General features: G+C 48.5%; 5 protein-coding genes across 5 annotated transcripts; 1 reads left to right on the top strand and 4 right to left on the bottom strand.

Annotated features, from left to right (window-relative positions):
• Positions 1 to 17,440: 17,440 nt before the first annotated feature.
• GPX1 (glutathione peroxidase 1) lies at positions 17,441 to 18,942 on the bottom strand. The gene is made up of 2 exons (XM_010369783.2): positions 18,260 to 18,942; positions 17,441 to 18,009 (listed from the first exon to the last, which is right to left on the bottom strand). Exons 1-2 carry the CDS (start codon positions 18,503 to 18,505, stop codon positions 17,650 to 17,652), a joined length of 606 nt encoding a protein of 201 aa, XP_010368085.2. The 5' UTR covers positions 18,506 to 18,942; the 3' UTR covers positions 17,441 to 17,649.
• Positions 18,943 to 19,372: 430 nt separating this feature from the next.
• On the bottom strand, positions 19,373 to 77,907 carry RHOA (ras homolog family member A). Its single transcript, XM_030941617.1, has 5 exons — positions 77,530 to 77,907; positions 35,081 to 35,238; positions 26,731 to 26,851; positions 23,360 to 23,490; positions 19,373 to 20,618 (listed from the first exon to the last, which is right to left on the bottom strand). The coding sequence occupies exons 2-5, from the start codon at positions 35,234 to 35,236 to the stop codon at positions 20,445 to 20,447; spliced, it is 582 nt and encodes a 193-aa protein (XP_030797477.1). The 5' UTR covers positions 35,237 to 35,238; positions 77,530 to 77,907; the 3' UTR covers positions 19,373 to 20,444.
• An 8-nt stretch (positions 77,908 to 77,915) lies between these two features.
• TCTA (T cell leukemia translocation altered) lies at positions 77,916 to 82,517 on the top strand. The gene is made up of 3 exons (XM_010369759.1): positions 77,916 to 78,359; positions 78,779 to 78,833; positions 80,848 to 82,517. The coding sequence occupies exons 1-3, from the start codon at positions 78,137 to 78,139 to the stop codon at positions 80,888 to 80,890; spliced, it is 321 nt and encodes a 106-aa protein (XP_010368061.1). The 5' UTR covers positions 77,916 to 78,136; the 3' UTR covers positions 80,891 to 82,517.
• A 300-nt stretch (positions 82,518 to 82,817) lies between these two features.
• On the bottom strand, positions 82,818 to 88,414 carry AMT (aminomethyltransferase). The gene is made up of 9 exons (XM_010369738.2): positions 88,323 to 88,414; positions 88,066 to 88,233; positions 87,157 to 87,237; positions 85,907 to 86,038; positions 85,407 to 85,485; positions 84,960 to 85,105; positions 84,670 to 84,850; positions 83,826 to 83,981; positions 82,818 to 83,725 (listed from the first exon to the last, which is right to left on the bottom strand). The coding sequence occupies exons 1-9, from the start codon at positions 88,410 to 88,412 to the stop codon at positions 83,547 to 83,549; spliced, it is 1,212 nt and encodes a 403-aa protein (XP_010368040.1). The 5' UTR covers positions 88,413 to 88,414; the 3' UTR covers positions 82,818 to 83,546.
• Positions 88,415 to 90,171: 1,757 nt separating this feature from the next.
• On the bottom strand, positions 90,172 to 94,937 carry NICN1 (nicolin 1). The gene is made up of 6 exons (XM_010369717.2): positions 94,717 to 94,937; positions 92,109 to 92,285; positions 91,739 to 91,852; positions 91,224 to 91,295; positions 90,806 to 90,910; positions 90,172 to 90,731 (listed from the first exon to the last, which is right to left on the bottom strand). The coding sequence occupies exons 1-6, from the start codon at positions 94,846 to 94,848 to the stop codon at positions 90,690 to 90,692; spliced, it is 642 nt and encodes a 213-aa protein (XP_010368019.1). The 5' UTR covers positions 94,849 to 94,937; the 3' UTR covers positions 90,172 to 90,689.
• Between the last annotated feature and the right edge of the window lie 22,764 nt (positions 94,938 to 117,701).

Here is a 117,701-nt window from a genome sequence, read left to right as displayed (position 1 = left end):
ACCCCAGCCCGGCCTTCGAGGTTATCCTGGTCCTAAATAAATGCAGGCCAGGTGCGAGAAGCCCCATAGTTAGGTCTGTTCATTCTCACCCCTGCCATTCCGCTTTCAGCTGGAGGCCTTAGGCGAGTCAGCTGCCCAAACGTGGGATCCTGGCTCCTGCTCCAGCGGCCCTGCACGGATTTCGGGAAGTACCGCACGTGCATCAGCGCCTTGGGACCAAGACTGAACGGTGTGCTGTAGTCATTAACAGTCGCCTTAAACAATCTGGACGCCAGAGCCACCTGGCCCACCGGAGAATACCGTCAGCTCTTCATACTGAGCTACTTGCCAAGCAGCCACAGAGGGGCGATAGCAACAGGGGAAGGAGAGGTACTCCACATTAGTTACCCAGGCATGTACTTAGTTCCTGGAACAAGATACAACGTCCTGATGGCCGGGCGCGGTGGCTCAAGCCTGTAATCCCAGCACTGTGGGAGGCCGAGACGGGCGGATCACGAGGTCAGGAGATCGAGACCATCCTGGCTAACACAGTGAAACCCCGTCTCTACTACAAAAATACAAAAAACTAGCCGGGCGTAGTGGCGAGCGCCTGTAGTCCCAGCTACTCGGGAGGCTGAGGCAGGAGAATGGCGTAAACCCGGGAGGCGGAGCTTACAGTGAGCTGAGATCTGGCCACTGCACTCCAGCCTGGGCGACAGAGCGAGACTCCGTCTCAAAAAAAAGAAAAAAAAAAAAGATACAACGTCCTGAACACTGTGTTTTCCAGTCGCCCCGCTCACACAGACACACAACCCTCCTCCTGGAGGGAGAAATAAACCCAGAGGAAAGAGGAAGTCAGGCCTAGATGAGTCTCCATACACTTGTCTAACAGTTCTTGTCCTCAGAGTAAAATAAGACCTAGTTCCTGCCCTCATAGAATCTAGTGGAAGAGTAGAGATGTTTCAGAAATAACCTCAATGCCTAGCAGTATGTGGTAAGTGCAATTAAAGGGTGTGAACCAGGCCAGGTGCGGTGGTTCAAGCCTGTCGTCCCAGCACTTTGGAAGGCTGAGGCGGGAGGATAGCTTTAGCCCAGGAGTTAGAGACCAGCCACGGCAACATGGCGAAATCTTGTCTCTACAAAAATTAGCCGGGAGGTGGCGCGCATCTGTGGTCCCAGGTACTCGGGAGGCTGAGGTAGGAGGATCCCTTGAGCGCAGGAGGTCGAAGTTGCAGTGAGTCAAGATGGTGCCACTTCTCTCGAGACTGGACGGCAAAGTGAGACCCTGTCTCAAAAAAAATGTAAATACAAATAAGGGGTGTGAACCGGCCAGACGCGGTGGCTCACGCCTATAATCCCAGCACTTTGGGAGGCCAAGGCAGGCGGATCACTTGAGGTCGGGAGTTCGAGACCAGCCTGACCAACGTGGAGACCGAAATGTCGTCTCAAAAAAAAAAAAAAAGTGCTGGGCGCCTGGCACGGTAGTTCATGCTTGTAATCCCAGGACTTTGAGAGGCCAAGGCGGGCAGATCACGAGGTTAGGAGTTCGAGACCAGCATGGCTAATATGGTGAAACCCTGTCTCTACCAAAAATACAAAACAAAAATTAGACAGGCGTGGTGGCGCATGTCTATAGTCTCAGCTACTCGGGAGGCTGAGGCAGAAGAATTGCTTGAACGCAGGAGGCGGGGGTTGCAGTGAGCCAAGATTGCACCACTGTACTCCAGCTTGGGCGACAGAGCGAGACCCCCTCTAAAAAAAAAAAACAAAAGGGTGTGAACCAAAGGCTTTAGAACGCCAGGCACAACCCCCGCTCTCATAGGAAACCTTTGACTTGAGTAACATTTGAGTGTGGTATTGAAAAAAAATGCTGGCAGAATAAAGATGAGGATGCATGTTACAGGAGGGGAGACTCAAGGGACCAGAAGAGAATTTCTGGAACAGGCAGGACAGGATCAGAGAGTGGGGATTAGGCCAGTTGAGCCAGGCACTCCAACACTACTACAACCTAAGGGATTCTAAAGCTAGAAAGGAGGCCGGACAGACCATATATCCCGCCTTAAAAGGCAGGCAGGCATTGTAGGAAATTTTGGAGCAGAGACAAAATGACAGGGTGCTTCACGCCCACGATGGTGTAACTCAGACAGAACCATTAGGACCCTCTCACTATGGAGGTGGCTGTGAGGGAGAAGAGGAGAAACAGATGAGCCATGTCTATTTTATTTTATTATTCTTATTTTTCTACCCTATTCCTGTTGAAAAGATGAGCTATGTTTTGTATCAGGGGTGAAGGAAGGGGAACTGGCCCAGTGAAAATATGGTAGGTCATTTGAACAGATTTACTATTTTTATATTGTGTTTGGCCAACTGAAATTAATTTGCACTCCCTGGGACATCCATCACACACCATCTGATAAGAAAGGCCTCTTGGCAGTTGGGTAGATTAGTAGGGGAAAGTAAATGTGAAATTAAAACTGCCTCAAATAACCACACAGCAATTAATCGCCTGTAGATAAGAGTTACCACCACATGATGATTCTACATCTGCAGAGCCAACCCTAACAAATCCCCTTCTATGAAAGTTCTTTGAAACTCTTCTGTTTTGTTTTGTTTCGTTTTGTTGTTTTTTCTGAGACAGAGTCTCGCTCAGTCCCCCAGGCTGGAGTGCAGTGGGGCAATCCGAGCTCACTGCAACCTCTGCCTCCCTGGATCAAGTGATTCTCCTGCTTCAGCCTCCTGAGTAGCTAGAATTACAGGCATGCACCACTACGCCTGGCTAATTTTTGTATTTTTAGTAGAGATAGGGTTTCACCATCTTGGGCAGGCTGGTCTCAAACTCCTGACCTCATGATCCACCAGCCTCAGCCTCCCAAAGTGTTGGGATTAAAGGTGTGCGCCACCGTGCCCAGCTGAAACTCTTACAAATGTTATCAAAAAAGAAACACTACCTTTAGTCCTGTTATTTATGGAAAAAGAAAGTTGGGGCTGGGCACGGTGGCTCAGGCCTGTAATCCCAGCACTTTGGCTTTGGAAGGCCGAGGCAGGCGGATCACCTGAAGTCAGGAGTTCGAGACCAGCCTGGCCAATGTGGTGAAACCCTGTCTTTACTAAAAATGCAAAAATTAGCTGGGCATGGTGGTGGGCACCTGTAATCCCAGCTACTCAGGAGGCTGAGGTAGGAGAATCACTTGAACCCAGGAGATGGAGATAGCAATGAGTCAAGATCACACTACTGGCCGGGCGCGGTGGCTCAAGCCTGTAATCCCAGCACTTTGGGAGGCCGAGACGGGCGGATCACGAGGTCAGGAGATCGAGACCATCCTGGCTAACATGGTGAAACCCGGTCTCTACTAAAAATACAAAAAACTAGCCGGGCGAGGTGGCGGGCGCCTGTAGTCCCAGCTACTCCAGAGGCTGAGGCAGGAGAATGGCATAAACCCCGGAGGCGGAGCTTGCAGTGAGCTGAGATCCAGCCACTGCACTCTAGCCTGGGCGACAGAGCAAGACTCCGTCTCAAAAAAAAAAAAAAAAAAAAAAAAAAGATCGCACTACTGCACTCCAGGCTGGGTGACAGAGTGAGACTCTATCTCAAAAAAAAAAAAAAAGTTGGTTACTGACATCAGTTCGGAATCTACATTTCAGGGTGTCTGCTTCCCTCTTCTTTTTTTAGCAGTTTCTCCTATACCATTTATGGCAGTCTTAAGGAGGACAAGTAGGACAAGTCCTCAGCACCACTAGAAAAGGGGACAAAACCTAATTATAAAAATGAAAAATTTGGAAAAGGTTTTTAAGTCAGGAATTTAGTGCTTTTAATAGCTATAAAAATAGCGCATCAATTATTGGTAGTTCCTTAAAAATTAATATTAGGATTGCAAAATATTCTTCTTGATATCTGGGTATTTGCATGAAAAAAAAAAATAAAAGATTACGAAGTGCTGGTAGTTGAAATGTGAAGAATAGGCCGGGCGCGGTGGCTCAAGCCTGTAATCCCAGCACTTTGGGAGGCCGAGACGGGTGGATCACGAGGTCAGGAGATCATGACCATCCTGGCCTACACGGTGAAACCCCGTCTCTAGGCCGGGCGCGGTGGCTCAAGCCTGTAATCCCAGCACTTTGGGAGGCCGAGACGGGCGGATCACGAGGTCAGGAGATCGAGACCATCCTGGCTAACATGGTGAAACCCCGTCTCTACTAAAAATACAAAAAACTAGCCGGGCGAGGTGGCGGGCGCCTGTAATCCCAGCTACTCGGGAGGCTGAGGCAGGAGAATGGCGTGAACCCGGGAGGCGGAGCTTACAGTGAGCCGAGATTGCGTCACTGCACTCCAGCCTGGGCGACAGAGCGAGACTCCGCCTCAAAAAAAAAAAAAAAAAAAAAAAAAAAAAAAAAACAACCCGTCTCTACTAAAAAATACAAAAAAACTAGCCGGGCGAGATGGTGGGCGCTTGTAGTCCCAGCTACTCGGGAGGCTGAGGCAGGAGAATGGCGTAAACCCGGGAGGCGGAGCTTGCAGTGAGCCGAGATTGTGCCACTGCACTCCAGCCTGGGTGACAGAGTGAGACTCCGTCTCAAAAAAAAAAAAAAAAGAAAAAAGAAATATGAAGAATAAAGTGAAAGCCATAGTTAGAAGGTCACCTTTTTTTGTGTGTGTGTGGTGTAATCACAGCTCACTTGCAGCCTTGACGTATTGGGCTCAAGTGAGCCTCCTACCTCAACCTCCCAAATAGCTGGGACTACTGGTCTGCATCACCATGCCTAGCTAATTTTTGTATTTTTAGTATAGATGGGGCTTCACCATGCTGCGCAGGCTGGTCTTGAACTCCTGGCCTCAAGTGATCCTCCCTCCTTGGCCTCCCAAGTGCTAGGATTCCAGTCAGGGGCCACCGTGCCCGGACTGCAAGGTCACCATTATTTACAAAGTCTTTAAACTTTGTTAGCTTGTAAACATTTGATTTAATGGTGGCCAGGCACAGTGGCTCATGCCTGTAATCCCAGCACTTTAAGAGGCCAAGGCAGGTGGATCACGAGGTCAGGAGATTGAGACCAGCCTGACCAACATGGTGAAACCCCATCTCTACTAAAAATACAAAAATTAGCTAGGTGTGGTGGCATGCGCCTGTAATCCCAGCTACTCAGAAGGCTGAGGCAGGAGAATCGCTGGAACATGGGAGGCAAAGGTTGCGGTGAGCCAGAGGTTGTGGTGAGCCAGGATGATGCCATTGCATACCAGCCTGGGCAACAAGAGCAAAACTCGGTCTCAATAAATAAATAAATAAATGGTGGTTTTTTGTTTTGTTTTTTTTTTTTTTTTGAGACAGAGTCTCGCTCTGTCTCCCAGGCTAGAGTGCAGAGGCCGGATCTCAGCTCACTGCAAGCTCCACCTCCCAGGTTTACGCCATTCTCCTGCCTCAGCCTCCCGAGTAGCTGGGACTACAGGCACCCACCACTTCGCCCGGCTAGTTTTGTGTATTTTTTAGTAGAGACGGGGTTTCACTGTGTTAGCCAGGATGGTCTCTATCTCCTGACCTCGTGATCCGCCCATCTCGGCCTCCCAAAGTTCTGGCATTACAGGCTTGAGCCACTGCGCCCGGCCTGTTTGTTTGTTTTTGAGACGGGGTCTCATTCTGTCACCCTCGCTGGAGTGCAGTGGCACAATCTTGGCTCACTGCAACTTCTGCCCTGCCCCCCAGGATTCAAGCGCTCTGTCCACCTCTTCCTCCCAAAGTGTTGAGATTACACATGTGAGCCACTGCGCTGAGCCGCTTCTGTTTTGTTTTGTTTTGTTTTGTTTTGTTTTTTTGAGACAGAATCTCACTCTGTAGTCTCACCTACTTGGGAGGCAAAAAAAAAAACGGGGCCAGGCATGGTGGCTCACGCCTGCAATCCCAGCACTTTGGTAGGCTGAGGTGGGTGGGTCACTTGAGGTCAGGAATTTGAGACCAACCTGGCCAACCTAGTGAAACCCAGTCTCTACTAAAAACACAGAAATTAGCCAGGCATGGTGGTGCTCGCCTGTAATCCCAGCTACTTGGGAGACTGAGGCAGGAGAATCACTTGAACCCAGGAGGTGGAGGTTGCAGTGAGCCAAGATCACGCCACAGCCCTCTAGCCTGGGCAACGAGAGCAAAACTTCATCTCTTTTTTTTTTTTTTTTTTTTTTTTTGAGGCGGAGTCTTGCTCTGTCGCCCAGGCTGGAGTGCAGTGGCCGGAACTCAGCTCACTGCAAGCTCCGCCTCCCGGGTTCCCGCCATTCTCCTGCCTCAGCCTCCGGAGTAGCTGGGACTACAGGAGCCCGCCACCTCGCCCGGCTAGTTTTTTTTTTTTTGTATTTTTTAGTAGAGACGGGGTTTCACGGTGTTAGCCAGGATGGTCTCGATCTCCTGACCTCGTGATCCGCCCGTCTTGGCCTCCCAAAGTGCTGGGATTACAGGCTTGAGCTACCACGCCCGGCCAACTTCATCTCAAAGAAAGAAAAAATAAAATAAAATTTTAAAATTAAAATAAAATAATTAGCCTGGCATGGTGACGTGCACCTGTAATATCCCAGCTATTAAGTAGGCCAAGGCGGGAGGATCTTTTTAGCCCAGGAGTTTGAAGTTGCAGAGAGCTGTGATCCTATGATTGTGCCACTGCATTCCAGCCTGGGTGACAGAGCAAGATCCTGTCTCAAAAATGAAAAAGAGAACTGGAAACAATGAACATCTGCCTCCGTGTTCCTGTTGTGGTAGTGACCTAGGGACCCGGGAGGAGATGACAAGAGTGACTGAATTAGCTCAGGAGATACCTTGGCCCCAGGGCTGTGTTCTATGTTGAGCAACTTTGTCCTAGAGAGACCCGTAGGCCCGGTAGGACACCAAGATCCCAGAAGTGGACAATCCATCCATTACCAGAGGACCTTGGGCCACAAGAACAGAAGAAAAATCAGGAAGGGAACTAGAGGAAAACCTGGCTTATTGGTCATATACTGGTTGATCTTGGACTGTGATGTCTAATTAAAGATTCATAATGTTGGGCCGCGCACAGTGGCTCACACATGTAATCCCAGCACTTTGGGAGGCCAAGGCAGCTGGTTCACCTGAGGTCAGGGTTTTGAGACCAGCCTGACCGACATGGTAAAACCCAGTCTCTATTGAAAATACAAAATTAACTGGGCATGGTGGTGCATTCCTATAGTCCCACCTACTTGGGAGGCTGAGGCAGGAGAATCGCTTGAACCCGGGAGGCAGAAGTTGTGGTGAGCCAAGATCGCACCACTGCACTGCACTTCAGCCTGGGCAACAAGAGCGAAACTCTGTCTCAAAAAAAAAAAAAAAAAAGGTGACTAATGTCTGGGTGTGTGAACTTTAAGCTTTTTTTTTTTTTTTTTTTTTTTTTTTTTTTTTGAAACAAGATCTTACTCTGTCGCCCAGCCTGGAATGCAGTGGTGCGATCTCGGCTCACTGCCACCTCTACCTCCTGGGTTCAAGGGATTCTCCTGCCTCAGCCTCCCTAGTAGCTGGTATTACAGGCACCCACTACTGCCTGGCTGATTTTTGTATTTTTAGTAGAAACGGGGTTTCACCATGTTGGCCAGGCTGTTCCTGAACTCCTGACGTCAGGTGATCCACCCGCCTCGGCCTCCCAAAGTGTTGGGATTACAGGCTTGAACCACCACCCCTGGCCTTTAAGCTTTATTTTATTCCAAATCATAAAGTTTTTGTCTTAGCTGCTACCACAGTTTTCTTTACACATGACAGGACTTGGCTCTCCCAAGTTATTCTTGGTCCACACTTGACCAGCACTAACAGAGCACACATGGCAGTATTCACAAGTATTAGACATACTTTCATTGGAGGTGGCAGCAGGGGAGAAATATTTTTGGTTCCTTCTCCCCTGTGCCTCCTTAACCCGCCCAGGGGACTGTGAAAAGAAAAAGACTCTAGAAGTATGCTTTAGAAGAATTAAATGTCTTCTCAGTGATTTCTACCTCTGTTATATAAGGATTAGGTTATTGCGGAAGATAATAGAGGCAAAAAAAACGAACAAGTCTCACAGAGAGGAAGTGGGATCACTTTTTTTATACAGGGGAGTTGTGCCAATGGACAGATTCCATTCTGGTTATGCCACTTGTGTTGATGGCCAGCCCTCTTTGGGCAGAGGGTGTGGCAGCCTGGGCCCAGGTGCCGCCAGTGTCTTGTCTTCCTCCTGTAATTCTATTACCATCGCTGTCTTAACCATGAACCAGTATTTAATGTTAACTTGCATGTATCCTTTGCCCTTTCCACAGTGCAAATTCTCAGTAGGCATTTCTTGCATAAATGAAAGAAAGAATTATCCAGCTATTAGTCATTTCTTCACTGGACTAATAGTACTTGAGTATTATGTGCTCATGGTCCCTACCCTCCAGGGGTTCACAGTGTGGTTAGGGATGGAGGATGGTTACATATGTAATACAGTGTTGTCTGCTGTGTGACAAAGGTGTCATAAGGGCCGGGTGCAGTAGCTCACGCCTGGAATCCCAGACTTTGGGAGGCCGAGGTGGACAGATCATGAGGTCAGAAGATGAAGACCATCCTGGCTAACATGGTGAAACCCTGTCTCTACTAAAAATACAAAAAGATTAGCCAGGCGTGGTGGCAGGCACCTGTAGTACCAGCTACTTGGGAAGCTGAGGCAGGAGAATGGTGTGAACTCGGGAGGCAGAGCTTGCAGTGAGCCGATATCACGCCACTGCACTCCAGCCTGGGTGACAGAGTAAAACTCTGTCTCAAAAAAAAAAAAAAAAGTGTCACAAGAACATGAAGGGTCATGCTTGCAGATACTTCTCTGGGAAGAAAACTTAAGCAACTAGTGTAGAAAGCAAAGGCATATTTAATATTCCCTTTGGCCTTTGGGGGTGTGTGATGACATCCACAAAGGATGCTCAGGAGACCAGGACTTTACTTCTTATTTTTATTTATTTATTTATTTTTGAGACACAGTCTTGCTCTGTCGCCCAGGCTGGAGTGCAGTGGTGCAATCTCGGCTCACTGCAAGCTCTGCCTCCTGGGATCACACCATTCTCCTGCCTGCCTCAGTCTCCTGAGTAGCTGGGACTACAGGTGCCCGCCACCACGCCCAGCTAATTTTTTTTATTTTTATTTTTAGTAGAGATGGGGTTTCACCGTGTTAGCCAAGATGGTCTCGATCTCCTGACCTCATGATCTGCCTGCCTCGGCCTCCCAAAGTGCTGGGATTACAGGTGTGAGCCACCCCACGCAGCCGACTTTTTTTTATTACTATTTTATGTGTGTGTGTGACAGAGTCTCACTTTGTCTCCCAGGTTGGAGTGCGGTGGCGTGATCTTGGCTCACTGCAACCTCCACTTCCTGGGTTCAAGCAATTCTCATGCCTCGGCCTCCCCAGTAGTTGGGAGTACAGTCACGTGCCACCACACACAGCTAATTTTTTTTTTGTATTTTTTGTAGAGATGTGGTTTCACTGGGCCAGGCGTGGTGGCTCACACCTGTAACCCTATTAACTTTGGGAGGGCAAGGCGGTTGGATCACCCGAGGTCAGGAGTTTAAGACCAGCCTGGCCAACATGGTGAAATTCCATCTCTACTAAAAATACAAAAAATTAGCCAGGCATGGTGGGAGATGCCTGTAATCCCAGCTACTCAGGAACCTGAGGCAGGAGAATCACTTGAACCCAGGAGGCGGAGGTTGCAGTGAGCTGAGATCACGCCAATGCACTCCAGCCTGCATAACAAGAGCAAAACTCCAAAAAAGAAAAAAAAAGAAAAAGATACGTGGTTTTGCCATGTTGGATGTTGGCCAAGCTGGTCTTGAACTCCTTACCTCAGGTAATCCACCCGCCTCAACCTCCCAAAGTGCTGGGATTACAGGCGTGAGCCACTGCACCCGGCCTGAAACCAGGACTTTAGATTCACACACAGGTACATGCATACACACACAGTCACATGCTGGGGACAAAGGTGACTGGGGTATTCTGCTGCAGGGAGATTTAGATTCCCTTCACTTGCCTCCCATGAAACCAGGTGGTCTTCAGAACTGTAGGTCACCACTGAGGGTAAGCTACACGTGCTCCTGAATGCTGCTAGAGCTCTAGGAATTTGGATCAAGTGGGCTTGCTTTATGGTCTCCTCTACTGGTCTCGAGGGCCACAACTACACTGGGACTGGGAGGGGCACTAAGAGTGGGTCTCCCAGGAGCCTCCGTGTCTCTTCACAGCCAAGATCTGGTCACCTGGCCTTACCTTTACAACAGGTAAGCTGGCTAGGAAAATATTCTGCCGGCCAGTTAGGGGCAACAAGTTGCCTAGTACCCCTGCCCAACACACCACTGTCATGTCATGTCAGTCTCAATGCTTCTAGATACAACTAACAGAATCCCCAGCAGCAATTGGTCCACCCATTTGGTGGTTCTTGTTTTTTCACATGACACGTCTGGAGTTGAGTTCTTGAGAAGGTCAAAGCTGAAAGACATCAGTTTGTTTCTCTGGGGCCTTCTAGTTCTTTGCCTTCAAAGCTCCAACGTGGTTGCCTTGCTCCCAGAACTCTGGGTACCCTCAAGAACACTCACCAGCGAGAAGGGAGAGAGGAACATTCCCTTCTCCTGTTCCCCGGGATCATGGGGGCTTTCCCAGGAGCCTCTGCATCTCTTTGTAGCCAATTAGGTCACCTGCCCCTATCTTGACAGCAGGAAAATAGATTCTGCCAGCCAGCCAGGAGGAAAGACTTGGGAATGACTGTTGAGTAGAGATCAGCAATGTCTCTGTACATAGCCTCACTGAGAGGCAGTGAGAATTACACCACTTCAGGGCCAAGTCCTATGAGACCTCATTCCTTGTACAAGGACTTCTGACATTTTTCCCCCTCAGCTCCCAATCAGTCAGTGTCTGATGTGAGGCAGATACCCATTAATTTCTGTGGCTGGCTGGAGCTGGGCTTTATTTTAGTGCCCGCCCAGGTGTGTCACACCTGTGTGTGAATGCATACTCTTCCCCTTACTTGATGAGTACAGTAACAAAAACATGTCAATTCAGAGTACTCTGACAGGGATCATGGCCTGCTCTCTATAAACCCATACTGTGTTTTCTTGGGAAATTTTCTTGTTTTGCTTTGGTTTTTTGTTTTTTGAGACAGGGTCTCTCTCTGTCGCCCAGGTTGGAGGGCAGTGGCACTATCTCAGCTCACTGCAACCCCCGCCTCCTGGGTTCAAGCAATTCACCCACCTCAGCCTCCCAAGTAGCTGGGACTACAGGCACATGCCACCATGCCCGGCTAATTTTGTTTTTGTTTTTTAGATGGAGTCTCACTCTGTTGCCTAGGCTGGAGTGCAGTGGCATAATCTTGGCTTCTGCAACCTCCATCTCCCAGGTTCAAACAATTCTCCTACCTCAGCCTCCCAAGTAGCTGGGATTACAGGAGCACACCAACATGCCCAGCTAATTTTTGTATTCTTAGTAGAGATGGGGTTTGACTATGTTGGCCAGGCTGGTCTCAAACTCCTGACCTCAAATGATCCGCCTGCCTCACACTCGGCTAATTTTTGTATTTTTTCGTAGAGACAAGGTTTCACCTTGTTGGCCAGGTTGGGTTTTTTGGGGGGTTTTTGTTTGTTTGTTTGTTTTGAGACAGCCCAGGCTGGAGTCTCACAGACTGGTGTGAAGTGGCACAATCTCAGTTTACTGCAGCCTTGACCCTCTGGGCTCAAGTGATTCCCCCACCTCAACCTCCTGAGTAGATGGGACTACAGGTGCATGCAACCATGCCTAGCCCCTTGGGGAAATCTTTAGCTAGTGCTTTTTACTCTTATCCAAAAGTTAAAATGTAAGAGATTTATTAGACTTACCAGGCCAGGAATGCTTTTCTGAAAATAAACTTGTGTTATTTATTTTGAGACAGGGTCTCACTCTGTCTCCCTGGCTGGAGTACAGTGGTGCAATCATGGTTCACTGCAGCCTTGACCTCCTGGGCTTAAGCAATCCTCTGACCTCAGCTGCCAAGTAACTGGGACCACAGTCATGTGCCACCAACCTTGGCTCTTTTTTTTTTTTTTTTTTTTTTTTTGAGACAGAGTCTTGCTCTATCACCCAGGCTGGAGTGCAGTGGCGCAATCTCAGCTCACTGCAACCTCCACCTCTCGGGTTCAAGCAATTCTCCTGCCTCAGCCTCCGGAGCAGCTGGGACTATAGGCACGCACCACCAGGCCCAGCTAATTTTTGTATTTTTAGTAGAGACGGGGTTTCACCATATTGGCTGGACTCCTGACCTCGTGATACACCCGCCTTTGCCTCCCAAAGTGCTGGGATTACAAGCATGAGCCACCGTGACTAGCCAGTATTTTTTTTGTAGAAACAGTGTTTCGCCATGTTGCCCAGGCTGTTCTCAAACTCCTGAGCTCAAACAATCTGCCCACCTTAGCCTCTCAAAGTGCTTGGATTATAGGTGTGAGCCACTGCACTGAGCCTGAAAATAAACTTGTTTTAAATGTTGTTTATAGGACTACATTGAGTCAGAATAAGGAAGTCATTTGATCAACTGCTAATTGTGCAAGAAATGCCTGACCTAATTTTATCAGATTTAATGTTTGAAAAAAACCCAAAAGCAGCCATTCTGCAAGAACTGCTGAAATGGAAGTTTCTGAACCTAGGTCAGTGACCTAAATGCTGTATGTGTTTTCTGTGCAAACAATGCTCTGTAGCCATTTCTGCTTTTAAAGCCAGGACTTCACAGGCTGAATGTGATTTCTGGGCTTTTACTTGTTCATTTGAGCTGCTGATTCACAATGGGGTGGGGTGGGTACCCGTCAGAGCAGTAGCAGTTGCATGGTTGAATGAAAAGAATGTGTATGTGTGAGAGTGTGTCTGTGTGTGTTGGGGGAAGATAGTGAAGTCCTAACTGGCTTTACTCTGAAACTGCCTGGAGAAGAGAGAGTTAGAAAGGACTGGCCAGGGACGGTTGCTCACACCTGTAATCCCAGCACTTTTGGAGGCCCAGGTGGGTGGATCATTTGAAATCGGGAGTTCAAGACCAGCCTGGCCAACATGGTAAAACCCTGCCTCTACTAAAAATACAAAAAAATTAGCTGGGTGTTGTGGCGGGCGCCTGTAGTCCCAGGTACTCAGGAGGCTGAGGCAGGAGAATCGCTTGAACCCGAGAGACAGAGGTTGGAGTGAGCTGAGATTGCGCCACTGCATTCCAACCCGGGCAACAGAACGAGACTCCCTCTCAAAAAAAAAAAAAAAAACAAAAAAAAAAAAACAAAAGAAACGACTTCTAGTTGAGAGAGGAGGCATACAGCTTAAAGTCTGAGGAGGAATGTTCCCCAGCCAGGATCAGGCATACTGGGAGTTCAGAAGTTCCCTTTACTGAAGCTGAGTAATTTCAGGGGAAACCAAAAAAGTTCCCTTCACTGGTAGCCCAAGGCATAAACTGAGGGGGTCAGGGTGGCACGGGACAAGGAGGGGTGAATCACCAAGCATCCTGGAGAGAAGTTAGAGTCTGTTGGAAAGTTCTGGGTGCCCATCCTGTAGCCTAACCTGAGAGTGTGGCTGTACGGGAAAGGGGAGAGTTGAAGTGGGATGTCTCTTCTCACAGGTCCAACTGGTAGAACACTGAGTAGGACCTTAGGTCCCTAGACTTTCCACTTCAGCATCTCTGGAGGTGGGCCGTGGAACATACATTTTCACAAGTACCTGGGTGACTCCTGGGCACTGTATATTCATCTCCTAGAATAGGACCTGGTACCTCCTAGACACATGGGTTTCTTTTTTTTTTTTTTTTTTTTAATTTTTTTTTTTTTGAGGCGGAGTCTCGCTCTGTCGCCCGGACTGGAGTGCAATGGCCAGATCTCAGCTCACTGCAAGCTCCGCCTCCCGGGTTTACACCATACTCCTGCCTCAGCCTCCTGAGTAGCTGGGACTACAGGCGCCCGCCACCTCACCCGGCTAGTTTTTGTATTTTTTAGTAGAGACGGGGTTTCACCGTGTTAGCCAAGATGGTCTCGATCTCCTGACCTCGTGATCCGCCCGTCTCGGCCTCCCAAAGTGCTGGGATTACAGGCTTGAGCCACCGCGCCCGGCCTTAACTATTCTTTAGGAACTGTCCCTTCCCTTGGCCCCTTGCTCCAACCTTGTTCCTCCCCAGCTATTTCTCTCTGCCATCTAATCTGGAAGGATTGTGCACCTATACACCTCAGGCCCAGGTCCCCTAATCTTTTTCATGCCACTTATCCCACGTGACCTCATCTTCTCCAGTGGCTACTGCTCCCGTGGCTAGACCATTGCCTTTAAACATTCTCTTCTTCTGTGCCTCATGTAACTGCCTGCCCCATATACCTCTGTCTGGATGTCTAATGCAACACATCTGAATCTGAAAACATCCACCTATCCCCAAAACCTGTTCCTCCTGGTGCCAATTCAGTCAATAATGCCACCTTCCCATCTCAGGACCTCACACACTATACTCCCTGCCTGCCCACCCGCTATCAGCTTATTCCTTAACCAACAGCTTCTTGACCTCTTTTCAGTCTCACTTTTTTTTTTTTTTTCTGAGAGAGAGTCTCGCTCTGTTGCCCAGGGTGGAGTGCAGTGGCGCAATCTCGGCTCACTGCAAGCTCCAGCTCACTGCAATCTGCGCCTCCCAGGTTCACACCATTCTCCTGCCTCAGCCTCCTGAGTATCTGGGACTACAGGCGCCCGCCACCTCGCCCGGCTAATTTTTTGTATTTTTAGTGGAGATGGGGTTTCACTGTGTTAGCCACGATGGTCTGGACCTCCTGACCTTGTGATCTGCCCACCTAGGCCTCCCAAAGTGCTGGGATTACAGGCGTGAGCCACCACGCCCAGTCACTTTTTTTTTTTTTTGAGAGGGAATCTCCCATTGTTGTCCAGGCTGGAGTGCAGTGACACAATCTCGGCTCACTGCAAGCTCTGCCTCCCAGTTTCACACCATTCTCCTGCCTCAGCCTCCCGAGTAGCTGGAACTACAGGTGTCTGCCACCACGCCCAGCTAATTTTTTGTATTTTTAGTAGAGACAGGGTTTCACCATGTTAGCCAGGATGGTCTCGATCTCCAGACCTCGTGATCCGCCTGCCTCGACCTCCCGAAGTGCTGGGATTACAGGAGTGAGCCACTGCAGCCAGCCTAATTTTCATATTTTTAATAGAGACGTGGTTTCACCATGTTGGCCAGGCTCGTCTCGAACTCCTGACCTCAAGCCATCAAGCCATCCGCCCACCTCGACCTCCCAAAGTGCTGTGATCACAGGTGTGAGCCACTGCACCTGACCTCACTGTCACTTTTTCCAGGAGGCATGCATGATCCTCCCTACTGGGCCTGGTCCTCTTATTTATTCTTTTTTTTTTTTTAACCAGTGTAAGGTACACAGTTTTTTTGTCTTTTTTTCCTATTCTCAAAGCACAAAACATGCTTTTTTGATAATTATATACTGTCCTTCTGACTTCTTCAGGCACCTGGCAGAGCACATGGCACAGGACTGGATTATGAAAGAATAAGGGAGCAAAGTGCTTTTGGGGAAGAGACATGTAGGACATTAGGGGTCACAGGTAATCTGGTTCTACCCAGATTTACAGGTTGCTACTCTCTATTCCAGGAGTCAGATTTGAAGTCTACAAATGTCAAAGAGCCTTGGTCCCATTTGAGTGGAATTTTGTTTTTGAAAGAGTCTCGCTCTGTTGCCCAGGCTGAAGTGCAATGGCGTGATCTCGGCTCACTGCAACCTCTGCCTCCAAGGTTCAGGCAATTCTCCCTGCCTCAGCCACCCAAGTAGCTGGAATTACAGGCGCCCGACACCACACCTGGCTAATTTTTGTATTTTTAGTAGAGACGGGCGTTTCACCATGTTTTTGGTCAGGCTGGTCTCCAACTCCTAGCCTCAAGTGATTTGCCCACCTCGGATTACTTGGGATTATAAAGTGCTGGGATCATAGGCATGAGCCACCATGACTGGCCACTCAGGAGTCTTGATTGCATTTGTGAATGACTAATCTTCTTCCCCAGAGGTTAACAGTCTAAGAGGAGTACTGGGGCTGGCCATCTCAGGGTCCCCAGGGCCCGGCATATGATATTCATCACAAATATTGGTCTACTAATATAAAAACATTCCACTCTGGCAGGGCTCAGTGGCTCATGCTTGTAATCCTAGCACTTTGGGAGGCCTAGGCGGGCAGATCACCTGAGGTCAGGAGTTCAAGACCAGCCTGGTCAACATGGCGAAACCCTGTCTCTTCTAAAAATATAAAAAGTAGCCAGGTATGGTGGCAGGCACTTGTAATCCCAGCCATTGGGGAGGCTGCAGTGAACTGAGATCACGCCACTGCACCCCAGCCTGGGCAACAGAGCATGAGACTCCTGAAAGTTCCAAGGAAAACACAGGTAGAGTGAGGTCCAAAGGGGAAGCTGATAGTTCTGCCTGGGTCACCTCAAAGGGGACTCAAAGGCTGGGGTGGACAGAACCAGAGGGAGGTGGCCCTGTCTAGGAGTTCTGAGGATGGAGCCAGAGCAGGTCCAGAAGGCCCTACAATCCTTAGTGACCTAAGGGCAGACAAAGTGGGAGAGCAGCAGCAAAGATCACTGCTTAGAGCAAGAGGAAAAGTCCTTGAGAGTTGGCTCAGACGTAAGGGCCTTTAGTCATCAATTTGAACACAAATGCTGGGACTTCAGAACAGCACTGCCATGTCTCTGGGCACCTGTTTGCACAAGCAGAAGCTACACCCAGGCCCTGCAGTCCCCCGCACTGCGTTAGGAAATGGCTTCAAATCCGTCTTGAAAGATTGGCAGCAGGGTCAACAGATGGAGAAGCTGGACCTGAGTGGTGCCTGAAAAGCAGCAGCTGGCTTCAAAGACAAGCCCTTATCCTGGGCCTGAATGTGAGATTGCAAGTAAGTGTTGGGCAGGGCATAGTCAGAAGGGCCAGTTAAATTGTAGTTTTCTCACTCTTAAATACATGAGGCAGAAACTTGTAAGATCAGCATCACAGCAGATACAAGCACTTGGTAGCAACATGGAAAGATCTAGCCAAGTAACAGAATTTGTAACATTCCATGAGCTTCCAACTGTGTAAAATGGGCTTCTGTGGGCCTAACAATTGGAGAGGCCATAGACTCTGAATGTGAGTGGGGACTCATGTTATTTTGTGACAGTCATTTCAGTGGGCAGCAAGTAGTCGTAAGTCTATTAGAGTTACGCAGTCAACCCTTGCCTTGTGTCTTCCTTTTTAAGTACGGACTTTGTTTTAATTGGGTCTTGGGATGGCCCTTTGCATGTTCTGGTGAAGGCAGAAATTCAGGCCAAGAGCCAGACTTCCCACAAAGGAAATAGTGGACCCTACACACTGCAGACAAAAGGACAGAAGTTCAGACTTGGCTAGGATAAGGGGAGGAGGGTTAAGTTCCCACCACTATGACAATGAGATGAAAAAAAGTATCCCCCAAATGACACAGGACACACACACAGTTCTGCTGACAACGGGCACTTTATTAGTGGGGAAATTCACCTTGGTCTGGCAGAGACTGGGATGGACAGGACGAGCGCCCATCTTGAGGGGGTATTTTCTGTATTATCAGGTGTTCCTCCTTGTAGGTTTAGAGGAAACACCCTCATAGATGAAAACCCCCCAGAGAGCAGCGCTGCAACTGCCAAGCAGCCGGGGTAGGAAGGGGGCCCTAGGCACTGCTGGGACCTTGAGACAGCAGGGCTTCGATGTCAGGCTCGATGTCAATGGTCTGGAAGCGGCGGCTGTACCTGCGTACGGGCACACCGTCAGGGCCCACCAAGAACTTTTCGAAGTTCCAGGCAACATCGTTGCGGCACACCGGAGACCAGGTGATGAACTTGGGGTCGGTCATGAGCGCAGTGGCATCGTCGCTGGGGACTGGCAGGGCCTCCCGCAGGAAGGCGAAGAGAGGGTGCGCCCCCCCACCGTTCACCTCGCACTTCTCGAAGAGCATGAAGTTGGGCTCGAACCCACCACCAGGTCGGACGTACTTGAGGGAATTCAGAATCTCTTCGTTCTTGGTGTTCTCCTACGGGAGAGAAGGGCAGCTGGGACCCGGGGTCAAGAGGGGGAGGGAAACGTTCTAACCACTAACAAGGGAGTTTTTCTATGAGTCACCGGGATTTTGCCCTCCATGCGCAATCCCAGGGCGGACAAGAATTCCAGCAGCTACGAGCACAAGGCAAGCGAGAGGGTAGCCAGACTCTCCGCGCATAGAGTCTATGGCACCCCCCAGCACCCCGCCGGCGTCCCCAGCCACCACGCCCCGCCCGGCGCACCTGATGCCCAAACTGGTTGCACGGGAAGCCGAGCACCACCAGGCCCCGGGGCCCAAGGCGCCGCTGCAGCTCGTTCATCTGGGTGTAGTCCCGGACCGTGGTGCCTCAGAGGGACGCCACATTCTCGATAAGTAGCACCTTGCCCCGCAGGGAGCCCAGGCTCACAGACTCCCCGCCGGCCAGCGGGCGCGCCGAGAAGGCGTACACCGACTGGGCCGCTGCCGCCGCTAGCCCAGCAGCACACATGGCGCAACTGTCCGAGGAACTACGAGTGCCCCGAACAAGCACGGTGGAGAGGGGCCAGGAGGTGCCTCCTTTTAACTGGCCAGCGGCAGGTCACGTGGCGCAGGCAGTTTTTCGGGCCCGAGGGTCCCGCCTCATCCGGCCCCCGCCCTATCCGGAGGGCTCGGCCCCTCCTTCAGCCGGGAAAAGGCTGAAGGGTGCGCCCGAGCGGGACGCAGGCTCCACCCAAGCCGGGAGGAGCCGCGGGCATGTCTTGTCTGGCCCAGGCAACCAGGCGGCAGCGGTCCAGGTTACCCTTCCGAGGTTTGGGGCCCTGGAGGGCTCCGTTTTCTTTCTCAAAGGCTCCTCAATTAGGATGTGGGGTTCGGCATAGGTTGGTGGGCGGCGGCAGCAGCTGCCGGTGCACAAACAGCCCTCCTCTCCTGTGCCATGTTACCGGCAGTGCTGGGGACAGCCAGAGGGATCTGGGCTTCCGGTCTCCCTCCTCCCTGTCTCCAAAGCGGCACCGCCCTTGTGCGGGTTTTCTAACAGGGCAGAGTCCTGGAAGCTCTGCCCCAGCCTCCTGAAGTGGAGCCCAAAGCTCGTCAGGGCCAAGGAAACGCGGCCTGAGTCCTCCCTCTGGCCTCCTCAGTAGGCTGCATTCACCCTCCCCCCCATATCTGAACTAGAATGCGGTACAGGGTAATCATTTCCATGTTGTTGGGATTAGCTGCTGGGTGGGTGGGTGGGTGGGTGGGTGGGTGGGAGGTGGGGCACAAGCTAGTCTTTTGCACCCTGAACAAACCTCTCCAGGGTGAGCTAGGCCAGGAAGTCCTTGCATCCTCCTGCCCCTAGCCCTGGAGAGAGCAACAAACAACAGGATACAGGAAGTTTAGAAAACTGCCTTTATTCTATTAGTAGTTGGAAAAATTAACTGGTACAGAAAAAAAGTTTAGTCAGCTGGAGAGAAGAGAGACTGAGTGCCACCCATGAGAACTGGTGGCTCCTCTGGGAGGGAACCTGGATACAGTGAGGAGAAGAGCACTGTGAATTAGAGCCAGATGCTGAAGTCCAGGTGAGACAGGTTATGCCACCTTCCAAAGTGTCTAATTGCCTCAGGCGTGAAACCAATTCCTATTTACTTAGCCCAGCTCCAGATAGGGGTACTGAGATACATGGGGCCGAAAAGGGGTAATATGGCCATCTTTTATCAGAAAAAGTGACAAAACGGGAATTTAAAAAATGAATTTTCCATCTGACTTTATTTCCAAATACACTTTCTTTTTTAAAAAACCAATACACTTTCTTTGGGGATGACAAATATCAGTATTAGGAAATCCAATTATACAAAAAATACTACATCTAGTCTGGAGTAGATATATTTATTTTTGGTAACATACATTAAGTGGCACTAATTACACAGTAACTATAAGGTAACTAACATGAAACCACAGAACTGTAACTCTGCCACAGCTGCATGAACTTGGGCTTTTCTGGTTGAGCCCATTTTCAAAAAACTGCCCACCCCAGAGCTATGCCAACAAAATCTGTTAGGGAGTAAAGCCCTGAAGTGGTGACTCACCAGAGTACCTTGCAGCTGACAGGTAATAGGCAGGACATGTTAGTTATAAAGTAGTTACAGCCTAATTCACAAAAGTTACCAACTGTTTCTCTTTCTAGAAAGAAGCAAGAAGTTAAGAAATTCCTTGAATTAGCGCCTGGTGTGTCAGGTGGGAGTGCAGAGGAGAGCTGTTAGAGCAGTGTCAAAAGGACCCTGGTGGGCCAGACGGGTTGGACATCATTAATAATCATAGTTGGCTTCTAAATACTGGTAGCAAGATGACTTCTGATTTGTAATCTTAGGTAAATTATAGATAAACGAAAAAGGCCAGTAATCATACACTAAGATTAATAAACAGCACTTCAAAATTAACCGCATAAGAGCTGTGCTTGCAGCAAGGTTTCACAAGACAAGGCACCCAGATTTTTTCTTCCCACGTCTAGCTTGCAGAGCAGCTCTCGTAGCCATTTCAAAAACCTCTCTCACTCCATCTTTGGTCTTTGCTGAACACTCCATGTACCCAAAAGCACCAATCCTGTTTGCCATATCTCTGCCTTCTTCAGGTTTCACCGGCTCCTAGCAAAGAGAAAAAAACAATCCTTTTAGCTAATAGTGTGGCATACATATAGTAAGTAAAGAGTATTCATATTCAGCTTAAAGACTTTTTTTTTTCTTGTTTTGAGACAGTTTTGCTCTTGTCAGTCGCCCAGGCTGGACTGCAATGGTATGATCTCAGCTCACTGCAACCTCCATCTCCTGGGTTCAAGCGATTCTCCTGCCTCAGCCTCCTGAGTAGCTGGGACTACAGGTGCCCACCACCACACCCAGCTAATTTTTTAGTAGAGATGGGGTTTCACCAGTTTGGCCAGGCTGGTCTCGAACTCCTGACCACGTGATCTGCCCACCCCAGCCTCCCAAAGAGCTGGGATTACAGGCATGAGCCACTGTGCCCAGTCTAAAAAAAATACTTTTTTTTTTTTTTTTTGAGACAAAGTCTGGCCCTGTCGCCCAGGCTGGAGTGCAGTGGCGCGATCTCGGCTCACTGCACCTCTGCCTCCCGGGTTCACACCATTCTCCTGCCTTAGCCTCCCGAGTAGCTAGGACTACAGGCGCCCGCCACCACACCCAGCTAATTTTTTGTATTTTTAGTAGAAACGCGGTTTCACCGTGTTCGCCAGGATGGTCTCGACCTCCTGACCCTGTGATCCACCCGCCTCGGCCTCCCAAAGTGCTGGGAATGCAGGCATGAGCCACCGCGCCCGACCAAAAAAAGACTTTTTTTTTTCGAGATGAAGTCTCACTCTTGCCCCCAGGCTGGAGTGCAATGGTGCACTCTTGGCTCACTGCAATTTCTGCCTCCTGGGTTCAAGTGATTCTCCTGCCTCAGCCTCCCGAGTAGCTGGGATTACAGGCACCTGCCACCACGCCTGGCTAATTTTTGTATTTTTAGTAGAGAAGGGGTTTCACCATGTTGACTAGGTTGGTCTCGAACTCCCGACCTCAGGTGATCCACCCTTGACCTCCCAAAGTGCTGGGATTACAGGCGTAAGCCACTGCACCCGGCCAAAAAAAAAAAAAAAAAAAAAAAAAAAAGACTTAAAAGCTGTTAAACTTGGCTGTGTGCAGTGGCTCATACCTGTAATCCCAGCACTTTGGGAGGCTGAGCTGGGCGGATTACGAGGTCAGGAGATCAAGATCATCCTGGCCAACATGGTGAAACACTTCTTTACTAAAATATAAAAAATTAGCCAGGCATGGTGGTGGGCACCTGTAATCCCAGCTACTCAGGAGGCTGAGGCAAGGGAATCGCTAGAACCTGGGAGGCGGAGGTTGAGGTGAGCCAAGATCGTGCCACAGCACTCCAGCCTGGCAACAGACTGAGACTCCTCAAAAAAAAAAAAGAAAAAGAAAAAAAAAAGCTAAACTTAGGAAATTTTAAAACTGACATATGGTAATTACGCCCTACCAAACATAAAATCTCTAATAAACATGGTATTCACTGGGAAGTACAAAGAGGGAAGAGGTCAGAGGAGCCCTGGAAGGTTAAGGAGTCGATCAAGGGCAAAATTACTTAAGCTACCAATCCAGGACTAAATGCCCTGAAGGAAATACAGCCTACCGTTGACATTCAGACAGAGAAACCTGAGTAAGAGAACTTAGGTTGAAGATCTCAGTGCCTCTCCAGCGAGGAAGCCCTGCCATTACGTCAGCTGGTTTCTGAGAGGCCAAGATGCCATATCCATCATCACTTTTAAAAAGGCACTGGGAGTGGGAGAGAGGGAAGGCATTAGGGCTTTCTATCTGGACTCCCAGCCTTCATGATTTCCTTATCTTTCAGTTGCCACTAATTTATCTTTGGCCTCACATGTACCAAAGTAATAGCTGGGGAAGGCAATCAAGAGTCTAACAGGGCCAGGAGTGGTGGCTTATGCCTGTAATCCCAGCACTTTGGGAGGTCAAGGCGGGCGGATCACCTGAGGTCAGGAGTTTGAGACCAGCCTGACCAACATGGAGAAACCCCATCTCTACTAAAAATACAAAAATTAGCCAGGCGTGGTGGCACATGCCTATAATCCCAGCTACTTAGGAGGCTGAGGCAGGAGAATCGCTTAAACCTGGGAGGAAGAGGTTGCAGTGAGCCAAGATAGCACCATTGCACTCCAGCCTGGTCAACAAAAGCAAAACTGCGTCTCAAAGAATGAAAGGGTCTAACAGACGCCAGGCACAGTGGCTCACACCTGTAATCCCCGCACTTTGGGAGGCAAAAACAGGCAGATCACTTGAGGTCAGGAGTTCAAGACCAGCCTGGCCAACATGGTGAAACTCCCATCTCTACTTAAAAAAAAAAAAAAAAAAAAACCCTGCCAGGCATGGTGGAGGGCGCCTGTAAGGCCCAGCTACTCGGGAGTCTGAGGAAGAAGAATCGCTTGAACCCCGGAGGCGGAGGTTGCAGTGAGCTGAGATTGCACCAATGCACTCCAGCCTGGGTGACAGAATGAGACTCCATATCAAAAAAAAGAAAGTTCCTACATCTAGAGCCACTGACTACTTGCTACTGATGAAATGGTTCATTCTCAGGCCAGCAGTCCTTATGGGCATAGCACTACCTCATAAAAAACATTCCATCTCACAGGACTAGTGAACTATTTTAGGGATCTTCTGTGAAGATCCCAATCAACGAGGGTCAGAGGGCCACAGAGGGGCTTCTGAGCCTCTAAACAACCTGGCCTGTGAAGGTTTCTGCTGGGCTCCCCAAACCTCCAACCTTGGGGCCATAGTTCAAGAATACTACAAGACAGTCCTGCCCCAGATCATGCCTGCTTCATCTTGGCTAGCTCCCGCCTTGTGTGCTCATCATTCCGAAGATCCTTCTTATTCCCAACCAGGATGATGGGCACGTTGGGACAGAAATGCTTGACTTCCGGGGTCCACTTTTCTGGGATGTTTTCTGAAAAAAAAAAAAAATGTAGAGAATTTGGGGATACATACAATTCTATCTTGAAGACTTTCCAAGAACCTCAGTGAAATTCAGACACTTTCTTTGTGGCTTCAGAAGAATGCTAGACATTTAATGAAACCCACTAGTTTCAAAACCATAAAAAAGGGCAAATATAATCCCTTTCCTTTAAACAGAGAACCACCAGCTTTTTCTCAGTACAGCCAAGAATGGTGCTGAGCATCTCTGTAGGTGGGGCCCAAGGAAGGGCTCTGGAGGAGCAAAAGATCCACAACACAAGGTAGCTTCACGGGGGTACTTCCTGCCCCACAAAGGCAGGCACGTTACAGGACATCCGTTACTGCTGGTAGATGATTCTGACATAGCTTACAGAAGGGGTGCCCACTCTAGGGCAGCAGGTGACCCAGGGTCTATATGCTCCTTTTCTAACTTGTTCATGGACTCTCAGCATAACTTCTACCCTATGGGATTTACTGGCATTTCAAATGGCTCAAGACTTTTGGCCGGGCGTGGTGGCTCACGCCTGTAATCCCAGCACTTTGGGAGGCTGAGGCAGGCAGATCACGAGGTCAGGAGATAAAGACCATCCTGGCTAACACGGTGAAACCCCGTGTCTACTAAAAATACAAAAAATTAGCCGGATGTGGTGGTGGGTGCCTGTAGTCCCAGCTACTCGGGAGGCTGAGGCAGGAGAATGGCGTGAACCCAGGAAGCAGAGTTTGCAGTAAGCCGAGATAGCGCCACTGCACTACTGGGTGGCAGAGCAAGACTCCATCTCAAAAAAAAGAGAGAGTGACTTTTTAAAATAACCAAAAGAGGCTAGGTATGGTGACTCGCACTTGTAATCCCAGCACTTTTAAGAAGCTGAGGCAAGTAGACAGTTTGGGCCTAGGAGCTCAAGAACAGCCTGTGCAACATGGCTAAACCCCATCTACGGCCAGCACGGTGGCTCACGTCTGTAAGCCCAGCACTTTGGGAGGCTGAGGTGGGTGGATCACCAGAGGTCAGGAGTTCGAGACCAGCCTGGCCAACATGGCGAAACCTCACCTCTACTAAAACTACAAAAATTAGTCAGGCGCGGTGGCACACACCTGTAGTCTCAGTTACTTGGGAGGCTGAGGCAGGAGAATCATTTGAACCCAGGAGGTGGAGGTTGTGGTGAGTCGAGATCGTGCCACTATACTCACTCCAGCCTAGGCAACAGAGTAAGACTCTGTCTCAAAAAAATAAAAAACCCCATCTCCACAAAAACATACAAAAACTTAGTTTACTCTCAGGCAGGCAGATCGCCTGAGGTCAGGAGATCGAGACCAGTCTGGCCAACACAGTGAAACCCCATCTCTATTAAAAATACAAAAAAATTGCCGGGCGCGGTGCCTCACGCCTGTAATCCCAGCACTTTGGGAGGCCAGGGCAGGCGGACCACTTGAGGTGGGGAGTTGGAGACCAGCATGACCAACATGGAGAAACCCCATATCTTCTAAAAATGCAGAATTAGCCGGACTTGGTGTCTTGCATGCATGCAATCCCAGCTACTCAGGAGGCTGAGGCTGGAGAATCGCTTGAACCTGGGAGGCAGAGGTTGTGGTGAGCTGAGATTGTGCCATTGCACTCCAGCCTGGGCAACAAGAGCGAAACTCTGTCTCAAACCAAACCAAACCAAACCAAACCAAAACAAAAAAACTAACCGCGCATGGTAGTGCGTTCCTGTAATCCCAGCTACTGGGAGGCTGAGGCAGGGGAATTCCTTGAACCAGGGAGGTGGAGGTTGCAGTGAGCCAAGATCGTGCCACTGCCCTCCAGCCTGGGCGACAAAGTGAGACTCCCTCTCAAAAAAAAAAAAAAGGGCCGGGCGCGGTGGCTCAAGCCTGTAATCCCAGCACTTTGGGAGGCCGAGACGGGCGGATCACGAGGTCAGGAGATCGAGACCATCCTGGCTAACACGGTGAAACCCCGTCTCTACTAAAAATACAAAAACTAGCCGGGCAAGGTGGCGGGCGCCTGTAGTCCCAGCTACTCGGGAGGCTGAGGCAGGAGAATGGCGTGAACCCGGGAGGCGGAGCTTGCAGTGAGCTGAGATCTGGCCACTGCACTCCAGACCGGGCGACAGAGCGAGACTCCGCCTCAAAAAAAAAAAAAAAGAAAAGAAAAGAAAAAAGAATACTGACTTCTGAATTATGTGGCTGTATTTAGGCTAATGATCACATTCAAGCTTCTATCACTTAGTTAAGACACTTCAGAAAAAGGTTAAGCCAGGGCAACCAAAAAAAAGAAAAAAAGTCTTTTCCCCAAAAGAGATGGCTTTACATTTGGAACTCATCTGGTTCACTTTTTTTTTGGGGGGGGGGGGGGGGAGACAGAGTCTGGAGTGTGGTGGCCCGATCTTAGCTCACTGCAACTTCCGCTTCCCAGGCTCAAGTGATTCTCCTGCCTCAGCCCTTGGAGCAGCTGGGATTACAGGCGCACACCACCACACCCAGCTAGTTTTTGTATTTTAGTAGAGACAGGGGGGTTCACCATGTTGCCTAGGCTGGTCTTGAACTCCTGACCTCAAGTGATCTGCCAATCTTGGCCTCCCAAAGTGCTAGGATTATAGGCATCAGCCATCACACCCGGCCTTAGTTTATTCATCTTTGTATTTGGAATTCATCTAGTTTACTCATCTACTTTACAAGGCAGTTACATTTTTAAATAACATTTAATATTATTTAGTAATAATAATAATTATTATTTTTGAGATGGAGTCTTGCTCTGTTGCTTAGTCTGGAATGCAGTGCCATAATCTCGGTTCACTGCAATCTCCGCCTACAAGGTTCAAACCATTCTCCTGCCTCAGCCTCCAAGCACCTGGGACTACAGGTGTGTGCCACCATGCCTGGCTAATTTTTTTTAACTTTTAGTAAAGACAGGGTTTTGCCATGTTGGCCAGGCTGTTCTCGAACTCCTGACCCTCAGGTGATCTACCCGTCTGGGCCTCCCAAAGTGCAGGGATTATAGGTGTGAGCCACCGTGCCCTGCCTAGGTGGATACATTTTAAATAAAGTAGCCATGGGAAACCTAGGCTGAAAGGGACCCAAGGCCCACACTCTACAGTCCCAAACTCCAAGACTCTGGCCACTGACGATTGCTTCTCTGAAGTTCATGTCTGCTTTTCAGCCACTTGATGCCCAGAAACCAGATGCCAACCAGTTACACAGGCAATGACAAACATCAGGATGCAGGGCCACTCACCTAAACTATCAGGGCTGTCGATGGAAAAACACATCAGTATAACATCGGTATCTGGGTAGGAGAGGGGCCTCAGGCGATCATAATCTTCCTGCCCAGCTGTGTCCCACAAAGCCAACTCTACCTGTAATGGGAAAAACAACCACAAGAATGCAAGGTTAATCCCCCTACCCACTTTAAGAAAAAGTGACACTTACCATGGTACACTGAAATGGCAGACGGTCTAAAACATAGGAGTATTTACATTTTTTCTTTTCTTTTTTTTTTGAGACGGAGTCTCGCTCTGTTGCCCAAGCTGAAGTGCAGTGGCACGATCTTGGCTCACTGCAAGCTTCGCCCCCGGGTTCACACCATTCTCCTGCCTCAGCCTCTTAAGTAGCTGGGGCTACAGGTACCCACCACCATGCCCGGCTAATTTTTTGTATTTTTAGTAGAGACAGGGTTTCACCGTGTTAGCCAGGATGGTCTCGTTCTCCTGACCTCGTGATCCGCCCGCCTTGGCCTCCCAAAGTGCTGGGATTACAGGCGTGAGCCACTGTGCCCAGCCGAGTATTTACTTTTATGAGCATCAAGCTCAAATGACAGTATATTTAAATTATTTTACGTTGAAATTTCTCAAAATTGAAAATCTGAGAGCCTATCTCTACAAAAAAACCTTAAAAATTAGCTGAGTGTGGCCACGCACAGTAGCTCACGCCTGTAATCCCAGCACTTTGGGAGACCGAGGTGGGCTGATTGCCTGAGCTCAGGAGTTCGAGACCAGCCTGGGCAACATGGTGAAAACCCGTCCCTACTAAAATACAAAAGAAATTAGCCGGGCATGGCAGCGTGCGCCTGTAGTCCCAGCTACTCGGGAGGCTGAGGCAGAAGAACTGCTTGAACTCGAGAGGTGGAGGTTGCAGTGAGCCGAGATCGCGCCACTGCACTCCAGCACTATAGCCTGGACAACAGAGCGAGCCTCCGTCTCTAGAAAAAAATAAATAAAAAATAAAAATTAGCTGAGTGTGGGCCGGGTGCGGTAGCTCACACCTGTAATCCCAGCACTTTGGGAGGCCAAGGTAGGCAGATCACCTGAGGTCGGAAGTTTGAGACCAGCCTGACCAACATGGAGAACCTCCATCTCTACTAAAAATACAAAATTACCCGGGCATGGTGAAGCATGCCTGTAATCCCAGCTACTCAGAAGGCTGAGGCAGGAGAATCACTTGAACCCGGGAGGCAGAGGTTGCAATGAGCCGAGATTGCGCCGTTGCACTCCAGCCTGGCCAACAGGAGCAAAAGTCCGTCTCAAAAAAAAAAAAAAAAAAAAAAAAAAAATAGCTGACTGTGGTGGTGCACGCCTGTAGTCCCAGCTACTTGGGAGACTGAGATGGGAGGACTGCTTGAGCCCAGGAGGCGGAGGTTGTAGTAAGCAGAGATTGTGCACTCCATCCTAGGCAGGGAGACCTTGTCTCAATTAGGAAAAAAACAAAACAGATACTAGAACTGAACCAAGTGGCATAACTCAAAATGTCAAATCAAAAAATAACTTTGTAACTTATAAAAGTGTTTAATTATAAGTAACATTGTACTAGGAAAGAAAGCAGACAGGAGAGAAGAAATCAAATTTTAAATAACATTCCACCAGGCATACAGGCAAGAGCGGAAGATACAAGACTAAGTAAATTTTCTGCTATAATGTGGAAACCATGGAGACAAATCTGTATTTTGAGTTGGTAGGCAGGAAAAGACACCATGCTGGGTGTTAGGCAAGGCCTGAGATGACAGGAAAGTCCAGGAAAGTCCTTTTGGCTATGCCTTTACTACTCAAGAAATGTCTGAATGGCTGAAATATTGCATCACGTAAGGTGAGAGAGTACGCCTTTCACATCCGGGTACATCCTCACCCTTCTGTGGTAGAAGGGTAAACTAATGCCTGGGCTCTGAACACAAGTCCCATTCAATACTGTCCAGCACTGCAGCCAGCTCTGCTACCCCTTCTTATCACCAAACTCCATGTTAAACTTTGTTAAACATCCTCTGTACAGAGGCCCTTTGAGGCCCAAGAGGTTTCCCTCCAATACTTGGAACACATCTTTCTTTTTTTTTTTTTTTTTTGAGACGAAGTCTTGCTCTGTCGCCCAGGCTGGAGTGCAGTGGCCGGATCTCAGCTCACTGCAAGCTCCGCCTCCCGGGTTCACGCCATTCTCCTGCCTCAGCCTACTGAGTAGCTGGGACTACAGGCGCCCGCCACCTCGCCCGGCTAGTTTTTTGTATTTTTTTTTTAGTAGAGACAGGGTTTCACCATGTTAGCCAGGATGGTCTCGATCTCCTGACCTCGTGATCCGCCCGTCTCGGCCTCCCAAAGTGCTGGGATTACAGGCTTGTGCCACCGCGCCCGGCCAGGAACACATCTTTCTTCTCTTAGCACCTCCACAGCCCAAATTTCAGTTTCTAAATGATTTCTTCTTCAAAATTGATAGTTCTTCTACCCCCCAATTTTTGCCCCAGGATGCATCACAAAGAACTTCCACAAGGCCCACTGTACTTCTGTCATGCACACCATCATGTGTAACAAAGATATACTGATGCCCAATTATCACAATCTGTCTGTCCTCACAATAATGGAGCTCATTTACTCCCTGGCAAATCCCACTCTCCCAGACCCCTCCACCCCACGGTGTTCAGTCATATATCCAGCCTCTACTGGCGCCTGATAAAATGCTTCCAAGGTGTTGAGCCTGTCTCATATCAAAAGGAGCCTTTTCATTGTGAGCAGGCCTACTCTTGGTACCATGATCACCTACAATCTTGTATGGTTCCCTAGGCTGTCCTACTGCATACTGGTTTTTTGTGTTGTTTTGCTTTTGGTTTCTTTTTTTTTATTTTATTTATTTATTTTTTTTTTGAGACGGAGTCTGGCTCTGTCGCCCAGGCTGGAGTGCAGTGGCCGGATCTCAGCTCACTGCAAGCTCCGCCTCCCGAGTTCACGCTATTCTCCTGCCTCAGCCTCCCGAGTAGCTGGGACTACAGGCGCCCGCCACCTCGCCCAGCTAGTTTTTTGTATTTTTTAGTAGAGACGGGGTTTCACTGTGTTAGCCAGGATGGTCTTGATCTCCTGACCTCGTGATCCGCCCGTCTCGGCCTCCCAAAGTGCTGGGATTACAGGCTTGAGCCACCGCGCCCGGCCGGTTCCTTTTTTTTTAAACAGAGTTTCGCTCTTGTCGCCCAGGCTGGAGTGCAGTAGCGCAGTCTTGGCTCACTGCAACCTCTGCCTCCCAGGTTCAAGTGAATCTCCTGCCTCAGCCTCCCAAGTAGCTGTGATTACGGGTGCCCACCACCACGCCCAGCTAATTTTTTGTATTTTTAGTAGAGATGGGGTTTTGCCATGTTGGGCAGGCTGGTCTCGAACTCCTGACCTCTGGTGATCCTCCCACATCAGCCTCCCAAGGTGCTGGGATTACAGGTGTGAGCTATGGTGTCCAGCCTTGTACTATTACATACTGTTAAATGAATATTCCTACACAGTACCCTCTCCCATCTTGGGGACTCTTGAGTTGCTCTGAGGCAGGCAGGTAGCCTGTGATATGCTCTTCAATCAAACACTTTCATTCTGGGGGACTCTCCTCAAGTGAGGACCTCGCCCTATCTTGCGAGGGCCAGTGATGTCCAACGTTTGCAGCACAAGAAAGATACTTACAGACCATGCCTCAAGGTTTTAAGTCAAGATCTCTAAATTTCTTATGGGGAAGACTCTGGTTGTTCCAAGATGCCCAGGCAGAGATGATGTTTCCAAGAGAACCTAAGAGCTGCTTCCAAAACATACATACTGCCACAGGTGGAAAAGACTCTTCCAGTTCATGCTCACAGACATGCAGCAACTAACAGCCTCTCTCTGGAGAAAATGTTAGGATACAACCAGTAATACACATTCACTAGGCTTTTGAGAAATGAGCTATGAAAATGCCAACCTGACACTGCTTCCCCAAGCCAATGGATCTTTCTATGTATGGTGTATCAATCTAAGATAACAGGGCTATTACTTGACACCAATCCTGAAGATGTCATCATATTTCTACCTAGTTTGTCACAACTGGTCCCTGTGTCCATATAAAACCAGTATCAGGACCACAAAAACACCTATGTCCAAGCACCCATGCAGAAGACTGAAGCTGAACTAACACTCTGTATTGGTTTGCCACCTGCAGGGTACATCCCAAAATTCTGTTAGGATGGTATTTGTTGTATTTTTTCCATCTATACTTGGGCCAAAAAGTATCTTAGAGGTCCTATTAGTATAAGAGCAATCATCGTGGCTCACTCTGTATTTGAATAAGAAAGACTACAAAATATAGGCCGGGCATGGTGGCTCACACCTGTAATCCCAGCATTTTGGGAGGCCGAGGTGGGCAGATCACGAGGTCTGGAGATCAACACCATCCTGGCTAACACGATGAAACCCTATCTCTACTAAAAAATACAAAAAATTAGCCGAGTGTGGTGGCGGGCGCCTGTAGTCCCAGCTACTCGGAAGGCTGAGGAAGGAGAATGGTGGGAGGCAGAGCTTGCAGTGAGCAGAGATCGCACCACTGTGTACTCCAGCCTGGGCAACAGAGAGAGAGACTCCGTCTCAAAAAAAAAAAATAAATAAATAAATAAATAAGACTACAAACTATAAAAGAGGTTTTTGAGCATGGAAGTACTCATCTCTTAGAAAGCGCTTTGGTGCTTCCAAACATTTTCCGTTACTTCACAGAATTTGATGTCACCTATAAAAACCGTTTTACAAATAAGGAAGGCTCAAAGGTCAGGCAGCTTACTGATGGTCAAACAACTATCAGGAAGCCCTACAATGAGGGACCCTGGAGCTCTGAGCAGCTGGTCTAACCCACATTCCTCCCACAGTGCCACAAAAGGAGGCTAGGTAACCCTGGGATAGAAAGAAATAAGTAATGCAGCCAAGTGAGAAGTGGCCAGGGGCAGTGGCTCATGTGTGTAATCCCAGCACTTTGGGAGGCCAAGGCGGGTGGATCACCCGAGGTCAAAAGTTCGAGACCAGCCTGGCCAACATGGCGAAACCTCGTCTCTACTAAAAATACAAAAATTAGCCGGGCTTGGTGGCGGGCACCTGTAATCCCAGCTCCTCAGAAGGCTGAGATAGGAGAAGAGCTTGAACCTGGGAGGCAGAGCTTGTGGTAAACCAAGATCGTGCCACTGCACTCAGCCTAGGCAATAGAGGGAGACTCTGTCTCCAAACAAACAAAAACAAAGTAAGAAAGGAGAAAGGGGATGAATTAATGGAAGGTAAAATATCAAGTGTTTAGTAGCATATGAGACATATAACTGAATGCCCAAGAAAAATGTGAATGTTGGAGAAGAGCACCTCATTCTAGTTTCAGGGATTTTTTTTCTTTCAGCTGACCCACTTCAAAAGATGCACAGGAGAGCTGGGCACACTGGCTTGTGCCTCTAAGTCCAGCCACTCAGGGCTGAGATGGGAAAACTTGAGCCCAGTTGTTTGAAACCAGCTGGATCAACACAGGAAGACCTCATCTCTAAAAACATAAATTACCCAGGTATGGTGGCACATACCTACAGTGCCAGCTATTTGGGAGGCTGAGGTGGAAGGATCACTTCAGCCCAGGAGTTCAAGGCTGCGGTGAACTATGATCATATCACTGCACTCCAGGCCTGGGAGATAAAGTAAAATCCCTGTCTATTTAAAAACAAAAACAAACAACAACAAAAAAAACAAAAAAAGGTATGGGAGGCCAAGTAAAACATTACTTAGAAACAAAAGGAAGAAGATTAAAAAAAAGAAAAAAAAATTAAAACCGAAAAAAAATCCTCCAATTCCATAAGAGTTTTGTTCCAGTCTTGCCAGGGGGTTTTTAAGGACAGAAATGGGGAAGCACTGTTCTCACCATCAATGACAATAAAATAAAACAACTGTGGCAGGCTGTTTTACATTAAAGTAAAAAAAAAAAAACTTAAAATTAAAGGTGGGCCAGGAGCGGTGGCTCAAGCCTGTAATCCCAGCACTTTGGGAGGCCGAGACGGGCGGATCACAAGGTCAGGAGATCAAGACCATCCTGGCTAACATGGTGAAACCCCGTCTCTACTAAAAATACAAAAAACTAGCCGGGCAACCTGGCGGGCGCCTGTAGTCCCAGCTACTCGGGAGGCTGAGGCAGGAGAATGGCGTGAACCCGGGAGGCGGAGCTTGCAGTGAGCTGAGATCCGGCCACTGCGCTCTAGCCTGGGCGACAGAGCGAGACTCCGTCTCAAAAAAAAAAAAAAAATTAAAGGTAAGTGGCCGGGCACAGTGGCTCATGCCTGTACCTGTAATCCCAGCACTTTTGGACGCTGAGGCGGGTGGATCACCTGAGGTCGGAAGTAGACCAGCCTGACCAACACGGAGAAACCCCTTCTCTACTAAAAACACATAATTACCCGGGCATGGTGGCATATGCCTGTAATCCCAGCTACTCGGGAGGCTGAGGCAGGAGATTCACTTGAACCCGGGAGCCAAAGGTTGTAGTGAGCTGAGATGGTGTCACTCCAGCCTGGGCAACAAGAGCGAAATTCCGTCTCAAAAAAAAAAAAAAAAAATCGGCTGACTGTAGTGGTGTATGCCTATAGTCCCAGCTACTTGAGAGACTGAGGTGGGAGGATTGCTTGAGCCCGGGAGGCAGAGGTTGTGGTGAGCCGAGATCGCACCTCTGTACTCCACCCTGGGTGACGGTGAGCAAGACTCCGTCTCAAAAAAAAAAAAAAAAAATTAAATGTAAGCAACAATGTTGCTTAAATGTCACATTGGTGGTGGTGTTCTGCAGATCAGTACAATCCTTTGAGAAGCACAAACAGTAAGAACCTCTTGAACTAGTAATCTAATACTTGGACATTTGATTAAATACTTTGACAGATTGTTTTAAAAGTCAAACCAAGGCCGGGCACAGTGGCTCAAGCCTGTAATCCCAGCACTTTGGGAGGCCAAGACGGGCGGATCACGAGGTCAGGAGATCAAGACCATCCTGGCTAACACGGTGAAACCCCGTCTCTACTAAAAAATACAAAAAACTAGCCGGGCGAGGTGGCGGGCGCCTGTAGTCCCAGCTACTTGGGAGGCCGAGGCAGGAGAATGGCGTGAACCCGGGAGGCGGAGCTTGCAGTGAGCTGAGATCCGGCCACTGCACTCCAGCCCGGGCAACACAGTGAGACTCCGTCTCAAAAAAAAAAAAGAAAGAAAAAAAAAAAAAAAGTCAAACCATACAAAGAAGTTCATCTAAGCATTATCTATATGGCAATGAACTAAACTTCAAATATACGTAAACTTGAAAAGAGCACATATGGCTGGGCAAGGTGGCTCATGCCTGTAATCCCAGCACTTTGAGAAGCTGAGGCGTGTGGATCACCTGAGGTCAGGAGTTTGAGACCAGCCTGGCCAAGATGGAGAAATTGCATCTTTACAAAATACAACTATTAGCCAGGCATGGTGGCACGCGCCTGTAATCCCAGCTACTCTACTCTGCAGGCTGAGGCAAAAGAATTGCTTGAACCCGGGAGGTTGCAGCAAGCCGAGACTGCGCCACTGCACTCCAGCCTGGGCAACAGAGTGAGACTCTGTCTCAAAAAACAAAACAAAACAACAAAACAAACAAAAAACCAACAACACATATGCCAAGGACGCCATGTGAAATACATATGAATGTAAACAAAGTCTGCATGAGTAGCAGTTAAAAATGAAAAAACAGCCAGATCACCTGAGGTCAGGAGTTCATGACTAGCCTGGCCAATGTAGTGAAACCCCATTTCTACTAAAAACACAAAAATCAGCCAGGCGTGGTGGCGCATTCCCATAATCCCAGCTATTGGGGAGGCTGAGGCAGGAGAATCCTTTAAAAACCTGGAGGAAGGCTGAGCACACTGGCTCACTCCTATAATCCCAGCACTTTGGGAGGCTGAGGCGGGTGGATCACCTGAGGTCAGGAGTTCGAGAGCAGCATGGTGAAACCCATCTCTACTAAATACAAAAAATTAGCTGAGCATGGTGGCACATGCCTGTAATCCCTGCTACTTGGGAGGCTGAAGTAGGAGAATCGCTTGAACCTGGGAGGCAGAGGTTGCAGTGAGCCAAGATCGAGCCACTGCACTCTAGCCTGGGCCTCAGAATGAGACTCCATCTCAAAAAGAAAAAAAAAAAAAAGAAAAAAAGAACAAACTTGGACTAAGATGGCAGGATGAGAATGGATTATTCTTTTCAACATTTTTGTTATACAGTATACTGAAGAGGCAAAAAGCTCTGATTCTCTATACGCTTCATAAATATTCTAACGTGGAAAATGGCATCAGTTGTTATGAAAAGTATACTCACCTGTTTTCCATCCACCTCGATATCTGCCACATAGTTCTCAAACACTGTGGGCACATACACCTCTGGGAACTGGTCCTTGCTGAACACTATGAGCAAGCATGTCTTTCCACAGGCTCCATCACCAACAATCACTAGTTTCTTCCGGATGGCAGCCATTGCTGAAACACAAAACACAGATGTTACCTGCAATGCACAAGAAGCCATAGGTAGCTCACAGGCTATGACACATGCTTTGGTAACCACGGGGCATAAGCCTGTATTAGCATACTCAAATTCAAACTTCCAGTACACTGATTCCACCTGGCACCAAAAGGTTATACATCAAAAACTCATAACTAACTTTATACTTAATGGTAAAACAATGAAAAAAACGTCTGCCCCCTAAGATCAGAAACAAGAAAAGAATGTATGTTCTTGCCACTTCTTTTTATTTTTATTTTTATTTTTTTTTGAGACGGAGTCTTGCTCTGCCGCCCAGGCTGGGGTGCAGTGGCCGGCTCTCAGCTCACTGCAAGCTCCGCCTCCCGGGTTCACGCCATTCTCCTGTCTCAGCCTCCCGAGTAGCTGGGACTACAGGCGCCCGCCTCGTCGCCCGGCTAGTTTTTTGTATTTTTTAGTAGAGACGGGGTTTCACCGTATTAGCCAGGATGGTCTCGATCTCCTGACCTCGTGATCCGCCCGTCTCGGCCTCCCAAAGTGCTGGGATTACAGGCTTGAGCCACCGCGCCCGGCCTGCCACTTCTATTTAGATGCAATCTCAGTCTGTCGCCCAACCTGGAGTGCACTGGCCCAATCTCGGCTCACTGCAACCTCCAGCCTCCTGGGTTCAAGTGATTCTCCTGCCTCAGCCTCCCAAGTAGCTGGGATTATAGACATGCACCACCACGTCCAGCTAATTTTTGAATTTTTGGTAGAGACGGGGTTTCACCTTGTTGGCTAGGTTGGTCTTGAACTCCTGACCTCAGGTGATCCACCTGCCTCAGCCTCCCAAAGTGCTGGGATTACAGGCGTGAGCCACCCCGCATGGCCTGTTTTTGCCACTCCTATCCAGCACGATATTGGAGGTCCTAGCCAAGGCAATAAGATAAGAAAATGAAATAAAAGACATCCAAATTGGAAAAGAAGAAGTAAAACTATCTCAATTCGTACATGAGATGATTTTGTAATGTGGGAAATCCTAAAGAAAACTTTTAGAATAAACAAGTTCAGTAAGGTTGCAGGATACAATATTAACACAGAAAAAAATCAACTGAGCCAGGCACAGTGGCTCACGCCTGTAATCCCAGCACTTTGGGAGGCTGAGGTGGGCAGATCACCTGAGGTCGGGAGTTTGAGACCAGCATGACCAACATGGAGAAACCCCGTCTCAACTAAAAATACAAACTTAGCCGGGCGTGGTGGCAGCATGCCTGTAATGCCAGCTACTAGGGAGCACAAGGCAGGAGAATCACTTGAACCTGGTAGGCGGAGGTTGTGGTGAGCCGAGATCACACCATTGCACTCCAGCCTGGACAACAAGAGCGAAACTCCATCTCAAAAAAAAAAAAAAAAAAAATCAATGCCGAACACAGTAGTTCATGTCTGTAATCCCAACACTTTGGGAGGCTGAAGCAGGAGGAATGCTCAGGCCCAGGAGTTAGAGACCAGCCCTGGCAATGTAGTGAGATACTGAGAAAGGAAAGAAGGACGGAAGCATGAGAGGGGAGGGGAGAAAGAAAAGAAACAAAAGGGCCGGGCGCAGTGGCTCACACCTGTAATCCCAGCATTCTGGGAGGCCGAAACAGGTGGACTGCTTGACAGTCCAGGAGTTCAAGACCAGTCTGAGCAACATAGAGAAACCCTGTCTCTACCAAAATACAAAAAAATTATCCAGGAGCGGTGGTGCACACTAATCACAGCTACTTGGGAGGCTCAGGTGGGATAATCGCCTGAGTCCAGGAGATGGAGGCTGCAGTGAGCTGAGATTGCATCACTACATTCCGGCCTGGGGAACCACAGTGAGACACAGTCTCTAAAAAAAGAAAGAAAAAAAAAAAAAAATCAGCCAGGTATGGTAGCATGCACCTCTGGTCCCAGCTACCAAGGAGGCTGAGGTGGGAGGATTGCTTGAGCCCAGGAGGTGGAAGATGCGGTGAGCTACGACTGCACCACTGCACTCCAGCCTGGAGTGACAGAGTGAACCTTGTGTCTCAAACTCTTATGACTCAACTACAAAAAAGTAGCTTAGGTTGGTGGTCTGGCTCAGGATCTCTTGCAAGGTTGAAAGTCATAAAGAATTCTTTTTGGGCTGGGCACGGTAGCTTATGCCTGTAATCTCAGCACTTTGGGAGGCTGAGGTGAGCAGAACACTTGAAGTCAGGAGTTCGAGACCAGCCTGACCAACCCAGCAAAACCCTGTTTCTACAAAAAATGCAAAACTTAGCAGGGTGTGGTGATGGGCACTTGTAATCCCAGTTACTTGGGAGACTGAGGCAGAAGAATTGCTTGAACCCGGGAGGCAGAGATTGCAGTGAGCCCAGATTGCACCACTGTACTCCAGTCTGTGCAACAGAGTGAAACTGTGTCTAAAAAACAAACAAACAAAAAACAAACTCTTTCCGGCATGAAGTACAGCATGCTATTTATCTATCCATCTATCTTTTTTTTTTTTTTTCTGAGATGAGGTCTCACTCTGTCACCCAGGCTGGAATGCAGTGGCGTGATCTCAGCTCAATGCAACCTCTGCCTCAGAGGCTCAAGTGATCCTCCCACCTCAGATTCCCCAGGACCGGGACCACAGGCATGCACCACCATGCTCAGCTAATTTTGTATTTTCGGCAGAGAAAGGATTTTGCCATGTTGCCCAGGCTGGTCTCCAGCTCCTGAGCTCAAGTCATCTCGCCTCGGCCTCCCAAAGTGCTGAGGGATTGTAGGCATGAGCCACTGCCCATCTATCTAGGCACTAATCACAGCTACTTGGTTATCTATCTAACCTATCTATGTATTTATCTATTACGTAGTTATTTTGAGAAAGGTTCTCATTCTGTCACCAAAGCTGGAAAGCAGTGGTGCAATATTGGCTCACTGCAGCCTCTGCCTCCCAGGCTCAACTCAAGTGATCCTCCCACCTCAACCTCCCAAGTAGTTGGGACTACCAGGCTCCTGCCACCACACTGACTGATTTTTATACAGATGGGGTTTCACTATATTATCCAGGCTGGTCTCAAACTCCTGGGCTCATGCAATCCTCCCGATTCAGCCTCCCAAAGTGCTGGGATTACAAGCATAAGCCACTTCACCAGGCCTAAATACAGTATACAGAAAAAATTAAAAAATAAAGAACTTTTACAATTCAATAATAAAAAGACAATCTAATCCAATTCAAAGGATGTGAGTAGGTATGACCCTGCAATTCTATTCCTAGGTATACATCTAAGAGAAACAAAAACATATGTCCACATAACAACTTGTATCTCTACATGAATATTCATAGCACGATTATTCATAACAGTCAAAAAATGTAAAGAACCCAAATATCCAACAACTGATGAATATATCGATACAATGGAATGGAACATTGTTCAGCGATAAAGTACTGATATATGCTATAATATGGATGAATCTTGAAAATGTTATATAAGAACCCAGTCATAAAAACCAACATGCATGATTCCATTTATATAAAATTGTCCAGAATAAACAAATCCAGAAAGAGAAAATAGACTGGTAGTTGCCTAGGGCAGGGACTTGGGGGTGGAGAGAAATGGAAAATGACTAATGGAATAGTGGAGTTTCTCAGGTAACGAGATTTTTCCAAAATTATTGTGGTGATGGCTGCACAACTCTATGAATATACTATAAACTACTTATTATAGTATATATAATTCACACATTTTATTTATTTTGAGACAGGGTCTCACTGTGTTGCCCAGGCTGGAGTGTAGTGGTGCGATCTCTACTCACTGCAACCTTAGCCTCCCCAGGCTCAAGTGATCCTCCTATCTCACTCTCCCTAGTAGCTGGGACTACAGGTGCATGCCGACACACCTGGCTAATTTTTTGTATTTTTAGTAGTGACCGGGTTTCACCATGTTGCCCCAGCCGCTCTCAAACTCTTGAGGTCAAGCGATCCTCCCGCCTCTGCCTCTCCTCCAGTGTTGGGATTACAGGCATGAGCCACCGCACCCAGCCCACAGTATATGTAATTCACACTTTAAATAGGTGAATTGTAAGGTATGTAGATTATATTTCAATAAAGCTGTTACAACCACTCTCGCCCCCAGGAGGGGGGGAAAAAAATCTACAGATTCCTTCCATCTGGCAGACAGTGATGGTCAACCACCCCAATTCCCACACTTCCCTCTTAGACCATACTTCAATTTTTAGCTATGTACTTTGTTGTAGACTACACTTCCTAACTTCCCTTGGAGACATGGCCATGTACCATGAGATGTGAATCAGTAGTATGTTGTGGGACTTCCAGAAAGTCCTTCTTAGAAAAAGTGAAGTCACATGCTCTTCTTCATTCTCTTTCTCCTTTCCTACTGCTTAAATCTGAAGTAAGGGCTGATTTTTAAGTAGCCACCCTGGTATGTGAGAATGAATGCCATACCACGGGGCTGAAAACCAAAAGGTAAAAAGGAGCCTGGATTTCAGGTGATCTTGGGAGCCATCAACTCAGCCCCAAGACAGCCTACCTTCCATGTTGCTTCCATATGAATGAGAAATAATTGACTGTCTTGTTTAAGATGGTATTTTTCAAGTCTCTGTTACCTGTAGTCAAACTAATCCTAAATAATATATACTTGGCTGGGCATGGTGGTTCACGCCTGAAATCCCAGCACTCTGGGAGGCCGAGGTGGGCAGATCACAAGGTCAGGAGTTTGACACCAGCCTGGCCAACATAATGAAACCCCATCACTACTAAAAATATAAAAATTAGCTGGGTCTGGTAGCACGTGCCTGTAGTCCCAGCTACTCAGGAGGGTGAGGCAGGAGAATCGCTTGAACCCTGGAGATGGAGGCTGCAGTAAGCTGAGATCACCCCACTGCACTCCATCCCGGGTGAGAGACTGTCTCAAAAAACAAAACAAAAAAAAAGCCGGGCGTGGTGGCTCACGCCTGTAATCCGGCACTTTGAGAGGATGAGGCGGGCGGATCACGAGGTCAGGAGATTGAGACCGTCATGGCTAACACGGTGAAACTCCGTCTCTACTAAAGAATACAAAAAATTAGCCAGGTGTGGTGGTGAGCGCCTGTAGTCCCAGCTACTCAGGAAGCTGAGGCAGGAGAATGGCGTGAACCCAGGAGGTGGAGGTTGCAGTGAGCCAAGATCACACCACTGCACTCCAGCCTGGGCAACAGAACAAGTCTCCGTCTCAAAAATAAATAAATAAATAATAATAATAGATACTCATTATCAAAACTATATTGTCTAAAGGGTATGTTCCCCAACCAGAATGGATAAGACAATCCACAGGGGTACCAGAAGAAAACTCAAGAGGGCAAACAACAATGAAAAAAATAAAAAATGAAAACAAAACAAAACAAAAAGACTCAAGAGGGCTGACAGTGCTGCCATTATTTGTGAATTCTCAGCACGGTATTACATATGGCAGTGAGTATGTATATAGATATATAGATAGACAGACAGGTATTATAGAATTTCATCCAAATCCACAAAATGATCTCATCATTTAACTTTTTTTTTTTTTTTGCAAAAAGGGAGTAAACTGATGATACTACTAAATATGAAAGCACAATAAGAAGCATTTCAATGATAGGGAAATGTGCTCAATATAAATTTTTAAACAAGAGCATGCAGTCAAGGCCGGGAGCAATGGTTCATGCCTGTAATGCCAGCACTTTGGGAGGCTGAGGTAGGCTGATCACTTGAGGTCAGGAGTTCATGACCAGCCTGGCCAACATTGTGAAACCCTATCTCTACAAAAAAATACAAAGCTCAAGCCTGTAATCCCAGCACTTTGGGAGGCCGAGATGGGCGGATCACGAGGTCAGGAGATCAAGACCATCCTGGCTAACATGGTGAAACCCCGTCTCTACTAAAAAATACAAAAAACTAGCCGGGCGAGGTGGCGGGCGCCTGTAGTCCCAGCTACTCGGGAGGCTGAGGCAGGAGAATGGCGTAAACCCGGGAGGTGGAGCTTGCAGTGAGCTGAGATCCGGCCACTGCACTCCAGCCCGGGTGACAGAGCGAGACTCCGTCTCAAAAAAAAAAAAAAAAAAAAAAAAAAAAAAAAAAAATTCCAAAAATAAGCTGGGCATAGTGGCATGTACCCGTAATCCCAGTTACTGGAAAGGCCGAGGCAGGAGAATCTCTTGAACCGAGGAGGCAGAGGCTGCGGTAAGCCGAGATCTCACCATTGCATTCCAGCCTAGGCAGTAAGAGAAAAACCCTATTTCAAAAAAAAAAAAAAAAAATTAGCTGGGTATGGTGGCAGGCACCTGTAACCCCAGCCACTCAGGATACTGAGGTATGAGAATCACTTGAGTTCAGGAGGCGAAAGTTGCAGTGAGCTGAGAACACGCCACTGCACTCCAGCCTGGGCAACACAGTGAGACTCTGTCTCAAAAAAAAAAAAAAAAAAGGCTAGGCGCAGTGGCTCATGTCTGTAATCCCAGCACTTTGGGAAGCTGAGAGCGAGGCCCATGGATCACGATGTCAGGAGTTCAAGACCAGCCTGATCAACATGGTGAAATCCCATCTCTACTAAAAATACAAAAATTAGCTGGGCACGGTGGCACACGCCTGTAATCTCAGCTACTCAGGCGGTTGAGGCAGAAGAATCACTTGAATCCGGGAGACGGAGGTTGCAGTGAGATGAGATCATGCCATTGCCCTTCAGCCTAGGCAATGAGTGAAAATCCACCTCAAAAAAAAAAAAAAAAAAGATAGAGAGAAAGTGAAGTTCTCCAGTTAGAGTCAAGTGTGGCAACTCATACCTGTAATCCCATCTACTCAGGAGGCTGAGGTGGAAAGATAGCTAGAGTCCAGAGTTTGAGACCAGCTTGGGCAACATAGCAAGACCCTATCTCATAAAAATAAAAAAACATTGGCCGGGCATGGTGACTCACGCCTCTAATCACAGCACTTTGGGAGGCTGAGATGGGCGGATCACGAGGTCAGGAGATCGAGACTATCATGGCTAACACGGTGAAACCCCGTCTCTATTAAAATACAAAAAATTAACCGGGCATGGTGGCAGGCGCCTGTGGTCCCAGCTACTCCGGAGGCTGAGGCAGAAGGATGGCGTGAACCCAGGAGGTGGAGCTTGCAGTGAGCTGAGATTGTGCCACTGCACTCCAGCCTGGGTGACAGAGCAAGACTCCGTCCGAAAAAAAGTAAATAAATAAAATAAAAATAAAAAAAATAGAGGCTGGGCGCAGTGGCTCACACCTGTAATCCCAACACTTTGGGAAGCCAAGGTGGGCAAATCTCTTGAGCCTAGGAGTTGAAGACGATCCTAAACACAGTGAAACCCCATCTCTATGCAAAATACAAAAAATTAGCTGGGTGTGGTGGTGCCCATCTGTGGTCACAGCTACTCGGGAGGCTAAGATGGGAGGATCACTTGAGTACAGGAGGCAGAGGTTGCAGTGAGCTGAGATCACACCACTACACTCCAGCCTGAGTGACACAGTAAGACCCTGTCTCACAAAACTAAAAAAAAATATATTTAATAAACTTTACATCTCTCATAAGGCCTAATCTGTATGGGTTTTTGCCCAAAGTCAAACCACCAGGACCCTATGGGATGCAAAGAGACATCAACAGGAATTCCCCAGCTCAAGAAAAGGCTGCCTTGGCCAGGTGTGGTGATTCATGCCTGCAATCCCAGCACTTTGAGAGGCCGAGGCAGGTGGATCACCTGAGGTCAGGAGTTTGAGACAAGCATGACCAACATGGTGTAACCCAGTCTCTACTAAAAACACAAAAATTAGGTGGGCGTGGTGGTGGGCACCTGTAAGTAATCCCAATTACTCTAGATGCTGAGGCAGGAGAATCGCTTGAACACAGGAGGCAAAGGTTGCAGTGAGCCGAGTTAGCGCCACTGCACTCCAGTCTGGGCGACAAGAGCAAAACTCCCTATCAAAAGAAAAAGGCCACCTTTGAGTAGCACCTTACCTAGAAGACACTCAATTCAGGCCTGGCGCGGTGGCTCACGCCTGTAATCCCAGCACTTCGGGAGGCCGAGGCGGGCGGATCACGAGGTCAAGAGATCGAGACCTTCCTGGCTAACGCGGTGAAACCCCGTCTCTACTAAAAATACAAAAACTAGCCGGGCGAGGTGGCGGGCGCCTGTAGTCCCAGCTACTCGGGAGGCTGAGGCAGGAGAATGGTGGGAACCCGGGAGGCGGAGCTTGCAGTGAGCCGAGATCACGCCACTGCCCTCCAGCCTGGGCGACACAGTGAGACTCGTTCTCAAAAAAAAAAACAAAAAAAGAGCTATCATTGCTTTCTTTATAGTTCAACATGCCCCCAATATTTGTTCTACTATTGACTTAAATCTTTTGTTATGGTTTGAAAAGTTTCCTTGGATAGATAGGGCATCATGCCTGTCCTTGGGCCCTCTCCAGTGCCACCTTCCTCTCTGCACTTTCAGCCTGCACTCCATTCCTTCTGGGTGCTTAGGTGTTTCTGAGATCACCACATGTGTCTTCTATTCTGTTTGTGCCTTCCCTTCCTAGAATGTCCAGACTCTGTCTCCACCTTTGCTTACAGCGAGGGAATTCACCTTTAAAGACCCCAGTCCAGCCAGGCACAGTGGCTCACGTCCATAATCCCAGCACTTTGGGAGGCCAAGGCGGGAGGATCACTTGAGGTCAGGAGTTCGAGACCAGCCTGGCAAACATGGTGAAACCCCGTCTCTACTGAAAATATAAAAATTAGCCGGGCATGGTGGCATGTGTCTGTAATCCCAGCGACACGAGAATCACTTCAACCTGGAAGGTGGAGGTTGCAGTGACCCGAGATCGCACCACTGCATTACAGCCTGGGCGGCAGAGTGAGACTGTGTCTCAGAAAAAATACAGAAAAGAAAAAGAAAAATATTTGATGAAGAACATTTGGCCCAGAAAAAGTATAAAATCATTTAGCCACGAATGGTGACAAAGACAAAAATTACGAGGGATTATCAGACAAAATGAAAGCCTAGGTGATTTCTGGGATGCTGGGAGTGCGGCAATACAAACACAAATGTTGAGAAGGAAAAAGTACAAGCACAGAAAATCAAACTTGCTGTTTTTTCCTTGAAAAATGAAGGAGAAACTTCGCAAAATTATCTTTCCTTTCCACTTTGCTATAATCCAGCGTCTTTACAGGTACATGGTTTGTCAGCTTAAGAAAGGAAATCACGCTTAGCTCTCCCAGATGTGTCATTTTCCAGGCTAGGTTTAGTCTCAGAAATAACTTATAGGAGTTTGGAGTAGAGGTTTATTTATCCAAAAGTCAGTTATATCTAATTAAGTCACCAGTAACAATATAGAAGTAACAGTATTTCTTTTACAATTTTTAAATTTTTGGTTTTTTTGGAGACAGGGTCTCACTGTCACCCCGGCTGCTGGAGTGCGATGGTGTTATCACGGCTTTACCACAAACCCGACCTCCCAGGCTTGGGTAATCCTCCCACTTCAGTCTCCCAAGTAGCTGGGAGTACAGGCACACACACCACGCCCAGCTAATTTTTGTGGGTTTGTAAAGACAGGGTTTCATCATGTTGCCCAGGCTGGTCTTAAACTCCTGGGCTCAAGTGATGCCCCCACTTTCTTTTTTTTTTTTGAGGCAGAGTCTCGCTTTGTCGCCCAGACTGGAGTGCAGTGGCGCAATCTCGGCTCACTGCAAGCTCCGCCTCCCGGGTTCACGCCATTCTCCTGCCTCAGCCTCCTGAGTAGCTGGGACTACAGGCGCCCGCCACCTCGCCCGGCTAGTTTTTTGTATTTTTAGTAGAGACGGGGTTTCACCATGTTAACCAGGATGGTCTCGATCTCCTGACCTCGTGATCCGCCCGTCTCGGCCTCCCAAAGTGCTGGGATTACAGGCTTGAGCCACCGCGCCCGGCCACCCCCACTTTCTAAAAATTTAATTATCTTGGCCGGGCGCAGTGGCTCACGCCTATAGTCCTAGCACTTTGGGAGGCTCAGATGGGCGGATTGCTTGAGGTCAGAAGTTCAAAACCAGCCTGACCAACATGGTGAAACCATTCTCTACTAAGAATACAAAAATTAGCCTAGCATGGTGGTAGGCACCTGTAATCTCAGCTACTCGGGAGGATGAGGCAGGAGAATTGTTGGAACCTGGGAGGAGGAGGTTGCAGTGAGCCAAGATCGCGCCACTGCACTCCAGTCTGGGTGACAGCAAGACTCTTGTCTCCAGGGAAAAAAAATTTTGATTATCTTTTATGCAGAGACAGGGTCTTGCTCTGGCTGGTCTCAAACTCCTAGCCTCAAGTGATTTTCCTGTGTTGGCTCTAAGTGTTGGGACTACAGGTGTGAGCCACTGCGCCTGGCCCATTGCCCTTTTTTTTTTTATTTTTTTAGACAGAGTCTTACTCTGTCACCCAGGCTAGAGCGAAGCGGTGCGATCTTGACTCACTGCAATCTCCACCTCCCAGGTTCAAGCAATTCTCCTGCCTCCGTCTCCCAAGTAGCAGGGATTACAGGCGTTTGCCACCATGTCTGGCTAATTTTTGTATTTTTAGTAGAGATGAGGTTTTATCGTGTTGACCAGGCTGGTCTCGAACTCCTGACCTCAGGTGATCCACTTGCCTTGGCCTCCCAAAATGCTAGGATTACAGAAGTGAGCCACTGCGCCCAGCTCCCACTGCCCATTTTTAAACTCAGTTGTTTTTTTACTTTCTTGATGGTGTTCGTTTTTTTTGAGACGGAGTCTCGCTTTGTCGCCCAGACTGGAGTGCAGTGGCCAGATCTCAGCTCACTATAAGCTCCGCCTCCCGGGTTCATGCCATTCTCCTGCCTCAGCCTCCTGAGTAGCTGGGACTACAGGCGCCCACCACCTCGCCCGGCTAGTTTTTTGTATTTTTTTAGTAGAGACGGAGTTTCACCATGTTAGCCAGGATGGTCTCGATCTCCTGACCTCATGATCCGCCCGTCTCGGCCTCCCAAAGTGCTGGGATTACAGGCTTGAGCCACCGCGCCCGGCTGGTGTTTGTTTTTTATTTTGTTGAAGTCAAATTTATCTGTTTCTCCCTTTGGTTAACTGATGGTTTGGTGGCATATGTAAGATAACACTGCCAAATTCAAAATAATTCAAATTAAAAAAAATATATGCTTCTTTCTATAGTTTTAAGTCTTACACTTTAGGCCTCTGATTCATTTTGAGTTAATTTTTATACATGATATGAGGTAGGGGGTCCAACTTCATTCTTTTTCATTTGGAAATCCAGTCACCTCAGTATTATTTACTGAAAAGACTATCCCCCCCCGCCACTGGATGCTCCTGGCACACCTCAGAAATCACCTGATTATCAACTGAGGGTTTACTTTTAGATTAATTCTATTCCATCAGTCTATATTGTCTACCCTTACACTAGTACCACAGTCTTGATTACTGTTGCTTTACAGTAAATTTTAAAATCTGCAGGTGTGAGTCCTCCAGCTTTCTTTTTTTCCAAGATTATTTTGGCTTTTCTGGGTCCTCTGAATTTCCAAATCTATTTCAGGAACAGTTTGTCAATTTCTGCTAAAAAGCCAGCTGGAATTTTGATAGGAATTACACTGAATCTACACATCAATTTGGGGAGTATTGCCATCTTTACAATGTTTTTTTTTTTTTTGAGACGTGGCTCTGTCACCCAGGCTAGAGTGCAGTGGCTAGATCTCAGCTCACTGCAAGCTCCTCCTCCCAGGTTCATGCCATTCTCCTGGCTCAGCCTCCCAAGTAGCTGGGACTACAGGTGCTCGCCACCTCGCCCGGCTAGTTTTTTGTATTTTTTTTAGTAGAGACGGGGTTTCACCGTGTTAGCCAGGATGGTCTCGATCTCCTGACCTCGTGATCCGCCCGTCTCGGCCTCCCAAAGTGCTGGGATTACAGGCTTGAGCCACCGCGCCCAGCCACCTTTACAATGTTAAGTCTTCTGACAGGAACATGGACGTCTTTCCATTTATTTAGGTCATCTTTCATGTTTTTACTTCCTCTTTCCTCCCTTCTGTTTTCTCCTTATACTTAGAACCATAGACATCAAACTAAAGGTAGGGAAGCCTTGTCTTCCACCACCACTTTGTAGAAGAGAAAAAATGTAAGAAACAGCTAACAAATAATGCAGTTATAAACTTTATATTAACAGACAATCCTCGCAATAGTCCTCCTATAAGGTAAGTTCTAATACTCTCATTTACAGATGAAGAAATTGAGTACGGGAAGGCTAATTTGTTCAATGTCAGTCACACTGCTAGCCAGTGAGAGGCAGAATTGGACACTGAAGTAAATTAAGCAATCCGTTTCATAGTCTGCATTTCTAAACATTCCACTGTCTTACCCTCCTTCCTTCCCCGCGTCAAGATAAGTGATTCCACAGCTTTAGTGTATTATTCTGCTTTGCCTACTCAGGCAAACCTTGGTGACACTGTGAAAGACTTGATTAATTAATATGTAACTCAGAGCAATTAACTAGTTTGAATATTTTTCCTTAACTTCACAAACTCGGTCTCTGATGTATTTCATTAAGTCTTACGTTAATAAATTTTTCACCTATTTTTGTCTATATCCAGTGTGACCATATGGGCTTTTAAAAACTGTTATATGACCAGGTGTGGCAGCTCACGCCTATAATCCCAGCACTTTGGGGCCGGGCGCGGTGGCTCAAGCCTGTAATCCCAGCACTTTGGGAGGCTGAGACGGGCGGATCACGAGGTCAGGAGATCGAGACCATCCTGGCTAATACGGTGAAACCCCGTCTCTACTAAAAAATACAAAAAACTAGCTGGGCGACGAGGCGGGCGCCTGTAGTCCCAGCTACTCGGGAGGCTGAGACAGGAGAATGGCGTGAACCCGGGAGGCGGAACTTGCAGTGAGCTGAAAGCCGGCCACTGCACTCCAGCCTGGGCGGCAGAGCAAGACTCCGTCTCAAAAAATTAGCCAGGTGTGGTGGCGGGTGCTTGTAATCCCAGCTACTCAGGAGGATGAGGCAGGATAATTGCTTCAACCTGGGAAGCAGAGGTTGCAGTGAGCTGAGATCATGCCATTGCACTCCAGCCTGGACAACAAGAAAGAAACTCCTTCTCAAAAAAAAACAGGCCGGGCGTGGTGGCTCATACCTGTAATCCCAGCACGTTGGGAGGCTGAGGCGGGCGGATTATGAGGTTAGGAGATTGAGACCATCCTGGCTAACACGGTGAAACCCCGTCTCTACTAAAAATATAAAAAATTAGCCAGACGTGGTGGCATGCACCTGTAGTCCCAGCTACTCGGGAGGCTGAGGCAGGAGAATCGCTTAAGCCTGAGAGGTGAAGGTTGCAGTGAGCTGAGATGGTGCCATTGCACTCTAGCCTAGGTAACAGGGTGAGACTCCATCTCAAAAAAAAAAAAAAAAGGGCCGGGTGCAGAGGCTCACGCCTGTAATCCCAGCACTTTGGGAGGCTGAGGCAGGCGGATCATGAGGTCAGGAGACAGAGACAGTCTTGGCTAACACGATGAAACCCCATCTCTACTAAAAATACAAATAAAATTAACAGGGCGTGGTGGCGGGCACTTGTCGTCCCAGTTACTCCGGAGGCTTAGGAGAATGGCGTGAACCTGGGAGCAGAGGTTGCAGTGAGCCGAGATTGCGCCACTGCACTCCAGCCTGGGGGACAGAGTAAGACTCCATCTCAAAAGAAAAAAAAAAACTCTATTTGTTTTTCTACCCTTTTATGTTTTTCCATAATTTCTTTTAGATGTATCTTTTTTCTGCACACACCAGAGGAAGAAATAATAACAATGTCATATATGTTTGAGTCACTCTGAAGTCATTAACTCTTGGTTCTAGCATGTCTTACAACTGTTTACTCTTACTGTTTTATGTCTGTTGACTCATTACAGATGCTGTCAAGGAAGGGTATGGCTTTCTCTCTTTTTTTTTTTTTTTTTTTTTTTTCCCCTGGAGACAAAGTCTCACTCTGTTGCCCAGGCTGGAGTGCAGTGCCATCATCACGACTCACTGCAGCTTCAAACTCCTGGGCTCAGGTGATCCTCCCACCTCAGCCTCCCGAGTAGCTGGGACTACAGGTGTGTGCCACTATTCCCGGCTAAATTTTTTGTAATTTTTTTGTGTTTGTGTGGAGACGGGGTTTTGCCATGTTGCCCAGGCTGGTCTCGAACTCCTGGGCTCAACGATGAACTCCTGGGCTGAAATGATACACCCGCCTCTGCCTTCCAAAGTGGTGGGATTATAAAAGGTGGAGCTACCACACCCAGCCAGCTGTGGCATTCTGAGCTTTAGGGAGCTCTGCTATAGAAAGAATGTAAGTGAAGGTCAGTCCTTTTCACATTTCACAAGTCAATGTGATTTCCTGGGGTAACTATAGCTCATCTGCACTGCTGCCTGCCTTGCTTATCTGGGTGCCGAGTGTGGGAGTGGTGTGTCCATCATATGTTCTTTAGATGCTACAGTGGCTACTGGCTATGCTTCAGTAGGTAAATTACAACCATGCATTAATGGGCAATTCTCTGCATTTCACATAGCACTCTTTGGTAATTTTCTCACGTTTGTGTGACCATGATGCTTACTCACATTTGTCTGGACAACTTCCTGAAGGCCTTCTGGAGCTGTTCAATGGGCCAGCCTACTAATGACTAATTTAATATCTTACATTTTGAAATCTGGAGCTGTTCAATGGCCAGCCTACTAATGACTAATATCTCACACTTTGAAATCATTGTTCATTAGCTTTTAATTAACAAAATAATCCTATCTAAGCTACATATCTAACCATGTGGTATAGCCATACAGTGGAGTACTACTCAGCAATAAGGAATGAAGTACAGTACTGTACTGAAACATGCTACAACATGGATGAACCCTGAAAATACTATGCTCAGTAAACCAGTCAAAAAGAACCACATATTTCATACCATATTTGTATGAAATATCCAGAATAGGTATATCTACAGAGACAGAAAGTAGCTGCTGGGCGTGGTGCCTCATGTCTGTAATCCCAGCACTTTTGGAGGCCGAGGCAGGTGGAACACCTAAGGTCAGGAGCTCAAGACCAACCTGGCCAACATGGTGAAACCCCATCTCGACAAAAATACAAAAAAAAAAAAAAAAAAAAATCAGCCAGGCCTGGCGTCCACCTGTAATCCCAGCTACTCGGGAGGCTGAAGCAAAAGAATCGTTTGACCCCAAGAGACAGAGGTTGCAGTGAGTGGAGATTGTGCCATTGCACTCCAGCCTGGGTGACAGGGCGAGTCTCCGGAAAAAAAAAAAAAGAGCGTAGTGGTTGCTTAAGGATGAGGGTAATGGGGACTCTCCAGGGAGAACTCAAGAAAAATGTGTGAGCCTAGTTTGGGGTTCAGCAGCACTTGCTGAGAGGAAGCTGCTATGCTTCTCAGATGCCCTAGGCCCATCTTGGAAGGACTGACTCCAGTATAGGTTCTGAGTGACATATTTCCAGCCCACATGTCCTTAATAGACTTCTTCCTCTGCTGAAAAGTCATGACACTTCTTACTTCTTACACCAGTGAACAGCTTCAGGAGCTCTGTTCTGTCCAGAATTCCAAAAGCTAACAACTTACAATAAATAAAAGTTACAGAAGCCGGACATGGTGGCTCACGCCTGTAATCCCAGCACTTTGGGAGGCCGAGGTGGGAGGAACACGAGGTCAGGAAATCGAGACCATCCTAACACGGTGAAACTCCATCTCTACCACACACACACACACACACACACACACACAAAATTAGCCGGGCCTGGTGGCGGGTGCCTGTAATTCCAGCTACTCGGGAGGCTAAGGCAGGAGAATGGCATGAACCTGGGAGGCGGAGCTTGCAGTGAGCCGAGATCACGCCACTGCACTCCAACCTGGGCAACAGAGTGAGACTCTGTCTCAAAAAATAAATAAATAAATAAATAAATAAATAAAGTTACAGAAAAAACAGTAAGACTTGATTAGTAGGTCCAAGTCCACACACTGATTTAGAAGACAGAAGCATATCAGTTTCACAAAAGGAGGCTTCCCCTCCTTCATTGGTGGGTCCCCGTCCATCTATAGTACCCGCAGACTGTGAGAAGCAAACAGCTTTGACAGTCCGTATCAGGATTTTTTTTTTTTTTAGATGGAGTCTCACTCTGTCACCCAGGCTGGAGTGCAGTGGCACGATCTCAGCTCACTGCAGCCTCCACCTCCCAGGTTCAAGCGATTCTCGTGTCTCAGCCTCCCAAGTGGCTGGGACTACAGGCACCCGGCACCGTGCCCAGCTAATTTTTGTAGTTTTAGTAGAGACGGGGAACACCTTGGCCAGGCTGGTCTTAAACTCCTGACCTTGTGATCCACCTGCCTCGGCCTCCTAAAATGCTGGGATTACAGGCGTGAGCCACTGCACCCAGCCTTAATTTTTGTATTTTTATAGAGATGGGGTTTCACCATTGTTGGCCAGGCTGGTGGTCTTGAACTCCTGATCGTAGGTAATCCGCCTGCCTTGGCCTCTCAAAGTGCTGGGATTACAGGTATTAGCCACCATGCCTGGCTCCATCTCAGGATTTAATTCACACCTTACTTGGGATGCTAGTCAGTTTGAACCAGTCAACACGTAAAAGGAAAATACAGATGTAACAAAAGTTGGACTGGAAAAACACGTGGCTTAATCCTCTGTCTAGGATTACAAGGAAAATTTACAAATTTTGATAGAGTGATACTAGAGAAACTGAAAAAATCTATTTCAGAAAAAGTAAAAGGAGTCATGGATAAAGATTAAGGGGCCAGGTGTGCTGGCTCTCGCCTATAATCCCAGCATTCTGGGAAGCTGTGAGGCAGGCAGATTACCTGAGGTCAGGATTTTGAGACCAGCCTGGCCAACACGGTGAAACCCCATCTCCACTAAAAATACAAAGATTAGGCCGGGCGCGGTGGCTCATGCCTGTATTCCCAGCACTTTGGGAGGCTGAGGCATGAGGATCATGAGGTCAGGAGATCAAGACCATCCTGGCTAACACGGTGAAACCCCGTCTCTATTAAAGATACAAAAAACTAGCCAGGCGTGGTGGCATGCACCTGTAGTCTCAGCTACTGGGGTGGCTGAGGCAGAAGAATCGCTTGAACCCAGGAGGCAGAGTTGCAGGGAGCCGAGATCGCACCACTGCACTCCAGTCTGGGTGACAGAGCGACTCTGTCTCCAAAAAAAAAAAAAAAAAAAAAAAAAAAAAAAAAAAAAAAGAAATACAAAAATTAGCCAGGCGCAGTAGTATACACCTGCAGTTCCAGCTACTAGTGAGGCTGAGGTGGGAAGATCAGTTGAACCTAGGAAACAGAGGTTGCAGTGAGCCAAGATCGTGCCACTGCACTCCAGCTTGAGTGACAGAGTGAGAGTTCGTCAAAAACAAAAAAATGAATAAAAATTACATATACTTAGAGAGCAGAGTCACTGCTTCAAGTGTGAACACAACAGACAGAAAGTCTGGATTGCATTCAGTCCTAAAACTGGTAATGTCATAGCTTCACTGCCCAACATGGTAGCCACCAGTCACTTGTGACTTTTTTTTTTTTTTTTTTTTTTGAAATGAAAGGCCTCACATATTTATTACTGAACCCAGCCAACCAACGCATTCATAATAGATTCAGAGAGGAAAATACGTCGAACTCTCCAGAGAGTGGTGACATTTTCAGTTTGATATGGTAATGTGATCGTGACCTTCAGACAGCACAAATATATGTGCCATCTCATGTGCAATTCCTTATAGACCCAGCTTGGTTCTTCTCTAATGTCTCCTTTTGGAGTTGTACCTTATTTTATTTCCAGTTTTCATCCGAATCCACTGGGGAATGGGACGATTTTGCTTTTGTTTCTTGGCCAGGAATCGCTTAATCCTGAAAGTCTTGTGAGAAGAGATGGCGAGAAGTGGAGGCAAGCACTTGTGACTTTTTTTTAAGACAGAGTTTCACTCTTGTTGCCCAGAATGGAGTGCAATGGCGCGATCCCAACTCACCACAACCTCCGCCTTCCGGGTTCAAGCGATTCTCCTGCCTCAGCCTCCCAAGTAGCTGGGATTACAGGCATGCACCACCATGCCCAGGTAATTTTGTATTTTTAGTAGAAACGAGGTTTCTCCATGTTGGTCAGGCTGGTCTTGAACTTCCCAATCTCAGGTGATTCGCCCGCCTTGGCCTCCCAAAGTGCTGGGATTACAGGCGTGAGCCACCATGACCGGCCTAATTTATCTTTTTTTTTTTTTTTGAGACAGAGTTTTGATCTTGTCCGCCAGGCTGGAGTGTAATGATGCGATCTCAGCTCACTACAATCCTGCCTCCCAGGTTCAAGCAATTCTGCCTCAGCTTCCCAAGTAGCTGGGATTACAGGCACCCACCACTAAGCCCAGCTAAGTTTTGTATTTTTAGTAGAGACGAGGTTTTGCCTTCTTGGCCAGGTTGGTCTCGAACTCCTGACCTCAGGTGATCCACCAGCCTCAGTCCCTGCAAAGTGCTGGGATTACAATCGTGAGCCACCGCACATGGCCAATTAATTTATCTCTTTTTTTTTATTTTATTTTTTTTTTATAGACGGAGTCTTGCTCTGTCGCCCAGGCTGGAGTGCAGCGGCGCGGACTCTGCTCACTGCAAGCTCCGCCTCCCGGGTTCACGCCATTTTCCTGCCTCAGCTTCCGAAGTAGCTGTGACTACAGGCGCAGGCCACCACACTCGGCTAATTTTGTTTTTGTATTTTTAGTAGACGGGGTTTCACCGTGTTAGCCAGGATGGTCTCCATCTCCTGACCTTGTGATCCGCCCGCCTCGGCCTCCTGAAGTGCTGGGATTACAGGCGTGAGCCACCGCGCCCGGGCAATTTATCTCTTAAAAAAAAAACAAAAAAACAAAAACAATGCTGGTCAGGCACAGTGACTCCCACCTGTAATCCCAGGATGTTTCAGGCCAGGAGCTCGAGACCAGCCTGGGCAATACAGTGAGAACTCATTTCTACAAAAAAATAAAAATTAGCCAGGCATGTTGCTGAGCATCTGTAATGCCAGCTACTCGGTGGGTAAGGATGGGAAACTGAGAGGTAAGAGGATAGCTTGAGCCAGTAGGTCAAGTCTACAGTAAGCCATGATCGTACCACTGCACTCCAGCCTGGGCGCCAGAGTGAGACCCTGTGTCAAAAACAAGAACAACAAAATGTTGTTTAAATTTTAAAAATGTGGCCGGGCGCGGTGGCTCAAGCCTGTAATCCCAGCACTTTGGGAGGCCGAGGCGGGCGGATCACGAGGTCAGGAGATCGAGACCATCCTGGCTAACACGGTGAAACCCCGTCTCTACTAAAAAAATACAAAAAACTAGCCGGGCGAGGTGGCGGGCGCCTGTAGTCCCAGCTACTCGGGAGGCTGAGGCAGGAGAATGGCGTAAACCCGGGAGGCGGAGTTTGCAGTGAGCTGAGATCTGGCCACTGCACTCCAGCCTGGGTGACAGAGTGAGACTCCTTCTCAAAAAAAAAAAAAAAAAAAAAATTTAAAAATGTTCTTCCTTTTTATCAAATAAGCAAAAATTTTAAAGTATTGAATAAAAGACAGGTCCTGCCATGTTACTAGACTGGTCTCAAACTCCTGAGCTCAAGCCATCCGCCTGCCTCAGCCTTCCAAACTGCTGGATTACAGGCGTGAACTACTGCACTTGGCCTAAAAATTTTCATTTTCAAATTGAGTTCCTTGGTCACACTGACCATATTCAATGCTCAATAGCCACATGTGGCTGGGAGCTATGGTACTGGATAGTGCAGATATATAGAGCATGTCCACCATCACAAAAAAGCACTTGTGTTCTACAAAAAAGACAGCGCTGTTCTAAACATATCTCCCACAGCTGCTGGATCTGTCAAAGAAAACATATCCACAATTTAGTGTTACAGATTTTTCTAGAAAATGGTCACCACAAACATCAGATCTTTTAGAGGCCGGGCGTGATGACTCACGTCTGTAATCCTAGCATTTTGGGAGGCCAAGGGGGGCAGATCAGCTGAGGTCAGGAGTTCAAGACCAGCCTGGTCAACCCCCGTTGACCCCAACATGGTCAAACCCCGTCTCTACTAAAAATACAAAAATTACCGAGGCATGGTGAGTGTGCCTGTAATCCTAGCTACCTGGGAATCTGAGGCAGGAGAACCGCTGGAACCTGGGAGGTGGAGGCTGCAGTGAGCCAAGATCATACCATTACACTCCAAGCCTGGGCAACAGAGCAAGACTCTGTCTCAAAAAAAAAAAAAAAAAAAAAAAAATTCAGGTATTTTAAAGATAAATTCTAAGTGCTCCCATCCATCTTTTATGCTTCCTTCTTAGTCACTCTACCACCTATACTACTACAGTGTAACAGTGATCTTTTCCTTGCCAGGCCCTGTGGCCTTGTGTCAACTTTATTTTTCAGACAGGGTCTGTCTCTGTCACCCAGACTGGAGTACAGTGGTGTGATCACAGCTCACTGCAGCCTCAACCTCCCAGGCTCAATCGGTTCTCCCACCTTCGTACCCCGAATAGCTGAGACCACAGGCGCACACCACGTTTGGCTAATTGCTGTAGAGATGGGGTTCCATCATATGGGCCAGGCTGGTCTCAAATGATCTACCTGCCTTGGCCTCCCAAAGTCCTGAGATTATGGGCCACCGCACCGGCCTTTTTTTTTTTTTTTTTTTTTTTTAAAGAGACAGGCTCAGCCTCAAGAACAGTTGGGACCACAGGTCCCTTGTCTCAATTCTGTGTGTGTGTGTGTGTGTGTGTGTGTGTGTGTGTGTGTGTGTGTGTGTATGTGTGTGTGTGTGTGAGAGAGAGAGAGAGAGAGAGAGAGAAAGACAGAATCTCACTGTGTCGCCCAGGCTGGATTGCAGTGGCACAATCTCACTGCAACCTCTGCCTCCCGGGTTCAAGCAGTTCTCCTGCCTCAGCCTCCTGAGTAGCTGGGATTACAGGCGTGCACCACTACGCCCTGCTAACTTCTGTATTTTTAATAGAGACGGGGTTTCACCATGTTGGTCAGGCTGGTCTCAAACTCCTGACCTCGCAATCCGTCCATCTCGGCCTCCTGAAGTGTGGGATTACAGGCGTGAGCCACTGCGTCCCACCCCTTGTCTCAATTCTTATTACCCCAATCAGTCTCATACAAATCACTTTTTTGTTTTTGTTTTTTTGAGACAGTCTCTCTCTCTGTTGCCCAGGTTGGAGTGCAATGGCGCGATCTCAGCTCACTACAACCTCCGCCTCTCGGGTTCCAGTAATTCTCCTGCATCAGCCTCACGAGTAACTAAAATTACAGGTGCCCACCACCACGCCCAGCTAATTTTTGTATTTTTAGTAGAGATGAGGTTTGACCATATTGGCCAGGCTGGTCTCTTAACTCCTGACCTCAAGTGATCTACCTGCCTCGGCCTCCCAAAATGCTGAGATTTCAGGTGTGAGCCACTGCGTCCAGCCCCAAACCACTGTCTTCTATGGGCCACTCCTTGTTCTAGGTGCTAGAGATGTAGCTTTTTCGGGAAAACAGTACAATGTAATTAAGTGCTCTAACAAAAGCTTATCTTCTCTGGTACGAAATGAGAGAAAAAGTGATTCTGCCAGAGGGTTTCCGATAAAGTGGTACCTGATATGGACCTTGAAGAACCAGGACAAGTCCCCTGGAAAGAGTGGTAATGATAGTTCAGGAATACTTTCTAAGGTTAAGCAAATAACCTCAATGACCTGTAATACAAGAAGTTGGAAAGGAGATTTCTGAAAATAAGGCTGGAAAGATGGGGTGATGGTTAGACTGGAGGATATGGTATGTTATGCAGAACAATCTGCATTCTATTCTGTAAGGAAGGGAAAGCCACTGGACCAGCATGATCAGGTCTGTGATTAACACAGAAACAAAGCCTGGCCGGGCGTGGTTGTTCACACCTGTAATCCTAGCACTTTGGGAGACTAAGGGAGGTGCGGATCACCTGAGGTCAGGAGTTCAAGACCAGCCTAGCCAATATGGTGAAACCCCATTTCTACTAAAAATACAAAAATTAGCCAGGCCTGGTGGTGGGCGCCTGTAATTTCAGCTACTCAGGAGGCTGTGGCAGGAGAATCACTTGAACCCAGGAGGCGGAGGTTGCACTGAGCCAAGATCAAGCCACTGCACTCCAACCTGGGCAACAGAGCAAGACTCTGTCTCCAAACAAACAAAAAAAAAAAAAAAAAAAAAGAAAAGAAGACACAGAGTCTTGGCGGGGAACAAAAACTGACCGAGTGGTTAACTGGATAGGTATGAGAAAACTATGGTGAGGGTCTGAAGGTGCCCAGAAGAAAGAACCCTAATGGAAGGGGAGGTGGAATGGGCACAATCTAAGGAGGTGTTTTCTAAACCTCACAAACATTTCCCCACAGTCAGCTGAAAAATATTGGCACCCAGGTAAGCTGTTATTACAGGTAAAAACAGCATAGGCTTCAAGTGTGTGGAATGGAGAGGGGCAATGATCTAGCCAGAGCATGCCAGCAACACAAAGGAAGTGGTGGTCATGAAGGAGCCAGAGATAACTGAAATGCTCAAAAAGGTATGATGATAATGAACACCAAGAAAAAGGAAGAACACATTACAAAAGGAAGAGTCCAAACTACATGCTTGCAAAAAGAACACAGATCTATGAGGAGGTCTCCACCAAAAGGAGAAAACCTTTTCATATGGCCACAGGGAAGAGTAGATGGCAGTGAACTGAGGAAATGTGGGCACTGAGATATGTGGTGGAAAATGTTCTTTCACGAAGTCAGCCCGGGGTCAGGCCTAGTGGCTCACACCTGTAATCTCAGCACTTTGGGAGGCTGAGGAGGGTGGATCATTTGAGATCAGGAGTTTGAGACCAGTCTGGCCAACGTGAGACCCTGACTCTACTAAAAATACAAAGAAATTGGTTGGGCACGGTGGCTCACACCTGTAATCCCAGCACTTTGGAAGCCGAGGCGGGCGGATCACGAGGTCAGGAGTTAGAGATCAGCCTGGCCAAAATAGTGAAACCCTACCTCTACCAAAAATACAAAAATTAGCCGGGCATGATGGCACACGTCTATAATCCCATCTACTCAGGAGGCTGAGGCAGGAGAATCGTTTGAACCCAGGAGGCAGAGGTTTCAGTGAGCCGAGATTGTACCACTGCACTCCAGACTGGACAACAAGAGCAAAACTCCACCACGAGAAAAAAAAAAAAAAGTCAGCACTCTGGGAGGCTGAGGTGGGAGAACTGCTTAAGCAGGAGTTCAAGATCAGCCTGGGCAACATAGTGAGCTCACATCTTTACTAAAAAAAAATTTTTTATGGCTGGGTGCGATGGTTCAAGCCTGTAATCCCAGCACTTTGGGAGGCCGAGACGGGCGGATCACGAGGTCAGGAGATCAAGACCATCCTGGCTAACACGGTGAAACCCCGTCTCTACTAAAAAATACAAAAAGCTAACCGGGCGAGGTGGCGGGCGCCTGTAGTCCCAGCTACTTGGGAGGCTGAGGCAGGAGAATGGCGTAAACCCGGGAGGCGGAGCTTGCAGTGAGCTGAGATCCAGCCACTGCACTCCAGCCTGGACGAGAGAGCGAGACTCTGTCTCAAAAAAAAAAAAAAAAAAAAAAAAATTTTTTTAAGTAGTCAGCTGGGGCTTGGTGGCTCATGCCTATAATCCCAGCACTTTGGGAGGCTGAGGCGAGAGGATCACTTGAGCCCAGGAGTTCAAGACTACCCTAGTCAACATAGTGAGAGCTCGTCTCTACAAAAAAATAAAAATATTACCCAGGCATGGTGGCATATACCTGTGGTCCCACCTACTCAGCAGGCTGAGGTGGCAGGATCACTTGGGCCCAGGAGGGCAAAGTGGCAGTGAGTAGCAATCAAGACACTGCACTCCAGCCTAGATGACAGAGCAAAACCCTGTCTCAAAAAAAAAAAAAAAAAAAAAAAAAAACCTCAGGAAATAAATGTTACAACATGGATGAACCTTTAAAACATTACATAAGTGAAAGAAGCCAGTCACAAAAGACAATATATTATATGATTCCATTACACGAAATATCCAGAACAGGCAAATCTATAGAGACAAAAAGTAGATTAGTGGTTGCTTAAGGCTAGGAGTGGTGATAGGGAGATTGAAGATGACAGTTGAAGAGCACAGGGTTTCTTTTGGGGTGACAATAATGTTCCAACACTGACTGTAGTGATACATGTGTTCTACATTTATCTGTGAATATCTAAAGTCCACTAAACTGTTCATTTTAAATGAATGGTGTGATATATGAATTATATCTCAGTACAACTGTTACCAAAAGAGTTGGGTTTTGTTTTTTAAAAAAAATAAGTGTTGACAGTATGGCAGAGACTGCCTGCTTATCTGCCTCAATAGCTTTCCCCTTCATACTCACATGGCTGCCAGTTATAAAGACTACATTTCCCAGCATTCACTGCAGCTAGGTGAGGTATTAAGATCTGACCAAGGCCAGGCGCGATGGCTCACGCCTGTAATCTCAGCACTTTGGGAGGCCGAGGCAGGCGGATCACAAGGTCAGGAGATTGAGACCATCCTGGCTAACACAGTGAAACCCTGTCTCTATTAAAAATACAAAAAATGATCCGGGCGTGGTGGCAGGCACCTGTAGTCCCAGCTACTCGGGAGGCTGAGGCAGGAGAATGGCATGAACCCAGGGGACAGAGCATGCAGTGAGCAGACGTGGCATCACTGCACTCCAGCCTGGACTACAGAACGAGACTCCATCTCAATAAAAAAGAAAAATAAATAAATAAATCTGACAGATTGTATGCAGAAAATGATGCAGGAGAGGAGAGAACTGCTAGAGTAACATTATGAGATTAGAGGGGAAGGAGATTTTGCTCCCAAGTGGAAGGGCTGACCCTAGATAGAACAATGGACTCCCAAGGGACTGATCCACAGAATAGAGGAAGAGGAAGACCACAACAGCCAAATGTAACTAAGTCAGTAGATGTAGTGACAGACTTGTATTATCACTTCCATTTTCTCAATTAAGAAAGAAGCAAGAGCATAACAGCTGATAGAGGTAAGGAAAGGGAACGAGAGATTTAAGCCAAAGGAGATGGTGCTATATTATCCTAAAAGCAGGAGAATAAATGGACTAAGGAATCTTAGTGGGACTGCTAGGCAGTGCTAAAAGCAGCCACCTTTGAGGTCAAGGGTCCATGAGTTCAGAGAGAGACAAGTCAGTGAATTTTTTCTTTCACTACATTCAGTCATAAGCACAGAATAGGTAAAAAGTAGGATTCAGGCTGGGCGTGGTGGCTCACACCTGTAGTCCCAGCACTTGAGGAGGCTGAGGTGGGCAGATCACTTGAGGTCAGGGGTTCGAGACCACCCTGGCCAGCATGGTGAAACCCCGTCTCTACTAAATTAGCCAGGTGTGGTAGTGTGCTCCTGTGGTCCCGTCTACTCGGGAGGCTGAGACACGACAGTCGCTTGAACCCAGGAGGCGGAGGTTGCAGTGAGTCTCCAGATCGTACCACTGCACTCCACCCTGGGTAACACAGAAAGACTTTGTCTTGAAAAAAAAAAAAAGTTAGACTTAAACCAGGGCCGAGATTTTGCCAGGTAAGATAAAATGAGAGACAGAACAGGGAGTGGAGAATACATAAAAGGGGGTAATTACAGTGAACTAAAGGTGAGGGTCAGTGAAAGGGTAGGCAGTAGGATCAATAGATTTTAAGCCCCAGTGGGGGCTTAAAGAATTTTGCTGGCTGGGCCCGGCGCGGTGGCTCACGCCTGTAATCCCAGCACTTTGGGAGGCCGAGGCGGGCGGATCATGAGGTCAGGAGATCGAGACCATCCTGGCTAACACAGTGAAACCCTGTCTCTACTAAAAATACAAAAAATTAGCCGGGCGTGGTGGCGGGCACCTGTAGTCCCAGCTACTTGGGAGGCTGAGGCAGGAGAATGGCGTGAACCCAGGAGGTGGAGCTTGCAGTGGGCCGAGATCACACCACTGCACTCCAGCCTGGACGAGAGAGCGAGACTCCATCTTAAAAAAAAAAAAAAAAAAAAGAAATGTGTTAACAAATGATGTCTAAGACAAGATTATTAAATGAAAAGACTGAGGTGCCAAGTATGTCATATGCTATCAGACCATAGTGTAATAGCGGGATGCACAGACATACAAAACAGGGCCTGACAGAGGTGCACAATATTCACTGAGGAACAATAAACACTGGCATACGTATAGACTGTCTCTAGAATAATACACAGGACTTTTTTTTTTTTTCCAGAAAGGCTCTCACTTTGTCACTTAGGCTGGAGTGCTGGAGCACAGTGGAGTGATCATGACTCATTGCAGCCTAGAACTCCTGGGCTCACCTCAGCTGCCCCAAGTGCTGGGATTTTATGCGCTGGTCCACAAGAAACACAACAGGTACCTTTAGGGGCCATATATCCTTTTGCACTGCTTGAATTTACCATATAAAACTACTATGTTTTCGAACAAGATACATTTTAAAATGTATGAACGGGCCGGGCGCGGTGGCTCAAGCCTGTAATCCCAGCACTTTGGGAGGCCGAGGCGGGCGGATCACAAGGTCAGGAGGTCGAGACCATCCTGGCTAACACAGTGAAACCCCGTCTCCACTTAAAAAATACAAAAAATTAGCCGGGCGAGATGGCAGGCGCCTGTAGTCCCAGCTACTCGGGAGGCTGAGGCAGGAGAATGGCGTGGACCTGGGAGGCGGAGCTTGCAGTGAGCTGAGATCCGGCCATTGCACTCCAGCCTGGGCGACAGAGCGAGACTCCGTCTCAAAAAAAAAAAAAAAAAAAAAAAAAAAAAAAAATGTATGAACTTCGAAAGATTTATATAGTAAATTACATCGGGGGTAAGAAATAAAGCAACACATATGCAAAAATCCATCTTGGAATCTGATCTCCAGAAACTACAGAAGCATACTGCCTCACTCTCCCCCAACATCTTCCCTAGTCTAACCAAAACTGGCCACCCCCACCTCCTGTTTCTATAAGGAGATAAAACAAGATTATCTGTGTTCAGGCCAAGGGTTGACTCCCACTACTCATATTTCCCCTCTACCTCATTTTTTTTTTTTTTTTTTTTTGATATGGAGTCTCGCTCTGTCGCCCAGGCTGGAGTGCAGTGGCCGGATCTCAGCTCACTGCAAGCTCCTCCTCCCGGGTTTACGCCATTCTCCTGCCTCAGCCTCCCGAGTAGCTGGGACTACAGGCGCCCACCACCTCACCCTGCTAGTTTTTTTTGTATTTTTTAGTAGAGACGGGATTTCACCGGGTTAGCCAGGATGGTCTCGATCTCCTGACCTCGTGATCCACCCGTCTCGGCCTCCCAAAGTGCTGGGATTACAGGCTTGAGCCACCGCGCCCGGCCCCCTCTACCTCATTTTAAAGGCCAAGAGTTACACCCTCACTACCAGAGGCCTCCGTGGCTCCCTGGCTACTCTACCACAAATTCTTCTTCATCCCTGAACTCCTACAGCACTTCGTCTATTCAGTGCTGTTTCATGCCTATGTGAGCTTGAATCAGTTAATACTTTGCTCTGGTATAGAGAAGGCTGCATCAGGACTTGGTGCCATGCATCTGTAATCCTAGCTACTCAGGAGGCTGAGGTAGCTAAATCCCTTGAGCCCAGAAGTTCAAGCCTGCAGTGAGCTATGATCATACCACTGCACTCCAGCCTGGGTGACAGAGTAAGACTGTCGCCAAAAAGGTGAGGTGGGGGGGATGGTATATGAAATAGTTAATTTCCTACCTTTTTGAAAGGAAACTTTCAAAAACCCAAATTACTAATATTAGACTAACTAGAGCCTTCAAATTTACCTCCTCTAAGTTACTACCCTTCTTTTCTGAATTGGCCTTAGGAAGCTACTTCTTTCCAAACAAGACCTACAAGTAACAATGCATAGTATGTAAAACTCCTGACCAGGTGAGGTGGCTCACACCTGCAATCCCAGCACTTTGGGAGGCAGGAGGACTGCTTGAAGCCAAGGGTTGGAGACCAGTCTGGGCAACACAGTGAGACCTCATCTCTTAAAAAAATATGAAAACGGACAGGCAAGGTAGCTTATGTCTATAATCCCAGCACTTTGGGAGGCCAAGGCAGATGGATCACTGGAGCCTAAGAGTTTGAGACCAGCCTGGGCAACATGGCAAAACCCTGTCTCTATAACATACACAAAACTTAGCCAACCGAGCGTGGTGGCTTGCGCCTGTAGTGCCAGCTACTGGGGACGCTAAGGTTGAATAATCACCTGAGCCCAGGAAGTCGAGGCTGCAGTGAGCTGTGATCATGCCACTGCACTCCAACCTGGGTGTCAAAGAGTGAGATCCTGTCTCAAAAACCAAATGAATAGCCGGGTGCAGTAGTGTATACCTGTAGTCCCAATCACTTAGGAGGATGAAGGGGGAGAATCACTTGAGCCCAAGAGTTGGAGGCTGCTGTGAGCTATGATGGTGCCACTGCACTCCAGGCTGAGTGACAGAGCAAGACCCTGACTGTAAAAAAAAAAAAAAATTCTTACAACCCAAATTAGCTGAATAATTTGGTAACTTGCTTAAAAACTACACATTTTACAATACTTACTTTCTTATACTCATAGCAAATCTCCCTCTCTGCACAATTTTCAGCTTACTTTTGGCATATAATAAACCAAAAAAGATGTTTTGAGGTGGTGCTAGGTTATAATGAAGACATTATAAACACATTATCAGTCAATCACTATAAGCAAATACAAAACAATTCTCCAGCCAAGAAACAGAAGTAGAAATAATTCAACTGAATAATTATGCTGCTTCCACCAGATCAAGATCTTTACAATATTTTGGAAGGATAATGAATAAATTTCCATGGAGATAAAATAATCGTGGCCTTAAAAATTACTAATTCGGCTGAGCATGGTGCCTCACACCTGTAATCCCAGCACTTTGGGAGGCTGAGGCGGGCAGATCACCTGAGCTCAGGAGTTCGAGATGAGCCTGACCAACATGGAGTAAACCCACCTCTACTAAAAACAGAAAATTAGGTGGGCATGGTGGCAAAAGAAAAATAAAAAAATTTAAAAATAAAACCTCAAAACTGTTTCAGTACAATTGGTAGAAACCTGCCCTGTCTATCAACCCCAACTTTACCCACACCCAAGACTGTGCGTAGCACATAGGAAACACCATTAAACTTTGGGGAAATAGAGCCAGGCGCCGTGGCTCCTGTCTGTAATCCTAGCACTTTGGGAGGCCGAGGCGGGTGGATTGCCGGAGGTCAGGAGTTCAAGACCATCCTGGCCAACATGGCGAAAACCCATCTCTACTAAAAATACAAAAAAAAATTAGGCAGGCGTGGTGGCACATGCCTGTAATCCCAGCTACTGGGGAGGCAGATGCAGGAGAATGGCTTGAGCCTGGGAGGCAAAGGTTGCAGTGAGTGGAGATCAGGCCACTGCATGCCAGCCTGGGTGACAAGAACGAAACTCGGTCTCAAAAAAAGAAAAAAAAAAAAAAAAAAAAAAAGAAATTGGGGAAATGAAGTTGAAAACATAAAGCTGTTTACTTTGTTTACTGACTGCATGCGAAATTTCTGATGAAAGGGCCAAACTACCATCCATTCATCTGTCCATAATGAACTTGAGCCTGGTATAGGTTGAGTACTACTTATCCAAAACGCTTGGGCCCAGAAGTGTTTCAGATTTCAGAATTTCTTCAGATTTTGGAGTATCTGCATTATACTTACTGGTTCAGTATCCCAAATCCAAAAATTCAAAGTCTGAAATGCACCACTAGACATTTTCTTTGAATTCATGCCAGCGCCCAAAAAGGATCTTGAAGCATTTCAGATGCTCAACCTGTACTGCCATTATTTGGCCATCCTGATCAAGTGGCTGCCAAGCGTTGGTGTTAGTTCAAGAGCTTTCCTCTCTGTAGCAGTAAGGGCACTCAGAGATCAAGAGCAGCAGGCATAAGACACATGGTGGTAAGCAACAAAGAAAACCTTCAATTTACTGCCAAGTGAAAATCACTTCAAACTCAAGTTCTTTGGGGAAAGACGGGCAAGGAACAATCCCTGAGGTAACACACCTTCAAGATTCCTAAATAAGAGCATGAAATCATTTATCTCAAAATGTAATATTATAAGGTTAACCTTCAATGGATGCACAGAATCAGGATTCGACCTTGTTTGGCCTAATTCCGAACTTAGATTGCCTCCAAGACAATGCTTATCTAGTAAAACTGACAGAGAAAAATGAACCATTAGGTACCTCCCAGTGAGCTAAAAATTTACATATGCTTATTGTAAACCTTATTGCTGGATTTTACTTTTACCAAGTATATATATTTCTTAAAATAAAAAACTAGGCTGGGTGCAGCGGTTCACACCTATAATCCCACCACTTTGGGAGGCCTGAGCTCAGGAGTTGGAGACCAGACTGGACAACATGGCAAAATGTCATCTCTATAAAAAATAAATTAACCGGGTATGGTGGTGCTTGCCCGTAGTCCCAGATGCTCGCGAGGCTGAGGCAGAAGCATTACTTGGGCACAAGAGTTAGAGGCTGCAGTGAGCCATGAAAGCATCACTGCACTCCAGCCTGGGAAACAGATCAAGACTCTGTCTCAAAAACAAACCAAAACTTCTCCTATTCCAGGAAGCCAAGCAAATAAAACGAACGAACAAAAAAATCTGTATAAAAAACTTTAGGCCAGGCGCAGTGGCTCACGCCTGTAATTCCAGCACTTTGGGAAGCCAAGGCAGGCAGATCACGAGGTCAGGCCTTAGAGACCAGACTGGCCAACATGGCGAAACCCCAAATCTACTAAAAACACAAAAAATTAGCTGGGTGTGGTGGCGGGTGCCTGTAGTCCCAGCTACTCAGGAGGCTGAGGCAGGAGAATCACTTGAACCCAACAGGCAGAGGTTGCAGTGAGCTGAGATCGTGCCACTGCACTGCAGCCTGGACAACAGAGTGAGATTCCATCTCAAAACAACAACAACAACAAAAAATGCCAGCGCACTAGCTCACGCCTGTAATCCAAACACTTTGGGAGACAGAGGCAGACAGACCACAAGATGAGATCAAGACCATCCTGGCTAACAGAGTGAAACCCCATCTCTACTAAAAATACAAAAAATTGGCCGGGTGCGGTGGCTCAAGCCTGTAATCCCAGCACTTTGGGAGGCCGGGACGGGCGGATCACGAGGTCAGGAGATCGAGACCATCCTGGCTAACACGGTGAAACCCCGTCTCTACTAAAAAATACAAAAAAAAAAAAAAACTAGCCGGGCGAGGTGGAGGGCGCCTGTAGTCCCAGCTACTCGGGAGGCTGAGGCAGGAGAATGGCGTAAACCCGGGAGGCGGAGCTTGCAGTGAGCTGAGATCCGGCCACTGCACTCCAGCCTGGGCGATAGAGTGAGACTCCGTCTCAAAAAAAAAAAAAAAAAAATACAAAAAATTAGCTGGGTGTGGTGGTGCGTGCCTGTAGTCCCAGCTACTCGGGAGGCTGAGGCAGGAAAATCACTTGAACCTGGGAGGCGGAGGCTGCAGTGAGCCAAGATTGTGCCATTGCACTCCAGCCTAGATGACAGAATAAGACTCCGTCTCAAAATAAATAAATAAATAAAAATTTAAAGCCTTGAGGAAATGCTCTTTAACTCGACTGCATGGCGATTACATGGGTATATATATTTACCAAAATTTATCAAACTGGTGGTTTGTGGTGGCTTGTGCCTACAATCCCAGGGCTTTGTAGGGCTGAGACGAAGGATCACTTAAGGCCAGGAGTTCAATACCAGCCTGAGCAACTTAGTGAGATCCCTCTCTCTACAAAAAAATAATTAAAAAATAAAAATGTAGCCAGGCGTGGTGGTGCATACCTGCAATCCTAGCTACTCAAGAAGCTGAAGTGGAGAATTCTTGGGCCTAGGAGGTTGAGGATGCAGTAAGCTATGATTCCGACACTGTACTTCAGCTGGGTGACAGAACAAGACCCTGTGTCTAAAAAAAAAAAAAATTATCAAACTATCATTTAAAGTATATGCATTTTATTGTATGCAAATTATACCTCGTGAAGGTGATTAAAACAAACCTCAGGTGATTCCAACTTGGGGCATTGGATTCCAAATCTGGGAACAGCTGAGTCTACGAAACAGGTTCTTAAGCACCAGGAACCAAGTAGTAAGCCCTGTTTTCTTCCAAGAAATCTTAGGGTGCTACTCCTGCTACCCTTCCCCTGCCCCGCCAAAAAAAGGTACTACAAGCTGTAACCTGAATGGTGAAAGTTGAAGATAGCTGGACTCAGCGGCTCACGCACATAATTCCAGCACTTTGGGAGTCTGAGGTCGGAGGATTGTTTGAGCCCAGGAGTCTGAGACCAACCTGGGCAAGACATTGAGATTCCATCTCTACAAAATGTAAAAATATTAGCTGGGCGCAGTTGCACACACACCTGTAGCCCTAGCTACTCAGGAGGCTGAGGTGGAAGGATACTCTGACACCAAAAGCTGGAGGCCACCATGAGCTAAGATTGTGCCACTGCACTCCAGCCTGGATGACAAAACAATACCTTATCAAAAAAAAAAAAAAAAGGGGCTGGGCGCGGTGGCTCACACCCGTAATCCCAGTACTTTGGGAAGCCAAGGCAGGTGGATCACGAGGTCATGAGTTCAAGACCAGCTTGGCCAACATAGTGAAACTCCGTCTCTAGTGAAAAAACAAACAAAAAAACACACAAAAGAAATTTAGCTGGGCATGGTGGCGCGCGCCCGTAGTCCCAGCTACTTGGGAGGCTGAGGCAGGAGAATCGCTTGCACCCGGTAGGCAGAGGTTGCAGTGAGCCAAGATTGTGCCACTACACTCCAGCTTGGACAACGGAGCAAGACTCCATCTCAAAAAAAAAAAAAAAAAGGCCAGGCATGGTGGCTCACGGCTGTGATACTAGCACTTTGGGAGGCCAAGGTAGGCAGACTGCCTGAACACAGGAGATGGAGACCAGCCTGGGCAACATGGTAAAACCCCGTCTCTGTTAAAATACAAAACAAAAATTAGCTGGGCGTGGCAGCATGCACCTGTAGTCCCAGTTTACCTGGGAGGCTAAGACAGAAGAATCACATGCACCTGGGAGGCGGAAGTTGCAGCGCGCCAAGATCATGTCACTGTACTCCAGCCTGGGCAACAGAGCGAGACTCGGTCTCCAAAAAAATAATAATAAAAAAAGTAGGCCAGGCGCGGTGGCTCACACCTGTAATTCCAGCACTTTGGGAGGTGGAGGCAGGCAGATCACCTGAGCTCAGGAGATCAAGACCATCCTGGCTAATATGGTGAAAACCAGTCTCTGCTAAAAATACAAAAAATCAGCTGGGCATGGTGGCACGTGCGTGTAATCCCAGCTACTCAGGAGGTTGAGGCAGGAGAATCGCTTGAACCTGGGGGGCAGAGGATGCAGTGAGTCAAGATAGCTTCACTGCAGTTCAGCCTGGGCAACGAAGCGAGACTCCTTCTCAAAAAAAAAGAATACCAGAGACGGAGCTTGCAGTAAGCCAAGAAGGCGCCACTGCACTCCAGCCTGGGTGTTAGAGTGAGACGCTGTCTCAAAAAAAAAAAAAATTAGCTAGGCGTGGTGACAGGTGCCTGTAACCCCAACTACTCAGGAGGCTGAGGCACGAGAATCGCTTGAACCTGAGAGGTGGAGATTGCAGTAAGCTGGGGTCGTGCCATTGCACTCCAGCCTGTGCAATAAGAGCAAAACTTCATCTCAAAAAATAAATAAAATAAGTTAGCTGAAGGGCTGCTGTCTGGCACTTGAGGTAAGTGCTTCTCTCTCACTGAAATCTCATAGTACTCGCTTACCATTCCCTTTCTACAGAAAAAAAAAAACTGAATTAAAAAGGAATCATATTACTGTCAAGGGTCTCAAGCCATCAAATGTCAGAGCTAGTATTTAACTGTCAGCTTCTCTCCAGAATCCATGCTCTTAAATAAGATACTCTACTGCCTTCCTTTTCTTTGTGTTTGAGACAGAGTTGCCCGGGCTGGAGTGCAGTGATCTTTGTGCACTGCAACCTCCGCCTCCCAAGTTCGAGCAATTCTCCTGCTTCAGCCTCCTGAGTAGCTGGGATTACAGTAACCCACTAACACACCAGGCTAATTTTTGTATTTTTAGTAGAGATGGGGTTTCACCATGTTGGTCAGACTGGTTTTGAACTCCTGACCTCGGGTGATCCACCCACCCTGGCCTCCCAAAGTGCTGGGATAAAAGGCGTGAGCCACTGTATGCAGCTTGCCTTCCTTTTCTGAACTTAACATCTTCAAAAGATAAAGAGCTTCATTATGAATAACTGGAAAAGTTAAACAAGAGATTTCATACAGAAAAGCAATTTTCCACACACACAAAAATCGCCTCTGAACAAGGTATTTCCAACAAAGTTGCTGTATCACATAATAAAATCATCTTGTAGAAAAAAGGATTAACAAACTGTTACAACATCAATATCCATCCTAAATTTACTTCCTTAACCTCTCAAAGCCTATATCCCAAACAACAAACAGAGTTACAAAAAAAAAAAATCCTGGTAATACAGCATGTGATCTCTAAGTCCAGAGAATTACAACTTATCTGCAACATACAGAGTAGGATACAATGGCCACAAGAATACAGTAAAATAAAAATGTATACATAACAAAAGTTAGAATGTTCAACCATATACCTAAAGTCAAAACAAGCAACTTTTTAAAATTATGGAACTGAATTCTTGTGATTCAGAGCAGCTATAAGCTTCAGAAGTTAAAAATCTTGGCCAGGGTAGCTCACACCCATAATTCCAGCAGGAAGCTGAGGTGGGTGGATTGCCTGAGGTCAGGAATTTGAGACCAGCCTGGCCGACATGGTGTAATTCTTGTCTCTACTAAAATACAAAATACAAAAATTAGCCGGGGGTGGTGGGCAGGTGGTGGTTGGCACCTGTAATCGAGCTACTGGGGAGGCTGAGGCACGAGAATTGCTTGACTCGCACCTGTAATCCTAGCACTTTGGAAGGCTGAGACAAGAGGACCACTTGAGCCCAGGAGTACAAGATCAGTCCATAGTAAGACCCCATCTCTAGTACAAAAAAAGAAGAAAAAAATAAAGCAAAAAAAAATTTTTTTTTGAGACAGAGTCTCGCTCTGTTGCCCAGGCTGGGGTGCAGTGGCCGGATCTCAGCTCACTGCAAGCTCCACTTTCCGGGTTTACCCCATTCTCCTGCCTCAGCCTCCCGAATAGCTGGGACTACAGGCACCCGCCACCTCGCCTGGCTAGTTTTTTGTTTGTTTGTTTGTTTGTTTTCTGAGACGGAGTCTCGCTCTGTCACCCGGGCTGGAGTGCTAGTTTTTTATATTTTTTATATTTTTTTTTAGTAGAAACAGGGTTTCACCGTGTTAGCCAGAATGGTCTCGATCTCCTGACCTCGTGATTCACCCGTCTCAGCCTCCCAAAGTGCTGGGATTACAGGCTTGAGCCACCGCACCCGGCCAGCAAAAAAATTTTTAAAACAAATCCTTGGTGGCTCACGCCTGTAATCCCAACACCTTGGGAGACCGAGGCCAGTGGATCACGGGGTCACAAGGTCAAGAGGTCGAGGCCATCCTGGCCAACATGGTGAAACCCCGTCTACTAAAAATACAAAAATTAGCTGGGTGTGGTGGCACGTGCCTGTAGTCCCAGCTACTGGGGAGGCTGAGGCAAGAGAATTGGTTGAACCAGGTAGGCGGAGGTTGCAGTGAGCCGAGATTGCGCCAAGGCTGTACTTCAACCTGGCAACACAGAGACTCCATCTTAAAAAAAGAAAAAAAAAAAAAAAAAGGATCTAGTTTCAGCTTTATGATTTTTCTTATTTAACAAATATTTTGCTGGGTACAGTGGCTCATGCCTGTAATCCCAGCACTTTGGGAGGGTGAGGCAGGAGGACTGCTTGAGCCCAGGAGTTTGAGGCCAGCCTGGGCAACATAGTGAGACCCTGTCTCTAAAAATAAATAAATAAATACAGGCCTGGTACGATGGCTTACACCTGTAATCCCAACACTTTGTGAGGCCAAGGCAGGTGGATCACTTGAGGCCAGGAGTTTGAGACTTTGGGCGGCCAAGGCAGGCAGATCACTTGAGGCTGGGAGTTCAAGACCGGCCTGAGCAACACAGCGAAACCCAGTCTCTGCAAAAAATATAAAAATTAGCCAGGTGTGGTGACTCGCACCTATAATCCAAGCTTTGGGAGGCTGAGGTGAAAGCATCACCTGACCCAGGAGGTTGAGGTTGCAATGAGCCAAGATCATGCCATTGCACTCCAGTCTGGGTGACAGAGTGAGACCGTCTCAAAAAAAGAAAAAAAAAACTTAGGCCGGGCGCAGTAGTTCACACCTGTAATCCCAGCACTTTGGGAGGCTGAGGCGTGTGGATCATGAGGTCAGGAGTTCAAGACCAGCCTGGCCAACGTGGTGAAACCTGGTCTCTTCTCAAAATACAAAAATTAGCCAGGAGTGGTAGCAGGTGCCTGTGAATCCCAGCTACTCAGGAAGCTGAGGCAGGAGAACTGCTTCAACCCGGAAGGTGGAGGTTGCAGTGAGCCCAGATCGCGCCACTGTACTCCAGCCTGGGTGACAGAGCAAGACTCCATACTAAAAGGAAAAAAAAAATTTTTTTTTACAGTATACACCTGTACTCCTACCACCTAGACTACAGTGAACATTTTAACGACTTGCTTCATCAAATTCCATCTCCTTTATAACACAAGCATTACAGAGAGAGAAATTACGGGCTGAAAGGCAAGTGTCAGAAAACCAATGGTTTGGCCAGGCATGGTGGCTCACACCTATACTCCCAGCACTTGGGAGGCTAAGGCATGTGCATCACCTGAGATCGGAGTTCGAGACCAGCCTGGCCAACACGATGAAACGCCATCTACTAAAAATACAAAAAATTAGTCGGGCGTGGTCACACACACCTATAGTCCCAGCTACTCTAGAGGTGAGGCACAAGAATCGCTTGAACCTGGGAAACAGAGGTTGAAGTGAACCGAGATCACTCGCTGCACTCCAGCCTGGTTGACAGAGTGAGACCCTGTCTGGGGTGGGGTAGGGTGGGGTGAGGTGGGAAGCGGAGGGGAGGGATGACTTCAAATAAAACAGGCTGAAGTCATTAAGTCAAGGAAATTAATATTAGGAAATCCTTTCCTTTTTTTTTTTTTGCGACAGAGTCTTGCACCGTCTCCCGGGCTGGAGTGCAATGGCGCGATCTCAGCTCACAGCAACCTCCGCCTCCCAGGTTAAGGTGATTCTCCTGTCTCAGCCTCCTGAATAGCTGGGATTATAGGCTCCTACCGCCACGCCCAGCTCATTTTTTGTATTTTTAGTAGAGATGGGGTTTCACCATGTTGGCCAGGCTGGTCTCAAACTCCTGACCTCAAGTGATCCACCTGCCTCAGCCTCCCAAAGTGCTGGGATTACAGGTGTGAGCCACCACTCCTGGCTAGGAAATCCTTTTTATGTTTGTACAATTACCATATTAGTTTACTATTTGGTCAGAATGGAATTAGATCTACTCCTACTCACGGTGATTCTAGTTTTTTTTTTTTTTTTTTTTTTTTTTTTTGAGATGGAGTCTTGCTCTGTCTCCCAGGCTGGAGTGCAGTGGCCGGATCTCAGCTCACTGCAAGTTCCTCCTCCCGGGTTTACGCCATTCTCTCGCCTCAGCCTCCCAAGTAGCTGGGACTACAGGCGCCCGCCACCTCGCCCGGCTAAGTTTTTGTATTTCTTTAGTAGAGACGGGGTTTCACCGTGTTAGCCAGGATGGTCTCGATCTCCTGACCTCGTGATCCGCCCGTCTCGGCCTCCCAAAGTGCTGGGATTACAGGCTTGAGCCACCGCGCCCGGCTTTTTTTAATATCAGATCATGTCATCCCCTTTCTAAAGAATATCTAAATGACTTCTAATCTCAGAACAAATCCAAATAATTTCCCATGTCCTAAAGGCCCTATATGATCTGGCCCCTGCCCACCTCTCTAACTTCTTTTTACCTCCAACTTTTCCTTTCACTCCACTTCGAACTTACTTCATTGGTTGTGTATGTTTTCCTCTTTCCCGTCACTTAAATTTAAGATACTATCATAAATATGCTTAAATGTGGCCAAGCGCAGTAGTGGCTCTCACCTGTAATCTCAACAATTTCAGAGGGGGGCAGATCACCTGAGGTCAAGAGTTCGAGGCCAGGAGCGGTGGCTCACGCCTGTAATCCCAGAACTTTGGGAGGCCGAGGCGGGAGGATCACGAGGTCAGGAGATCGAGACCATCCTGGTCAACACAGTGAAACCCCATCTCTACTAAAAATACAAAAAATTAGCCGGGCGTGGTGGTGGGCACCTGTAGTCCCAGCTACTCAGGAGGCTGAGGCAGGAGAATGGCGTGAATCTGGGAGGCAGAGTTTGCAGTGAGCCGAGATTGCGCCACTGCACTCCAGCCTGGGTGACAGAGCGAGACTCTGTCTCAGGAAAATAAAAAAGAGTTCAAGACCAGCCTGGCCAACATGGTGAAACCCCGTCTCTACTAAAAATACAAAAATTAGCCAAGTATAGAGGTGCATGCCGGTAATCCCAACTACTCCAGAGACTGAGGGATGAGAATCACTTCAACTGGGAGGCGGTGGTTGCAGTGAGCCAAGATCGCGCCACTGCACTCCAGCCTGGACAACACAGTGAGACTCCATCTCAAAAGAGAAAAAACAAAAAAATATATGTATGTACACACACACACACACGCTTAAATGTATTTACTTATCCTCTTAAAAAATGAAATCAAGCTCAGTTTGGCATAAACTGCATATACTGATTGCAATTCAGCAAGTGTATTTGATGTTTTTCATTATTATTAGCTATAAAAATGTATTTGGCGGAAGTACCAATAAACCGAGACCAACACCCAGAATGAGCAGCTTCAGTGCCTGATTTTCAGTCACATGACTACCGTAATTATGGACATACCGAGGCCTTCACTTAATACTACAGGTCCACAGATTAAAGAAGGATTTTATAGTAATTACCAACTTCAAAATGTCTTAGAAATTTTAATCCCACAAATACTTAACAATGAGCATGTCCCCAAAGAGCCCCAAGTATAGAAAGACATGTAACATTAACAAGTTCAAAATTTAGTTATATTAATGTGTAGTTACAAGCAAACAGTTCCATTGGACAGGTAAATAAAGGAATAAACGAAATGGCAGTCGGACAAAATACTTAGGATCCTTTTAAAACTACAAATATGGGTGGGCGTGGGGGCTCACGCCTGTAATTCCAGCACTTTGGGAGGCCGAGGTGGGTGGATCACCTGAGGTCAGGAGTTCAAGACCAGCCTGGCCAACATGGTGAAACCCCGTCTCTACTAAAACTACAAAAATTAGCCAGGAATGGTGGCCTGTGCCTGTAGTCCCAGCTACTCCGAACCCAGGAGGCAGACGATGCAGTGAGCTGAGATTGCGCCACTGCACTCCAGCCTAAGCAACAGAGTGAGACTCCATTTCAAAAAATAAAAGTATATGGCCAATTTTAAAATCCAGTGACTATGTACCATTTATCATAATCACTAGTAACCATAATGCAATTAAATCCAAGGTGCTGTCTACAGCAGGCTCAAATTAGCTCTCTTAGAAGCTGAACTATCAGTCTTTCAGAGTTAACATAAATCTCTCAGCGCTCTAAGACAATTAAGAAGACACAAACTAGGCCGGGTGGTCACTCAAGCCTGTAATCCCAACACGTTGGGAGGCCGAGATGGGCGGATCACGAGGTCAGGAGATCGAGACCATCCTGGCTAACATGGTGAAACCCCGTCTCTACTAAAAAAAAAAAATACAAAAAACTAGCTGGGCACGGTGGCGGGTGCCTGTAGTCCCAGCTACCCGGAGGCTGAGGCAGGAGAATGGCGTAAAGCTGGGAGGCGGAGCTTGCAGTGAGCTGAGATCCAGCCACTGCACTCCAGCCTGGGCAACAGAGTGAGACTCCGTCTCAAAAAAAAAAAAAAAAAAAAAGAAGACACAAACTAGCACCTTCTCCCGTCACTGCATGGGCTCCACCCCATGGACAAGAAACACTTGAGCTACCTCTTTTTAACTCTCCCAATAACTTACACTCCCATATGACCAGAATAAACTTTTAAAAAGGAGTTAACTGACAAATGGAAAGAAATCAAGACTACAAAAATACTCCACCACCACCACCACATACATGTGCACAGGGAATTGTTTACTCGACACATGCAGCACCCCAAATTAATAGTCAAAAATGACCACAGTTACCTAAAAATATGTTAGCCTAACATAAATATCTTGGGTTTGAAGCAGTAAAAGTGTAGGCCTTGCTCTAGAAGTTGGACCCTTAAAAAAAAAAAAAATCCGAACACTTAAAGCCATGATTAGGTCAGCCAGGGACCCTTGTACATTCATCCATCTCCCTCAATTGAAGGCAGGACCATCCAGTTAACAAGGGGAGAGTGCTATGTAAGCTAACGAACTGAATTTTTTTTGGCAAATGAATTTTTCAGATTCTCCCAAACTATTCACCATCAACAAGGTTTAAAAGAAGAAACAATGGAATAAGCTGGAACTCCTGAATTTTAGCTGACTCTAGAGGTCAAATGTTTGGGAGTAAATGGAGAATACCTTAACAGAGCAGACAGTTCTGGTCTGCTCCTGACTAGAGAGATAATCCTGGGAAATTTACTTAAGTCTCTGGGACTCAGTTTGCTCATCTGCAAATGGGGTTGGACAACCACACCTGAAAGATTCCTCTTAGATCCAAAATTGAAGAACTATACATTATTCCTACTCTCTTCTTCCCTGCAACGCAGATTTTTATGACAACAGAGAGGATAAATCTAGCATTAGACTTTAACTCAAACCAAGGTGCACCTTATATATTTAATGTCCCCAAGAGCCATCAGTGCTCCACAAAAGTAGATGGAACCAATTAAGACAAGTTATCCAAAGATCCTTCAATAAGTCATCCTTTACAATTAAAAACTAGTCTTTTTTCAGTCCAATGTCACTTGTGCCAAACGCTCAAAACAGTATTTCCGCCTATCTAGCCACATCTCAAGGTGACAATCATCCACATGGTACATACACACTACACATCTGGATGATACTAAGTAGTGGAAAAATTCTCATCACACACATTTTAAATGATGGAAGTTTTTCAGTTTTTCTGTTTTTCTCCTTCAGGAAGGCAGAGTGAAATACAATCTACTTACACACCTGCAAGAAACGTTTATTTTAAAAGACTTTCTTCAAGACAAAAAGAACCAAACAAGTCAACAGAGGTAAAAATTTTAAATCAAAACTATTAAAAGAACACAAGTGGAACCAATTCTGAGGTAAAAAGGATTCCAATTTTCCACCGTAAACTACTAAACAAGGTTTGTGAACAAATCAACTTGGATGCAAATAGCGCTATTCAATGAAGACGACCTGGAACTGTAGATCCAATCAGTCACTAAGACACAGAAGCTTAGATGATTCTTAATCAATACAGCGACTTAGACTGAGCAATGTTGCATCTGTTTTCATGCAACATCGCTTAAATCATTTACAGTTTTGTGGGTTTTTTTTTTTTCAACTGGAAAATACTGCTTTTCCACTCAATACAGACCCCAAAGCTTTCAGACGAGTTCGGGCGCGTTCGGGGTGGTATGGCCGTAGATCATACCCCTAAGCTTTCAATACAATCTTTTACTTACCTACACAGTCTCCAACAAGTCTGCATTAAAAGAAAACCTACCCAAAGTGTAACTGGACTTTAATCAATACAAAAGAGTGATTCACGTTTCTCGGTAAACGTAAAAAGCAAAATGGAGTTGTAAAGACTTTCTTTCCCATTTCAACTCCGACAGCCACGCGCACTTTCAGCTGCCGGCCACACTGCGCGGTCGGGGGCCCGGCCCAAAGCCCCCGCCCTGCCCGGCGCTGCCGGGAGAGGAAGCGCCGGGGACCGAGGGCAGGCAGGCGGGCAGCTTGGGATCCACCAGGCCCGGCCGGGCGGGGGAAGAAACACTGGAGACTACGGGGCGCGCTTCCGGGGACTGCGCGGGCGGGGTCGCCGCTTTGGGACGCGGGGCCTGAGCCGGGAGTCAGGTCAAAGGTCAGGGGCGGCTCGGCCAGGGGCAGCTCGGCCACGAGCAGCCGGTGGGGCGCGGCCGCTGCGGGGCGGCGGCCTGCCGGCCGGAAGACTGCCGGGCGGGCGGGAGGGCCTGGGGCCCCGCGGCGCCTGGAGGGAACCTTTCCGCTCACCTCAGGCAACGAATCCGAGTCCAGCCTCTTCGCGCCGGGGACGCCGGTCCGCGAGTCGCAAGCTCGGAGACTAAGGCGGGTAGCTGAAGACCAGACCGCGGACTAACTAGAGAACCGACGGAGGACCGCGGGCGGCGGGAGGGAAGCGCGAGAGAGCGAGGGCGGGCGGCGGCGGGAGGGCGGAGAACGACGTGCGCGCCCCCGAGTGCCCAGCGGGCTCGAGCCGACCCAGGTCGCGGCCCCGCGCACGCGCGCGCACTCACAGCTCATCCACTATTGCTCAGGAGCGCGGCCACGCCCTAAAAGCAAAACCCTTAACCAATCATTGCAGCCGCGTGGGGCATCACGGGAACTCCGGGGCTATAAAAGACCTGGTTGCTATTTTGTACTCCCGGAGTCACTCATCCCTCAAGCACCTAGGGTGGGGCTAGGTGCGCGTGCGCGGTTTTAATACTCCTCCCCAAACTGCCAACACTTCACGCAAGCGAAGTAGGCCCCGCCCTGCCTAGATTTACGCGTGCGTACTAACGGGCCTGGCCCCGGAAGATCACACGCGTGCGTAGTAGGGACTACGGTGACAGTATCCCGGGTGGGGCGAGGGCCAGTCATGGCGGAGCCCTCGTCTGGGCAGGCCTTGCAGGCTCTACCGACCACGGTACTGGATGCGCTGGGCGCGCTGGGCAGCGAATTCTTGAGGGAGTGGGAGGCGCAGGACATGCGCGTGACCCTCTTCAAGCTGTTGCTGCTGTGGTTGGTGTTAAGTCTCCTGGGCATCCAGCTGGCGTGGGGGTTCTACGGGAATACAGTGACCGGGTTGTATCACCGTCCAGGTGAGGCTTCCTACGAACCTCCGTGGGCTGGCCGCCCCCGCCCCTACCCTCTCCCGACTGTATCATTGGGTTCCCCACTATCCTGCAAGAGGCTCATCAGAACTTAACATTGGTTCACGGCCTTACCACCCTGAACGCATCTGACCCCGGAAACTAAGCCGGGTACTTGGATGAGAGAACTTAACGTTGTACCCTGACTCATGCCACCATACCATTTTACGCCAGAATCCCCACCAGTCCACCCATCACATTGTATCTGTTCCTCAGAACTCTCACCTGGCAATACGATTAGTCCCTTAGGACCCTTACTAGACTTCACCAAACAATGCCAGTGGTCTCTAACCTGACCTGGGCTGATGCCTGCTCAGATCCCCACCCACCCCAGCCTGCTGCAGCTCTGGATGTGTTTTTGCCTCCAGGTCTGGGTGGTCAGAATGGATCCACGCCTGATGGCTCCACGCATTTCCCTTCGTGGTGAGTAAATCTGTCCATACCACAACCCCATGCTTGGCATTCCAAGGACACTCCTGTGCTGGTGACAGAAGGGAGTTCTCAGGCTATAAGCCCACCAGCTTAATGGCCTTTGCAGCAAGCTTCAAGTCTGCACGTAGAGTTCAGGCTTCGAGTTAGGATGACATCAAGGTCTGGACAGTCCATCAGCATGTTGTTCAGCAGCCTGTAGGACAGGTGGTGGTGGTGTCATAATTTCAGAGAGATGAAATGATAGGTTTGTTGGATTCCACTCCGCACAATCCCCTCAGTTGGGAAGGCAGTAATCTCTGTCCTTAGCACATTGACCTCATCAGGGTCAGCCTCCTCTTCTGCAAAACATGCATTCACTAATCAGGGCATTCATTCAGATAATCTCTGGGCCCCTATCACATAGGGACCACACGAGGCCCAGAGAACAAAGACAACCCGGGCCCTGCTCATGGGGAGCCAGGGATTTATTAGGGGTGCACGGGGCAGGGGTGGTCAGGGAAGGCATCTCCCAAGAAAGACACCTAGGCCAAGATCAAAGGCCACAGGGTGACAAAGTGTACCTGGCAAAGGGAATGGATAGAGCAAGGCTAAGAGGGAAGGATAAGGGTGACATATTAGAATAGGTAAGACTGTGATGCTGGAGCTTGAACGTGAGAGCTTGTTGGACCTTGGGAGCCATTGAAAGACTAACTCAGCAAGGCTGTGATCTGATCTAATTTGCCTTTATAAATGCCTACTTCATGGCAAGTAGATAAAGCGGTCCAAGAGTTAGGGCTAGAGGTTAGAAAGGCTGCCACTGGGCCGGGCGCGGTGGCTCAAGCCTGTAATCCCAGCACTTTGGGAGGCCGAGACGGGCGGATCACGAGGTCAGGAGATCGAGACCATCCTGGCTAACACTGTGAAACCCCGTCTCTACTAAAAAATACAAAAAACTAGCCGGGCGAGGTGGCGGGCGCCTGTAGTCCCAGCTACTCGGGAGGCTGAGGCAGGAGAATGGCGTAAACCCGGGAGGCGGAGCTTGCAGTGAGCTGAGATCCAGCCACTGCACTCCAGCCTGGGCGACACAGCGAGACTCCGTCTCAAAAAAAAAAAAAAAAAAAAAAAAAAGAAAGGCTGCCACTGCCCAGATTTCTGTCTTGGAGAAGACGCCAGGCCCCCTGGCTGCCTGTAATCCCAGCACTTTGGGAGGCTGAGATGGGCGAATCACTTGAGGTCAGGAGTTTGAGACCAGCCTGGTCAACATAGCGAAACCCCATATTTACTAAAAATAGAAAAAAGTAGCTGGCATGGTGGTGTACGCCTGTAATCCCAGCTACTCAGGAGGCTGAGGCATGAGAGTCACTTGAACCCAGGAGGCAGAGGTTGCAGTGAGCCCAGATCACGCCACTGCACTCCAGCCTGGGCATCAGAGTGAGACTCTGTCTCAAAAAAAATAATAGGCCAGGCACGGTGGCTCACGCCTGTTCTTAGAACTTTGGGAGACAGAGGAGGGTAGATCGCATGAAGCCAGGAGTTTGAGACCAGCCTGGCCAACAGGGCGAAACCCCATCTCTACTAAAAATACAAAAATTAGCTGGGTGTGGTGACATGCGCCTGTAATCCCAGCTACTTGGGAGGCTGAGGCAGGAGAATTGCTTGAACCCAGGAGGTGGAGGCTGCAGTGAGCTGAGATCTTGCCATTGCACCCCAGCCTGGGCAACAAGAGTGAAACCCCTTCTCAAAAAAAGAAAAATAATAACAATAATAAATAAAAAGAATAATCATAAAAAAAAGAGAAGGATGGCAATGCCATACTAACATGGAGAACCAGGAAGAAGAATGGGTCTGCAGGGAGGAGGTGCTGGGCCCAGGGTGGGCTGTGGGAGAGCAGCAGAGAGGTCTAGATTGTTATGTGACCTTACTGAGCCTAGCTCAACCCTCAAGAAGGAGCTTGGGAGAGCCAATTTCATCAACTGTTCTGCCCATGGAATAACCCCTCTCTCTTCTCTCTCTCCATCACTTTCAGGGAAATGGCAGCAAACGAACCTCTCAAAACCCACAGAGAATAAGGGAAGGCAGCAGAGGGTCTCCAAGGGCATCACTGGGTCTGCTGGCTTCTACACTGGGTTCTGCTGCTCCCCAGACCTCAGGGACAACTGCCGGGGGTTCAGGGTTGGTAGCAGGGTACCCAGTGCCTGCAGGGCTGGGCCTCTTCTGCCTCTTGGCCCTACGTCCTCATCCAGGCACTGGGCAAGGGAAGAGTTTGCCTGTACCCTTATCTGGGTGCCTTAAGGAGAGAGATTGTATTCCTCCTGTCTCAGGGGTGATAACTCAGGAAGCCTCTGGGTTGGGAAGGCCATCAGTTCTTTTGTCTTACGTTTCTTTTCCTGTCCCTCTTCCCATCCCCCTGAGATATGATCCCATAAAAATATTTCCTGAGTTGGCCAGGCGCGATGGCTCACGCCTGTAATCCCAACACTTTGGGAGGCCAAGGCAGGCGGATCATGAGGTCAGGAGTTCGAGACCAGCCTGACCAACATGGTGAAAACCCCATCTCTACTAAAAATACAAAAATTAGCCGGGTGTGGTGGCGCACACCTGTAATCCCAGCTACTCAAGGGGCTAAGGCAGGAGATTCGCTTGAACCTGGGAGGCAGAGGTTGCAGTGAGCCGAGATTGCGCCTTTGTACTCCAACCTGGGTGACAGAGCGAGACTCCCATTTCAAAAAAAAAAAAAACAATATTTTTCCTGAGAGGAAGCCTGAGGTTGACCAGCTCTGAGATTTGTAAGGCAGGTCTGTTTTCTCCTAAGCCCTGAGTTTTCTGAATCTCTGGTTTTGCTTTGTTGGCAAGGAGCCAGGGAATCCTGACCTGAGTCAGACCTTAAGCTCTATGGTTATTTAGCTGGCCATTCAGGAATAAGGCAGGGTGGTGTCCCTGCTGGCACCATCCAGATCGAGGCACCAAACACCCACATCCCTGGCCCAATCAGACTTCTCCTGTGAGCCAGGCAAAGAAAATTGTCATCTGCCAACTATCCTACTCATATTCCTCTCAGTCCTTCTTGGGGGTAAGCTGAGTACCTGAAGGAGCACAGCTGAACCGCTGGGGTAGCTTCCTACCCGACACTGCTTAAGTGCCTATGGGAATGTGGGTCTGTACCTTGTCCCCTCATAGGATGGTACCAAGCATTTAGTGCACAGTGGCCCGGTCATAGCCTTCAGCCTCATCATTACCCATCTGGATCTGGTACAAACGCATGTCACAGCCTCAGCTCCTCCCCACTAGCATCTTCTCTGCCTTCAAGAACCAGGCAGCCCTGCCATGTCACAATAGGCCAGAGGAGTTTCCAAAGGTATGGGTGGCAAATGCCCCTATAGAAACACCAGTACCTGAAAGCACTGTAGCCCTGGACCTGCCTCCTTCCCTCATGGCCATACTTCTGCTTCCATCCGCTGGGCCACCAGCCACTTTAGTGACCCCTGCCTACTTCCTTCCTGTTGGATGTCACACTTCCATCTGGTTGCCTTTGCCTAAGCCATCTTTGTGGTAGAGGGGCACTGGAATTGCAGCTGTACTGAGGATGATGGTCTTCACAGCCCCAGGCCCACCCACTGATACTACTGCACAGAGTCAGGATCTCACATTTCACCCCAGGCTCAACTGAGGATGTGGCTTATTAAACACGGAAGTGCATCGGTTGTTGTGGTTATTCAGACAGAACAAGGGTATGCATGCACAGGGGCAGTGAGAGAGGGAACATCCTGGAAGCTGTTTCCCCTTGGGACCCAGATGCAAGAACTTGCAGGGAGGGGAGAGGTGATGCCAGCTCCCTGGAGGAGCAGGGATAGGGTGCCCAACGGGCAATATCTCCATTCTTATAGCCTGGCCCCTTTCAAGGAGAACCTATTCCAAGCTTGTCTTAGAGGCCAGGAAGGCAGGCACTGGGTTGGCATTTCAGGAACCCTGTGAACAAAGAACAATGAAGCTAGAGACTGGCAAGTAAGAAGGAAGTTTAATTTTTTTTTCAGGATTCAGTGGAGTTCATTAATGCATACCAAGAGCAAAGATCAGCCCAGGGTAAGGCAAGTCTGGGAGGAAGGCCACCCTGCCCTACAACAGCCCTGGAGCTCAGAATAGGTGGTGAGCCTGCCATGGTTTGCTACTGGGCAGCACACTAGACCAACTTGGGAATGTGGAAGAGTAACTCTCTGTTCCCTCAGCCATTCCCAAGTTTACACACAGGCATAGCAGCCCTACTATGAGTCAGCAATCATTCCTGACTTGCAGTAGGGACAATTTGCATTTATGGAAAGCAAACTGGAGGGGGTGGCCTAAGTCCACACCGCCCGTGTTATCACCCTTTGCAATGTGAAAAACCATTGTGAGGTAGGTTGGGCAGGTTTTATCCTCCCCACAAAGGTGAGCCTTTGCTCCACAGCCAGCACCTGGCAGAGTGGGAGAGATGGCAGAACCAAAGTTTCTCATTACCCTCCATTGTGTGAGCTGGTCTGTCACTCAGAAGCAGGGTCCTGAAGGAAGCTGGAGTGGCATGAGTTAGGTGGAGGGAATAGGTGGTATGGCCCCTCAACCAGACAATTAGAATCAGCCTCCACCTTAGCTGCCCACCCCCAGTGAGTTCTGCCTCAGCTTCTTGACTAACCCCTTGTAGGATGCCCTCCAAGGCAAGACTCCTGGAGGGGACAGCCCCACCCTGAGCCATCCTCACTTGAGGGTATAGTAGTTTGTGGGCACAAAGGGCATCTTGCTGACTACAGCCATCTGCTGCTTCCGCCGCACCTCTACCAGCAGCATTGTCCCTGGACGACTGTACTCGCAGGGCACATAACCCATTGCCACATTCTTCTTCAGAGAGGGCGAGGGGCAGCCACTAGTCACGGTACCTGTCAAGCAAGCATAAGCCATGCATTAGCACCACCCTGCCAGTGCCCCCACCCTCCTGGGGAAGAGACAAGGGCTTCCCAGCTTCCCTGGTCCACCTACCAATCTTGGTACCCTCCATGTTCAGGATGGGACTGTGTGCCCGCATCGGGGCCCCCTCACACATCAACCCCACACGCCTCCGCTGCACCTTGCCCTTCAGTTGGGGAACAATGACCTTGGCTCCAGGGAAATCCATAGCAGCTCGGCGGCGCTTCCCTGGAGAATGACACATGAGACATAAGCCACAGCCCATAGAAGTCCTGGCCACAGGAGGTCCTTATGAAGTCCTCAGGTAACACCCATCTAGCATCAAGGCCCCTTTGCTTGGGCTACTCCAGGTTCTATTCCTCCCCTCACTGCCATCAGCCAAAAAAAACACCTCCTACCCCTTAGAGGCCATGCTGCCCACCTGCTGAGCATCTTCAGTTTCTCTCTTTTTTTTTTTTTTTTGAGATGGAGTCACTGTCGCCCAGGCCTAGAGTGCGGTGGCACAATCTCGGCTTACTGCGAACTCTGCCTCCCGGGTTCAAGCAATTCACCTGCCTCAGTCTCCCAAGTAGCTGGGATTACAGGCATCCACCGCCATGCCTGGCTAATTTTCATATTTTTAGTAGAGACGGGGTTTCACCATGTTGGCCAGGCTGTTCTCGAATTCCTGTCCTCGTGATCCACCCGCCTCGGCCTCCCAAAGTGCTGGGATTACAGGTATGAGCCACCATGCCCGGCAGCATCTTCAGTTTCTAATAGGCAAAGCCACAGTGGCACCTTCAGGAAAGGGAGGCTCAGGAAGGCTGAGTCACTTGGTCCAGGCTACATAACCTTTGGAGGAGTTATGGGCTGGTTAGTCTTATTAAGGGTCACCCCAACCTCCAGGACCCCATCCTTGAGTGCTGGCCCAGCTCACCCAGTGTCCAGCTGAGGCTGCCCTCCACAGGTGTAGTGTGTTCATCAATGTCATTCCCGTACAGGCAGAGGCCTGCCTCCAGGCGCAGACTGTCCCTGGCTGCCAGCCCTGCCAGCTTCACCTCTGGGTTTTTCAGAAGAGCTGTTGCCAGGTGAACTGCCCCTGCTGCCGGCACCGAGATCTGTATGAAACACCAGAGGGCAGATGGGAAGCTCCCTGTACCACACACCTTCCACCCCTCATGTGCATCTTGTGCCGTATACTGCCCCTTACACTACTTCTTGACACACCTCCACACCGTCTTCTCCTGTGTAGCCACAGCGGGTCACACGGCAGCCAGACACGCCAAACACCTCCATCACAGCACTAGTCATGAAGGGCAGTTTCTTCAGGTCATCTGCCACGCTGGCCTGTAGTACCTGGGCTGCAGTGGGGCCTGGGCCCAGGGAGCCAGTGACCAAGTATTCAGGTCCCAGCACCCCTCAAAGCTGGACTAAAGCCTTATTCAGGGACCAGAACAAGCCCTGAGCAAGTCTTACTCTGCAAGTGGAAGAGGATGCCCTTGTCCCTAGCCCATGGAGCCTTGTAGTAGGTAGGAGGAGGGCAAGATACCAAACTTAAAATTATGGCACACAAATATCACACCTTCTACACCTTCTTGGTATGGTCTCTGTACTAAGCAGTCAATGAAGCCAGTAAGGCAAAGATTGGCTCCAACCCCAGCCCAGCCCTCTCACCTTGCAGAGCTAGTAGGGCATTATCCAACACCTCCAGGCCCACATCTCTGCCCTGGTTCTGAAGCTCCCTGACCTTGTCCTAAAAGACAGAAACACCACAAGAGCATCTGGGGCCACTTACTGAGCACCTACCATGGGCTGGACACTGCAGAGCTGGACAGTAGTAAGACAGTGGAGAGGAGGAGGGAGAAAAAAAAAAGGTAGTAGGCTGGTTCCCATCTTACAAGGTCACATAGCTACTAAGTGATAAAAGGTGACCCAAACCCAGGTCTGCCACCTCACACCCTCACCAGAGGGGCCAAGGCCCCCTCCCCATGCCTAATCCCCCACCACCAAACCCTGGCATGCTCCAGAGTGGGCCTGCTCTTGAGTCTTATAGCTGTTCATTCACTCAAAGAGCCACTGTCCGGGTCCCTTGTCTGCGCCAACCCTGTCCTGGACAACAAGGATGCTGCTCTACGAACAAGGAAGACAAGGTGCCTAGAACACAGGGGGTGTACCTGCATGAGGGCCAAATCTTTCTCCCAGCAGCCAGCGTTGGACACCACATACAGGTGCCCCTCAGAAGTATTGGTTACAATCAAGTCATCTAAGATGCCTCCAGCCTCGTTGGTAAACAATGACAGTGTACCCTAGGACCAAAGTGGAGGGCAAGGCCAAGGGTGAGCCCTGAACCCACTTAGCTACCAAAAGGTTATGAACCCTAACGTGAAGGACTCAGGGTGTGCAAGGTGCAAGTCTGGGCCCAAGTCCAAGGTCTTTGGTCCTCATGCACCAAGTAAGTTTTCATCCCCTCCCTATCTTGGGGTGCTTCCCTGATCTGGTGAGACCTCTGCACCCCTCCCCACTCTGTACTGAGAGCCCCATCTGATGCTTCATCTATGACCCCTAGGACCTGCTGCTTCACCTATCCAAACCTGGGACAACTCAGCCCATGTTTTGCCAACCCACAGGACAAAAGCTTCAAAGGTCATCTTGATGATCCCAGGCTCTTCTAAGCACTCCATAGCAATGCCCCCAAAAAACTTCCTTAGCCTCCTCACTGATGGACAAAAAGCCTGAGGTTGAGGGGGTCACATGAATCACCTGGGGATCTTGTTAAAATGAAGGTTCCGATTCAGCAGGTGTGGGGCAGTGCCTGAGCGTATATTCCTAACAAGCTCCAAGGATGCTGGTTTACAAACCACACTTTTTTGGGTTTGTTTTGTTTTTAGACTGAGTCTCGCTCCATTGCCCAGGCCAGAGTGCAGTGGTGTGATCTCAGCTCACTGCAACCTCAGCCTCCCGAGCAGCTGGGACTACAGGTGCGCGCCACCACACCCAGCTAATTTTTGTATTTTTATAGAAATGAGGTTTTGCCATGTTGGTCAGGCTGGTCTCGAACTCCTGACCTCAGGTGATCCACCCACCTTGGCCTCCCAAAGTGCTAGGATTACAGGTGTTTGAGTCACGGCGCCTGGCCAGGGACCACATTTTGAATAGAGAGGGGTTAAACAGAAGGGATGGCCAGAGAGCAGCATATTAACCTTGGTTTCTGGCCTCCTAGCCTGATGTGGTAAGGCTGGGATATTCCCCTCTCTACAAATGTCTGGGTCTCTGGAAATGACTCAGGGATTCCTTCCCCCAAGACTGCAAGCCCTGAGAAGCTGTGTTTGACTCATCTCTGTGCTCCTAAGCCAGAGGTAGGGACTAAGCCCATTTGCTGGCTCATGACTAAGAAAACTCATAGAGCAGAAATAAAAGGGCCCACCTGGTTTGGTCTTAGCTCTGCAATGTCTCCAACCACTAGACTCTCCATCAGCTTCACCCGGTCACTACCAAATATCTTGGTCTGGGGAAGAGATTGAAAGCCTCAGGCCACTGCAACAGCTACAACCCAAAAGGCCACTAATCTAGGATGCATTCTCCCTGCCATCCACAGTGCAGTCCAGCCCACCCAAAGTGACTAACCAGTCTTTTGGTTCTACACGTGGCAAAGGACCACCTTCTGACTTCCTGACCTCCCCCAGTCACTCTGTGCTGGGGGACTGCCAGGGAACTAGACAGGACCTAGCACCTTCCTGAAATAACCTCTTTTCTTTTTTTTTTTTTTTTTTTTTTTGAGACAGAGTCTCTCTTTGTCATCCAGGCTGGAGTGCAGTGGCTCGCTCTCAGCTCACTGCAAGCTCCGCCTCCCGGGTTCAAGCCATTCTCCTGCCTCAGCCTCCGAGTAGCTGAGACTACGCCCGGCTAATTTTTTGTATTTTTAGTAGAGATGGGGTTTCACCGTGTTAGCCAGGATGGTCTCGATTGCCTGACCTCGTGATCCACCCGCCTCGGCCTCCCAAAGTGCTGGGATTACAGGCATGAGCCACCGGAAATAACCCCTTTTCAAACCAACACCCAGCCCAATACGTGAGAGTGGGTGTCAGCCCTGGAAAACCTGGGACATTAAGGCACACCACTTAGTGGGGGCAGACTAGAAGGATGAGATGATGATGAGACCCTCTGAGCTCATTTCCTTGGGGCCATTGACCTATCCATGACACCCCCATGACCTCTAGCTCTTCTGGGAGGGCTGTCCTTGGAATCCAGTTCACAGCAAACAAAGCCAAGGAGTGCACCACTGTAAACAGGGAGGAAGGCCTGATCAGGCGGCCAGCGTGCTCCCCTGGCTCACCTGCAGCATATGAGACACGTCAAAGAGCGAGCAGTGCTGGCGTGTGTGCAGGTGCGAGTCAGTGTGACTGTCCCGGTACTGCACTGGCAGACTCCAACCCGCAAACGCCACCATTTTCCCGCCGTGGGCCAGGTGGAAGTCATAGAGCGGTGTCCTGCGGAGCACGTCCTGCAGGCGGCTGGGCTTAGTGCCACCAGGGCCCTAGCCCCCAGCCGCTTCCCTCCCCCACCCTCCAAGATCAACACCCTCTATCCCACCTGTGCGCAACTGAGTGGACGACACAAGGCCGGGGGCAATGCCTGCAAGCGAAAGCCCAGATGGGCCACCACACTTACAACCCTCTGCATCGTCGCCTGCAACAAGTACAGATGGCGCACAGAGGACACCACACTGCCAGGCACGCCGGGAGATGTAGTCCAGGCCTCTGCTCGGACAGGTCTCTCTCCGGAGCAAAGGATCTGAAGGGGGCGTGGGCAGCCCCGAGGGCAGGCTGGGATTTAGAGCAGAGAATGCAGGAACTCCCAACCATAGGGAAACAGCCTCCGGCTCTTTCGGCTGGCTTTTCAGGGCAGCTTGGGCAATCCAGAGCTGATTGGGCTGCCCAGAAGAGAGCTAGGGGCTAGACTGCCCCCTGCAGAACCGCCCTGTCTCCAGTCAAAGTTCCAGAAAGGGCGGAAAGGTCTGAATCATACCTTTAGGACCTCAAGGGAGTAAGGTCAAGTAGGGGTGGGGAAGGTGGAGAGGTCACAGCAGGGTGGAGCCAGCCTGGCAGGTAGGCAGCACCACAGTAGTCTGGCCTCATGTGGACCCCTAGGTCCACAGCTCTCCCACTAAGCAGACACAGGCAGCCAGCAGAGTCATGCATTCCACAAGTATGTATTGATCTTACTGCATACCAGCCCCTCGGATGGGGACACAGCCAGAAATGAAGCATGGTCCCTGCTACCACAAGGTCCTCTTCACTCACACACACATTGAGGACTACTGCTCCATCATGCTTTCCAAAGCAGCTGAGTGGGGCTATGTAAGTGACCTTGCAGGTAAAGTCGCCACCTGGAAGAACTCATAGGTAAGAGCAGACGGTGGCCACCAAAAGCTCACTAAACTCTTCCGAGAAAACTGTTGAGCCGCACACATGTCCAACTTTCCAGGTCCAAGACATACTGCAGTACTGCTTCATAATAGCCACCAGGTGCAAAGTCAGGAAGAACCAGAGGGAAACAGGTTTTTCTCACATGAAGGAAGAGCAGCCTGCATCACTTAATGGTTGGCCTGAGTTAATGGAGGACCTAGGCCTCTTAAAAGGCAACAAGGCAAACCCTTACTTGGACCCACTCCCTACCCTGGCTGATCTCTCATCATGCTGAGCATCTCTCTTGGAAAGGGGCAGGCCGGGTGTGGCAGCACATGCCTGTAATCCCAGCTACTCGGGAGGCTGAGGCAGGAGAATCGCTTGAACCTGGGAAGTGGAGGTTGCGGTGAGCCGAGATTGCACCATTGCACTCCAGCCTGGGCAACAAGAGCGGAACTCCATCTCAAAAAAAAAAAAAAAAAAAAAAAAAAAAAAAGGAGCGGGACAACTGGGAGAAAGGATAGGGATGTGCTTTGAACTATGTCAGATGGCAGAAGGGTCCCAGTTCCTTTTTTTTTTTTTTTTTAAGATGGAGTTTCACTCTTGTTGCCCAGGCTGGAGTGGAATGTCACGATCTCAGCCCCACAACCTTCACTTCCCAGATTAAAGAGATTCTCCTGCCTCAGCCTCCCGAGTAGCTGGGATTACAGGCGCCCACCACCACACCCAGCTAATTTTTTGTATTTTTAGTAGAGACGGGGTTTCTCCATGTTGGTCAGGCTGGTCTCGAACTCCCGACCTCAGGTGATCCACCTGCCTCAACCTCCCAAAGTGCTGGGATTACAGGTGTGAGCCACTGCACCCGGTCTAGAAGGGTTCCAGTTCTTATTCTCAGGCACTGGCTTTGCTAGAGACACCTGCCCAGGCCCTATGGGCACACCCACTTGAACATATATTCAGGAGCCAGCTCAGAAACTGAGAGACTCAGGCTGCCCAAATCTTTAGGTTTCCTTCCTAGGTAGGTAGCAGAAGAGTTTAGACAAGAAATTTATTTCTGTGGCATAATACAAACGGAAAGAAAACCACTAGGGGACACACAGGAAGAAAGAAGGTTTCTGTTTCTTCCTCAAGTGTCCCAAGTGCCATGCCAGCAGTGGCCTTCCAGGTTCATACATGGAGCAGGTTCTAGTAGGTCAGCCCAGCCCAACTGCACTGAGGTGAGGGAGCAGGCAGAAGACAGGAATGTGCATGTTGGCAGGATGGGCAGAGGGCACTCAGGGATTCTCAGTAAGTACAACTGACTGGAGTGTTTTTGGGTAGAAGGAAGAATTGAGTTGCAGCCAGGCGAAGACAGGGCACCCCCCCTGCCAGGAGCTCATGCTGAAGTAACACAGTGAGCCCCCCGAGAATCTTGAATCTGTGAACGTGGCCCAGACAGAATAGGCATGCAGGCAACATTCGGAATGCACAGGAAACACACTTCAGCCTCTGGTGGCCCAAACCAAGTCTGGGTGGGCACGGAAAGGCCAACATCTTGGGTAGGAGCCACCATTCAAGTGTAGGAGAGCAAGTTCAGGTCATAACAGCCATCCACCTGAAATACAAAAGACCATGAGGTCTGATCTGCTCAGGGCAAAGCAAGCCAAGCAGAGGGAAGCGATTACTTACATCAAAACGGCCGATCCTCGTGGAGGTGTGACTGGCCCGGATCATCTCTGTCAGTGCCCACATCTGCTGCACCTCGGAGGATACCCTGCTGGGGTCTGGGAGACCCTGCTCCAGAAGGAGGGGTCAGTGGCCATGGGTCTCTCCCCAGCAGTGCCCTTAGGGCTCTAGAGAGGCCAACCTGGGCTAGGGGCCCTCCAGCTGAGACCAAAAACATTCTCAGATAGCTTATGAAACGTGAGGTTAGGGCCTGTTGTAGCTCCACAACAGAGATGCCTCAAATCCCACAGAATACCCAAGAGGAAGATAACACCCAAGGGCCTTGGGCCTAGCCCCAGAATTTTACAGGAAGGGGTCCACCTGGCCTGTGCTGGACACTAGAGCCATTCACACATGGTTCTTACCTAGGGTGAGGGCTTACCTCACAGAGGTGTGCAGGTTGCTCACAGGGCACTGGGTGGGAGAGCCACTTGGGGAAGGTCATGGAGGGGCTCTGCAAAGCAAAGATGTACTGCCCTGAGTGAGACAAAGTGGACAGCTCTGGGACCAGATTCCAAGGTCCTAGGAGCAGAGAGAAGGGCCCTGAGCCTCAGACACTGGGAAAACCCTATTTAGGGAGCCCACAGAGATCTAAAGGGGCAGTCAGACTACCTAAGTTCTCCTGCTGTGCAGACAGAGTCCTCAGAAACACAAGCTCAAAAGTGTCTCCCAGAACCTAAAGGCCCCAGCTCTGAAAGAAGCAGGTAGCCCCAAAGGTCAGGGGATATGGGGACATGGCCTCATCTCTCATTGTAAGCTTCCAACATTCACACCCAGCTAACCTCCATGAAGGCCCCATTCACAATCTTTACCCATTACCCACCCCACCACCTAGCTTTCTCAGTCATAGGAGCTTTCTGGGGAAAGGGCCAGCCAGCAGCTCAGCTAGTCACTTACCTTTGGTCCCTGCTGATAGATCTGCAGCTCCTCCACTGTGAAAGACAGCCACAGTGGTGATGGCTGCCGCAGAATCAGGCGTAGCTCCAGTACTCTGGCCATGTCACACAGCATCTGACACACACACATAAGGACCCAGCAAGGACCCAGCTCACTGCCCAGCAGCCTCCCAACCAGCAATGAGCCAGAATGCTGCCCACTCTGCAGGCCTTTGGGAAGGAAGGAACAATAGTCCCTCCAAGGCACTTCCCTGAAAGCCACAGTCCAGGCCAGACTGGCTCCCTCTTCCCTCTTGGTATACTGACCCAATCCCCCCACCTCTGGTAAGTCCTCATCTGGGCTGCCCTGGCCATCCTGAGGCCCAGCTGACCTGATGCTTGAACAGCGATACATACTCCTGGGCTCCCTCCTCACTGTGTGGGTCGGGCATTAGACAGTAGTCCCGCAGGCAGGTCACCCACTTGGCAGGTGTGTGTGCAGAGGTGTGCTGACGGACACGGATGCTCAAAAAAGCTGTGTAGTAATTCTTAAATGTGATCTCCTGCAACTAGAGCACATACAACCCATTACAGCAAGTCAGACCCAGGTCCAGGGCCCAAAAAGCTCAAAGGTCAAAGGCGCTACCTATTCCTTCCCCCCGCCTTTTTTTTTTTTTTTTTTTTTTTTTTTTTTTTTTTGAGAGGAAATCTCGATCTGTCACCCAGGCTGGAGTGCAGTAGCATGATCTCAGCTCACTGCAACCTCCATCTCCCAGGTTCAAGCCATTCTCCTGCCTCAGCCTCCCAAGTAGCCGGGACTACAGTCAGCCTCCCAAGTAGCCGGGACTACAGGCATGTGCCACCACACCCGGCTAATTTTTTTGTGTTTTTAGTAGAGACAGAATTTCACCATGTTGGCCAGGATGCTCTCATATTCCTGACCTCAGGTGATCCACCTGCCTCTTCCCCTTTGAATGTACTCTTCTACTGAACTAACAATTTCAACAAGTATCACTGGGGCCCAAAGACAATTCTGCCTTCCTAAAGGTGCTCACAGTCTAAATGAGTAGGTCATGGAAACAAATCATGACTGCAGATCTTGCCACATGTCCAAGATGCTCCTAGAGTGCAGAGCTCTAACCCTGGAAGAGGCAGAAAATATACATATAAGGCCTGAAGGAGGAAGAGTTCACCAAGTGGACTAAGAAATGTAGAAAATGTGGACTGCGCACTGTGGCTAGTACTTTGGGAGGCTGGGGTGGGCGGATCATTTGAGTTCAGGAGTTCAAGACCAGCCTGACCAACATAGTGAAACCCAATCTCTACTAAAAATACAAAAAAATTAGCTGAGCATGGTGGCATATGCCTGTAGTCCCAGCTACTTGGGAGGCTGAGGCAGGAGAATTACTTGAACCCAAGAGGTGGAGGTTGCAGTGAGTCAAGATCAAGCCACTGTACTCCAGCCTGGGTGATAAAACGAGACTCCCTCTTAGAAAAAAAAAAAAAAAAGAAGAAGAAATGTAGATAATGTAAAAGTAGCATGTACAAAGAATTACCAAAGGGTGAGAGAAGCTGGTATAGCACTGGAACAGCCAGTGATTCAGCTTGGCTACTGCAGTGGATCTTGTCATTGGATACTCATCAGAATTACCCAAGAAAATGTGTTACCAAATAAATTGTCCAGGCTCCACCTTAGTCTACTAAGTCAGGATTTCCAAGGTTGGGCTCTTTTTTTTTTTTTTTTTGAGACGGAGTCTTGCTCTATCGCCCAGGCTGGAGTGCAGTGGCCGGATCTCAGCTCACTGCAAGCTCCGCCTCCCAGGTTCATGCCATTCTCCTGCCTCAGCCTCCCGAGTAGCTGGGACTACAGGCGCCCACCACCTCACCCGGCTAGTTTTTTTGTATTTTTTTAGTAGAGACGGGGTTTCACCGTGTTAGCCAGGATGGTCTCTATCTCCTGACCTCATGATCTGCTCATCTCGGCCTCCCAAAGTGCTGGGATTACAGGCTTGAGCCACCGCGCCCTGCCAAGTTTGGGCTCTTAATAATTAAGTTTCCCAGTTGACGGTAAGGAACAGCTTGGGGAAGAACCACACACCACAGCACAAAGCTCCTGAGGCAGAGACGAGGCTTGGCGCCGTGGCTCACCCCTGTAATCCCAACAGTTTGGGAAGCCCAGGTGGGTGGATCACCTAACATCAGGAGTTCGAGACCAGCCTGTCCCACATGGTGAAACTCTGTTTCTACTAAAAATACAAAAATTTAGCCGGGCGCGGTGGTGGGTGCCTGTAATCCCAACTACTTGGGAGGCTGAGGCAGGAGAATTGCTTTAACCCAGGAGGCAGAGGTTACAGTGAGACAAGATCGCGCCACTGCACTCCAGCCTGGGCAACAAGAGTGAAACTCAGTCTCAAAAAAAAAAAAAAAAAAAAAAAGGAGACAGAAACAGGTGGGGCACAGACACAGAGGGGTCTCAATGCCAGGCCATTGGAGGTAGGTTTTGCCCTCTTTATTGAATCATGCAGTGTCCAGTCACTCTATCAACTGATGTGGAAGTGCAACTGGAGATTGGCAACTCTAGTCATTGGGGGGATGGTGGTGAAGTAAGGGACCTCTGGCAGGGACTATAAGAATGGGGAGGAGGCAGGTTTTGGGGTAAATCATTGCTTAGCGATCCCCAACTGTGGCCAGGGACAAAATGACCCCTAACTTCTATTTTGGTTCACTATTTGGTATTTACAGCAAAACCTAGCCCCCTGTCGCCACCTGCATGCCAGCGCTGTCCTGGATGTGGGCAAGAGACATAGCAGACAACAAGACAGGAAGCTCAATTCTAGGTAAAATGTGTTAACTGAAGGACTAAATAAATGAATGATTAATTTGCAAAGGCAAAGAAGACGGCAGCAGCTTTCCTGTAAAAGATTAAATGCCTAGGAAACGACCGAGATTCCAGGTCGGCCCCGCCCGGGAGCCTCGGTCGCGCCCACCAGGCTTGCTCACCTCGAAGGGAGCGACGCTGGGGAAGGTGACATCGATGACCAGCACGCCAGGCCGGCCTTGGGAGGTCCGCACGTCGCCCACCTGGAGGGCTACGGTGCCTTTCACATGGCAAGGCACCAAAATGCGGGACATGATGACAGCAGCCGCAACCAAGCGCAACCGCCGCTCCAGGCCCCCGACCACCAGCCCTTCCCGGCATCCTCAGCTGAGCCGCAATAACTACAACTCCCAGGAGGCCCCGAGTACGGCCAGCGCAGCCAATCACCGAAGCTCAGGGTGGGCCGGGAGTCGGAAGTGCCTGCGGAAGTTTTTTACTTTTTTTCTTTTTTAACGGGGAATCTCGCTCTGTCGCCCCAGCTGGAGTGCAGTGGCGCGATCTGGACTCACTGCAACCTCCGTCCCAGGGGTTCAAGCGATTGTACTGCCTCAGCCTCCCTAGGAGCTGGGATTACAGGTGCCCGCCACCATGCCAGGCTAATTTTTTTTAATTTTTAGTAGAGACGGGGTTTCGCCATATTGTCCAGGCTAGTCTCGAACCCCTGATCTCAAGTGATTCCTCCCCCTCCCCCGCCTTGGCCTCCGAAAGTACCGGAATTACAGGCATGGGTTACCGCACCCCTCCACGGAAGTTCTTCTTCAGCCAATCACTGCGCGAGGCTTAGAGCCTACTCGCGGACCCCGCCCAGCAACTGCCCAGCCTTTCTGTATGCAAGCCTTTCGGCTCTCTTTGGGTTCCTTTCAGTGCTTAAGGCGGTAGTCTGTTAAAGCCATATAAATACATAAACAGAAATCAGCAGTGATTTGTGTTTCAAAATACTCAAAAATATTACGTATTAGCCATTGGAAAAAAAAAAAGGATTTGACCACGCGCTTTGCAAAAGTAGATAAATAGCCAAAAAAAACATGAAAAGATACTTAATATTTATAAAGGAAATACAAATTAGAACCTCCACACAGTCATTAGGCTAAAAGTAAAGACTGACAAAGATGTGAAGTGCTTGGAATCCTCATCCTTTGCTGATTTCCAACCTGGGGTTTTCTGTTTGTTTTAGAAACAGAGCATCATTCGGTTACCCAGGCTGGCGTGCAGTGCCGCGATCACGGTTCACAGCAGCCTCGACTTCGCAGTGATCCCACCTCAGCCTCCAGAATAGCTGGGACTATACGCACACGCCACTGCGTCCTGCTAGTTTTGTCTATTTTATTTTTTATATTTATTTATTTATTTTTGAGATGGAGTCTCGCTCTGTGGCGCCCAGGCTGGAGTGCAGTGGCGTGATCTCGGCTCACTGCAACCTCCGCCTCCTAGGTTCAAGCCATACTCCTGCCTCAGCCTCCCAAGTAGCTAGGATTACAGGCGTCCGCCACCTCACCCGGCTAATTTTTTTTTTTTCGTTTATTTTTTTTGAGACAGAGTCTTGCTCTGTCACCCAGGCTGGAGTGCGGTGGCGTGACTTGGCTCAGTGCAACCTCTGCAATTGGCTCAGGTTCAAGCAATTCTCCTGCCTCAGCCTCCCGAGTAGCTGAGATTACAGGCATATGCCACCATGCCTGGTTAATTTTTTTGTATTTTTAGTAGAGACAGAGTTTCACCATATTGGTCAGACTGGTCTCGAACTCCTGACCTCGCGATCCATCTGCCTCAGCCTCCCAAAGTGCTGGGATTACAGACGTGAGCCACTGAGCCAGGTTAATTTTTTGTACTTTTAGTAGAGACAGGGGTTCACCATGTTGGTCATGCTGGTCTTGAACTCCTGACCTTAGGTAATCTGCCCACCTTGGCCTCCCAAAGTGCTGGGATTACAGGCATGAGACACTGAGCCCAGCCTTTTTATTTTTTTAATTTTTGAGACAGAGTTTTGTTCTTTTTGCCCAGGTTGGAGTGCAGTGTCACGACCTCAACTCACTGCAACCTCCGCCTCCCGAGTCCCAGGGTTCAAGGGATTCTCCTGCCTCATCCTCGTAAGTACCTGGGGCTACAGGTGCATGCTGCCACACTCTGCTAATTTTTTGTATTTTAAGTAGAGATGGGGTTTCAGCCTGTTGTTACAGGTGCACGCTGCCACACTCTGCTAATTTTTTGTATTTTAAGTAGAGATGGGGTTTCAGCCTGTTGCCCAGGCTGGTCTTGAACTCCTGAGCTCGGGCAATCTGCCCACCTCGGCCTCCCAAAGTACTAGGATTACAGCCCTGAGCCACCGCACCCGCCTAGTTTTGTTTATTTTTCCCTATGTTGCCCAAGCTGGTCTCAAACTCTTGGGTTCTAATCATCCTCCTGCCTCCCACACCCGGCCTCCAACCACTTTGAAAAACAGGGTCTTTCTTAATTTATACCTACAATATGATCTAGCCATTGCATTCATAAGTATTTACCCAAGATAAATGGAAGCATAACAAAACCAAAGTCCTTTACTCATGATAACCAAAATTTGAAAATAATCCAAATGTCCAACAGATGAACAGATAAACCCATTGTGCTATATCAATACAATGGAATACTACTCATCAATATGAAGAAATGCATAGGCCAGGCAGAGTGGCTCAGGCCTGTAATCCCATCACCCTGGGAGGATCACTTGAATTTAAGAGTTTGAGGCCGGGCACGGTGGCTCATGCCTGTAATCCCAGCACTTTGGGAGGCCAAGGCAGGCGGATCACGAGGTCAGGAGATTGAGACCATCCTGGCAAACAAGGTGAAACCCCGTCTCTACTAAAAATACAAAAAAAAAAAAAATTAGCCAGGCGTGCTGGTGGGCGCCTGTAGTCCCAGCTTCTCGGGAGGCTGAGGCAGGAGAATGGCGTGAACCCGGGAGGCGGCAGAGCTCGCAGTGAGCGGAGATCGCACCACTGCACTCCAGGCTGGACGACAGAGCGAGACTCTGTCTCAAAAAAAAAAAAAAAAAGAGTTTGAGACCAGCCTGGGTAACAAAGTGAGACTTCTTCTCTAAAAAATAAACAAACTGAATACTTATGATTTGCTCATTTTATTGTATCTAAATTATACCTCAATAAACATGATCTTAAAAGTGAGAAGGGGGCCGGACGCAGTGGCTCAAGCCTGTAATCCCAGCACTTTGGGAGTCCGAGACGGGCGGATCACGAGGTCAGGAGATCGAGACCATCCTGGCTAACACGGTGAAACCCCGTCTCTACTAAAAAATACAAAAACTAGCCGGGTGAGGTGGCGGGCGCCTGTAGTCCCAGCTACTCGGGAGGCTGAGGCAGGAGAATGGCGTAAACCCGGGAGGCAGAGCTTGCAGTGAGCTGAGATCTGGCCACTGCACTCCAGCCTGGGCGACAGAGCAAGACTCCGTCTCAAAAAAAAAAAAAGTGAGAAGGGGCCAAGCATGGTGGCACATGCCTATAATCCCAGCACTTTGGGAGGCCAAGGCAGACAGATCATGAAGTCAGGAGATTGAGAACAGCCTGGCTAACACGGTGAAACTCCATCTCTACTAAAAATACAAAAAATTAGCCAGGCGTGGTGGCACGCGCCTGTAGTCCCAGCTACTTGCGAGGCTGAGGCAGGAGAATCGCTCGAACCCAGGAGGCAGAGGTTGCAGTGAGCTGAGATCATGCCACTACACTCCAGACTCCAGCCTGGGCAACAGAACAAGACTCTGTCTCAAAAAAAAAAAAAAGAGCGAGAAGGGGATGGGTGAGGGAGTGGTTATGGAGGGAAAAAAGGAAAAGGTAAAGCAAAAAAATAAATATTGACCAGGCACGGTGGCTCATGCCTGTAATCCTAGCACTTTGGGAGGCCGAGTCAGGTGGATAGCTTGAGCTCAGGAGTTTAAGACCAGCCTGGGCAACATGGTGAAACTGTATCTCTACAAAAAATACAAAAACTAACCAGGTAGGGGGGTGTGTGCCTGTAGTCCCAGCTACTCGGGAGGCTGAGGTGGGAGGATCACTTGAGCCTGGGAGGTCGAGGCTGCAGTGAGCCTTGAAATTGCATCACTGCACTCCAGCCTGGGTGACAAAGTGAGACCCTGTCTCAAAAACAAAACAAAAACCACATACACAATTTAACCATCATATTTATCATCACCATTCTTCCAGATACTTGTGGAGGCAGAGGCGGGAGGATAGCTTGAGCCCAGGAGTTCGAGACCTGCCTGGGTAATACAGCGAGACCCCGTTCTCCACAAAAAGGAAAAAAAAAAAAAAAAAGACAGATACTTGTGGAAAAAATGTCCCAGAGATTTTCAGTTAAGCCTGTTTTATAGATGACAAAGCTTAGACCGAAGAGGTCCAGTGATTTTCCCAAACCAGGAAAGCAGTGTAGAGTAAAGTTGGAACCCCTTTGGCTCCCATCTCACAGGTCAGAACTCCCTAGGCGATGGTCAGCTTCAGTTAACCTGTGTCTACCCTATATTGAGGGGCCCCAGAGACAGATGCTGCACAGCCCATGGGGCTCTGATGGTATGAGGTCAAACAAGCCCAGGCACATGATTCCAGGCCAGCCCAGGGAATGGCCTAGATAAGCTGTGCCTTCCCACTCCAGGCCTGGTGACCTTAAGTAACAGAAAACATTCCCTGCCTCCTCCTTGGCTGTTGTCAGGAGAAGACAATTTCTAATGTTAGACTCCTGGACTGACTGACCATTGCCATCTCCATTTTGACCCAGGCTAATGATTCACTGAGTAGCTCCCTCCATGTTCCTGAGATTTTTCCCTATAGGAAGCCTGCCCATTCTGAAGCAGAGGGCTTCCTAAATCCCATAGATTACCGTATGGACACCCTGGGCATCAGGAGGATACAGACAAGCTCTAGCTTTAGGTCCCACTGCTGTGAGCACAGCCACCAGCAGACACAGAACTGTATGGCCCTTCATTACAGATGAGTTTCACCTCTTAGCTTGCTGGTAAATAGCCACTTTCACTCCAGCCCCTTCAATACATTGCCCAACTGTGGCAGGCAGTTTTTTCAATGTGAAATCCTTGTTGAATCTCTGTTTTACAGCCATGTCCAATAGCTCTCAATAAGGCCAGGCACAGAGGCTCACACCTATAATCACAACACGTAGGAAGGCCAAGGTGAAAGGATTGCTTGCGCACAGGAGTTCAAGACCACCCTGGGCAATATAGTGAGACACACATCTCTATAAAACAAAACAGAGGATGGGCACGGTGGTTCACGCCCATAATCCCAGCAATTTGGGAGGCTGAGGAGGGCAGATCACCAGGTCAAGAGATCCAGACCATCCTGGCCAACATGGTGAAACCCTATCTCTACTAAAAATACAAAAATTAGCTGAGGGTGTGGTGGCATGTGCCTATAGTCCCAGTTACTAGGGAGGCTGAGGCAGGAGAATAGCTTGAATCCAGGAGGTGGAGGTTTCAGTGAGCCTAAATCATGCCACTGTGCTCCAGCCTAGGCCACAGGGCAAAACTCCATCTGTCTCAAAAAAAAAAAAAAAAAAAAAAAGATAAAGGTCTTTCTTTGTTGCCAACTGGTCTCAAACTCCTGGGTTTAAGCAATCCTCCTACCTCTGCCTCCCTAATTGCTGAGGTTTGAGCCCAGAGCCACCATGCCCATATTGTTTGGTGTTAGGAACTTCCACTTAAAACCAAGATGGAGGCCAGGGTGGTGGCTCACACCTGTAATCCCAGCACTTTGGGAGGCTGACGCAGGCGGATCACAAGGTCAGGAGTTCGAGATCAGCCTGGTCAACATAGTGAAACCTGTCACTACTGAAAATACAAAAATTAGCCGGGCATGGTGGCACACACCTGTAGTCCCAGCTACTTGAGAGGCTAAAGCAGGAGAATCACTTGAACCCAGGAGGCAGAGGTGGCAGTGAGCAACAATCACGCCTCTGCACTCCAACCTGGCAATTGAGCAAGACTCCGTCTCAAAAATGCAGCCGGGCGCGGTGGCTTACACCTGTAATCCCAGCACTTTGGGGGGCAAAGGTGAACCGATCACAAGGTCAGGAGATGGAGACCATCCTGGCTAACACTGTGAAACCCTGCCTCTACTAAAAATACAAAAACTTGGACGGGCATGGTGGCACGCACCTGCAGTCCCAGCTACTTGGGAAGCTGAGGCAGGAGAATTGCTTGAACCCAGGAGGGGGAGGTTGCAGTGATCCAAGATTGCGCCACTGCACTCCAGCCTGGGCGACAGAGTGAGACTCCGTCTCAAAAAAAAGAAAAAAGAACCAGATAGGCAAGCATGGTGGCTCATGCCTGTAATCCTAGCACTTTAGGAGGCTGACGCTGGAGGATCGCTTGAGCCTGAAAGTCATGGCTGTATCACACCACCTCAATCCAACCTAGGTGACAGAGTGAGAATCTGTCTCAAAAAAAAAAAAAAAAGAAGAAGAAAGAAAGAAAGAAAAAAAAAAGAAGAAATAAAAAAGAAAAAAGGCTGAGCACACTGGTTTATACCTGTAATCCCAGCACTTTGGGAGGCTGAGGCAAGATGATCGCCTGAGCCGAGGAGTTTGAGGTCAGCCATGGCAAAACTCCATCTCTACGAAAAATACAAAAAGTAGCTAAGCATGGTGGCCCATGCCGGAAGTCCCAGCTACTCAGGAGGCTGACACTGGAGAATCACCAAGGCCAGGAGTCTGAGGCTGCAGTGAGCCAAGATCACAAAAAATAAAAATATAAAAAGGACAATAGGCCAGGCATGGTGGCTCACACTTGTAATCCCAGAGGATCCTCCCTCGTTTGGGAGGCCAAGGCGGGTGGATCACGAGATCAAGAGATTGAGATCATTCTGGCCAACATGGTGAAATCCCGTATCTACTAAAAATACAAAAAAAGTAGCCAGGCGTGGTGGCACAGGCCTGTAGCCCCAGCTACTTGGGAAGCTGAGGCAGGAGAATCTCTTGAACCTGGGAGGCGGAGGAGGTTGCAGTGAGCCGAGATCGCAACATTGCACTCCAGCCTGGTAACAGAGTAAGATTCTGTCTCAAAACAAAACAAAACAAAAAACAAACAAAAAAACCCAGGACAACAGCACAGTAAGACTCTGTCTCAAAAAAAAAGTTAAATTAAAATTGGGGCCAGGTGCGGTGGCTCATGCCTGTAATCTTAGCACTTTGGGAGGCCGAGGCGGGTGGATCACGAGGTCAGGAGATTGAGACCATCCTAGCTAACATGATGAAACCCCGTCTCTACTAAAAATACAAAAAAAAAAAAAAAAAAAAAAAAAAAAAAAAATTAGCCGGGCATGGTGGCAGGCACCTGTAGTCCTAGCTACTCAGGAGGCTGAGGCAGGAGAATGGCGTGAACCCAGAAGGCGGAGCTTGCAGTGAGCTGAGATTGCGCCACTGCACTCCAGCCTGGGCAACAGAGCAAGACTTCGTCTCAAAAATAAATAAATAAATAAATAATTGGGCTGGCACAGGCCGGGTGTGGTGGCTCAAGCTTGTAATCCCAGCACTTTGGGAGGCTGAGGCGGGTGGACCACCTGAGGTCAGGAGCTTGAGACCAGCCTGGTCAACATGGTGAAACTACATCTATCCTAAAAATACAAAAATTAGCCGGGTGTGGTGGTACATGCCTGTAATACCAGCTACTTGGCAGGCTGAGGCAGAAGAATCGCTTGAACCTGGGAGGCAGAGGTTGCAGTGAGCTGAGATCGAGCCAGTGCACTCCAGCCTGGGCGAGGAAGAGAAATTAGGTCTAAAAAAAAAAAAAAAAAAAAAAAGCCAGGCACGGTGGCTCACACTTGTAATCCCAGCACTTTGGGAGGCTGAGGCGGGCGGATCACGAGGTCAGGAAATCGAGGACATCCTGGCTAACAAGGTGAAGCCCTGTCTCTACTAAAATACAAAAATTAGCTGGGCGTGGTGGTGGGTGCCTGTAGTCCCAACTACACAGGAGGCTGAGGCAGGATAATGGCATGAACCTGGGAGGCAGAGGTTGCAGTGAGCTGAAATTGCGCCACTGCACTCCAGCCTGGGCAACGGAGTGAGACTCTTTCTCAAAAAAAAAACAAAAAACAAAAAAGGGCCAGGTGAGGTGGCTCACGCCTGTAATCCCAGCACTTTGGGAGGCCAAGGCAGGCGGATTATTTGAGGTCAGGAGTTCAAGATCAGCCTGGCCTACATGGCAAAACACCATCTCTACTAAAAATACAAAAAAAAGGCCGGGCGCGGTGGCTCAAGCCTGTAATCCCAGCACTTTGGGCGGCCGAGACGGGCGGATCACAAGGTCAGGAGATCGAGACCATCCTGGCTAACCTGGTGAAACCCCATCTCTACTAAAAAATACAAAAAACTAGCTGGGTGAGGTGGCAGGCAGCTACTGCTGTAGTCCCAGCTACTCGGGAGGCTGAGGCAGGAGAATGGCGTGAACCCGGGAGGCGGAGCTTGCAGTGAGCTGAGATGGGGCCACTGCACTCCAGCCTGGGCGACAGAGCGAGACTCCGTCTCAAAAAAAAAAAAAAAAAAAAAAAATTAGTCCAGTGTGGTGGCACGTGCCTGTAATCCTAGGTACTTGGGAGGCCGAGGCAGGAGAAATTGCTTGAACCCGGAAGGTGGAGGTTGCAGTAAGCTGAGATCACACTATTGCACTCCAGCCTGGGCAACGAGAGTGAAACTCCATCTTGAAAAAAATAATAATAATACAAAAATTAGTTGGGCGTGGTGGCGCACACCTGTAGTCCCAGCTACTTGGGAGGCTGAGGCAGGAGAATCTCTTGAACCTGGGAGGCAGAGGTTGCAGTGAGCTGAGATCATGCCACTGCACTCCAAAGAGAGAAACAAAGTGGCAATTTGGAGAGGCAAAATGGTTAGAGATTAGAGAGGCAAAAATGGTTAGAGATTAGAGAGGCAAAAATGGTTAGAGATTAGAGAGGCAAAAATGGTTAGAGATTAGAGAGGACAGAACTCCACAGAGAGATGACAAGCGATCAAGCGATTTCCAGGGCAGTTCCTTTGTAGCAGGACGAACCTCAGACAAAACTCCTCAGACACCGGATTGAAGAAGGAAGAGGTTTTTTTATTCAGCAGGGAGCGTCGGCAGAGGATTAAAGAAGGAAGAGGTTTTTTATTCGGCCGAAAGCGTTGGCAAACTCGCGTCTTAAGTGCCGAGCTCCCCGAGAAATAAATTCTTGGCCTTTTTAAAGAGTTGTAACTTTGAGGGGTCCACGTGAAAGGGTCGTGATAAATCGAGCAAGCATGGGAAACATGACTGGGGACTACATGCATCAGCTAACAGAACAAAAAGCTTTACAATGCTTTTTTCATACAGTGTCTGGAATTTACAGATAACACAAGTAGTTTAGGTCAGGGATTGATGTTATTATTATTACTTTTTTTAACTCCTAGAGCCGGGTGGTGGTGCCAAGTTTGTCTGGCTATTTATCTTTTGTTTCTTTCTAACTCTTTGCTTTCTCTCCTCCTGTCTTGTGAACTAGGCAAGGTGCGGGGAGGAGGGCAGCAGGAGTAGTAGTGGTCGCCTTCCTTACCTTGAGGCTTCAGCTGAGTGATATTCAGCACAAATTTATGAGGAAACTACCCAACCCCAGGGAAAGAATTACCCAAAAAGAATAAGATAACTAGGCCAGGCGCGGTGGCTTACGCCTGTAATTCCAGCACTCTGGGAGGCCGAGGAGGGCAGATCACGAGGTTAAGAGATCAAGACCATCCTGGCCAATATGGTGAAACCCCATCTCCACTAAAAATACAAAAAATTAGCCGGGTGTCGTGGCAGGCACCTGTAATCCCAGCTACTTGGGAGCCTGAGGCAGGAGAATCGCTTGAACCCGGGAGGCGGAGGTTGCAGTGAGCCGAGATCGTGCCATTGCACTCCAGCCTGGGCAAAAAGAGAGAAACTCCATCTCAAGAAAAAACAAACAGGCCAGGCGGTGGCTCTAGCCTGTAATCCCAGCACTTTGGGAGGCCGAGACGGGTGGATCACGAGGTCAGGAGATCGAGACCATCCTGGCTAACACGGTGAAACCCCGTCTCTACTAAAAAATACAGAAAACTAGCCGGGCGAGGTGGCGGGCGCCTGTAGTCCCAGCTACTCCAGAGGCTGAGGCAGGAGAATGGCGTAAACCCGGGAGGCGGAGCTTGCAGTGAGCTGAGATCCGGCCACTGCACTCCAGCCTGGGCGACAGAGCGAGAATCCATCTCAAAAAAAAAAAAGAAAGAAAAAACAAACAAACAAACAAACGAAAAAACAAGAATAGGATAACTATCACCAAATCTTACAAGTATGTGAGGAAATACCCAAGCCAGTGAAATAATTGCCCAAAAAGAGTAAAATAACAATCACCAACTCTTAGTCTGAGCCAGAAATTGTGTTTCCACCAGCCATAGCTAAAGCCCTCCTAATTCATGGGGCATTGTGTAGCACATTTAAACGGGTATTGCTGGGCCAGGTGCGGTGGCTCATGCCTGTAATCCCAGCACTTTGGAAGGCTGATGCGGCGGATCATGAGATCAAGAGTTCAAGACCAGCCTGGCTAATATGATGAAACCTTGTCTCTACTAAAAATATAAAAAATTAGCCAGATGTGGTGATACACGTCTGTAGTCCCAACTACTCAGGAGGCTGAGGGAGGAGAATCGCTTCAACCTGGCAGGCAGAGGTTGCAGTGAGCCAAGATTGCGCCACTGCACTCCATCCCAGGCAATAGAGTGAGACTCCATCTAAAAAAAAAAAAAAAAAAAAAAACCGGGTGCGGTGGCTCATGCCTGTAACCCAGCACTTTGGGATTCCGACGTGTGCAGATCACCTGAGGTCGGGAGTTCGAGACCAGCCTGACCAACATGGAGAAACCCCATCTCTACTAAAAATACAAAATTAGCTGGGCGTGGTGGTGCATGCTTGTAATTCCAGCTACTTGGGAGGCTGAGGCAGGAGAATCGCTTGAACCTGGGAGGCAGAGGTTGTGGTGAGCCAAGATCACGCCATTGCAGTCCAGCCTAGGCAACAAGAACAAAACTCCTTCTCAAAAAAAAAAAAAAAAAAGGTGTTGGTGGCCAGCACTTTGGGAGGCCGATGCAGGTGGATTACTTGAGGCTAGGCGTTTGAGACCAGCCTGATCAACATGAAGAAACCCCATGTCTACTAAAAATACAAAAATTAGCCGGGTGTATTGTTGACGCACACCTGTAAACCCAGCTACCTGGGAAGCTGAGACATGAGAACTGCTTGAACCTGGGAGGCAGAGGTTGCAGTGACTCAAGAACGCGACAGGGCACTCCAGCCTGGGCGACAGATGGATACTTTGTCTCAAAAAAAAAAAAAAAAAAAGGGTATTGCTATACATTATGGATGAAATTTTGTGTGAGGCTAAAATCTACTCTGATCTTACCTAACAAATATTAAAATTAAAATCAAGCCTCAAAATAATCAAATGTTGGTCGGTGCAGTGGCTCACGCCTGTAATCCCAGGACTTTGGGAGGCTGAGGTGGATGGATCATGAGGTCAGGAGATCGAGACCATCCTGGCTAACATGGTGAAACCCCGTCTCTACTAAAAATACAAAAAATTAGCCAGGCGTGGTGGCAGGCGCCTGTAGTCCCAGGTACTCGGGAGGCTGAGACAGGAGAACGGCGTGAACCTGGGAGGCGGAGTTTGCAGTGAGCCGAGATTGCGCCACTGCACTCCAGCCTGGATGACAGAGAGAGACTCCATCTCAAAAAAAAAAAAAAAAATCAAAATCAAATGTTTAAATGTATTAAAGAACAATGCTCAAAAATATGTATAGGAATGGCCGGGCGCGGTGGCTCAAGCCTGTAATCCCAGCACTTTGGGAGGCCGAGACGGGCGGATCACGAGGTCAGGAGATCAAGACCATCCTGGCTAACATGGTGAAACCCCCTCTCTACTAAAAATACAAAAAACTAGCCGGGCGACCTGGCGGGTGCCTGTAGTCCCAGCTATGAGGCAGGAGAATGGCGTGAACCCGGGAGGCGGAGCTTGCAGTGAGCTGAGATCCGGCCACTGCACTCCAGCCTGGGCGACAGAGCGAGACTCCGTCTCAAAAAAAAAAAAAATATATATATATATATGTATAGGAATACAATACTATCCAGCATTTGAAAAGGTAAAATTTACAATGTTTGGCATTCATTTCAAAATTACCAGTCAGCCAAATGAGATTGCATATACCTGATCACACCTGTGAATAGCCACTGCTCTCCAGCCTGGGCAACATAGCCAGACCCTGACTCTCCAAAAACAAATTGTTGATATACATATAACTACCACTGCCTTTTTTTTTTTTTTTCCTTGGATAGAGTTTTGCTCTTGTTGCCCAGGCTGAAGTGCAATGGCACGATCTTAGCTCACAGCAACCTCTGCCTCCCGAGGTCAAGCAATTTTCCTGCCTCGGCCTCCCGAGTAGCTGGGATTACAGGCATGTGCCACCACGCCCGGCTAATTTTGTATTTTTAGTAGAGACAGGGATTCTCCATGTTGGTCAGGATGGTCTCAAACTCCCGACCTCAGGTGATCCACCTGCCTCGGCCTCCCAAAGTGCTGGGATTACAGGCGTGAGCCACTGTGCATGGCCTACCCCGTCCTTTTTATAGTTTTATTTTTTATTTTTATTTTTTGAGATGGAGTCTTGCTGTGTTGCCCAGGCTGGAGTGCAGTGCACAATCTCAGCTCACTGCAACCTCCTCTTCCCAGGTTTGAGAGATTCTGCTGCCTTAGTCTCCTAAGTAGCTGGGATTACAGGTGTACACCACCACTCCTGACTCATTTTTGCATTTTTAGTAGAGATGGGGTTTTGCCATGTTGGCCAGGCTGGTCTCAAACTCCTGACCTCAAGTGATCCGTTCGCCTCGGCCTCCCAAAGTGCTGGAATTACAGGTGTGAGCCACTGCACCTGGCCTTTTATTTTTATTTATGTATTTATTTTCTTTGTTTCAATTGGAGTTTCACTCTTGTCGCTCAGGCTGGAGTGCAGTGGCATGATCTTGGCTCACTACAACCTCTGCCTTCCAGGTTCAAGCAATTCTCCTGCCTCAGCCTCACAAGTAACTGGGATTACAGGCGCGTACCACCACGCCTGGCTAATTTTTGTATTTTTAGTAGAGACAGGGTTTCACCAGGTTGGCAAGACTGGTCTCAAACTCCTGAACTAAAGTGATCCACCCACCTTGGCCTCCCATTGTGCTGGGCTTACAGGCGTGGGCCACCGTGCTCGGCCTTACTTATGTATTTATTTATTTTTGAGATGGAGTCTTACTCTATTGCCCAGGCTGGAGTGCAGTGGCACAATCTTGGCTCACTGCAACCTCCGCCTCCCAGGTTCAAGCTATTCTCCTGCCTCAACCTCCTGAGTACCTGGGATTACAGGCACCGGCACCACACCCAGCTAATTTTTGTATTTTTAGTAGAGATGAGGCTTCACCATCTTGGCCAGGCTGGTCTTGAACTCCTGACCTCGTGATCCACCCTGCTTGTCTTCCCAAAGTGTTAGGATTACAGGCATGAGCCACAAGGCCTGGCCTACTTATTTATTTATATTTATATATTTTTTGAGTTGGAGTTTCGCTGTTTTGGCTCAGGCTGGAGTGCAATGGTGCATTCTCGGCTCACCGCAACCTCTGCCTCCCGGATTCAAGCGATTCTCCTGCCTCACGCTCCCAAGTAGCTGGGATTACAGGCATGTACCACCATGCCCGGCTAATTTTGTATTTTTAAGTAGAGACGGGGGTTACTCCATGTTGGTCAGGCTGGTCTCGAACTCCCGACCTCAGTGATCTGCCTGCCTCGGCCTCCCAAAGTGCTGGGATTACAGGCGTGAGCCACTGCACCTGGCATGGGCCTATTTATTATTTCATTTTATTTTATTTTTGAGATGGAATCTGGCTCTGTTGCCCAGGCTGGAGTGCAGTGGCATGATCTCGGCTCACTGCAAGCTCCGCCTCCCGGGTTCATGCCATTCTCCTGCCTCAGCCTCCCGAGTAGCTGGGGCTACAGGTGCCCACCACTACCCCTGGCTAATTTTTTATATTTTTAGTAGAGAAGGGGTTTCACTGTGTTAGCCAGGATGGTCTTGATCTTCTGACCTCGTGATCCGCCCGCCTTGGCCTCCCAAAGTGCTGGGATTACAGGCATGAGAAACTGTGCCCAGCTGGTTGAGCCTATTTATTTTTTTATTTTAACACAGAGTCTTGCTCTGTCCTTAGGCTAGAGTGCAGTGGCATGATCTCAGCCCACTGCAACCTGTGTCTCCTGGATTCAAGCGTTTCTTCTGCCTCAGCCTCCCAAGTAGCTGGGACTACAGGCACACGCCACAACAGCCAGCTAATTTTTGATGGGGTATCACCATGTTGGCCAGGATGGTCTTTGATCTCCTGACCTCATGATCCGCCTGTCTAGGCCTCCCAAAGTGCTGGGATTAGAGGCGTGAGCCAACATGCCCAGCCTTTTTTTTTTTTTTTTGAGACAGAGTTTGCTCTGTCCCCCAGGCTGGAGTGCAGTGGCAAGATTTCGGCTGCCTGCAATCTCTGCCTCCTGGGTTCAAGCAATTCACCTGCTTCAGTCTCCCGAGTAGCTGGCACTACAGGAGCATGCCATCACGCCCGGCTTTTGTTTTGTTTTGTTTTTGAGACAGAGTTTCGCTCTTGTTGTCCAGGCTGGAGTGCAATGGTACGGTCTTGGCTCACTGCAACCTCCGCCTCCTGGATTCAAGTGATTCTTCTGCCTCAGCTTCCTGGGTAGCTGGGATTACAGGCATGTACCATCACACCCAGCTAATTTGGTAATTTTAGTAGAGATGGGGTTTCACCATGTTGATCAGTCTGGTCTCTAACTCCCGACCTCAGGTGATCTGCCCATGTCGGTCTCCCAAAGTGCTGAGATTACAGGTGTGAGCCACTGTGCCTGGCTCTTTCTTTTCTTTTCTTTTTTTCTTTTTGACAATCCTACTCTGTCACCCAGGCTGGAGTGTAGTGGCACAATCTCGGCTCACTACAACCTCTGGGGAGGCCCGATTTCTACAAAAAGTATAAAAAATTGGCCGGGCAAGGTGGCTCATGCCTGTAATCCCAGCACTTTGAGAGACCGAGGCAGGCGGATAACCTGAGGTTGGGAGTGGGAGACCACCCTGACCAACATGTAGAAATCCTGTCTCTACTAAAAAAAAAACAAATACAAAAGTAGCCAGGCATGGTGGCAGGCCCCTGTAATCCCAGCTACTCAGGAGGCTGAGGCAGGAAAATCACCTGAACCTAGGAGGCGGAGGTTGCAGTGAGCCAAGATCACACCATTGCCCTCCAGCCTGGGCAACAAGAGCAAAGCTCTGTCTCAAAAAAAAAAAAAAAAAAATTACCTGAGTGTAGTGGTCCATGTCCGTACTCCTAGCTACTCAGAATAAGGTTAGAGGATCACTTGAACCTGGGAGGTGGAGGGTGCAGAGAGCTGTATTCATGTCAATGCACTCCATCCTGGGTGACCTATCTTGAAAAAATATGCATGTGTGTCTGTCCAGATATATAAGGACACATATATAATGTCTTTGTTTGCCTCTTGTAACCTGATTTGAATCTATTTTCACTTACAATAATATAGCCACTCCAGCTCTCTTGGTTATTATTTGCATGGAATATAGTTTTCCGCCCTTTTCTTATGTAAAGCTAAAAAGAGGAAGCTGAGGCAAAATCAATGTAAGTAGAGTTTAGTTGGGCCAAGCTTGAGGATTGCTACCCAAGAACACAGATTAATATTCTGCCCAAGAGCATATTACTATGTTGTCCTTAATATTATACACTGGGCCAGGCGCAGTGGCTCACACCTGTAATCCTAGCACATTGGGAGGCCGAGGTGGGCAGATCACGAGGTCAGGAGTTCGAGACCAGCCTGGCCAACATGGTGAAACCCCTGTCTCTACTAAAAAAAATACAAAAAATTAGCCAGGCCTAGTGGTGGGCACCTATAATCCCAGCTACTTGGAAAGCTGAAGCAGGAGAATCGCTTGAACCCAGGAGGCAGAGGTTGCAGTGAGCCAAGATCTCGCCACTGCACTCCATCCCGGGTGACAGAGTGAGACACCGTCTCAAAAAAAAAAAAATAATAATAATAATAATAACACATTGATGGCCAGGTGCAGTGGCTCATGCCTGTAATCCCAGCACTTTGGGAGGCTGTGGGTGGATCACCTGAGGTCAGGAGTTCGAGACCAGCCTGGCCAACATGATGAAATCCCGTCTCTACTAAAAATAGAAAAATTAGCTGGGCGTGGTGGTGGGCACCTGTAATCTCAGCTACTTGGAAGGCTTAGTTAGGATAATCCCTTGAACCCAGGAGGTGGAGGTTGCAGTGAGCTGAGATCATGCCACTGCACTCCAGCCTGGGCAATAGAGTCTCAAAAAATATATATATACACACACATATATATATATATATACACACACACACACATACACACACACACACACACACATATATATATACATATATATATATATATGCAGCAAGTACAGGTGGATTTTTTTTTTTTTTGAGACAGAGTCTCGCCCTGTCACCAAGGCTGGAGTGCAATGGCGTGAGCTCGGCTGACTGCAATCTCCACCTCCCGGGTTCAAAGCGATTCTCCTGCCTCAGCCTCTCGAGTATCTGGGATTACAGGCACCTGCCACCACGCCTGGCTAATTTTTGTATTTTCAGTAGAGATGGGGTTTCACCTTGTTGGCCAGGCTAGTATCGAACTCCAGACCTCAGGCAATCCACCCACCTCAGCCTCCCAAAGTGCTGGGATTACAGGCGTGAGCCACCACACGTGGCCGAGATGGAGTCTTGCTGTGTCACCAGGCTGGAGTGCAGTGGTGTGATCTTGGCTCACTGCAACCTCCACCTCCTGGGTTCAAGTGATTCTCATGCCTCAGCCTGCTGAATAGCTGGGATTACAGGCATGCACCACTACACCCAGCTAATTTTGTATTTTTAGTAGAGATGGGGTTTCACCATGTTGGCCAGGATGGTCTCGATCTCCTGACCTTGTGATCCACCCCCTTCAGCCTCCCAAATTGCGGGGATTACAGGCGTGAGACACGGTGCCCGGCCGTTCTTTTTTGTTGTTGTTGCTGTTTTGTTTCGTTTTGTTTTGTTTTTGAGACTGAGTCTCACTCTGTCACCCAGGCTGGAGTGTGGTGGCACAATTTCATCTCACTGCAACCTCCGCCTCCCAGGTTTAAGCAATTCTCTGCCTCAGCCTCCCGAGTAGCTGGGATTACAGGTGCCTGCCATCATACCTGGCTAATTTTTGTATTTTTAGTAGATACTGGGTTTCACCATCTTGGCAAGGCTGGTCTTGAATTCCTGACCTCATCATCCACCCGCCTCAGCCTTCCAAAGTGCTGGGATTACAGGCGTGAGCCACTGAGCCCAGCCCAGCCTTTTTTTTTTTTTTTTTTTTTTTTTTGAGATGAAGTTTCCTTCTTGTTGCCCAGGCTGGAGTGCAATGGTGAGATCTCAGCTCACCGTGTCCTCTGCCTCCCAGGTTCAAGCGATTCTTCTGCCTCAGCCTCTGGAATAGCTGGGATTATAGGCATGTACCACCACACCCAGCTAATTTTGTATTTTTAGTAGAGATGGGGTTTCTCCATTTTGGTTAGACTGGTCTCAAACTCCCGACCTCAGGTGATCAGCCTGCCTCGGCCTCCTAAAGTGCTGGGATTATAGGCATGAGCCACCATGCTAGCTGTACAGGTGGATTTTTAAAGGAAAGAAGAAGCAATTCCTGAATTGTTACCAATAACTTATATTAAAATAACATAAGCCATTGATTGCTTATACATTGTTTTTCTTTTCTTTTTTTTAATTGAGTCAGGGTGTCACTATGTTCCCCATGCTGGTCTCCTGGACACAAGCAATCCTCCTGTCTCAGTCTCCCAAAGTGCTGGGATTACAAGTATGAGCCACCCTGCCCAGACCCCATTGTTTCTTTGTATCACAAATTCCAGGAACATGAAGATAATGAGTGAGGCAGTCAAGAACAAAATGACTTTTTTTTTCAAGACAAGGTGTTGCTTCTGTCACCTAGGCTAGAGTGCAGTGGTGTAATCATAGCTCACTGCAGCCTCAAACTCCTGGGCTCAAGCACCACTCTTGGGACTAGCACTAGGACTACAGGCTCAGGCTACAGCAAAAATATTTTTCTTTACTTTTTTTTGTAAAGACAGGATCTCACTATGTCATTCAGGCTGGTCTCAAACTCCTGGCCTCAAGTGATCCTCCTGCCTCTGCCTCCCAAAGCACTGGAATTACAGGCATGAGTCACTGTGCCCGACCCAAAAGAACCTTAAGCAACTGCTCCCAAGCATGGGCTTGAGGGAGGGAGCATGATTGAAGTTTCATACTGGAAGTCTCTCTGTGCCTGCACACCACACATAACCCAGATTGCTCTGAACTATTTTTTTCTTATGATTTCTTTTTTCTTTTTTTTTTTTTTGAGATGGAGTCTCACTCTGTTCCCCAGGCTGGAGTGCAGTGGCATGATCTCGGCTCACTGCAACATCCACCTCTTGGGTTCAAGCAATTCTCCTGCCTCAGCCTCCGAGTAGCTGGGATCACAGGCGCCCACCACCACGCCCGGCTAATTTTTTGTATTTTTAGTAGAGTTAGGGTTTTACTATGTTGTCCAGGCTGGTCTCAAACTCCTGGCCTCAGGTGATCTGCCCGCCTTGGCCCCCCAAAGTGCTGGGATTACAGGCGTGAGCCACTGGGCCCAGCCATTTCTTACAATTTCTTTTTGTTCATTTATTTATTTATTTATTGTTTTTTTTTTTTTTTTTTTTTTTTTTTGGTGGAGAACGGGGTCTCAGCTATATTGCCCAGGCAGGTCTCGAACTCCTGGGCTCAAGCTAGTCTCCTGCCTCTGCTTCCCTAAGAGCTGGGATTACAGGTGTGAGCCACCGCGCCTGGCCATTTATTTATTCATTCATTCATTCATTCATTGAGATAAGGTCTGGCTCTGTTGCCCAGGCTGGAGTGCAGTGGCCTATCTTAGCCATCCTCCCACCTCAGCCTCCAAAATAGCTGGGACTACAAGCATAGGCCACCCCACCCGGCTAATTTTTGTATTTTTTGTAGAGACTGGGTTTCATGGTGTTGCCAAGGCTGGTCTCGAAATCCTGAGCTCAAGCAATCTGCCCACTTCAACTTTCCAAAGTGTCCTTATATTTAAAGTAAGTCTCTTGGGGGCAGCATATAGCTGGATCTTGTCTCTTTTAATCCAATCTTCCAATCTTGTCAAAAATAAAATCACAACAAACTTGGTTTAAGGATCAATCATTTCTTTTTTTTTTTTTTTGAGAAGGAATTTTTTTCTTGTTGTCCAGATTGGAGTGGAATGGCACGATCTCGGCTCACTGCAACCTCTGCCTCCCAGGTTCAAGCAATTCTCTTGCCCAGAATTGGGATTACAGGCACCTGCCACTATGCCTGGCTAATTTTTGTATTTTTAGTAGAATCAGGGTTTCACCATCTTGGCCAGGCTGGTCTTGAACTCCTGACCTCAGGTGACCCACCTGCCTTGACCTCCTAAAGTGCTTGGATTACAGGCGTGAGTCACTGTGCCCAGCAAGGATCTCTTTTTTTTTTTCTTCTTTTCTTTTCTTTTTTTTTTTCTTGAGATATAATCTCTGTCGCTCAGGCTGGAATGCAGTGGAGTGGCTCACTGAAGCCTCAAACTCCTGGGCTCAGGTGACTCTCCCATCTCAGCTTTCTGAGTAGCTGAGACTACAGGTGCATGCCACCGCACCCAGCTAATTTAAAGATCTTTTTTTTTTTTTTTGAGACGGAGTCTCGCTCTGTCGCCGGGGCTGGAGTGCAGTGGCCGGATCTCAGCTCAGTGCAAGCTCCGCCTCCCGGGTTCCCACCATTCTCCTGCCTCAGCCTCCCGAGTAGCTGGGACTACAGGTGCCCGCCACCTCGCCTGGCTAGATTTTTGTATTTTTTAGTAGAGACGGGGTTTCACTTTGTTAGCCAGGATGGTCTCGATTTCCTGACCTCGTGATCCGCCCGTCTTGGCCTCCCAAAGTTCTGGGATTACAGGCTTGAGCCACCACGCCCAGCCTAATTTAAAGATCTTAACTGGCTTTTATTTATGATTCCACAATCAGGCAACACTTCATTCTATAAAATAGAATGAGGCTGGGTATGGTGGCTCACGCCTGTAATCTCAACACTTTAGGAGGCCAAGGCAGGTGGATCTCTTGAGGCCAGGAGTTCAAGACCAGCCTCGCCAACATGGTGAAACCCCAACTCTACTAAAAAACGCAAAGATTGGCCGGGTACGGTGGCTCAAGCCTGTAATCCCAGCACTTTGGGAGGCCGAGACGGGCGGATCACGAGGTCAGGAGATCGAGACCATCCTGGCTAACATGGTGAAACCCCGTCTCTACTAAAAAATACAAAAAAAAAACTAGCCGGGCGAGGTGGCGGGCGCCTGTAGTCCCAGCTACTCGGGAGGCTGAGGCAGGAGAATGGCGTAAACCCGGGAGGCAGAGCTGGCAGTGAGCTGAGATCTGGCCACCGCACTCTAGTTCGGGCGACAGAGCAAGACTCCGTCTCAAAAAAAAAAAAAAAAAAAAAAAAAAAAAAAAAAAAAAAAAAAAAAAAAAAAAAAAAACGCAAAAATTGGCCAGGTGCAGTGGCTCACGCCTGTAATCCCAACACTTTGGGAGGCCAAGGCGGGCGGATCACAAGGTCAGGAGATCGAGACCATCCTGGCTAACACAGTGAAACCCCGTCTCTACTAAAAATACAAAAAATTAGCCAGGCATGGTGGCAGGCACCTGTAAGCTGGGCATGAACCTGGGAGGCAGAGCTTGCAGTGAGCTGAGATCGCACCACTGCACTCCAGCCTGGGCAACAGCGTGAGGCTCTGTCTCAAAAAAATAAAAATAAAATAAAATAGACTGAGTGTTCTGATAAGCTGAGCAGAACAGTTTGGCTGTGTAGGCAGAAAAGGGTCGAGGAAAGCAGAAACAGTGAACAAAAGTGGATTGGTTCTTTCAAAAGTATGTTCTTTTTTTTTTTTTTTTTTTTTGAGACGGAGTCTCGCGCTGTCGCCCAGGCTGGAGTCTGGAGTGCAGTGGCCAGATCTCAGCTCACTGCAAGCTCCGCCTCCCGGGTTCCCGCCATTCTCCTGCCTCAGCCTCCCGAGTAGCTGGGACTACAGGCGCCCGCCACCTCGCCCGGCTACTTTTTTGTATTTTTTTAGTAGAGACGGGGTTTCACCGTATTAGCCAGGATGGTCTCGATCTCCTGACCTCGTGATCCGCCCGTCTCGGCCTCCCAAAGTGCTGGGATTACAGGCTTGAGCCACCGCGCCCGGCCCAAAAGTATGTTCTTTGTAGAGGTTAAAGTAGAGGGAATTTCTGTATCTTGTTGTCTAAAATTGACTTGTTTGGAGATTTGACTATTATCTCTCTCTCCTGATTTCTTTTCTTTTTCTTTTTCTTTTTTTGAGATGGAGTTTTGCTCTTATTGCCCAGACTGGAGTGCAATGGCATGATCTTGCTCACTGCAACCTCTGCCTCCTGGGTTCAAGTGATTCTCCTGCCTCAGCCTCCCAAGTAGCTGGGATTACAGGTATGTGCCACCACGCCAGGCTAATTTTGTATTTTTAGTAGAGACGGGGTTTCTTCATGTTGGTCAGGCTGGTCTCGAACTTCTGACCTCTAGTGATCCGCCCACATCGGCCTCACAAAGTGCTGGGATTACAGGCGTGAGCCACCGTACCCGGCCTCTCTAAATAATTTAGTTTCAGCTTCGTGGAGCGGCACTTCAGCACAAGTAACTCAATGTTGGTTAGGTCTTTTGGGCCTAGTACAGGAGTTCTACCCAAACCAATGGCCTGCTATAAATATGACTTAATACTCAGGTAACCCACCTGGCCTATTGTTTATAGGCAAATAGTAGCCGGGTGCTGTGGCTCACACCTGTAATCCCAAAACTTTCAGAGGCCAAGGCAAGCAGGTCACTTGAGATCAGGAGTTAGAGAACAGCCTGGGCAGCATGGCAAAACTCCATCTCCACAAAAAATGCAAAAAAAAAAAAAAGAAAAATTAGCTGGGTGTGGTTGCACACACCTGTAGTCCCAGCTACTCAGGAGGTGGAGGCAGGAGGATCGCTTGAGCCCAGAAGGTCAAGGCTACAGTGACATGTGATCTCAGCATTGCACTCAAGCCTGGGTGACAGAGTGAGACCCTGTCTCAATAAAAAGCAAACAAACAAAAAGAAATAGTTTACAGTTTTCTCAGTTTTAATTTCTAATATCATAAACACACATAAGATACAACTCATAATTAAAGTCTCTCTTGGGCCAAGTGAGGTGGCTCACGACTGTAATCCAAGCACTTTGGGAGGCCCAATCAGGAGGATCACTTGCACCAGAAGTTTAAGACCAGCCTTGGCAACAGAGGGAAACCCCATCTCTACCAAAAAAAAAAAAAAAAAGAAAGAAAAAGCTGGGCATGGCCGGGCGTGGTGGCTCACGCCTGTAATCCCAGCACTTTGGGAGGCTGAGACGGGTGGATCACTAGGTCAGGAGATTGAGACCATCCCGGCTAACATGGTGAAACCCCGTCCCTACTAAAAAAATACAAAAAACTAGCCGGGCGTGGTGTTGGGCGCCTGTAGTCCCAGCTACTCGGGAGGCTGAGGCAGGAGAATAGCGTGAACCCAGGAGGCGGAGCTTGCAGTGAGCTTAGATCCGGCCACCGCACTCCAGCCTGGGCGACAGAGCCAGACTCCATCTCAAAAAAAAAAAAAAAAAAAAAAAAAAGCTGGGCATGGTGGTACACACCAGTAGTCAGAATTGCTTGAGCTGGAGAGTTTGAGCCTGCAGTTAGCTCAAATGATTATACTACTGTGCTCTAGCCTGGGCAACAGAGCAAGACCCTATCTCAAAATAACTAAATAAAAAGTCTCGGCCGGGCGCGGTGGCTCAAGCCTGTAATCCCAGCACTTTGGGAGGCCGAGACGGGCGGATCACGGGGTCAGGAGATCGAGACCATCCTGAGTAACCCGGTGAAACCCCGTCTCTACTA

This window comes from Rhinopithecus roxellana, chromosome 1 (assembly GCF_007565055.1).
Source record: "Rhinopithecus roxellana isolate Shanxi Qingling chromosome 1, ASM756505v1, whole genome shotgun sequence".
In the NCBI taxonomy this organism is placed as follows: domain Eukaryota; kingdom Metazoa; phylum Chordata; class Mammalia; order Primates; family Cercopithecidae; genus Rhinopithecus; species Rhinopithecus roxellana.
The sequence above is the reverse complement of the archived record's forward strand: the minus strand, read 5'-3'. Positions and strand labels throughout refer to the sequence as shown.

Bases quoted from the DNA above. Each gene is read 5' to 3' on its own strand.
- NICN1 (XM_010369717.2), bottom strand. From the start codon at position 94,848: ATGTCCCGCATTTTGGTGCCTTGCCATGTGAAAGGCACCGTAGCCCTC. The intron at 91,853-92,108 runs GTCAGCTGGGCC...TGTGTGTGTCAG, and splicing joins TATCGCTGTTCAAGCATCAG to ATGCTGTGTGACATGGCCAG. The intron at 90,732-90,805 runs GTAAGTAATCGC...TTTGTATTTCAG, and splicing joins CGAGGATCGGCCGTTTTGAT to GTGGATGGCTGTTATGACCT.
- RHOA (XM_030941617.1), bottom strand. From the start codon at position 35,236: ATGGCTGCCATCCGGAAGAAACTAGTGATTGTTGGTGATGGAGCCTGT. The intron at 26,852-35,080 runs GTGAGTATACTT...TTCCCATTACAG, and splicing joins TCGAGGTGGATGGAAAACAG to GTAGAGTTGGCTTTGTGGGA. The intron at 20,619-23,359 runs GCATGATCTGGG...TCTCTTTGCTAG, and splicing joins AGCTAGCCAAGATGAAGCAG to GAGCCGGTGAAACCTGAAGA.
- AMT (XM_010369738.2), bottom strand. From the start codon at position 88,412: ATGCAGAGGGTTGTAAGTGTGGTGGCCCATCTGGGCTTTCGCTTGCAG. The intron at 86,039-87,156 runs GTGGGCCCTTTT...CTTTGGTCCTAG, and splicing joins CAGAGCTAAGACCAAACCAG to GGTACACTGTCATTGTTTAC. The intron at 85,106-85,406 runs GTGAGAGGGCTG...CCCTGGGCCCAG, and splicing joins TGCCCTACTAGCTCTGCAAG to GCCCCACTGCAGCCCAGGTA.
- TCTA (XM_010369759.1), top strand. From the start codon at position 78,137: ATGGCGGAGCCCTCGTCTGGGCAGGCCTTGCAGGCTCTACCGACCACG. The intron at 78,360-78,778 runs GTGAGGCTTCCT...TTTTGCCTCCAG, and splicing joins CGGGTTGTATCACCGTCCAG to GTCTGGGTGGTCAGAATGGA. The intron at 78,834-80,847 runs GTGAGTAAATCT...CATCACTTTCAG, and splicing joins TCCACGCATTTCCCTTCGTG to GGAAATGGCAGCAAACGAAC.